Below are 144,179 nucleotides of genomic sequence, written 5' to 3'. Positions count from 1 at the left end.
AGCTGTGCCAGGCAGTTGATAATCACCTTGCCCCAAATCCATGACCTCCTTGACTCGTTTCCTTTTCGCTGAATTAACAGCTTTCATCGATATCTCTGAATCCACCTTCGTCTTTCCGACTCTCCTCGGCATCACTCTGCTGGATAACTTCATTTTCATCGCATTGATTTTATCAATCACCAACTTTGATCGCATTGTCCCTCTCCTGGTTCTTGACAGATACACCGCCTCTCCTTTATCGTCCTGCGGTGTCATCTTGATGGGAGAATTCGCTTCAACTCACTCAGTCTCCCTTCACAATCATCAAGCTTGTCAGGGACTTCCCTCATCAAGGGTTGGTTGAGACCCGTTTTCAGAATGGACTGGGTCCCATAGCTCTGAACCACGGTCCAGACTTCTTCCATAAACGCCACTCTGTCCAATTTGCATCCCGTCCTACTCTCGTGGTCTCGGTGATGTACTTCCCATTCTTCTTCGGGCAGCGTTCCCAAGAAAGGTACTCTGGCTGAGGCCTCTATTCTTCTCCTCCTAGGTGATTCCATGAGGATTCTCTGGTCGTTATTTCTTGAATTGCCAGGAGAGCTGCTCTCCGGCAATTTCCGTTTCATTTCCATAAAGGCTGACGGAGGCTCCAGTGTCGAGATGCCTTCATCCGCTGGCTCATTCGTCTCCAACGTATCTGCATTGGTCTCAAGATCACTGAAGATATTGAAATCCAGGCTGGATGTTCCTCCTGTCGATGCCCTGTCGTCTTCCCCACCAGCTTGATCTTGTTGCATGGGTTCTTCGGTTTGACGGCTTCCTCCCTGTCCGTCATCTCCTTCTGACTTATCCTTGTTCGAGCTCGAGGGTCCTTGTTCATCATTGTCGGCTTCTTCCGGGAATCTCGGCATTTGCAATGTACCGGCCGATCTATCTTCTTCTTCTCCATGGACCACTTTGATTTCCTCACAGCCGAATGGTGCTAGGAAGGTTCTCGTCTGCAATATTCCTCCCACTTTCATCTCCTGTTTCACACTAGTCAGGATTAATGAGGCTTCAGGCAATTCGGTCCTGCTTCTCATCCTCATCGGAGCTAAGCCTAATCCCGTCCATTCCTCGTCAAATTTCCCAAGCATTGGGAGTCGCTGCGTTGCTTATTCGCCTTCTCGTTGCTTGATCCGTATATGCAAATCGTGTGTATTGTAACACGGCAGCACTTCTCCCTACAAAGTATGGATCCATCGTTCCCACGTAATTCCCTATCCTCCTTTCATTGGTTTCGAATGCTCTCAATCTAGGAGTTTGTACCACGAAGACTGCTCCGAGCAACATCCTTCTTATCAGAGGGAATTCAGGGATTGCCTCCGGCAGCTTCTTGTAATCACCCCAGTCCTTCGTCTCTTCTCTCACTTTATGATATGCTGCAGTGAGACGAGGCACTCTGGTTATTTCACCATTCGTTTTATCATAGGGTCTCAGATTCCAAAGCTTCGAAACACTTCAATGTGTCCTCTTTCTACTTCTCCCATGCGATCACGGAAGTGGTCGTCAAAATTGATGACTGTCATCTCTGGCTCCAATATTTTCGTAAACAACAGATCTTCACTCATGAGCTCCCACAATGTGTGCTGCTCACACCAGTTCAGTGTACTACCGTCCACTGCTGATATGAGGTTCAGGTGCAGCACCGACCTCCTATATGCTTCCACTTTAACGTCAGGGAACGCAAACGTGACTGCTGGTCCATAGATCACCGTCACAAACTCCGTGACTCCTCTGATCAGCGCCAAGGGATTGGTTCTCATAGCCAAGCTCAGATCGGTTAACAGCGACATGCCTCCAACATGTCTTCTAACATCTTCCTCTCTTTCTATCGTCTCGTCTTCTCCCGTTCCGAAGCGATTTTGTTGTAAGAGGTACTGGATAAGAGTGTGTCTCAGGTCTCTTATCTTGTTCCACGAGTCCGTGGATTTCTTCATATCCAAGTTCCTCACTCTCTCTCTCATCTGCTCTGGACAACGTGTCAGTTTCATCAGTCCTCCCAAGTTTCCGTGGGTAATTGCAATCAATGTCAGAAGTCCGTCTAGCCGCAGGTTCTGGATTCCATCAGTGAGCAGTATCGCCGGTCCTTTCACGAAACTCTGCTCCAAATGTCACGAACAAGGCTATTAGTTCCACTATCGACACTTCCACTACTGCTTGGAGGAAATCTTTTATCAAGTAGTACGAGACTTTCGGGTAAACTTTTGCCAAGAAGGACGCAGACCATCCGGCTTCCAACCCTTCTAGCATGCTGTCTGTCCATTCAAAGCCCTCCTGTCCCTTCACTTCCTGGGTCCAGAAGGTTTCCAGAGTAATCTGACACATTCTGTTCACAAATTCAGCGGTCTTTTCCCAGGCATTTTCCGCCAGGTTCACCTCCTTCAACAAGTAGGCATGTATCTTTGTGATCATCACGGGGCTTTGCTCAAAAGCGTCTGCACCCAATGCCGCTATTCTAGGGTTCAGGTGTAGCCACTGGTTGGCTTCCGGCTTGGTTCTCAGAACCATCGCCTCCAAGTGAGCTCTCGTCTCTAGTGAATTTTTCCTTCTTGTGTCTTCACCTGCCACTTCCATTGCTCGGAACCATAAGTCATTGGACATCGCCGCGATCACTCGATTGTCTTCGTCTATTCTCGGTTTCAGTTTGAGCTGTCGACTGAAATTGGACAGTTCCAACCCCAAACCTCATCCAACCCTAACATGTGTAGCGCATGGTCCTTGAGTCCTCTCATCGCGTTTGAGATATCTGATCACACTGCAGGCAGTTCAGCCTTAAGTGGCCTCAGGTTCTCCATCTCTATCATGCAATTCGGGGCTGATATGATCACATCATATTTTCCTTCCGAAAGTAAGGTCACAATCGCATACACAAATTTCAGTCCATCCGGGAGATGTGCATATCCCGGAGACAACGCAAATACTATTCTCGGCGTCACTTTGGTGAACGACCCCTCCATCGTCGCATCCACCACTTCACCCATCGACTCAAGGATATCTTTTATCGCGGGCCATACAGCGTTCTCTGCCGTTGTAGGATCTCTGAGTCTGCTCAGAAAACCTCTACTGTGTAGATGGTCATTGATGCCAGCAAACACGATTGTAATTGGGTTCATATCCGTCTGCCTTTGCACCCCTATAGCCATAGATATCGATTGCAGTAGGTCCAGGTCGACCGCTGCCAACATTATGACGTCCGGCCAAAACAGAGACTTGGAGGTGTGCACGAACTCTGAATTCGCTACTACCATAATCTTGGCCTCTGCCCGGACGTCTCTCCTCTCGACTGGTACTTGTCGTCTCTGATCTAGTGTCCGATCTAGACGTGCCGGCTGTCTCCTCGATTGGGTTGACAGGTCCTATCCTTCTCCTAGGATGGATGGTCCTCCTCATCGGTGCTTCTCCCAATCGATCCTGTACGTCTGTCCTTTGACCTGGTTCGCTGGAGCTTTGTTGCCTGTAGTTCGTGACGGCCGGGACCGTACCCAAGCGTGTTTCCAGGCTAGGAGGCACAAAGGTGGTAATCACCGCGTCACTCGCTGTTCCTTCTTCTTTCAGCACTCCTGTGTCAAAGAGTTCCGCTTCTAGTTCGTCCAACCGCTCTTGGAATACTCGATTCAACCAAGCTTGTCCTTCGATATTGTCGAAGTGGATGCCGTCCGTGGTCAGTCTGGCCTGATCCATAGCTCTCAACTCATGTTCGATGTCCATGAGGATCATTCTTCCGGCGTTCCGACTTGCGAAGTTCCTCAAGATATTATTCCACCTGACGACTCCCTCGTTGTGCCTTCTTCCTGATGCTGTCAGGCTTCTTGTATTCATTGGCACAGTGCAAACGGTCAGTACCGCGCAATTGAATTTCTGCCAAGGGGTAGTAAACAAACACACCATCATTGACTCCCATAGTGCTTCCTGCTCATCTGAACCTCTGGAGATGTCATTCGTCCCAACTAAGATCATCACATTGGGGATCCTCCCTGGATTCATCAGTTCTAACATTCGATATAACTGGGCTATCGTCGCGCCTCCAAAGGCCATCAGCGTGGTGACCCACGAGGTTCTCAAATTCGACAGCGCTCTAACCAAGCTGTCTCCCAGTATCAGATGAGATGTCCCGACTGGTGGTTGCTGCAGATTTACTGCCGTGCTCCAAGTCGCTCGATTGAAGCAGGCCCTCGGATCTGTCTCCGGAACTCCCGTGAAATTCTATTTCAATTGATTATTCTTTTGCACGTCTATTATGCGAGACACTTTCTTCGCTGGCATCTTCCGTATTCTTCTCTCTGGGGCCCTCGAGCTCCCGATGAGTGGTGTCACGTCACTTATCCCCTGTCTGATCACGGTCTGGGAGAGTCGAACTCTGCCCGTGTCGTCAATCGTTCCATAGGGTGCAGTCACCCCGGAACCTGGCGCATTCTTGTTAGCGACCAGTCGTCCAGCTGTCTCTATCAGCTTCCTCACTGTCTGTTCCACGACGGGGTCACCCAAGGTGTCACTAGGATCCGGGATGTTACTCGATTTGTCTCTGTCGGGAGCCGTGTCTCTATTGTTTGACTCATTTCTCGAGGCGTCAAGAGCTCCATCGGGGACTGCCCACGAGGAATATTCCTTGCAGGTATCACTTTTTCCCACGGCCGTTGTCAACGCCATCTGTTCCGATCCCTCTTTGTAATCCTGCCTCAAGCGCTCAATTTCTTGACCCTGCTTTTTGTTGCAGTCTTCAAACATTTTTCTCCACATGACTCGATCTTCCTCCATCTGGAGCATACTTTTGGTCATCTCGTCCAGCTCCTTCTTCGTTCTTTTCAGTTCATCATTCATCTTATCCAGATTTTGCATGGTTTGGTTCGTCTGAACTTTCTGTCCTACTTTCGCCCTTTTTGGTGGCACAGCTGCTCTCAGTGGTGAACCAGACGAGGCCGCCTCGCTGTTCATCTCCTGATGCATTCTCGTCAGCCCAGGTTTGGGCTTGGAGGGCATAGGCATCTCACCTGGTTGGTAAGTCCTATAACTTCCCAATCCAGGCTCATTCGCCAAGTCACTCAGCCTATACTTAAGTAATATTTCTTATGTAGATATACTTGTATGTTCTTATCAGAGAATATCACGTGTACAAGCGCGTACAATTCCCGAGGATGCAGTCTTCCTCTGTTTGGATCGTACACTGGAAGCGAGAGCTCCTTCACGTCCATTTCCGCGAGGAAGTCCCTCAGCCTCGTCAAGGACAAGACTAGGTTCTCTGGGTCCACGTGCTGCTTCTCCGTCGCTCTCGTTACCAAGAAGCATAGGTATTTTCCCGGGATCTGCGACGCCGCCGGAGGTAAGGCCGCTACGCCCCCTATCCCTGGTCTTTGCTTCGACAGGAACTCCACGTTTTCGTATTCTCTCCTAAAGTCTGCCGCTAACGCTGTCCTAAAACTCATGTCTGCTGTGATTGCTATCGCACATGTTCTGTTTGTGAGTATGAAATTACTGACTGTTAAAATTATGCTTTTTGAATATTCATTTGGTAAGTTAAAATATGACTCAACTACCCTGCCTATGTCAGGTTTCTTAGGTTCTTCGCCTGTTTCTGCTTCTAAGTCTCCTGTTTCTCTTGCTACTCTTAATTTTTTTATTATCAAACTTTCAGTGTGGGTAAGTCCTACCCCCACTCCCCGGACAAAAATATCCATCGACGTCCCCGTCGATCGCATACCGGGTATCAAGTCGAGGTTAGAAGCTGGAATGAGTAGTCGTCTTGAATCGTGACGATGGTCTCCTCAGGATCCGAAGTCGTTTCACTCAGCCACTCTAAGACACGCAGGTTCGTCAACTCTTGTTCATATAACTGCTGTTGCTCGTCGTCGAATTCTACCTCGGGTTTCGACCAGTCGTCAACCCACTCATCGTCGTGATCACAAATTGGTGAATCTGCTAAAAACAACCTCAAAAATTTTTCACGCTTGCTTTTCCAAAAAACTTCTGTTCCTATCACTAAGCTCAGCTAATTTCTGATTTATCGGTACTAAGATCAACTCGATATGCCTAGTAGTTCCAAAGTTATTAACCAAAACGTCTTTTTTCTAAAGTCAAGAAATTTCTCTCTTATAGGTTCCGCCTAACTTTTTCCGCAAATCTGGTCCTTTCGACCTAAAAATTATTGATCCGAGATCAGAAGGCCTATACTCTTTTAGTTCAATACAAAAGACCTGATCTAAAACGCTTTAGTTGAAAAAATTTGCAAAAATCTATGCTACCTGTACCCCTCCGGATTGATGAATCCACCAAATCAAACACGTTAAGTTCAATTTCTCTGCAACCCGGAAGGTTTTCGGGTAGCGGGTTTTAAAACCTGTAGATTCACTAAAGGACGTTGTCGGAACAATTATTTTTACTGTTATAACTCAAAAATTTCATTAAAAAAAATTTTCTGAATTTTTAGTGCTTCGGTTTCTCAAAAATCACGAAAATTCGGTTTTTGGTTCCAAAATAAATCCAACCACTTCCGAACTAAACTTAACCGGTTCTATCTATTATGGTAGTGCAGTTACGTTGTAACACACTACTTTAGCGCTTTTTTTCCGTTTCAAAAAATATCGATATCTCAAAAATCGCGACTTGTGGGGGATCAAATTATCGCTATTTTGACCCTAAAAACCGGTCTGCTTTCTGTGTCTTTCACTGAAAAACGGTATAAGAGTATTAATATAGGCTATATTAGTAATAATATTAGTTATACTATACCCCTCCGGGTTTGTTTACTATCCGAATTAAGGTGCTTAACTCGGATATTCGCAGTTCGGTGAAGGGTCACTACAGTGCAGCACTGTCGAGCCCCCCACAGATTACTATCTTAATTTCTGTACCAAAAGGGATACAAAACTTGTTAACGATACCCAACAGTCGATTGTTGTTGTCGTTGAGCCCCTTCTTGTTGCTCCTTGTACTGCTTGTCGGATCAGTCTTCTCCCAAGCCCTTTCCGAATTGAGCGCAAATCAGCTGACCCTTCCGGATTGAGCGCAATTTATCATTAACGTGCTTAAATGCTCAAATAACCCCACAGTACAAGCCTCACAAACGGGCTAAAAAACTGATCGTAACGATCCTGACTGATATAAATGCCTGTAACAACAATGTATCGATCAACAACAAACGGGGGGGTCGGATCACATCTTGTCTGGGGGGATGATTTCTACTGATTTTTTACTTTTTTTTTTTTTACTGTTTTTGGTTTTTTCGGTTATTTTTTATTTTTTTTGTTTTTCTTGGGTACGATACTACTTTTTGTTTGGTTTTATATATATCTTTAAGTTTTTTGGTCAAAAACCTCTCAGGGAACGAGGGAATGGCCTATCCCCCCAACCTTTACTGATTCGTGAATTTTCGGTCTTAACTAAGTTAAAAAGCTATTCACGGTAATCCGGAAGGCTTCCGCGTTTCGAACTACCCTTCCGCCCCGGCGATTTAGGCCTATTAAGGGCGTTAATGTGACCATCCGCTCGGCGCGGAGTGCTCGTTAACGGTTTTGCCGGTCATGATGTTAAAAAAGAATAACACCCAGGAGCGCCATAAAAACATGTAATTAACATTCGCCCGGAAGATACATATCGACGGAAAATAAAACTAAGTCCTAAGACGACTGGCTAACGTCTAAACAGAGCTTTATATGCTTTTCACCGTCTCTACCAAGCCAGTACTTTTCGGTGGTCTTTTCTAACATCGGGTCGACAAAAACGTTAATGCTTTCGGCTTCGGTCAAAACACTCAACTTAACAAGATTACATGCAGAAATAGTGAGCTCATGGCTGGGTCTCAGTATCCCCAGACCACGAGGTCACTCGTAAAAACAGGGTTACTACTATTTACTATATTACTGAAATTGAAATTATGACTCAGAAACTTCCAGACAAATTAATTTTAAAATGTTTAATTAATTTTAGAGGTTAAAAGTATTTTAATCTTAATAGTAATTTAGAGGTCAACTGTGATTGGCTAATTTTTTATCATGATGGTTTAGAACCAAATTGTATGTGATTTATTGTAAATAACTTTTGTAAATTGATGTTTTATCGTCATTTAGAGTAGTTTATTGTAAAAATCCTGACGATGCACATAGTTGCGAAAACGTTTGAAATTTACTTTTTAGCAAAAATTTCTCCTATATTACTATTGTTTTTGTTCTGTAGATAAAAATCATCATCTCCATCGAAAATGGATCAACCCTTTCCCCCAACTCCTAGCTTCTCATCCTTATCAAAATGAATCTAGTTGTTAATTAAATTCAAATCAGGACATGACAGGAAGCTAAAAGTTTATATAAAGGATAAAAGTTTCAGTCCCGAAACCCTTCCGGATTCTTGAATCCACTGAATCAAGCACGTTAAACTTGACTTTTCCGTAATCCGGAAGGCTGTCTTCCACCCTTCACCGTTGTTCGCAACGGTATTGCAACTATTGTAGCGACACAATAGTTGCAACTCGGAACGTTCTCTGTCAACTCCTTGATTTGTTGTCGTTTCTTGACCACAATTTCTGTTCTTCTCGCAATCGCTACTAATATTGTTCTGTTGCTTTTCAGCTTTTTTTTGCCAAAATGGCCGTTTCTGACGTTTCTCAGAAATGTTACGTCATCACTTCGAAAATTTAAAATTTTAAAATACCTGAATATCCTGACCTTCACCGTTCTGCTGATCATCCGAATAACGTCGTTAATCCTTCAAAATCATTAACTCGGAAGGTTCACTGCTAAAATTTCGAAATCTGCAGAGATTGCATTTTGGCACATTCTGGTCGAATGTCACATCATCTCAAGACACTTATTCATTTTTGGCAAAATTTAGTTTCCTGATAATCAAAAATTTTTTTTTACTGGATAACAGAAAAAAGTATGTTCCCAGATAGCCGAAAATATATTTTAGCCAAGAGTTGTTTTGTTACTAATTACCTTAATGAGAAACTCGTTTTTTTTCGGCTATCCGGGAAAGCTGCACTGTGCGAAAACGTTCGAATTGACAATTTAAATTCTCGTTTCTTTAATAAGCTTATCACAAGTATATTATTTATAGTTGTTGTGGGATCATAATTGCTCCTTCGTAGGGGCATATAATCGGGGACCTCATTCGTAACTCTGTCTCAAAGTATTTGGTGGTTTCAGGTTGTTATGAGGCTTGTCTTAGAGCAGTGCTCAGTTTGCAGTCTGCGATCAGCTGCTTTAAAACTCGTTGGATTTAACAAAAATGCTTTCGGTTCTGACAGCACTCTTATTCCTGGTAAGTGTCATTTTTAGATCATGTTCAAATGAGTTTTATCATCTATTCAATTTATTTGATATGCATCCGGGAGTACATTAAAAAGTGTGGTTTTTGTTATTCATTTTCTGAACTAAACACAAAAAATGGCATAAATTGCTAATTCATCAACTGAAAGTTATTCAGACTTTCTTCCACTGAAAGGAAGGAACAAGATCAAACACTGGTTTTATTTTCTGTAAATAATATTATATCGCGTTTTTTTTGGGTATCGTGAAAAGACGAAAGTTAGTCCTCTCAGGCAATTTTGAGGAAAAGCCTGGTCACTTTCATGATCTGTAAGAACTATTGTCCTCTAAACAAATTTTGGCAACTGAAAGTCAGCCTAACACATTCAAGTTTTATTTATTTTTAGAAGTGTTCAAAACAAATATCAAGAAATTGTCGAGTTTTCTGGTGAACTTTCGATGAAATCAAAATTTGTAGCAACAGTAACCTGGCTCATTAAAAAACAGCGGCAATTTTTTTTTTCAGCTCCAGGCTTATTTTCGTCATCTTCCAAGCTCAGAATGGACAATTTCAAAAGGGGGGACTTTGGACTCCATTACCATCCAAAATACAGCTTCGTAAAGAGCTGACAGAAATTTTTAAAAGTGATTGTGGGTTGAAATTGAGTTATCGCTCATGAAGAAATTTAAATTATTGTTTCTTACTGCTCAAGAAAAAACATCTCTCCAAAATTGAAGTTTTATTATTTGAGGACTACAACATAGATTTTTTAAAACAAGACGAGTCGTTTAAGCTTAATGATTTTGCAAGGAACTGTGGGTTAACTATACCAAATTTCTCAAAGTCATCGCGTGTTATTGATAATAATATCTCACTTTTCGACCATTTTTAGTTTCAAACAATCAAATAAATTTTGTTAGTTAGTACGAATTGCCTTTTAACACAGACCACCATATGCTTTTCAAGAAACATTAATGTCTTGCAGGCCAAAAAGTGAAATCAATTTAAATAAGAAAGAGATTTCGATTATTTAAATCAGGAGAATTTCGTTATAGACCTTGCACTTTATGATTGGTCAGAAACGTATGGAAAATACTCCGGATCAGGACTGTTTGAAAATTTTAACCTTAATGTTCAATATCGGACAAATGCTATAATACAGAAATCGGAAACCACTAAAAAACCATGGCGTTATCATAAGCTGAGACCAGAGCCTTCTCCTTTTTTGGGCAAAGAAAAGGTAATTGTTTCAAATAATTATCGCATTGAAATCTTTCAACAGCTTTTGAACAGTAAAGAACAAAACCTAGGGAAAATGATGTCTGTGAAATAGCAGATCATTTGAATGAAGTTTTTTTTAATTAAGGTATTTTTATTGGTGAACATATGCAACGAAAACCAATAAAAAAAATTACAACTGAAGTGTTGACTTCTTTTGCCTCATATGAAAAAATTTTACGGCAAAAGATATAAATTACCGTTTTTTAATTTTCCGGAGTCGTTAGAAATACAAGCGTTCCGCTTTGAACAGGGCAAACTTGCTATCGGAGCGTATCTAGAATTCGCAATTAATGAAAAAGTAAGGCAAAACCAGTTTCCATTATTCCTTAAAGAAACGTATAACACCCGTTTCTTCAAATAAAAAAGTAAAACAGGTTTCATCAAAATACAGGCCAATTTGTCTGAAAAACACGCCAGCAAAAGCTTTCGAACCCTCGGTTTTGAAATAAATTATGAAATATTATGATGAAACATTTAAAGGAAGAAATTTCATTATAGTAGGTCAACCCTTTCGGTTGACCTTTTATAATGAATCTCGGGGTGTTTATAACGGTATCTCGGAGTGTTAGTAAATAAAAATCTCATTTCTTCTGAGTTTAACAAATATTTTAGCAAAATGGCTGTGCGACATATGGTACCAATAGAAACAAGAATTAAGCTTTTCAAACCTAATTTTGTCTCTTTATTTTTTAACTCAGTTTTTTTTTTAAATCTATCCATGTCTCAAAGTAGTGAAAACCACGACGGCATTCTAAGTTGTGACTGCGGCAAGTGTTTTTGTGCTGGATTTCCGAGATTGAGTTATTTTGTCTAATTGACTTAAATGTAGGGGAAAAAAAGGCTGACCTGAAATGAATTCAAAAAGTTTTTCACGCTCAAAATGTTTTAAGGCTATGTACTTTTCTCTGGAAAACTTGAAAGTTATAGTTTTCCTTCACATGTTTCCAACTGTCTCATGGCTACTATGTAAATTTGTAAGGTGGCCTGTTTCAGTGAGAACTTACAGGTGGTATCGACGGCCAAAGCGAATTCATCATGAGCTGAGACCAGAGCCTCCTCCTTTTTTGGGCAAAGGAACCCAACTGCAGAAACAATTAGACATTATGTTCAATGCTTCGGAAGAAACTAAGAAAAGTCTAGTTGAAGGACTGGACTTCCCGCTGATGACAAGACCCATGCGGCCTAAACTAATATCATGCTCTGACCAGGTGTTTCAGCCTTACAAACCGCCGGAGGACAAATCCAAATTGACGGCAAGCGTAACAAGTCCAGCCAGACTTTTTTCACCGGCCGACTCTGTTGCGTTGCGTAGAATGAGAAAAAGTATGGGCGATTTTGAAAAAAGGAAATTTCTTGAGATTTCCCATGAAGTGTACACGAATTTGATTGAGACAATGAACCGAGTTCCGATCAGGGTTGAAAGTGTGATGGAATACTGTACAGAGCATTGCTACCCTGTGTTGATGGAAGGGTTGCAGGGAACTCAAATCACCTGGAAGTATTTGGAGACTGTAGAACCCAGTCGCATTGTCAGGGCGAGGATAGGATCTTTCGTTCAGGTACAAGTTTTCTCGCTCAGCCCTATTCTTTCTCACACAGAAAGGAGAGTAGGATCTTTTTAAACCCCCCCCCCCATAGGATACCTATTAACGAATTGCCACTCCTATAAAGAAATAATTCAACGGTTAAGGGTTGAATTAGTTAGTGCAGTAGGGGGGGGGGGCAATCAGAGATACAAAATTCAGAACTACTTAATCCCCCCCCACTATGGTATCTATTACAGATTACAGAATCTTCACCCCTATGAATTCAATAAACATAGTAATTTAGGTGGAAGGCCAACAAGCCGAAGGAACAACTAGCCGAAAATAAGATTATCATTTCAACAAGACAAAAATTATTGTTCAAATTCAAGACACCAACAGGTTTTTTATTGTTGTGCACTTATTTCGTAATTATGCTGTAATTTATGTAACCTTGATTACGTTTGCATTGAGCAAGCCTTATCAAATCGGAATAAAGAATTTTTTCGGGTTAAATAGTTTAACAAAAACACTGAATAATTTGTGCAGCATTCAATTCTGCAGCAAACACGCTCAATTTGTTGAAAATTTAATTTTAACTGCTGGCTACGAAAAATCGCGCACAGTAAACCGATGTGTCAGTAAATTACCAGATCGGTGAAACGATTTACGTAATCATTGCATCTATTGCGGAATTAAAGATTTATTGAATAATTTTTCCCTGAGCTAGAATAATATTAAAACTACGAGGCTCATGGGAAGAGCTATTTCATTTCATTTTTTATTCAATTTTTATTTTGAGGAAAAAGTTTGTCATTTTGTAAAAAAAAAACTCACTTTTTATGTAATGTGATTTCGCAATAGAATCATTACTTTTCGGTTTGCTGATCTGTTCCGCTCGTTTTCGGTTTACTGATACATTGATTTAATGACGTGCCACCGATAAGTAGTTGACGTCTAAGGGCTTAAAGTCAAATCCTGGTCAGCACCTGTTTTTTTAAAGCCCAAAGTATTTTGTATCAAAAAATATCATCGTCCTATCAGTTGTCTGCTTGTTTCGTCGGCTTAGTTTCCACATTTCTTGTGCTGTTAGCTAATTTTATAATTGAATGAATGTCACATCGTAGAATTTTTTACATAGTTTGCAGTGTAATTGCTCTTAGTGTTTTGATATAATTCGGCTGTTTGTAATTTGTTGATTTCGTTTTTTTTTGCTTAAAACTTTTTTCTGCCTTTATTTCCGCTTGTATTTTATCGACTTAATGACCTAACGAATCGTTTCTTGTTAAAATTAGTTTCTATGCTCACCTCTGGCTTGCACAAATGCTAAAATTTAAAGAGAAATTATAATTCAAGTTTTTCATGAAAACAATTTTTTTCGGCTTTTTTGTTTCTTTTTTTTCGGTTTGATTGGTTTCGGCTTATTTTATATCGGCTTAATGGCCTCATATTGCCATTAACGTAGCGAAAAACGTATGTGAGCGTTTGTGTTTTGAGCTTGAGTGGGAATAATTTTTTAATACTCTTAAATTTTTTGAATTGCTTTTCGGATTCTTGTTTTCCCCTTTTTCAGCGTAATAGGTTTCGGACTATTTTATATCGTCTTAGTTGCCTCACTTTGTTTCATTTGACGAGCAAAAAACGTTTTGTGTTTGTGTGTTTTGAGAGCGAGGGGGACTTTTAACTTTTTAAAAGCCCGCTTTTATTCTTGTTGAGTTTTCGGCTTAAAGGGTTTCTGCTTAGGTGTTTTCGGCTTTGTTACCGCTTGGCTAATTTTTCCGATGCTAGTTTCACATTTTTGATTTTTTCCTAACTTTGTGGGTTTCTTAATGGCTCTTTTTGCTTTTCCCTCTCACCTGCAATTTTTTTTAAACTCAAATTACTGTTCACATTGTCCGATTGTCATGAAAATTGACATGCAGACTAATTAGGCAATGAAAAACATATTTCATCTTCATAATTTACCTTCTTAAACCACTCCTTAGACCATAAAATTGATTCTTGTGTGAGGTGGGCGGATAAGTAAAAAGAGCCTTCTTGGTTTGTATAGCAAGTCGTGCGAAGCGCAGCTTCGCCTCTGTGTAGAATTTCAAGATATGGCGGTTGGTAGATATGTCAGCTTGTTGGACATCAGCCGTAAATTAGCACTAGAGCTTGCTTTAGAGAATTCTAGTATTGCTGCATTCTGATTGGTCGAAAATTCTACCAACTTAATCTACTTAACAATTTCCCCTTCTTGAAAGGGGAAGATTGTTAAGTAGATCCCAAAATTAGTATGCCTGACTGTTCAATTCTTTATAGGGGGGTCAATTCGTTAGAAGGTACCAAATAGGGGGGAGATGATAGTTAACATGATCCAGAAAATGTATAGAACCGGAATTTGTTGCAAAAACTTTGGCCATTTGGTTTTATGGTGTTTTGGGATAGGTCGACCCGATTAAAAAGGTCGACAAAAAATTTCGGATCTTGTTAACTATTTCCCCTCTTTTGGACCTTGTTAACTTTTCCCCCTATGCATGTATTATTTTTGACTTACATTTGTTATTTTTGACTTACTTTAATAGGTTTGTTATAGTGTTCTGGGAGCGCTGGGAAAATCAGTTTGGTGGAACTAAAAAAAAGTGGCGGCAAAATTTTCAAAAAGTTTTGAAAATCCGCCTCACCCTCGAGCTTAACAACACGGGCAGATCTAGGATTTTCTCGAGAGGGGGGGATTTTCGAAAATTTTTACGACCTTTTTAGGTCGGCCAAATTGATTTTCCGAGCTCTCCTAAAGCAGTAAAAAGCGCGCGCTCCCCCCTCAAAATTAGTATATATTGGCACCTTTAAAAAATTTTTAGGGTCGGTCGGCCAAAAATGGATTTCTTAGAAAGTACCAAAGGGTGGACCCTTTGGGTTGGCAGGGGGTCGAATCCGTAAGGGAGGGGAGCGTCTGCCACCCCTAAATCCGCCCCTGTTGTTAAGTATGATGAACAAATCTGGGGTCTTTTTACTTATTCCGCCCAAATTTCATTCAATGTATAAATGCTGAGAACAACATACTAATAGCACTGGTTGATTTGGTTAATACAAATGCAATCTATTTAAACAAAGCCGAGTTTTTAGATGGTGCTGAAGTTTGATTGGCTATTTCTAGCCATTCAGATTGAAGCAAAAAAAGTTGGAGCTCAAGATGTTGAAATATTGATTTTTGGGCGGAATAAGTAAAAAGACCCCAAATCTGTTCGAAACTGTTGGTTTGCTGCTCATCATGCAAGTTTCCTTGCATTATGACAACGTTGAAATAGTTTTTCAAAAGTGAAATTTAAATTGAGGGAAATAGTTAGAGATCAAAAAAATTCGGGTCTCCATGAGCGAATTCATTTTCGGATATTCGGCTCCATAACACGCAACCCACGTAAAACAATTAGGGTGAAAAAGAGCCAAATTATCTATTGGATTCGTTATAGATTTGAAAAAAGGAGACGTTAATAGTGCGGTTAACGAAATGAATATATGGTCACTTCCTTGTTTATTTATCAACTTAGACAATTCCTTCTATTTAAATGAAATGCTCTAATTGAAAACTAGTAGGCTGTGCAGGTTATTTTCTATTAGAATGGACATGGGCTTGTTATATTTTCGGCTAATTGTGCATTCGGTCTTGTGACATTAGATGGCCGTTGTAAAGACGGTGGCTGGCTTGCTTTTTTTGCTGTTGGTTTTAAGCTGAAAATGACTGACTATATAAATGCAACAATGTGTGAAAAGAAATACATTATGTTGTAATTGCAAAAACGATATGCTACCACTGGGGTTCGAACCCAGGAGAACTATTGTTCATTGGATCTTAAGTCCAACGCCTTAACCACTCGGCCATAGTAGCTTAATATAACTTATAGGGGTGTTCGCTTATATTCTTTGTTTTTGCTTGTGTTTAGCGAGGGCAGTACAACAGTGCCGAAGTACAACAGTGCCGAAAATCAAAATGTTGTTCAGCAGTGCCGAAAGTTGCTTTGAGTACTGTTTTTTACTCATCAATCACTGACTAGTAATTTAATACAAGTCGACGGTACTTGAAAACCATAATATGGCCATTTTAATGGATGCCGCTTGTCAAACAAGCAACAATTCCCAAACGCGGCTTCATATATTTTCTCAACAAATCATTAAATCTGCAAATTGTCAAATTTTGTTCTCGATTTCGCTCCAAAACAAAACAAAGTTTAATCTTTTTTCTAACAATTCGCAAACAGACCTCTAAATTTTGAAACATCCTCAATTTTCGGCACTGTTGAACACATCGTCAGTTTCGGCCTTATTGTACTTCGGCACTGTTGTACTGCCCCTGTGTAACGTTGGAAAAAGCTACGTTTTATTCAGTCAACTCGTATGAATTAGCCGATGACAACATAATCGGTGTTGTCATGTGAATATATAGAGTTAAAAATAGCCGAAGAATAAACGAATCGAAATATAGCATGATTTAAAGGCCGAAAGTTACGTCACGCCATATGCGAGAAAAGTACGAATGAAAGATGATTCTCGTCATTTTTTATGGAAATATCAACGAAAATGCTAAAAAAACAAAATTTTTCTTAAAAATCACGAAATGGCACTAAATTAATTGAACATTACTTATATTAATTGGATCAACCGTACAATTCTCTGTTTTATTATGATAGAGTCTCCCTTGAGAATAAGACACATATATAACAAGACTACTCGTATCAGGGCGAAGCACTGAATGTTCCGACTGCCTTTTAAGGTTTTATGGAGCAGTAATAACATTAAAAAATTAAATGTAAGAAAAAATAAAATGAAATATTTTTTTCTTCTAAAATTTGATTTTTTTTTGTGGAAATCATCCCCCCACACACCATGCAAAGTATAAAAGGATAGATTTCGCTCCGTGTATCAAATCAATTAGGGCAAATAAGTTTCTCTCAACCAATTTGGAACGATTTTAAGACGGATTAATTCTCCGCTCACGCGTTAATAGTGCGAAATACAGTGGTGATTTAAATTAACCGGACAAAACGCGTTAAAATTGAAATTTAAAACGCATTTTTCTCAAATTGGGTTGAGTTTAGGTGAAAACTTATGAAGACAAAACTTGCTTAAAATTTTAGCAGATTTAATATGGTGCAATTTGTTTTGCGAAATTCGGGCCCGAAATTTTACCCCAAAAAAGGGTCATTTTGGCTTTTTTTAGTTAATCAAAAATTACGCCGAAAATACACAGTCGATCACAGACATAATTATATCAAAGTGAGCCGCTTACGTAGCCTAACAAACTTTATGAAGGGTGTTTTCTCCAAAAAAAAATGCAAATTGTTTAAAAATTGTTTTTAAATAAAAAGTTGGTATTTTATATAGTAAAAATGACCTTTTTTGTCTATCAAACAAAAATAAATTAATGTATACAATATTTTGGAGAAAACACCCTTCATAAAGTTTGTTAGGCTACGTAAGCGGCTCACTTTGATATAATTATGTCTGTGATCGACTGTGTATTTTCGGCGTAATTTTTGATAAACTAAGAAAAGCCAAAATGACCCTTTTTTGGGGTAAAATTTCGGGCCCGAATTTCGCAAAAGAAATTGCACCATATTAAATCTGCTAAAATTTTAAGCAAGTTTTGTCTTCATAAGTTTTCACCTAAACTCAACCCAATTTGAGAAAAATGCGTTTTAAATTTCAAGTTTAACGAGTTTTGTCCGGTTAATTTAAATCAGCACTGTATATATCGCGCGTTAATTGTCCCAAATTGGCCAAAATGGCAACCTTTAAACCCTCATTGCCTCATAACTTTACGAAAAATGATCACAGGTGAAATATCTTTTCAAATTTAAGCTCAGGACAACAATACCTTTTCAATGATATAAAAAAATTCCGTCAAAAATGGCTAGTTAAAAAGTCGAAATTTGTCTGAAGAAATAAAAACCCACCCCGAGCACAAATATTCCGTTACTTTCGTATCGAAAGTCGGAACAACAATAATATGCCAAACCAATCCAATTATGGGGCTCTTTTTCCTCCCCCCTCCCCACGCCCACCCCTCACATATGCATCAATATATGCTGTAACGAGTGGTCTTACAAGGATAAGTAAATAGACCAAATATGTTTGTCATAGCCTAGTTAGTCCGCACACCAATTTTGTAACAAACCGATAATGTGAACAAAGTTTTACTAGTAAAATTTCGCTGGTGGTGGTGGTGGGGAAGAGTCAATTATGGTCCGGCTTCTGTAACAAATGAAAGTCATCTTTAAATAGTACATTGTTACGAACAACGATTTGTATGCGCTAAATTTGTTAAGTTTTAATAGACCAAACTAACATCTACCCCCCCCCCCCCCCCCCCCAACAGTTTAGGGAGAGGATGTTAAATGTTAACTTTCTTCTAAGTTGCAATTTTAGGATGCAATTTGTTGCAATATGTTATAAGGATGCACTATAGTGTCTTTGAAATATTGGAGGAAGGTTTAAATTTGGCCTGAAGTCCCGTCGTCCTAGACCCAAATGTGAAACCTAGTGGATCTCTTTAACTATATCCCAACTCGGGAACGGTTACCAATGTAACGAATCAGTAGCGGATTTGGGGGGGGGGGGGGGGGGGGGGACCCTGCCGAACTAAAAATTTTTAAAGGCGCCTTCGGTGCCAATATATACTAATTTTTGAGGGGGAGCGCGCGCCTAAAAAACGATATTTTTTGGTCAAAAGTTTCCAAAAAGTGCTTAAAAACGCCTTTTTTGGCCTATTTTCAAAAATTTGCCTGCGGTGCAGAAATTTTGGTCAAATTTGTGTCTTTATAGTGGTTTGGGAGAGCTCTACTAAAAAAATGTTGACAAAATTTTCAAATGCTTTTGAAAATCCGCCCCCCCCCCTCGTGAAATTCCTAGATCCGCGCCTGGACCCGCCCCTGTAACGAATATCCCCCATAAAGAAATAAATCAACCGTTAAGCATATGAGGTTTTTATACCTAGGAACGAATCTCCCCCTTTTGATTCATCCAACCCATTTCCGAAGATTGCATACGACGCGTATAATCCTGAGTGAAAAAAGACGCCATCCCCCCATAATCTGCTACTGGTTGATCTATAATTTTGTGCCTTGTTTACAGGACGACCATGAGTTCGGGCAGATCACAGTACGTAAACACAGCAGACAAATAGTAGCTATATATGACAGATTCGGACGTCTGATTAGAGGCAACCTCTCTAAGCCGAAAACAGTGTTGGAGTATGTGGTGTTTGAGAGACACATGCGCCCCCTTCAGTGGGGCTCCGAATGGAGAATACACTCCAAAATAGTCCCAGAAAAATCAACGGCCGTGTCCACCCATAATTTGCAAGTTGATTTCAGAACCAACATTGTACCTGATTCATTCGGTTAGTTGGAATTGCTAATCTTTTCATGTAGATGTTTTTTTCGGGTTTTAAAATCTTTTTCCTTCTCGGCTGCAATTATAGATTACATTGACATTGAAACAATGATTCAGCATGTTAGAACATGGAATCTAGGAACAAAAACCGCTTTTTTTTTTACCAGAGGGGGAATTGTCGAAGACTTTGGGGGAATTGATTTCGGACTTCTGACGCAAATATTTTTTACTTCTGACAAATTTCGACTTTCAACTAGCTATTTATGACGGGATTTTTTTATATCATTCGAAAGGTATTGTGGTCCTGAGCTCAAATTTGGAACGACATTTTATCTGTGATCATTTTTCTTAAAGTTATCGGGGTTTAAAGATTGCCATTTTGGCCAATTTGGGACAATTAACGCGAGATATATTTCGCGCTATTAACGCGTAAGCGGAGATTTAATCCGTCGTAGAAATCGTTCCAAATTGGTTGAAGGAAGCTTATTTGCCATAATTGATTTGTTACTAGGAGCGAAAGATGTCATTTTGACTTTCTATGGCGTGTGGGGGGTTGATTTTTACTGAAAAATCTCAAATTAAAAAAAATGTATTTCATTTTTTATTACATTTAGTTTTTTCATGTTATTACTGCTCCATAGGTAAATTTCTTTTTTTTTAAATTGACTGGTACTGCTAATGCGTCACTTGAGAAATTTTGTGTAGACTCAAAGTTATACTCATTCAGTTTTGCCCAGTAGCGTTATCGGTCATATTGTTGCTTGTGTATACGAAGTGAAACTTCGCCTCTGTGTTCAATTTAAATTAAGTGTCTTTATCGGCATACTTTTTTTTGTAATTGTTTAAAAGTTTTATATTGATGTCAATTTTTAGTGCCACAATTTTCGACCGAACCCCCTTCACGACCGGTGGACCCAAATAAGTGGGATGAGAAATGGTTGGATCCAGGGTACTATGAGCTCACAGATGAAGAGGAGGAGGAAATTAAGAAGACGAAATTGAGGTGGAGACGAAGATTCGATATGCACCCAACAATGAGAGCCTGATCAAGTTGATGATCATGTGATCTAACGTCATCAAGAAATGTGAATAAAAAACCGAGGAGAAACTCGTTGGTTTGAAACTATTAGAACGGATCAAATAAATTGAATCAAATCATGTGAGCAAACATTTCTGCTCGTATTAAGTAAAGAGAGCTTTCATATGGATTAACGTTTTTCCTTGACGTAATGCGTAATTTTTTTTCTTTAATTTATGGGGTAATGTTTGCGATATGGGGAAATCGCTGACATTGCCCGAAATTTCTGATGTGACTTTTAAAAAATAATTTGTCAACTGTGAATTGTAAGCAGCAATACCAACAAGACTGCTCGTATCAGGGCGAAGCCCTGAATGTTCCGACTGCCTTTTAAGGTTTATGGAGCAGTAATAACTTTAAAAAATTAAATGAAATAAAGTAAAATGAAAATTTTTTTTCTACAATTTGAAATTTTTTCAATGAAAATCATCCCCCCACACGCCATATAAAGTACAAAAGGATAAATTTCGTTCCTTGTAACAAATCAATTATGGCAAATAAGCTTCGTTCAACCAATTTGGAACGATTTCTAAGACGGATTAAATCTCCGCTTACGCGTTAGTAGCTCGAATTATATCGCGCGTTAATTGTCCCAAATTGGTCAAAATGTCAACCTTTAAACCCTCATAACTTTACGAAAAATGATCACAGGTGAAATATCTTTTCAAATTTAAGCTCAAGACAACAATACCTTTTGAATGATATAAAAAAATTCCGTGAAAAATGTCAATTTGTCCGCTAGTTAAAAAGTCAATTTGTCTGAAGAAAAAAACCCACCCCGAGCTCAAATATTCCGTTTCTTTCGTATCGAAAGTCCGAACAACAAGAATATTGGGTGTTACGGGAATGTAATCAACAAAAAGAGTCAACAAAAGTTGTGATTGGTTTCGAAAAAGCAGCAATTTCGTCTTTCAACTCAGAGATCCTCGCCGCTTCTGTCAAAGAATGTTCCTATTATTTTGCCCAGTACCGCATTTGGCGAAAAAAGAACTGGCAGTTAATAACAGAAGTAGTTACGAAAAAATTTAAATTCTTTTTTGATAAAAACGGGAATTACGAAATAGTATGGGATCGGGTTTTTGATACGCTTTGGAAATGTTTATCACTTTTCGCAAAAGTCTTAGTTTTTCTCAAACTTTAATCTATCGATTTCCAAAAGTGGTACCAATAAAAAGAACGCCAACTCCCCTAAGTGCATGTAAAATTCGGTAGTCTTTTTTATCTCGCCCCAGTTTCAACAGTCTTCGAAAATTTCTTGTTTTTCATTCTCTCGAAAAGAGCACTTCATATCTGAGATTTTAAGAGCAATGGAAGAAACAGGTTGTGAAAGCTAACCTGCATAAGCGGCTATGTGCTAATTCCTTAAAAGAAATCTTACGGTCCTCGCAAAAGGAATTTTTTTAAAATTTTTATAACGTTTCTTGGAGCTATTTGACTTTTCTCGAAAACTAACCTCTCATATCTGAAATTTTGGGTTCAACCGAAAAACTGGTTAGGGGACGCTCCCCTTCATAAGCACCCATTTTTTACACAAAAAGTTATGGCCCTCGGACAAACAAATTTTTGATTATGAAAATTTTAGACGTTTCTCGAAAGTTACTCTCAAAACTCAGCCATTTTACTTTATCGAAAAAAAAATTGTGTTGAGCTCTCCTGCATAGTCGGTACGCCCAATGTTTTTGACTTTACACAAAAAGTTCTGTCTCTCCGAATTGTCAATTTCTTAAAAATTTTTGAAACTTTGATTTTTTTCTAAAACTACCCTTTCAAATCTAAGATTTTGGGCGCAGAGCAGAAGTTGCTACGCCGAACATTTTTAATACAGAAAAAAATTATGACTAACGGAAAAAATATTGTTTAAATTAAAGATCATTTTTGGAAACTTAATGACTTTTTTCGAAAACTGTCATACTAGATCTGGTATCTACGGTTTAATCAAAACAACAGGTTGAGAAAACGCTCATTAAAACATTAAAAATTGATTTTGGAAAAGTCAAATTTGTTAAATTTTGAATTGGTACGCCTTTTTTCATGTCGATAAACAGTTGTAACTTGTGGAAAGTCTTTGTTTTTCATTTGTGATCATTTTGATTCTTTTGAATTTTGGAAAATTTTGACTGCTCTCAAAAACTATCCAACCAAATGTGAGAGTAAGATTTCATTCCCTGCAGAAAACATTCCCTTCTATTGAAAAAATAGGTCAGGGCAGTCTTCCCTGCACAAGTGGCACCTCGGCAGCAGGAGTTATCAAAAGGAAAAAAAATTAACTTTCAGAAACTGCTACATCCTGCTTTTTGTAACAGAAGTTTTGACTTAGGATAAATCAAAGTTTTAATAATTCGATAGTTTCATGATTTTTAAAAAAAAAATCCAAAAAGCCCCGATGATTCAAAAGTAAAGGTTTGTTTTGAAAAAACAGGTTTTTAAAATTTTCCCTGCTAGAAAGGTTCAGTGTTGGTCAATTTATGTCATTTTTGGAAAAAGGATGTTTAAAACGTTTTAAACGTTTATAACGTCCTTAATGTTTAAAATGTCGAAATTAAAAACTAAAAAACTGAGCAAAAACGTTCATTAATGAAATTCAATCATTAAGAGCACGCATACAAAATGGAAGTTTTGCAGTTTTTGCACTGTCCAAGTTGTTTCCTTTTCCGTCATCAACCATTCACATCGTCGAGAAAACTATTTGAAGGCCGGCCGAGGTGGGAACAAGTGCAAGTAATCTCAAGCACATATCGGAGGCCGGTTTGTTATGACGTCACTTATGACACGAGAAAAAAGACGCTATTTCTGACAGACGTTTTAAACAGTGTTTAAAACATGTTTAAAATGTACTGTGTTATTAAAGGACCAACACTGGAAAGGTTACACTTTTTTTTAGAAAAGCTGGGTGGGTGTGCCTTTAGCGTATATCTTTTGAGGTCTATTTTTCGAAGTTACTCTACTTTTTTAGTGGAAAAACAATTTTCGAGAAACAATTAGGGTTTTGGGTAACCTCATTTTTTGAAGTTTTGAAAATCACACAATTCATCCCGAAAGAGCGGAACAAATTCTAAAAAATATCAAACATATTGCTCCAGGTTTAAAGTTGTCCCCTATTCATTCCTTCCACAACAAAATGTGTCCCTCAGAATTATCAATAGCTCAATCGAAAAACTGGTTATGGTAAGCACCCCTTTATAAGCACTAATATTTTCCCCAAAATGTATGGCCCTAGGACAAAAGTTCTCTGAAAATATCGTGAGTGGAAGGAAGGTATGCATGGAAACCTACGAAAACATCCAGATTTTAAACCTGTTCAAAAAGTTTTAACAATTTTCACTGCGTTAAATGGTAACCAAAGTAATACAGTCGAATGAAGGCAGTTTTTTTAATTAGAATTCAGTTATCCGGAGAGAACACCTGTAAATGTCTAACTGTGGCTTTTCGCAATGAAGGAAATCAGACCGTGTTAAAACGATCAAATGATCTACTTTCGCAGATGAAAGCTCTTTAATTTATTTTGACTTAAAAAAATTTTATGACAAAGATACCTGCACGCCTAAAATGCTTCTTTGTATAACATTTTTGCGACATACTATGTTAAAGTCCCTATGATCGTAATGCTGATTCTTTAAAAATAACTCTGCACCTCTACCGAACCAGATTTGAATCGTTCTGGGAAAAATTGCAACTTAGGAAATCTAATTCTTTTCATGCTTGAAATTGTTAGATGTTCGAGTACATGTTTTTGTGAGATGTTGTTGCTTTTGAATACGTGAGTTGTTTTTGTTTCTATTTTAAACTGCTCTTCAATTTTTCAGCCATTTTGGAACAGTTTTTCTGACTTGATTTCGTTCACTAAATTTAAAACTAATATCAAAGAAAAAATTCTGGGTGTTGATGATTTTAATCTAAAATTTCAAAAAAAAATGTATTTTGAAGCAAAACTAGAACGATAAAAAAAACACGGGTTTTACATTTATTTTGAGTGGCTGGTTTTCTCAATTTCTTGAATTCAAAGGCCGCTTTTCTCCTTCTGTTTGTTTACTTTTTGGATCAGCGTTCGTTGTGACGGATTTTAGTATTTTCACTTTGGAACGCTCAGCTTAAAACTTCAGCGAGGTACTTGTGTGCAGTTTTGAGCACTCTAGTGCCAGTTTTTTTTTTTCATTTTCGATGTGATCACTTTTTAATTATTGTGTAAAACACTTAAAACAAGTGCATACCTTGCTTTCACAACTCAACTAGCAACGCTTTAGTTTGATGAGCAGTTAATTTTTCTCAACCTAAGTTGAAATTTTTGGGTTCATTTTTTTTGTGTTTACACTTAATTTGTTTAGCAACTAGCCTAAACTTTATAACTGCTGAGCTTAATTGCCTTCACAGCTGCCTACAATTACTACGAAGTAGTGATCAAAAGAATGCAATTGAAGGGCATGTGCGATTTTAGCTGTCGAGCCAACTTTTTTTAGTGCCTAGAGTTTTTTATTGAGCGTTTTGTTTTTTGGTTTCTTGAGTTCAAGAGCCTTTGTCCTCCCTCTGTTTGAAGCTGGTGTTTGCAAGGTGGTAAGATAAGATGACGATTGTAATCAACATCAGTAGAATACTTTCTTGATCAGCGTTCGATTTGACAGAATTTGAATTATCACAGTTAAATGCACAATTTAAAGTTTCAGCGAGGCACTAGTGTAGTGTGAAGTGGTTTCAAGCAAGATTTGTTCACGAGATTTTTGAAGGAATTTTGAAAAGAAAAACTCGCTGGTTCGAAACTGTTAAAATGATCAATAATGTTACGCGCCATTGAGGTTGAGGAATTTTTCTACTGGGTAAAAGTTTTGCCTTGATAGTATGTTTTTTATTTATGGGGCTGAGGTCTTTTTTTATGTAAGAATGAATGACACTATTTGAAATTTGGAGTGACCTCAAAAACAATTTTTGCTAACTCCGATTTGACAATTTTTGTTAGCTTGGCCTGTATCAGAAAGAATCACAGTAATTTTGTATCAGATTAATTGACGAAGCGTAAATTTGTTAATCAGCGAAAATTTCAATGAACGAAATGAAGGCACTGTTTCCAGTTTTTTTTTTTGAAAATAAAAAATCATAAAAACTGTAATCATTTTGGTTTTCGTCTACTGAAAACGCGTTCACTGCTGTCTGTAATTTAATCTGAAGTATTCAGTGAAAAAGAGACTCTTCGACAGTTTCACCGGGTTTCAACTTTCGTAGTGCCTCGGTACTTTTATTTTGAGCTGATATGCTTTCGCTTTTTATTTGATTCAAAAGCCGTGTTTCTACCGTTATGTGCAGGTTGTCTTTGTGAAGCAGATAACTTTTTTAATCGAAATTGTAAAATTCTAAATTTTCGTGCTCAGTGGTCAAAATGATGGGTTTTTGTATTACATTTCAATGTACAGTTTGAAATTGCAACTAGATACTAATGTGTAGATTGGAGCGCTCTAGTGCGAAATTTATGATCTAGTTATTGAATCAACAATAAATTGCACACTATTTGTTTTTACTTTTGCGATTAGCCAGGTACTAGGTTGTTTTCCTTAAAAAACTTTCTTCGCAAGATTTTGGACGTGAGGATTTTACACATTTCAATTTTTCATGTTTTCGTACAAATTCAATTTGAAACGAACATTCAGCATTTGGCGTGGAAAAATAATGATATGGAGTTTTGATACATGCTAGATGAAACTATTTGAAACGAGCTTAGCGAATCAAATATTGAGAATCTTTGTTTTGAATGTGTATAATAGCCAGTTAGTCATAACTAGTTACAGATGTGATATTGGTCTAGAAACATTCTTAAAAAGAACCTTGAAATATGAGTTTATGGACTCAAATTGGTTCTTTGGGAAGCTGATAATCTTCACTGATCCTTTTTGCCGCCGAAACACCACAGAAAAAGGAATCGAAAAAATTATGTGGTCCGGCGTCAATAATTTGTCGTATCCGTTTTGATGATACAGATAGTAAAAAGTATTGGGCGGTTAGACCAGAAAGTTCGAAAGAAGTACGAGAAACAACATAACTAGTTATGATTAACTGGCTGGTTCACTGCTGTCTGTAATTTAATCTGAAGTATTCAGTGAAAAAGAGACTCTTCGACAGTTTCACCGGGTTTCAACTTTCGTAGTGCCTCGGTACTTTTATTTTGAGCTGATATGCTTTCGCTTTTTATTTGATTCAAAAGCCGTGTTTCTACCGTTATGTGCAGGTTGTCTTTGTGAAGCAGATAACTTTTTTAATCGAAATTGTAAAATTCTAAATTTTCGTGCTCAGTGGTCAAAATGATGGGTTTTTGTATTACATTTCAATGTACAGTTTGAAATTGCAACTAGATACTAATGTGTAGATTGGAGCGCTCTAGTGCGAAATTTATGATCTAGTTATTGAATCAACAATAAATTGCACACTATTTGTTTTTACTTTTGCGATTAGCCAGGTACTAGGTTGTTTTCCTTAAAAAACTTTCTTCGCAAGATTTTGGACGTGAGGATTTTACACATTTCAATTTTTCATGTTTTCGTACAAATTCAATTTGAAACGAACATTCAGCATTTGGCGTGGAAGTACCACATCTGCGAAGGCTTATGCAAACTAGAACAAAAGTGCGAATAAACAGCAAAAATTCTAGTTTGCAAACAAAAAAAGTGCGGACAAGCCGTAGCAGATGTGTTATTTCTACGTCAAATGTACTGAACGATCGTTTCAAATTGAATTTGTAAGAATCATGAAGAAAATTGAAATAAGTGTAAAATCCTTGACCAACAAAAACAAAAGACAAACAAAAGTGCGAATAAACAGAAAAATTCGTCTTTTTATTTTTGTTGGTCAAATTCCCGTAACACGTAATCTTTTAAATGTTTGGCTTCTAAATTTTGATAGAGGCAATTGACTTAGACTATTTTTGTGGAATTTAAGTTTCTTTTTTTTTGCTTTGTCAATTAATGTATTGCGAGTTATCATGAATGAGATTAGTAAGTGTTATCAATTCGGTCAACTGTGTAACAGAATCACTAAAGAACTTTTTCAGATTTGCATTTTTGTCAACCTATAGACATACTTTGCGAATGCCTGCATTTAAAATACCTGTTCTACCAACATTTGTTTTTTGTGTTGGTTTTAAATTAACCAATTTAGTTTTGTGTAGGTTCGTTTTTTTTAATTTTTTTGTTATCTTACCTTAAGGCTTTTTTCGGTTTCTACAGCTGAAGTTGAACTTTTTGCTTTCAACGAGCAATCGAATGGATTTTCTGAGTGATTTTTTCGTTATCTCTGCAGCTATAAAAATAATGATATGGAGTTTTGATACATGCTAGATGAAACTATTTGAAACGAGCTTAGCGAATCAAATATTGAGAATCTTTGTTTTGAATGTGTATAATAGCCAGTTAGTCATAACTAGTTACAGATGTGATATTGGTCTAGAAACATTCTTAAAAAGAACCTTGAAATATGAGTTTATGGACTCAAATTGGTTCTTTGGGAAGCTGATAATCTTCACTGATCCTTTTTGCCGCCGAAACACCACAGAAAAAGGAATCGAAAAAATTATGTGGTCCGGCGTCAATAATTTGTCGTATCCGTTTTGATGATACAGATAGTAAAAAGTATTGGGCGGTTAGACCAGAAAGTTCGAAAGAAGTACGAGAAACAACATAACTAGTTATGATTAACTGGCTATTTTACTCCTTCAAAACAATGAGTCAAATTTTCTTTGCTGTATCTATGAGTCAATTTTTTTTCCTGTACTTATATATAATGATTGCAGAGAAAAGAACAATATGAGAAGAAAAAGTCAATTCCTCTGCTCGTTGAAAGCAAAAACTGCAACTTCTTCATCCTGTGACTCAGATCAACCTCAGATCAACCTAATTGGCTTAAGGACCTCATATTGCGTCACTTGAGATGAGCAAAAACGATTTTTTTTGTAGCAAGTTTAAGCAAAATTTTAAAGCAATTTTTCGAAAACATATTTGGTTTGACGGATATCTGATCTAAATTTACTGGCTTTGTTACCGCATCGTAAGTTTTGTTTCGATGCAAGTTTAATTTACAACTGTCTTATTTGGCATGTTTTTGTGAAAACAAAATTTTCAAGGCAAACTGAAACAAAGAGATGAACGTTTTGGTTTTTATCGTTTTCTTGACAGCTGCTTTCGTCTGCTAGTTTGTCATGATATGCTTGTTGTATTGGAAATGGTAAGAAGTTCTGCTTCGCCTCTGCGTAAAGACATAGCATACCTTGTTTGCGAAGGTTTTATAGCACTTGGCTTAACTCGCAACGATTGGGTGTAAAGATCCGCTAAGTTTATCAAGCTAACTTCTGTGGTTCATTCTTTTGTGCTCAATTTGAGCGTGTACTTCAACATTTTAAGCAAAAGTTTTATAACCGCTCAATTAAAATATTTTCACAAAAATGCCTGAAATTTACTTTTGTGTGAAAGGGTGGTTCTTGGGAAGCATGTGCGGTATTCAAAAATAGTGCGCAAAAACTTGATTTTATGAGTTTTTTTTAAATCTTTATTCCTGAAATCAATCGCTTTTTCATCTCGCCATTTGCAATTTGAGTTCCTGTAGTAAGCAAGGTTACGATTATAATCTGGTTTTAAAGAATTCTTAAATTTTTTTTGATCTGCTATTGATAAGATTGATATTTAAAAAAACACATTTTACTGCACAGATTGAAAATGCAACTAAATTATAGTTTTGAACGCGGATGCGCGGGATTTTTTCACTAGTTGTCAGATCAAATTTAAACTGTTCGGTAGATATTATTTAGCCCATAGCTTGATTTCTTTAACCAAGACTTTCAAATTCTGCAGTCCTGGAACGTGGGAGCTGCAACTTTTTTGCTTTCAACGAGCAATCGATTGGATATTCTTAGTGATTTTTCCTCTGCAACAAAAAAAATACAGATATGGAATTTTGATACATGCTTTATGAAATTATTTGAAATGAGCTTAGCGAGTCAAATATTGATAATTTTTGTTTTGAAGGCCGAAAATAGCCAGTTAGTCATAATTAGTTACAGATGTGTTAGTGGTCTAGAAACATTCTTAAAAAGAACATAGAAACTTGAGTTTATGGACTCAAATTGGTTTTTGGGAAGCTAATAAGCTTCACTGACTCTTTCTGCCGCCGAAACACCACAGAAAAAGGAATTGAAAAACTTCTGCGGTCCGGCGTCAATAAATTGTCGTATCGGTTTTGATGATACAGATAGTAAAAGGTCTTAGGCGCTTATACCAGAAAGTTCGACAAAAGTACGAGAAACAATATAACTAGTTATGATTAAGTGGCTATTTTACGCCTTCAAAACAAGTTTTCTCAGTTTTTTTTTCATTCTTTGATTCGGCAAGATTTTTTCAAGTAGTTTCATAAAGCATGAGTCAAATCTTTTCCTGTATCTCTAATGGTTGCAGAGAAAAGAACAAAGGTGATGAAAATATCCATGAAAATGTCGTTGAAAGCAAAAAAACTGCAACTTCTATGTATTGTGACTCTACTTGATTGGCTCAAGGACCTCATATTGCCTCACTGGAGATGAGCGAAAAACGTTTTATAGCAAGTTTTTTATGGCAATGTTAAACAAAATTTCTCAACAACTTTTCGGAAACATATTTGGTTTAACGGATATCTGATCTAAATTTACTGGCTTTGTTACCGCATCGTAAGTTTTGTTTCGATGCAAGTTTAATTTACAACTGTCTTATTTGGCATGTTTTTGTGAAAACACAATTTTCAAGGCAAACTGAAACAAAGAGATGAACGTTTTGGTATTTATCGTTTTCTTGACAGCTGCTTTCGTCTGCTAGTTTGTCATGATATGCTTGTTGTATTGGAAATGGTAAGAAGCTCTGCTTCTTCTCTGTGTAAAGACATAGCATACCTTGTTTGCCAAGGTTTTATAGCACTTGGCTTAACTCGCAACGATTGGGTGTAAAGATCCGCTAAGCTTATCAATCTAACTTCCAATTTCTGTGGCTCATTTTTCTTGTGTTCAATTTGAGCGTGTATTTCTAAATTTTTAAGCATAAGTTTTACAACTGAGCATATAAAATAGTTTCACAAAAAGGCCTGAAATTTACTATTGTGTGAAAAGGTGGCTCTAGGACAGCATGTGCAGTGTTCAAACATGGTGCACAGATACTTGATTTTGAGCGTTTGTTTCTATAGTTTTTTCATCTCGTCATTTGCAATTTGGGTTTCTGTAGTAGGCAAGGTTACGATTATAATATCTGATTTTAAAGAATTCTTAAAGTTTTTTTGATCAGCTTTTGATAAGACGGATATATTCATCACTATTTATTGCACAGATTGAAGTTGTAACTAGTTTATTGTAGTTTGAGCGCGGCATTTTTTCACTAGTACTCAGATCAACTTTTGGTAGAGATATTATTTATCACATAGCTTGATTTCCTTAACCAAGACTTTCAAACTTGTTATGACATCGCGGGTTAAGTTCCCCACAAACAATTGCATCTTCTGCATTCATACATAGACCCAGGCGGGGATCTAGGAATTTCTCGAGGGGGGGAGGCGGATTTTCAAAAAAAATTTTGAATACTTTGTCGACTTTTTTTTAGGTCGACCAAATTGATTTTCTGAGCTTTCCCAAACCACTTTAAAGACCCTAATTTAACCAAATTTTCTGCGGCGCAGCCAAGTTTTAAAAAAGACCAAAAAGTTGCGCTCCCTCCTCAAAATTAGTATAGATTGCCGCCGAAGGTCAGTCAGCCAAAAATGGATACCTCAAAATTGTACAAAGGGGGGACCCCCTTTGAGTCGGCAGGGGGTCGAATCCCCGCTAAATCCGCTACTGCATAGACCATTAAAAAAGCTCATCATACATTTTCATTCAAACTTTAAAAAAATTCTATCAATAACTTTTTTCATCACATGCAAAATTCATTTAGCGTACAAATTGCTCGCTTGAAAAACTGCCTATACCATAATTTTTATGCATGAATAAATGCTTAATATACAAATTTCATACAAGTTTTGGTTTATATGAACTTAAAAAAAATTGTAGGATAAAAATTTCCTCAAATGTGAAAATGATATGATTACAAGTTTTGGTCAACCCATGAATGTATGCACTAATTGGCTGAAGTATGCCTTAGTTGTAAAACCAGTGCACACTTCGTTTGCTTTGCTCAAATAGAAAATAGTTAAAACGAGAATATTCGTGATGAGCGGAAATCGCTCACGCGCAAAGGACCAAAACGCAAAAATTTAGTCAGTCATAAATTTGATGCACAAAAGTGATAAAATCTGTCAGTTTTTGAACGTTAAAAGGACATTGATTGGTTGAAATTTTTCGCCTAATCGCTCCTTTGCGCATGAGTATAGCTTCCCGTGGTAAGTTTTTTTTTACCCGGGTCGTGGTGCTCATTTCATGTTCTGACTTTTTAAGTCGAGCACATCTCAGTCAGACAGGGGTTTTGGTCAAGCCCAAATTCGAAACATAACTCGAGCACAGTTGAGCACACTTTTTTTTGGTCGAGCACGGTCGAAACATACCGAGTTTTAGTCGAGACGGTCGAAACAATAAGTGAGCTCCTCGACCCGGGTTTACCTGGAAAACCCCAATGTGACCCAAATGATTGGTACAAATAGATCAAAAATTGCTATTTTTAATACTATCTGTAAGAAGACTCATGATCTGATATTGTAGTTAACTTAACGATCACACTGCCGAGAGTTGTAATGCTGTTTGATTTATTAATAGCAAATAATTTTGGTTCACTCGTCGTTTTTGTTATTCTGAAAGTTAAACTAGAGTACTGCTGTATGCATCTGAGAATACCTTATAAGTCTCTACCATTACGACTGAGATTCTGACGTTTCTAAATACAGTGCATATCTTTGAATTGACCTCACGTTTTAGTCTTCTCGTGGATTTTTGAGCTATTAAAAGGCGCAGCCGAAAGTTTCGGATTTGGAATAACGAAAGTTTGTTTTTGGAATTTTCGGATTTCTAAATTATTTATAGATTTGACGTCGTTTCGATGTTGCAATCTTGATAAGGTATGCTACCACTGGGGTTCGAACCCAGGAGGACTATTGTCCATTGGATCTTAAGTCCAACGCCTTAACCACTCGGCCATAGTAGCTTAAATTATATTCATAGCCCCCTCCGACTATATTCGTAGAGTTTCATTGACTCTCAAACGTATTCTCTAGATTGGTACATAAAAGTTTGAAACACAAACTGAGCTACTAAATCAGTCTGATGAAACTGCTGTGAGCACCTACTAAAGTAACGAAAATTTGAAACGCGCTTAGGGGGTGCGTGGGTTCGAATCCCGTCTTTGTCACCAAACACTGTCCTCTGGTTAAAACAAGTATAATATATGGGTCCCCGAAGAAAATTATTAGACCTTAAAAGTTTCGATAACATGGCTCGCATGTTTACGTGCATGTTTTAAGATATCTACAAAAACTGCGATACGCATCCTTCATACTTGCTTTTTCCGTTAACCCAACTTTCATACTCGTACCTTCTCCTCTGGCAAAGAGTTTTCTCAGTGCACTTTGGGTCAGCGCCTGTAGCATTAGGGAAGTTTTGTGACTGAGATGTAATTGATCAAGCATTTAGAAAATACCACGAGAAACCATACTTTTGCCCATAATTGCACAACAGAAATACAGGTAGCAGTTGTACACCCATTACCCATTTTTGCAAGAAAGTGGCTTACAAAAATTGCGCACCGTAGTTCCATGGATAATAATCGATTATAATGGAAAATTGTAGTCTAAAATGTTGTCATTATAATCCATTATTGTTGACAATTTAGACCACGAAATCGATTATATCGTCATTATATTCGATATTTTCGTAAAAAACCACAATCCATTAAAACCCATTATAATGGATTATAATCCATTTGAAATCCATTATAATGGATTATAACCCATTGAAAATCCAATATAATTGATTCTCACGGATTAAAACCAATACATTTTTTTGCAAAATCATTTGCAAAACTTGCAACATTTCTGCGTTACTCACGGCCTGTTCGCGTTCGCAATCTAAACCTACTCGAATTAACCCCCCGCCCCCCCACCCCCACTTTGCCCCCATCCGTCCGTGTTTGCCCAAACCCCCTCCCCCACTAAACGGGGGGAAACAGGGGGGGGGGGGGGGTGTTAAACAGGGAGGAGCTAAACAGAAGATAAGACAAAAATTATAAAAATTGAAAAGTGAAAAGTAACATTTTATGAAACCTAATGCGTAGAAACTGCACTAAACAGGAAATGCGATAACTTTGAAAGAAATTTGTACATTTTATGATTAATTTCTCAAAAAATCCAATATAATTGATTATATTCGATTATAAGGGATTATATTGGCATAAAAAATAAGGAATATAATCGATTATGATATATTGATGTAAAAAATTATTGGAATATAATCCATTTTTGATGAATTATAATCGACTATTTTGTAATTTTAAAGATGATAAAATGACAATGTAATCGATTATTATTCATGGAGCTCCAGTGCGGGATGAACTAGATTTTTTCTATGTAAACAGTTTTGTTACCCAACTGAAAACTGCTTAAATTTGTATAGGTCTTACCGTTCCACTTTTTCATGTATTTGACTCCTGTGCAGTATAGCTTTGACCCTTAAACAGTATAACTAAAATTTGATGCATTTTACAGAGTTTTTTTGCTGGAAAATGTTTTTGCGGCAATTTCCCTCGGTTTTTCGCTTTTTTTTAATTTTCATTTTCTGGTGTAACTTTCAATTTAGCAGTTAATATAAAATAAAACAGTATAAAAGAACGATTTGTTTTATATGACAGAGTCCTAAACCAATATTAAAGACTAGGGTGCTTTAGTTTGTTGGTTTTCAGAAATTTTGAAAAAAAACTCTCATTTAAAGTTCATTTTCAACCCAATTTTGATTAGTGCGGGCTGTGTGAAGAATACAGTATTTTTCGACATCAATTGTGTAAATACAGAATCTTAAACCCAGAAATTTTTCAATAGTTGTGTTAATTTTCTAATCAGTGTCATTAAATTGTCATGGGTGACTCAGTCTCCAGTTTTGTCTGGATATCTCCTTTTTTCAGACTAACATGCAACAAATTTGATGAGATCTGATTTAGTTCTGTTTATCTAACAATTTAGTTCGAGACAAAATTTAGTTTTTTAAAACCTCCTTTTGTTTCTTTTTTAGGGTATTTCATTTCATCTAATTCAAAAGCTTTCTAGGAAATTTCAAAAACAAAATGAAGATGAACTCATGTAATTTTTCTCATTTTTGTGGTTAATTTACCTACATAAAAATTGACACCTTTTGTGTTTTAATGTTCCTATACCTAAAAGTTTAGGATTGACATGTAACTTTTGATTATCTTCATAGATTTTCATTGAAGCTGTGAAAATTGAATTTTTTTGCGTCTTAAACATGAGTTTGTGTTTTTGATCTGGCATATTTGAAGTTTTTGGGTCTTTGTTTTAGTTTTTTGACGCGTATGTTTGCTGATAACAAACAAAACAAATATCCATAAAAAATTGAACAAAATACCCAGAAGCTTCAAATTTGTCAGATCAAAATTACGAACTTATAATTTAGATTGAAATAAGAATCAATTTTCACTAATTCGAAGAAAATCTATGATGATAAGGAAAAATTACTTTTTACCGCCCTTAAATTTTAAGTATAAGAACGTCAGAATACAAAAAAATTTAATTTATATCTAGGTAAGTTAACCGCAAAAATGAGTAATTTACATAAAGTCATCTTCATTTTGTTTTCGAAATTTCCAAAAAACTTTTAAATTTCATCTAACTGCGTAAAATCAAGTATAATCTGGTATGAACAATTAGCTGAACCTAAATCGTTTCTGATAGGATTCTGAGCCGTAATAGTCTGCTGTCTGTGTTACACTTTGATGGAATTTTGGATTTTTTGCGCGAGTTAATCGAATTATTTGGTCCTAATTGATAATCTTCAATACCCTATAATTTAAAAAAAAATTAAAAAAAGTCACTTGCAAAAAGTTTTTAGTTATGACCTCAGAAAATTATGATTTTTTAGAAGAAAAAAATAGTTTTCTGAAAATTTATCAAATAACAATTCAAAATGTACGTGTCTATAAAAAAACCACCTAGATCAGAAACATTCTGTCGTTTTTTTTTAAGCCGGCACAGTTAAAGCAAAAAAGTGAGTTCTTAAAATTTTTCGGGCAATAAATAAACAAAAGGGCAGAAATTCTGAGAAAGAGAAAAAAAGATCTGATTTGAATTTTGCGAAGAAAAAGTTTATCTTTTTTTTGAAAACTTCGCCAGATGATATAAAAATTGGAAAATTTGATTAAAAAGTGTCTATAAAGTCTCTCAAGACATTTTAGAGAAGACTTCTTCTTCCAGAGAATCCAGAGAACCTTTCCAGATAATTCAAAAAAACTGCATGCATATATTACTCAGAGGAACAACAGGGGTTCTCCACAAAGAGTTGAACAGTTTTGCATAGGCGTATGCGCACGATCGATTGTTTATTAAAGTCTTTATATCAAGTTTGCAAAAACAGCCTCCAATCAACAGAATTTTTTATATGAGAGCTATTTGACTGTTTCTTTCTAAACTTTATTTTTTAGAATATAGAATATTAGAAGGTCCACTAAGAATGAGATTTTTGTAGTAGTTAGAACATAGTTGAAAGATGCCCGAGGGAAAAAGCGCCCGGCCTGAGGGCACGAATTGCCCGAGTGCGGCTTTTTTGCCGGAAGCCTTCTCAACTATGTTCTAACTGTTGAAGAGTATTTTTTTGCTCTTTCACACATGCTCTTTCACGAGGAGGCATGAATGAAAAATGAAATATTAGAACGCATGAATGAAAAAAGAAATCATTTGCATAGTTTCGCGCACTTTTCCGGGTTCTTTCACAACTTCCCGGTCTTTTTCACAACTTTCCGGCATCTCTCCTCAGAAAGAGCAAAAACATACTTTCAACATTTAGAACATAGTTGAAGATGGCCTCGACCAAAAAAGCCGCCATCGGGCACTTCGTGCCCTCGGACCGGGCTCTTTTCCCCTCGGGCATCTTTTAACTATGTTCTAACTAGTACGAAGAATATTTTTTTTGCCCTTCCTGAGGGAAAGATGCCAAAAAACTGTGAAAGAGCCCGGAAAATTGTGAAAAATTCCGTAAAAGTACGCGAAACTACGCAAATAATTTCTTTTTTCATTCATGTGTTCTAATGTTTCATTTTTCATTCATGCCTTTACTTGAAAAAACATGTGTGGAAGAGCAAAACAAACTCGTCTTATCGAATCAAGTGGAAAGCTCAACTAAGGGGAAATTAAAGCGCTTTGCAGTTAAATGATATAGTTAAACTAAGTTCATGCTTTGTGCTGTTGAAAGTATGTCAAAAAATAATGAAATTATATCAAAGAAATTATAAACAAATTTACATTAGGAGTTAGATTTTTAAAAACTTTTTAAGTACTAAATTTTGTGCACTATGAGAGCCAACTAGTCTAATGTGGAAATAAGAACTCTCAAATCATAGTGAATTTTGAGATATTTTTTTTTTTTAATTTTTGAGAGTTTTGAAAATTTATTAAAAATTTTCTTCAAGTTAGGACAATACCTTTAAAAACCTTGCTGTCGTCTGAGACATCGTCGCCATTTTTAGAAAAGTTTTCAGCTAGAATTTCTAAAACTTTTGGAAATCACAATATTTGTGCAGTACTGCGGTTGCAGCAACCTTGAGCTGGAGCATAGTGTTATTATTGCAGTTGCAGTTAAACGTATTTTTCGCGCTATGTAATGATGTTATTGATATTGTTACTTTTGTATTGTCAAAGTCAGAGGGGCTGTTTTAGAAGTTTTTTTATTGTTCACTTCATTCGCCATACTCATGCATGCTATTAAGCCAGTCGATTTGAGCTATTAACAAAAGAACAAAAGAAAGAAACCTTAAGCTTTTGAATTCAAACTATTGAACGTCATTTTTTCTACTTCTAAATATACGAGTGGTTTTACCTGGTTATCATCTGGCGCAGCCAGCAGGATTTTTGTCGCAAGACAATAAGACCGACATGGGATTCCCTTTTTTCTGGACTACAGCTAATTCAGACCCAACCTTGAACTTCAAGGTATGGTTTGATCAGTTCTTAATGACAGTAACGGTAAAAGAGAATGTAAATCCGGAGTTACTATTGGAAGATACGAAAGCTGTCATAGAGGAACCAGAACCGAGGCCAGAAACACCTCGAACGGTTGAAGAAACCGCTGCAATAACAGCTCGCGAAACACGAGATAGATTAGCCAGAGACCGCGAAGCATTAGAAGATGAAAAAAGGGAGATAGAGGACCAAAAGTTGGTCACAATATATATTACAATGAAATACAAAAACGTCTGGTATGGAGATAATTTTTCGCTCTAGGAACAGAAGGGAAAAACGGTTTGTACAGAAAAATCCGCAAGAAGAAATTTCGAAGCTTGAATTCAAGGAAATAGTAGCGTTAGCCAAAGCTACGTTCAAAAAATCTCAGAGTAATTAATGCGAAAGATACAAACTCTCCAATAGATCGTAGGAGACAGGAGAAACTCAGGAGGCGTTCCATGCCGCATTGACTACACAGGCAAAAAAACAGCAAGGGTACGTAAGAAGATGAATTAGTAAGAGATTTATTTATTTCTAAAATGAGGAGCGCCGCACTCCAAGATACACTCAAGTTCCAAACTTTATTTCCAGACGAGGCACTAAAACGGGCATTAAATTTCGAACAAAGTAAGCAAACAATCCAGGCATTTCAAAAAACGAACGCAAATGCTGCATGCACAATATCACAATCTGGGTCTCAAATCAAAATCAAACAGGAACCATTATTAGCGGTGGGAAACAGGGGACAAACGAATAAAAGGTATAATCAAGATCAGTTTAGAAAAAGGCAACCAGAATGGAGAAAAAACACAACGTAACACCGAAAAAAACCATGCAATTGATGTGGGAAACCGTTCATTGAGGGACACAGTGCAAAAATTGCAAAAAACCGAACCACTTCGCTCGGATGTGTAGATCTGAGCAAGTAAATGAGATCACCGAGGAAACAGAGAGCTCCAAGGAAGAGTGCAATTTTTTTTACAGACAATTGACTCATGTGAAGAGTTTGAAATCATGTCAAAAGAGCTGGATGTAAGCCGAATGAATAGCATTGGAAGATATATCCAAAGGAGATTAGAGAACAAAAACAGATGTCAAGAACAATCTACTACAAATTTGGAGATAAAGAAAACAGTCATACGCAAAAATCCAAAATCGGAAAGTATGAAATCACTAAAAGCATTAGTGCGAATTGATAACCGGGGATGACCGTGGACACCGGAAGCCCTTTTTGAACTGGGCAACAGCAAAGCAATTTCTTGAATCGTCACGCAAAGCAAAATTTTTCCGAGGAGAACATCTAGCCGGCTCAATTCGTGTATCACAATCATCATCCTTTTGTGAGACTTGGAGATGTAAAGGCGGACATACTATCTGCAGGATGGTAAGACCAGGAGGTCACATTCTTAATAACTTAACGACGTACACGATGCATTCTGGGGCTCGACCTTTAGAATAGAGTGGGGATTAGTACTACACAAAAACCAGCACCAAAAGAAAAAAGGTCCAGGTTTGACGTGCTGCTGTGCGAGCAGTCGGAAGGTTGGAATCAAAATTTTATTCAAAATATAAAGACCTTTTTGACCATCAAGGACGTATCTAAAACACGTGGTGAGCACGAAGTTCAAGTACCAATTGTGCACTATTCAGAAAAAAAGCAGAAGAATACCGACACACATTCAACACATTTGAAAGAGAAATCAAAAAACTGTTGACAGAAGGCCACATTCATCTTTTTTATATAAATGTACAAAAGATTGTATTATCTTCCCCATTGTCACTATATTTAAAAAAAAGACGATTCCATTAAGTTGGCATTAGATGTAAAACCGATAAACAGACAATTATTTAAAAATAAGTATCAAACGCCGAATGTGGATGAGTTATTGGACGGTGTAGCTCAAATTGTAACTGCAAAGGCAGTAGATAGAATACATTTTACGGTGCTTGATCTGAATTACGCTTGAACTGAAATTTACCGCGGCAACTGCCAAACCACGCAACTTTACCATAGTTGGGGGACATGCGACCGTTAAGTAAAGATTTTTTACCGGATTCTATGGCCTGGCAGATATTCCAGCAGAATTTCAAAAAGCGATAGATCGCACCATTAACAACAAAAAAAAAACATTCTGCTTTCTAGATGATATATTAATAGTATCCAACGAATTGCCCGAGTGCGGCTTTTTTACCCGAAGCCTTCTCAACTATGTTCTAACTGTTGAAGAGTATTTTTTTGCTCTTTCACACATGCTCTTTCACGAGGAGGCATGAATGAAAAATGAAATATTAGAACGCATGAATGAAAAAAGAAATCATTTGCATAGTTTCGCGCACTTTTCCGGGTTCTTTCACAACTTCCCGGTCTTTTTCACAACTTTCCGGCATCTCTCCTCAGAAAGAGCAAAAACATACTTTCAACATTTAGAACATAGTTGAAGATGGCCTCGACCAAAAAAGCCGCCATCGGGCACTTCGTGCCCTCGGGCCGGGCTCTTTTCCCCTCGGGCATCTTTTAACTATGTTCTAACTTGTACGAAGAATATTTTTTTTGCCCTTCCTGAGGGAAAGATGCCAAAAAACTGTGAAAGAGCCCGGAAAATTGTGAAAAATTCCGTAAAAGTACGCGAAACTACGCAAATAATTTCTTTTTTCATTCATGTGTTCTAATGTTTCATTTTTCATTCATGCCTTTACTTGAAAAAACATGTGTGGAAGAGCAAAACAAACTCGTCTTATCGAATCAAGTGGAAAGCTCAACTAAGGGGAAATTAAAGCGCTTTGCAGTTAAATGATATAGTTAAACTAAGTTCATGCTTTGTGCTGTTGAAAGTATGTCAAAAAATAATGAAATTATATCAAAGAAATTATAAACAAATTTACATTAGGAGTTAGATTTTTAAAAACTTTTTAAGTACTAAATTTTGTGCACTATGAGAGCCAACTAGTCTAATGTGGAAATAAAAACTCTCAAATCTTAATAGTTTTTGAGATATTGTTTTTTTTTTAATTTTTGAGATTTTTGAAATTTCGTTAAAAATGTTCTTCAAGTTAGGACAATACCTTTAAAAACCTTGCTGTCTTCTGAAGCATCGTCGTCAATTTTAGAAAGTTTTTCAGCTAGAATTTCGAGAACTTCTAGAAATCCCAATATTTGTGCAGTACTGCGGTTGCAGCAACCGTGAGCTGGAGCATAGTGTTATTATTGCAGTTGCAGCTAAACGTATTATTGGCGCTATGTAATGATGTTATTGATATTGTTACTTTTGTATAGTCAAGATCAGAGGTGCTGTTTTAGAAGTTTTTTTTATTGTTCACTTCATTCGCCATACTCATGCATGGTATTAAGCCAGTCGATTTGAGCTATTAACAAAAGAACAAAAGAAAGAAACATTAAGCTTTTGAATTCAAACTAATGAACGTCATTTTTTCTACTTCTAATAATATGAGTCGTTTTCCCTGGTTATCATTTGGCGCCTCCAGCAGGATTTTTGTCGCAAGACAATAAGACCGACATGGGATTCCCTTTTTTTTGGACCACAGCTATTTCAGACCCAACATTGAACTTCAAGGTATGGTTTGATCAGTTCTTAATGACAGTAACGGTAAAAGAGAATGTAAATCCGGAGTTACTATTGGAAGATATGAAAGCTGTCATACAGGAACCAGAACCGAGGCCAGAAACGCCTCGAACGGTTGAAGATACCGCTGCAATAACAGCTCGCGAAACACGAGATAGATTAGCCAGAGACCGCGAAGCATTAGAAGATGAAGAAAGGGAGATAGAGGACCAAAAGTTGGTCATAATATATATTACAATGGAGTACAAAAACGTCTGGTATGGAGAGTACTTTTCGCTCTAGTAACAGAAGGGAAAAACGATTTGTACAGAAAAATCCGCACGAAGAAATTTCGAAGCTTGAATTCAAGGAACTGGTAGCATTAGCCAAAGCTACGTTCGAAAAATCTCAGAGTAATACATGCGAAAGATACAAACTCTCCAATAGATCACAGGAGACAGGAGAAACTCAGGAGGCGTTCCATGCCGCATTGACTACACGGGCAAAAAAACAGCAAGGGTATATAAGAAGATGAATTAGTAAGAGACTTATCTATTTCTAAAATGAGGAGCGCCGCACTCCAAGATACACTCAAGTTCCAAACTTTATTTCCAGACGAGGCACTAAAACGGGCATTAAATTTCGAACAAAGTAAGCAAACAATCCAGGCATTTCAAAAAACGAACGCAAATGCTGCATGCACAATATCACAATCTGGGTCTCAAATCAAAATCAAACAGGAACCATTATTAGCGGTGGGAAACAGGGGACAAACGAATAAAAGGTATAATCAAGATCAGTTTAGAAAAAGGCAACCAGAATGGAGAAAAAACACAACGTAACACGCAAAAAAAAACCATGCAATTGATGTGGGAAACCGTTCATCGAGGGACACAGTGCAAAAATTGCAGAAAACCGAACCACTTCGCTCGGATGTGTAGATCTGAGCAAGTAAATGAGATCACCGAGGAAACAGAGAGCTCCAAGGAAGAGTGCAATTTTTTTACATACATTCGACTCATGTGAAGAGATTGAAATCATGTCAAAAGAGCTGAATGTAAGCCGAATTAATAGCATTGGAAGATTTATCCAAAGGAGATTAGAGAACAAAAACAGATGTCAAGAACAATCTTCTACAAATTTGGAGATAAAGAAAACAGTCATACGCAAAGAGCCAAAAATCGGAAAGTATAAAATCACTAAAAGCATTAGTGCGAATTGATAACCGGGGATGACTGTGGTTACCGGAAGCCCTTTTTGAACTGGGCAACAGCAAAATTTGTCCGAGCAGAACTTCTAAACTAGCCAGCTCAATTCGTGGATCACAATCAACAACCTTTTGTGAGACTTGGAGATGTAAAGGCGGACATACTATCTGCAGGATGGTAAGACCAGGACGTCACATTCTTAATAACTTAACGACGTACACGATGCATTCTGGGGCTCAACCTTTACAATATAGTGGGGATTAGTACTACACAAAAACCAGCACCAAAAGAAAGGTCCAGGTTTGACGTGCTGCTGTGCGAGCAGTCGGAAGGTTGGAATCAAAACTTTATTCAAAATATAAAGACCTTTTTGACCATCAAGGACGTATCTAAAACACGTGGTGAGCACGAAATTCAAGTACCAATTGTGCCCTATTCAGAAAAAAAGCAGAAGAATACCGACACACATTCAACACATTTGAAAGAGAAATAAAAAAACTGTTGACAGAAGGTCACATTCAGCGTTTATATAAATGTACAAAAGATTGTTTTATCGCCCCCATTGTCACTATATTTAAAAAAAGACGATTCCATTAAGTTGGCTTTAGATGCAAAACCGATAAACAGACAATTATTTAAAAATAAGTATCAAGCGCCGAATGTGGATGAGTTAATGGACGGTGTAGCTCAAATTGTAACCGCAAAGGCAGTAGATAGAGTACATTTTACTGTGCTTGATCTGAAATACGCTTGAACTGAAACTGATCGCGGCAACTGCCAAACCACGCAACTTTACCATAGTTGGGGGACATGCGACCGTTAAATAAATTTTTTTTACCGGATTCTATGGCCTGGCAGATATTCCAGGAGAATTTCAAAAAGCGATGGATCGCACCATTAACAATGAGAAAAATACATTCTGCTTTCTAGATGATATATTAATAGTATCCAAAGGTACCGATTCTGAACACAAAAAACTGGATACGGAGGTACTAGAAAAACTGGATCAAGAAAATTTATCTTTCAAATTGTGAAACTGTGAATTTTTCATGAACGAGGTGAAATGGCTGAAACATAAATTGTCAGAAAACGGTGTTACACCTAAAATAACAAAAACTGAAGCCATATTGAAATTAGATCACCCAAAATCTTTGAAACAGCTGAGATCAATTTCGGAAAGCATAAGCCACCCTTCCGAGTTCATACTCCAAACGTCGCTAATCTCACGGATGAATTTCGATTGTTGTTACAAGAAGAAAATGAGAAGAAAAAATTGAAAAATTCAAAATTACCAGTACAAAAAGTCGGTGAGGAGCGCTAAAAAATATTTGAGGAAATCAAAAAAGCGGTAGCAAACACTAAGAAGTTAAACTTTTACGATTCTTCCAAAGAAACACGGGTGAAAAGTGACGCCAGTCATAGCGGACTGCGAGCGCTTTTGGAGCAAAAAACGGTGGAGGGGGGTTAGATTCCTATCTCAATTGCTTCACGATATTTAAATAGTCAAGAGGAAAAATAGTCCACAAATGAACTGGAGCTGCTGGCAGATGTTTGGTCGTTTGACCGATCTAAACATTAGCTATTAGAAAAATAGTTCGTAATAGTAAATGAACATTAAGCAATGACATCGGCTTTAGAGATTAACCATTCAAATAAAACTTATCAATCAAGATTAAAAAGTTGGGTAGATAGATTATTACCATATCAATTCAAAATAATACACATCCCAGGCAATAATACACATCCCAGACACGGAGAAAACCGAACGGCGATCTGTCGCCGGAGTTAATGTTAGATGAAAAATTCGTAGTAACATCAATTGAATGTTTTCACAAAGCTCTCGAATGTTTCTACAGTCGACTAAGTGATGCATCAACGCTCAGCCGGAACGAAAAGTTTCTAGAATATTCCGAGCATCAAAAAGAAACAGATAACATAAAATCAAGCACGGTTGCTATAGCAACCAAAACCATCCAAAAAGAGCAAAGCTCGACCGGAACGAAAACTTTCCAAACTCAAAATTTTCAATATCTCAACACACATTGCCACAAAATAGTTTTAACGTTTTCTCTAACCGATTCAGTCGGTTAATCTCAATAAAAAACAAAAATAGAATTAGAGCGATTTGGAGAGTGATAAGGCGAAAAAGTAGATAGTCCGGAAAAATCGAAGACAAAAGGAGAAGTCAAGATAGAGGAAGGTTCACGGAGGAGGAAGTGACAGAAACAACGTTTCATCGGACATGCTAAATATAGAGGGAAGCACTTGACAGATCCGGCTCTGAAAGTTCGGAGGAAGGAAAATGCCATTGCGCACGAGCAGTAACGAGGGTTAGGGGCGCCGCAGAAACGTCAAACTTCTTATCGTTCTGGGACTTTGTCAGTAGTCAGTCAGGACACGAGAGACTATCCAGGAAGTACCCTCAAGCTTGAGGCGGCTACGGAAATGATCACTAGCAGCCCTAAGGTCAGTACAGATCTTAGTGAATTAGCGACAAAGGCTATCATAGAGGTGGATTTAACCGCCGAAGACCATGATTGTAGCCCAGAGGTGAGTGTCGTCCATTATTTACCGAGAGTTAAACATAACTCTAAAAATGGAGGATGGAGGAACACCAGAAGAACGAGCAGCTGCGAGAAGTAAGAATTTTGGGCTTGTTAAAACTGTTTGACAAGAACTTGCTAGCTGAGCTCATTTCCGAAGATGTATGCTTGGATCGTCTAAGACGGGTCATAGAGCGGAACGATCGTGCAGGGTTTGATCTAATGGACCCATTTACGAACCCACTCTGGAATCAGTTGTCAGTCATTGACGACTGTATATTAGTAGACAATAGGCTAGCAGTTCCAGGACAATTCAGACCCGCCGTATCGAAGAGAATCCACCGGGGCCATCCAGGCAAGAGGCTATGCTTGATGTATCATACTTTTTGTGGTGGCCATATATACAAAAGGTTATCATCAATTTGGTCGAGAAGTGCAGTGAATGTACTAGATACGGTAAAAATGCTAAATAAATATATCCGAAAAATTTGACTAAACCTCTTCCACTGCTCACGCAGCCGGGAAAAGAAGTCCAGTTAGGAAAAGAAGTCCAATCTTCAATAAAATTTTTACGCTTCTACATCGACACTCGTGGAATAACCGAATCAATAAAAACAGACCAACTTTCGGGGTTCAAAGGAAGAGCCATGGACAAATTGTGCCTAGATAATAACATTGAACAGAAATTTCGTCCGGTGTTTGGCCATTGCGGCTGTGGGTTGGTCGATAAAATAATTCAGACAAATTAGAGAATAATCGGCTTCGTGTTGCCAGAAGAAAACATAAAGTCGATCGACTTCTGTTTTAATACAATAATTCGAGACATGCATTGGACTAAGCAAAAAAAAAGATCCAACAATCGCCATTCGAGGCACACTTTGGCAGACTTCTAAAATCCGAAGTTGAGACCATAGAAGATAAGTTCTTACTAATATCTGAACGTTTAGATAAACAACAACTGGAGAGGTCAGCGCTGACCGCGAGTCAAATGAAGAAACGGATTGATCAATCCCGAGACTCACTGAAGATTGTACGAAAAGACCAGAATAACAGAGAGGTTAGTACGCTGCTCAACCAGCAGGCTATATCGGCACGCGATAGAGACCGGGCGAGGACCCTTACGGCGTTACTGGAGGCAAACGCAAAGTGTAATGCCGAGAGGCGAGAGTCGGCGAAGAACGATTTTTGGCGGATAGTGGAGGACTCGAACATGATAAATCCAGACCTCAGAAAAGAATTGCCCTATTCCTAGGAAGGTGGATTTGTATAAGACAAACTTACGTCTGCAAGCAAGGAACTACCCCCAAATCTCTTACGCAAAGAAGAAAAGAGGAAGAGTGAGGCAGCTATAACGAATCCACTGAAAGGCACAGTGGTGTCGGAGACAACTACAACTGTCGCAACAGCAGCTGGCTCGATTTATCGCAAAAGTGATCAGGTGAAGTCAAAAATACCACTAATAGGGTTACCGAATACCGGATGGAAAGGTAGCCAGAAGGGCAAGGTTAAAAGTCCCCTGGAGGAGCCAAAAAGAAAACATCAGCGTCAAGAAAGTGAATCGGAGGAAGAATCCCGGATTCAGCAAGAGGAGCAGGCAAAGGAGCTTTTGTTGGAAAAGTGACACAGTGGTGACATCAAAAGACACCCCAGTAGGCGGTGGCCTAAAACTAGCGGTCAAACGAGCGACACCAAATCAGGGTGGTTCAGCATTGGTAGGACCGAAGTCCCAGGAGGAAGTAATTATGAAACAAAAACCGAAGAAACAAACGGCAGAAGAGAAGAAAAAAACTAACGCTGCAGCAGCAGCAGTAACTTCAGACTCGGCGCCAACAGCCGAGAGGGTAAGGACACAAGAAGTTAAGCAGCCAAGCAATTTTCACTCACTAAAAAGAGCAGTCCCAAGATCACAAGGAGAAGTAGAGACACATCCCCCAACACGATTCTCAGCACTTTTCAACAGCAAGACATGGCCCCTTCGGACCAAGTCTTCACGAGGGGAATCCGAAATACGGCACATGAATTTTCGAACGCCAAAGAGACTATGTCGGAGGAACAAACCACGGGGGAATCAGCTCCCCTCAAGGATTTTCTATTGAGTCAAGTGTAGATGACCCGACGGGATCAAAAGTCCGCTGTAGCAAGTGATCCAATAAGAATCAGGGGCCAAAACGTCTAGGCAGCCCAATAGAGCACTCAGTAAAGGAAATCAGTACCGACGAGGACATAGCTGACCTAAATCAACTAGCTTTGGAGGCCTATAGACAAAAGTTGGCTAACTTCATAACGGAAACAGACAAGCCAATGGAAACAAGATTAGGACTCCTGGAGAAACTTTTGTTTCGGCGGAAGTTTGGATATGCCGCGCTCGATATTTCCAGGACGTGGGACGCAAAGTGGAAATTGCCACTAAATTGAAAACGCTAAAAATAAAAACTTCTTATGCACCTACCCATCAAACTGAGTACAAAAACTCGTATTATTCTAGTATATTAAAAAAAACTTTATTTTATATGATAAAATTTTCTTGGTCCTCAGGGGAAAGTAGTACCGCGGTTGCAGCAATCTTGAGCTGAAACATAGTCTTATTACTGCAACTGCAGTTAAGTGTCTTATTGGCGCTATGTAATTAAGTTATTGATTTTGTTACTTATGTATAGTCAAGGTCAGAGGTGTTGTTTTAGAAGATTGTTTCGAATAAAACCGTTCATCGAGGGACACAGTGCAAAAATTGCAAAAAACCGAACCACTTCGCTCGGATGTGTAGATCTGAGCAAGTAAATGAGATCACCGAGGAAACAGAGAGCTCCAATGAAGAGTGCAATTTTTTTACATACATTCGACTCATGTGAAGAGTTTGAAATCATGTCAAAAAAGCTGAATGTAAGCCGAATGAATAGCATTGGAAGATATATCCAAAGGAGATTAGAGAACAAAAACAGATGTCAAGAACAATCTTCTACAAATTTGGAGATAAAGAAAACAGTCATACGCAAAGAGCCAAAAATCGGAAAGTATGAAATCACTAAAAGCGTTAGTGCGAATTGATAACCGGGGATGACTGTGGTTACCGGAAGCCCTTTTTGAACTGGGCAACAGCAAAGCAATTTCTTGAATCGTCACGCAAAGCAAAATTTGTCCGAGCAGAACATCTAAACTAGCCAGCTCAATTCGTGGATCACAATCAACAACCTTTTGTGAGACTTGGAGATGTAAAGGCGGACATACTATCTGCACGATGGTAAGACCAGGAGGTCACATTCTTATTAACTTAACGACGTACACGATGCATTCTGGGGCTCGACCTTTAGAATAGAGTGGGGATTACAAGATTACAGGATTACGAGAGGGTGAGGACACAAGAAGTTAAGCAGCCAAGCAATTTTCACTCACTAAAAAGAGCATTACCAAGATCACGAGGAGAAGTAGAGACACATCCCCCAACACGATTCTCAGCACATTTCAACAGCAAGACATGGCCCCTTCGGACCAAGTCTTCACGAGGGGAATCCGGAAGACAGCACAGGAATTTTCGAACGCCAAAGAGACTATGTCGGAGGAACAAACCACGGGGGGATCAGCTCCCCTCAAGGATTTTCTATTGAGTCAAGTGTAGATGACCCGACCGGATCAAAAGTCCGCTGTAGCAAGAGATTCAATAAGAATCAGGGGCCAAAACGTCTAGGCAGCCCAATAGAGCACTCAGTAAAGGAGATCAGTACCGACGAAGACATAGCTGACCTAAATCAGATAGCTTTGGAGGCCTATAGACAAAAGTTGGCTAACTTCAAAATGGAAACAGACAAGCCAATGGAAACAAGATTAGGACTCCTGGAGAAACATTTGTTTCGGCGGAAGTTTGGATATGCCGCGCTCGATATTTCCAAGACGTGGGACGCAAAGTGGAAATTACCACTAAATTGAAAACGCTAAAAATAAAAACTTCTTATGCACCTTCCCATCAAACTGAGCACAAAAACTCGTATTAATCTAGTATATTAAAAAAACTTTATATTTATATGATAAAATTTTCTTGGTCCTCAGGGGAAAGTAGTACCGCGGTTGCAGCAATCTTGAGCTGAAACATAGTCTTATTACTGCAACTGCAGTTAAGTGTCTTATTGGCGCTATGTAATTAAGTTATTGATTTTGTTACTTATGTATAGTCAAATTCAGAGGTGCTGTTTTAGAAGATTGTTTATTGTTTACGTCAGTTCGACATACTCATGTGTGCAATTAAGCCAGCCGATCTGAGCTACTAACAAAAGAGCAAAAGAAAGAAACATTAAACTTTTGAATTCAAACAATTGAATGTAATTGTTTCACTTCTAAACATACGAGTCGTTTCCTTTGGTTATCACAATTTGAAAAAGTTCCTCGCTCAATTATTTAAGCTCAATCTAGTAGCTTCTGATGACAGTATTAAACAAAAATATCTTGAAAAATTTAGCGTTTTTTCTTCAAAATAACTCTCGAATATCTCATTGAAATTATTCTTGTCGGAGTAAAGTTTCAGTCGGGGTGAGACTTGAGTGGGCTCACTGATCGATTATTTGATTGTTTTGAACGCAATTTTAATAGGATGGCTGTAACCGCAAAATTCCTTAAGTTGCGGTTTCGTATCTTTGCACAATCATTACTTGTGTTTTCAAAGTAATTTTGATTCACAAATACTTTGGGTTTTGAAATCATATTGAGTTTAGTTAAATCACAGAGATTTCTCGCCATGCTCTTATGCTTCTCAATGTTTTCCTCCAGTTCCTGATTTGCTTAAGGAAAATTTCGCTCAATGGCAACAATAACCAAATTCAAAAACGATCGATTTCGGAACATAAAATATCACAAATTTTAAAAGATAGATAGGAGGTTTTGTCTTTTTTTTTGATGCAGCTGTCTTCTAGTAAAAGAAAATTAATAGAAAAAGACTCAAATAAACATCTATAATTAATATTTTTTAAAATAAATACGTCTAAAATAAAAACCGCACAGCAGTTGAAATCACGTGATGTATTTTTAGCTCTACTTTAAATTATGCATCCAAAATTTATCCAGTTTAAACAAAATAGCAGACTTCAGAAAAATGATTATCTCTCAATAAAATAATATTTCACTCATAAAAAAATACTTTTGCAGATTTTCCTCTTTCAAAAAATTACAAATTCCATGGGCATAGTTACTAGGAGGTGGAGTAAATGAGTCAAGGGCGGTATAAGGGGGATTTTTTTTTTTGGGGGGGGGGGGCTTTTGCTTTTGCTCGATCTTATTGTATGTTTCGACAAATCGACTGAGGCAGGCGTGCGCCAATAAACCGCGGTTTTCTGGTCAAAACTATCAAAAAGTGCCCAAAGGCGACATCTTTATCCTGGCGGAAAATTTTTTGACACAATAGGGTCTTTATATTTTTTTCACAAGCTCGGAAAACTAATTTGCTCAACCTAATAATAAAAAGGCGTCAAATTTTTTTTGAACCCCCTTTATGCTCCCCCCTCGAAAAAATCCAAAATCCGCCCCTGAACATTACATTAGCTAAACACAGCACTGCACTTCTATTAGAAGCAAATTGAAATTGTTACTTAAAACCTTATAAAAAACGTGAAGCTACAAATCTTAGCTGATATGCTCGCAAACCATATTGCGATACCATATTCTCATTATTATTTGTTTTTAAAAAGCTTTATTTACTAAAACAGATGTTGAAACCAACCATGATTTGTTTTTTTTTGTGAATATTTAGCTGACATTTTGATGAAATTTGAGGTTAATGTCGTGTTTTTGCTGTCTATTCTAAACTTGACGGTCTATTTACAAAAGAAACAGATTTAATAATTTAGGAGGTAGCTAAGTATACAAAACAGCGACAGGTAGGATTAGAAAATTGATCACATTAATTCTTCTTTTTATAGAAATCAGCAAGTTGTTCACTTCTTGAACCGGCAAATCTGTCAAAACCAGGCATAAATTAAATTCGGTCTCTTGAGCAAAATAACCCTCGTTCCCATCCCATTTCCATTTAAAATACTGTGCCCCTTTTTGTTGAGTGAAAAAAAAAACCGGAGGAGTTTTCAGATCGTGTGATGGTAAGCCATAAACATCCCCATGTAAACCTATTTTGCCTTTATAATCGATTTAATTTCAGTCAATTATGCGCTGTTCCATTTATTGAAAAAAGGGGCGGGGTGTTCTGATTGAGTTGAAAAGTCGGTCTAATGTAATCTAATGCATATGATCATGAAAAATGGGGGCATCTCTTTTGGCATACGGACCTAATAACAGAAAGGTACATTAGCCAATCAGAAATCTTTATTCAAAAATCTGGAAGAAAACGTGGCAATTCAGTGAGAACTTCGGACAATTTACAGGCTATTCATTGATTACTTAGAAACTTTCTGCTACTTGGCCCTTATGCTATATAAATGGCCCGCGTGAAATGTCAATTTGATTAGCGGGGAGTCCAGTAGGTGAAAAGTGCTTGGACAGTAGTTCTAAAGTACATATTACACGTGAAGTAGATTATAGGGTTCAGGTCGAAGTAGGCCAAGTAAACAGCGAACAAGATTTCATTCGTGGAACTCAAAACCCAACCGAGTTTTGGTGAAATTCCGATTTGTGGGAAATATCCGGAAATGAAAACATACAGGTCCAGAAACACTACAGGAATATGACACACCAAAAAAAGCAGGCTCACTAGAAAAAGTGTTTTTGTTAGCTTTCGATTCGCTTTGCTATTGCTCGATCTTATTGTATTTTTCAACGACGTATTTGGATTAGCCAACGACAACGGCTGAAGGTTCGGCGATGGCGTGCTGCTGGTGCTCGTCGACTCTTTTTTGTTTCCGGCTGACCTCGGGTCCAGACTCATTGACGACAGTTTTGAACGCCGCGCAGCTCCCAACTTGATAGACTCGCGGTTGTTTTTACACCGTGCACAATTAACACTGTGTACTTGATCGAGTTCGGTTTCGACTCGTGTCTCGTAGGTGTTAATCGGCGACGAGTCCAACCCCCCAGTTCTTCGAGTGGGTGGGGGCACGTTGAAACTCACTTGGTAGCCCCCTTGGGAAGGTATGCAACTCCCATTTTGCAAGTCCATTTCCGAATTTTTCCAGGAATTGTTCACGCTGACATACGCAACTTCAGAAGCATTCGAGCAAGTTCTAGTTGCTGGTTGCTTTTGCTCATAGGTGAAATAAGCAGTCACTTCAGTTTTGGTACTCTGAGTATGTCGGTTTATCTCTTTCATGACCTTGACATAAGCCCAAATCATGACCCCGGCATCGCCCAAAATGATCAAAACTCGGGTGCAGTGATAGTAGAAATCGATGTATTTTGTGATATTCGCAGACTGGCAGTTGCAATACGGGACAGCCATGAGACAGTTTACAAAACCAAACAGATATCCGCAAAAAATAAGTTTTCGAACCCTGTCTGAAGTAAAAATTGCCCTGTAATCGTAGGGGTAACAGATTGCCACGTATCTGTTAACTGTAATAACAGCGATTAGGAAACCAGATGAGTATGTTGAGAAAATGAATGCGGAGGCGTTTAGTGTGCAAACTATAAGTCGGCAGAACCAGTCACCGAGATGAAAACTATGTCGATAAGCAGCTACTGATGTCATAAAAATGAGACTCAGTAACGAAATCATAACATCGATAAAACCGAGCGAGCAAATCAAATATTCGCTTGGGTGTTTGTCTCGTTTTATCATGTAAACATACACGACCATGAAGTTACTGAAAAAACCGAATAAATTAATCACAAGTTTGACGAAAAATAAAATATGCTGGAATGTTGGATGTTCTTCTTCCGGAATTACATGTTGACATATATTTCCTTCTTCGACGAAAGTTTGTTCAGACGACGACGAATTGAATTCATTCGTGATTGAAAAATTCATTTCGAAGCCTAATTAAACGGAATCAATGTTTATCGTGAAGTAACGGTAATGATTTAGTAAACCTATGATTTCAAATGAAGTCGTTTCGAATTAATAGGAAATTAATGGTAAATATAAATTTGTTCACGCTTTGGGTACTTTTAAAGGTAGCCTCCACCCCAAGAGGGGCTTTGAATCCTTACTAAAGTGTCAGTTTTTTTGATAGACAACTTTTCCAATTGTGTGGTGGAAAATTTCGTTTGTTGAAATTGGTGTCCAACTCCCAGGTGACTGTAGGCGAAAGCTGCTGGCTCGAATTAATCTGAAATAATCCAAGTTGAACATAGGACAGGGATTTTAAGTTTTAATCGAACGATGATGGTTTAAAATAGCAAATTTGACCTTTTTTTATTATTTAACATTTCGTGTAGCTCTAAAATAGCATCTATCTAAAATAGCACCTCTAAAATAGCTCAAAAATCTCAAAATTGATTCTTTGATATGAGCTCTTGTACCAATCAAAGTATCGTCAAAAGGGCATTTTTAATAAATATACAATTTATTGAACACCTTTTGCCATTTAAAATGCACACTTTAGCTGCGATAAAAAATAACTAAATAAAGACTGAAATAAAAATATTATTTTTTCAGTGATTTATTGTTTTTTTCTGAGGCAAAGAAAGCAAAAGAATAAGCAATAAACCGACGCAAAACTGTTGAAAAGTGAATTAATGAGATAGATGCAAGTTCATCTTATGCATGACGTAAGCTGATGCTACTCTTTAATTTACAAAGACTACACTTGAAACTTGATAAATTAGGCTTGGAGCTTTTTTGGCTCCTGGAACAAAACCTGCATTAAGGAAATGAAGTTAGTAAATATCAACAGCAGCAAAAATGCTTGATTAAAAAGAGTTTTTGCAAATTAAAAGGGTTTTGTTGGGAAAAATTCATCAAAGCATCATTGTCATTATAATTTCAGATTTGTTAACAACACCAATTTCGGAAATGTACGTCAACTTTTTTTTGAAGGGGAAAAACCGGACATAATACAATAACTGATTAAGAGCTCAGCTAAAGGATGCATTAAGTGATTGTAGTTTCAAAATTTCCCTCAAATAGTCCATTTGACCTTTAAACTAGTTCATTACGTAGGTAGAAAAAAACGAATTGAGACTAAATTGAAAAACTTCGTAAGTAGCTGATCAAACTAAGGTAATTTCAACAAGACCCGAAAAGTTTGAGTATACCTTAACCAAACGTTTTAGGTTTTAGGTACTCAATATCAAAGACAACCAACCAACGACTTATTGTCTCAAATTGCGAAACAAGGAAAATATATTACGAAATTATTAATTTTTCCATTTGATGAAAGAAAAAAAAAGAAAATCCCGAAAAAAAAATTGACAAAAAACTCTAAATTCCAGCCACTAAAATTCATTTGAAGCTCATTTTCATGCCGAAACTCTTTCAAACTGTATCATTAATTGTGAAGAAGATTGCTGCTGATTACATCTCAATATGGCGTAACTCCCTGCGTAATAAAAGTGAAATTGGTCTCAAATGACATGAAAATGACGTCATCAAACCACCAAAATTACCAAAAACGCACGCGAAAAATATTCAATGCAGTAAAAAAGCATTTTGAAAAAAGTCTTAGTAATTTACACAAACACAAACAAGACTGCTCGTATCAGGGCGAAGCCCTGAATGTTCCGACTGCCTTTTAAGGTTTATGGAGCAGCAGTAATAACATAAAAAATTAAATGAATTAAAATAAAATGAAAATTTTGTTTTCTAAAATTTGAATTTTTTTATGAAAATCATCCCCCACACGCCATATAAAGTACAAAAAGAGAGATTTCGTTCCTTGTAACAAATCAATTATGGCAAATAAGCTTCGTTCAACCAATTTGGAACGATTTATAAGACGGATTAAATCTCCGCTTACGCGTTATTAGCGCAAAATATATCGCGCGTTGATTGTCCCAATTTGACCAAAATGGCAATTTTTAAACCCCCGTAAGCTTACGAAAAATGATCACAGGTGAAATATTTTTTCAAATTTAAGCTCAGGACAACAATACCTTTTGAATGATATAAAAAAATCCGTCAAAAATGGCTAGTTAAAAAGTCGAAATTTGTCTGAAGAAAAAAAAACCCACCCCGAGCACAAATATTCCGTTACTTCCGTATCGAAAGTCGGAACAACTAGCAGGGGTGGATCTAGAATTTTTTTTGAGGGGCAGATTTTCTGAAACTCTTCGAAACTTTCGTCGACCTTTCTCAAGTGTGAAAAAGTAATCATTTTTTTCAATCTGAAAAAGCCGGAAAAACTTTCAAAAATTATTCGGAGCGCTCCAAAAATAGTAAAAAGACTGAAAAAATAAACAACACCCACAAAATGACTTTTCATTATAAAAAGGCGTTTCATTTGAAAAGAGTGATAAAATTTAAAAATATATATTTTGATTTTTTTAAACATCTTCCTCCGCGCACTATTTATAGTATTAAATGATTTTTTTGCACCTGAAAAGAGACCAATTAGTCAAATTAGCTGATTCAATTCGATATGGAATGATTTCAAAGGCAGATTAAATTTCCGCTGACGCGTTATAGGAACGGAATTTTGGCAGTTTTCAAACAAACTTGCTTTTATCAAAGCAATCGCAGCTGAATTGTTCTTTTAATATGGAGCTCAAAACTATATTTATCAGTCGGATAAAGCTTGAAAAAAAAAACGTCAAAGGCAATTAGTTAAGAAGTTGAAATAAATCGAACAATAACACATATCATTAGTAATTAGCTCAATCTGATTCCATCAAACAAAAATTTTTGTTGGAGAATTAGGAAATAATTTCCTTAAATTATACGGCATCAAATTTGATCAGCAAATTCATAAAAGCTAAGCTAAATTTGATAGATTGCAGAACAACCTGGCAATTAAAAAAGAAAAACGAATTGTTTAAAGTTTAAATCTATCTGTTTGTTTCCATTGAGCTTATTAAGTTTTCTTATTTTATTTACAAGAATATGTTATTTGTTGAATCAATGATGAAAAGATCGAAAAATAGCTTTACCTTGTATGGCTTCATTTTAATTTATCTATGTTGATGTCAATCAATAATAATGGTTTACTGACCTTTATATACAGTCTTACTCGAAATAGTTCAAGGGGAGGAGGATAGGAGAGAAAATATCATCTTTTCGAAAATTTCAGTTTGAGTGTGTTGGTTAAAGACCTCATTTTAAAAATCTCATTGAAAAATTTCTGAACAAAATATTTGATTAATAGTCTAAAAATGAAATTCCATATCAAAATTTTACTGGATGAACGTGTGAAATACAAATTTTGAAAAATCAATTTGAATTTTCATTAGAAGAAGATTCCACGGTAATTAAACTAGATAATAAAAAATAGGTGGGAGATGGTACGGTTTAGCCAATTTTTTAATCTGAAATTTTTGTACAAGTTTGATTTTTCATTTGGTTAAAAAAACGCATTGAATGAACGACAAGAGTGTGATAATTTCCATTGCTCGGCGTACAGTTGTAATTACAATGAGAGTTAAGGATGCAACCGTTCATCAACGAAAAGCTTTTTACCCTCATAATTCTATTTCAAAACTTCCAATTTTATCAGAAAACAATTCAACAATAAAAACGAGTTATTTTATTACGATGCCAAAATGTGTGTTTTGTGAATTGTAAGCTGTTTTCACAACAAAGACGCTCTCTTTGATCTTCTTTTGTTTTTTCGTTTTCTTTAGTCGTTTTGACAAAAAATTAACAAGTGTAAAAACTTATCTGTAAAATCCAGAGATCTACACAAAATAAATTGTGCGCCTATCCAGTGCACAATGAGACTTCGTAATATGACTCAATTATGTAACAGTTTCGAAGTATGCACTGAAAACAAAATATCGTTTTCTAAAAATGTGCTCAAAATTTAAGGTTTTTTAGCAAAAACAGTTGAACCAATTTGCAAAAACTTCAGCTAATTTTAGCGAACTTCGTTTCTGATTTACCTTCGAAATTTATCTTTGAAACGTTTTAATTAGAAAATTCATATTAGAATTTTTGAGTGAAAAAAACAACGGAAAACGTCTTTTTTTTGAAAACAATAGAGCCCCGAACACAATGTCAGCAAGGAACATCTTTTTTTGTGCCTTGTACTTTTTAATTTGGGTCATTTATAACCAATCATAGCATTGCGAACTAAGATATTTGGAAAAGAAGCGAATTTATTTTTCAAAGCATCGAAACCCATACAACCCTACAACAAGCTAGTTTAGTTTCACAGACTTTGACAAATCATGTTTCTTTTCACCCAAAAAGAAACTTGTTTTCGAATTTTTATCGAGATTAGTGTTTTTCAAACTTAACTTTTTTGAAATCCTAAAGGTATTATAAGAATTATAAGCAAAAGTACAGCAACTAGTTTTTCTGGAGTGAAAAAAGTTTTTGCCTGCTCAAATTTTTTTCTTTTTTCAGAAGATCTACTGGCTTGCTTTACTCGCTCGAAATTAGACTAAGCTTTATTAATTTCAAAATTTAATAAATTTTGATAAATTTTCTCGACCAGAAAAAAATTGTTGAAAATTAACTTAAAGTGTTTGAATTGTGACTGAGAGGGCTTTAAGTTGGTTTTATTTTTTGAACGATTTCAGTGACTATTTGCGGTAGCTTATTGTGCTTGAAAACAAAATAAACCTGCTTGTTTTTTTCATTCGCTCAAAATTAGACCAAACAGCACAACATTTAAACCAATTTTTCCTAAAACTGAGAAAAATAATTATAAACCTGTAAAGTTGTTCACATGATATTAATATGATATATCAATCGACGCTTTTTGTTGATTACTTTTGGTATCTGATTTTGTTAGGAAAAAACTAAAATGCCCCGAAGACAAGTTTTCTCCCCATTTTCAATGGTCGGGAAAAAAAAGTTGCCTAAATAAAGCAAGTTTTATTGTGTAAATCTTAGAGCATATGCCATTTGAGTGTTTTTTTTTCTCCGATCTTTTCTGTTTATCGGTCCAAAATACCAATTTGTTGATATTGTTGAATAAGCCTCAAATTCATTCAATCGAAAATCTTCGGCATTGAGATCCAAATTTCGTACATAGAAAAAAGATAAGATTTTGGCCGTATAACAAAAATTTAGTTTTTTTTCTGAGTTTTAAAAAAAGTTACGAAACATACATTTGTGGTGTATCCAGTTGACCAGTATTGTATCTTTTTATTAGAGCAATCTCGCAAGTTACTGACTTACCAATTTAGTGCAGAGCAAATATGAAATGTCTCAAATTTATCATATTTTTTCCCCAATTTCAATCAGTTAAATTATCTTTTTTGAATCTATAATGCGGGAAAAATTGTCTCATGAAAAATTTGGGTTTATTTTTTCCAGGGTACTTTTGAATGTATCTGAAAGGAATAAAGACAAGTTTTCTATCTTCCCGCTGGTAAATGAAAATTGTTTTGTTTTAACTTGACATAATTTGTTGAGTGAGCAAAGAATTTAACTTTCCTCAATTTGTTTCTTTCGAAAACAACTGGAGAGAAAATGCCACATACGTTGCAGCTGGGATACGGGAATAAACCCTCCGTCCGTATTTTCAAACGGCTGCTACTTAAGTCTTTGGGCTTGTATCTGTACAATTGCAAATTTGCCAAATCAAAGCTTGTTTTCTCTGTTTTCAAAAGACTAACTATATCAGTTTGAAAGGCTTAACAGCTGAATTAAAAGTTTATTTCTGTCAACTGTTTATTCGAAGAAACGTGAACAATCTCTTTGAGGTCAAAAAAGCGTGATAGTATAAATACAAGTAGCTTTTGCCCGGAGTAAAAAAACACAGCTTTGGCGAAGACCAAAACAATCGATTCAAGTTTATGGAAACCCTCTAAGTGACCCAGTGTCTTGCGCAGAAATTTTTCTAGGGGGGAGGAGCGGTTTTTTGAAAATTATCAGCAGCGCAAGCAAATTTTTCAAAAAACAGGTCAAAGAAATTGTTTTTGGCACTTATCGGAAAATTTTGACCGAAAAGTCACGGGCTCTTTTGGCACGCGCTCTCCTCTCAAAATTAGTTATTTTGGCGCCAAAGGTGCCTTGAGAAAATTTTTTGAGTTTGCTCAGCCAAAAATTGATACCGTAAAATTATTACAAATGGGGACCCTTTGGAAAAACTTGACAACCAGAACTAAAGTCGCCGCCTCCCCCCCTTGGCATGCTACTGAAGGGACTGTAAATTTGAATGTGTGATAAGCTATCTGAATTCATTGAATAATCACATTTCTAAGAGTTGAGAAAGGAAAATGAAAAATATCGAATCTAATCATTATAATTTTTTACCTTTTATCTTAAAAGAGAGTTCCTCGTCAATTTTGTTGATGCCTGATGTTTCATAAATTACATTTAAAAGTGCCCAATTTAAGGCAGTCAATTCAAAAATATTTGCGCCTACGGAACTCTTTTCATAAATAATGACTTCTATAAAAAGACCGGCAATGACAAGAAAAGCATGCTTGGAATGGTTAGTTAAAATAGAAATTACAAGTACATTTAAATTGAACTACCTGTTTAAAAAGCGAAGAGGCGGTGCCTAGCAGTTGACATTTGTTTGAAAGATGATGATTTCAGTCATTTGAGAAGATTAAACTTATTTGGCAATAAGAACTTACAAGATATCGAACTAATTGATAATGATGGTGGCTTGGCGTAGGCATCGAATAGATTCAGAATAAATTAGAGTTAAGTCTTTAAAGCTCCAAAAGATTAATTTGAGGTTGATAGAAAATATTATCTTGATTTTTATTTAACCCAAAGCTCGAATCAAATTGTATTAAACTATCAAACCGCAGCCTTCCAACTATATCAGGAAAAAATGAAACTGAAAATGAAATTGTATCGAAATAATTCATGTCCGTGACTATCCATTTTTTGCTATTCGCTTCTTGATTGGCTGAAAATTACACAAAAGTATATATTTATTTTAAAAAAACACGATCTCACATTCAAAATTGATTTTTCAATGTGAAGTTTTCTTGACGCACCAACAAAAAAGGAACGACTTATAACAGGGGCGGATCTAGGATTTTCTCGAGAAGGGGGCGGACTTTCAAAAAAATTTCAAAAATGTTGTCGATCTTTTTTTTAGGTCGACCAAAATGATTTTCCAAGCTTTCGCAAAGCATTACAAAGGCATTGTTTTGGCCAAATTTTTGCGGCGCTGGCAAAATTCTGAAAAAAAACAGGTAGAAAAAAGCGTTTTGAGGCATTTTTGGAAAATTTTGACCAAAAAATTGCGTTTTTTCGGCGCGCACTCCCCGCTCAAAAGTAGTAAATATTGGAAAAGTTATAAGGTCCGTCACCAAAAATGGATATCTCAAAATAGTACAAAGGGGAGACCCATTGGGTCGGCAGGGGGTCGAATCCCTGATGGGAAACGTCCGCCCCACCCCACCCCTAAATCCGCCCCTGACTTATAACCCTGTCCAGACTATGGATTTTCGGTTGCAATGGTCCCGACATGTAATGGCTTGAACCGAACAGTAATCGCCGCGAAAATGTTGACCAGCCCGACCACGGCTTGTAATGATTTTAAGATTTTAAGACCATTTTATCCACGGGGAAAAGGACCAACACAAGAGCTGTACAGCTCATCACGGCGAACCGCTGTTGTGCCCCTGTTTAAGAACTACATGCAATTTTTTTTGATTATTTTTCTGGGCTGGGTTATGTTCCTTCACCCTCAAGCAACGAGTAATGGTTTACTGATTCATGGTTGTCGGTTTATCGATACATCGGCTTATAGCACCTCATTGGTCCCACCAAAGTAAATTATGTTCGTCTCAATTTACCAGCTTTTTTGATATATCAAATTAATTTAGTCTCAACTTCTCCTATCCTCATTTTCACAAATAAACAATTTCCTAGAGCCCCCAATTTTTGTTCCATCACTTCTTACAAACGCTGCAAATTACAAGGGCTGCAATATACTAAAGAAATGCTGGAGATTTGCTTGAGGTCAAAGTGACTGGGGCGTTAGGGGCAATCGGATACTTGTGACGCCAACAATTTTCAATTTGGTTGAGACATCGTTCACGTGGGCAAGTTTTTGATTAAGTAAACAAAAAAGAAAAACCCCCTAGGGTTCCTAGAGGTAAATTGGTCATCTTCAGTGAGATGTGGATGTGTATTTTTGATCCAGAGGGCTAGATAATCGATATCAAAGACAAGAACGAAAGAGGAAGGCAAATATGGTAATGAAAAGTGCTTGCAGAAAAATCACCTCCCATATTCACAATAAACACAAATCCCCAAAGTCTGCCTGACCCCACAATTTCTGATATGATTTATAACTGAGAAAGTTCATATGTTAGTGACCCGAGGTTATTTTGCATTTATATTAAATCCAAATTAATCATATATATTTGATTTATACGCTATGCTGAATTTGTGCCTCCCTTTTTCTAGCAACTAAGTTTGCAAATCAGAGATTAAAAATTCGCAGAAACGTCAGCTTGTCCGCAGCATAATGACATTTCATATGCAACACTAAACTAGCTGTTTGATACTTCCTAAAAAAATTATAGACAGTGAAGAAAAAGTTATAGCGCCTGTTAATTACAATACAACTAGGTAAAAAAAAGCTTTAGAAATGACCAAACAACCCATGCTTAGCATTTTCCCGCCTTCTCAAAAATTGGTCTAGATACACAGTTCAAGTTTTGATTAAATTAATTATTTTATTTAACTAAATTATCAAAATTCTAAAATTCATCTGTAATCAGGGGCGAATTTAGGGGATTGGGGCAGGGGGCCGGACGCCCTTTATTCCTTCAAGGATTAGACTCCCTGCCGACCCAAAGGGTTCCCTTTGTGCTATTATGAGATATCTGTTTTTGATGACGGACCCTAAAATTTTTTCTAAGGCGCCTTTGGCGCCAATATATACTAACTTTAAGGGGGAAGCGCGCGCCGAAAAACGCGATTTTTTGGTCAACATTTTCCAAAAAGTGCCTAAAAACGCCTTTTTTGACCTGTTTTTTCAAAATTTTCAAATATTTTTGATAATCCGCCTCCTCAAGAAAACCTAGATGCCAAACTTACCGTTTTGTCAATCACATTGCATGCATCCTGAAAGATCATTAAAAAAACCTACAACTTACAAGTCAAAAAAACTACTTCACACGTGTTTACTGGCACTCGCAACTTTTACCACAGCTTCCTTTAATACAATCAATCTCCTTATTTTGTCTCTATAAGAAATATAGACTTTACTGCTCGTATCCGGGCGACGTTCTAAACGTTTCGACTGAATTTTAAGGTCTATGGAGTAGTGTTAGCCTGAAAAAAACTTAAAAGCAAAAAACAAAAAAAATCGGAACAGAAAATTTGTGCCCTCCCAAAAAGAAGCTGCATAGTTGATAGTAGATAATATTCTCCAATCAAAACAGAGCTTGTTGAGATTAAAAACATATTATCAGATTTTGGAAACAAAACTGACGAAATCTTATGAAAAAAAAAATAAAACACTCGTTTTGTTACATTTTTTCGATTATCCCCCACGGGACCAAAAGAATTATCTCAATTAAAATTGGACCGAACTTTTTTGAAAATTGCCAGATAAAAATCGAAATGTGTCTCGAGGAAAAAAAACCACGAGCACAAACATTCCGTCAATTTCTTCAATAAATGAACAAAAACATAACTTTTGATTCATATTCAATAGCTTAGACCATGCATGCTTTTAATTGAATGGAGCCAATATTGAATTAATATTCTGAAAAAATTCATAAAAAAATATCTAATATGAGTCAACATTAATTTGCTACAAACAAACATACTAAGGCAAGCAAAAGCAAAAGCAAAAGCAAAAGAAAATTGATCAGTGAAAACAATCATGCCGGGTTGACTTCCATAAACCAGTAAAACTAGTCTTTCTTTTTACTTATCACATTTACGAGCACCGAAGGCGCCACCCGTGGGTATAGAACCTCAGAAATGACTTCATACTCTCAATGTATCACAGGACCAGCTTTCCTACTCTCACCTAGCAATGACTGACTTATTCAGCCGACCCTGCAGCAACCGACTGCTTATGACAGATGACACAACAATAACGCCATCGCCGATCATTGACTTCAGCCACTATAACAACTGAACGAAAGCTCTTAATGTAACAACCTATGCTCTTCTCTTCGCGGTCAAACGCTGAGAAAGACTTAATGCTCACTCTCACTGCAGCTCCTAGCAAATGGATTTGTTCTCATAATCACGAAAACTCAATGACAGGTTTTACCGAAGAGAATTCAATGCCTAACAAAAAAGCGTTCATTTCCTGAACGCAGCCAACTTCAGCCCCCTGCCGCTTCATCGATAATTTTGGATTTTTTCGCACTAAAGGAGGCCTTAACAAAGCGCGCAACTCAAGCCAATATCCCCTCAATCTGGATGGAAATAGCTGCCCATTAAAGCTTTTTAAGTTACAGATGCTTAGCAGCAACGCCCGTTGCGGAATCGAGCGGAAGCGCATCATACAACAACAGGACTTCTGGATTCTTCGATCACCCAAGTATCACTCGACAATGCATACTCTGCCCTCGCAAGCGACATGAACCCATCACCCCTAAACTGGCCGACTTAACATTGGCTCGACTGCCTTCGCCTGACAACGCTCACCCTTTCTACTCGACTGGAATCACCTAATTTGGACCGTTTGCCACACGCATCAATGGAGAAATTAGCAAGCAATAAGTTCTCTTCTTCAACTAATTTGTGACACGCGCCATCAACTCTGAATTGAAACACATTACTGTTGTAGACTCATCCTTTTAAACCATATGCTGCTGCATAAACCGACGCCGAAAACCAAAACTGATCTTTTTGGACAACGCAAATTCTTTCGTTGGAACTAATATTCAATCACAACGGAGCCTAGCCAAGTTACAACAGAACGACTACCTCAAAGAACAATGCCAACCTGCAAAATCAACTCACCTGCCGCCCCTCTTTTTGGTGTTTCTTGGAAAAGACTAATCAAGACTTTCAAAGACGTTTTTTATAAAGTTTTTAGAAATCGGACACTCAACGACGAAACTTTGTCTACCTTCAACTGCAAAGTAGAAGCCGTAATGAACTCGAGACCACTAAAATTGTCTATTCAGACCCTACTGTCTTGGAAGCCTTGACTCCGAACCACATTCTAATAGGACGACTTTCAACAATTTTACACCTGGTTTGTTTTTATTTCGTACCCTAGCTCAGAAAGAAATTTGCAGACAAACTCAAGTTGTGACCCAGCAATTCTGGAACTTCTGCCTTATCTACTACTTGCCAACAATAACTACACAAACTAACTGGACACAATCAACTGAGATTATCCCACTGGAGATTTAGTTTGGTTACCAGAAGACCTGACACCTCGCGATTTTTGACCCCTGGGTCGGGTTTTCCGTACTTTTCCCGGATCTAATAGAGTAAATCGATCATGCGAAATTCAGATTAGCTGTGGATTCCTTACTAGACCAGCTGTTAAACGTTAAAAACTTTTCGAAGAAGATATACCACTACTTGTTTGACTGAGAGCGATGACAACTAGGTAATGCTACGACCTAAAAACTTCGACAATTACCAGGACACTATCTACAACGATTACAATAATCATTTGCAACCAGCAAATGCGCCAGATCATGTGCACGCTTTAAGCGCACGATTTGAAAAATCCACAAAAGTCAAGTTGCCAACTTCGGAACAAAATCATTTCTAAATTTAAAACTCAAAATGTAATGCAAATAATTTGCTTGCTTTCAAGTCTTATAAAAAAATTTCAAAATAAAAGCTAAGTGATACGATTTTCACCTTTTTTCTAAACGTTCTGTTTTTTTTTCTTCTGTTTCTCTAGTTGTTTCATAGTTTCCCCCTAAGCTTTCCGTTTAGCTGACATTTCTTAGTGTTGTTGCTAGGAACTTGCACAAAGCCGGGGACACGAGAGTTACGAATACTTAATCTTTGGTAGAAATTTTTCCTTTTTTCTGCCCTTTTGTTTTTTTATATGAGTTTTATTGCAAGTGATGCGAAGCCCCGCTTTGCCTTTGTGTCATTTTTGTGTTTCGTTATTCATTTTGAAAAGCAACCGAAGTCTGAAGTGTAGGTTCTCTAAAAAGCAGAGTGATTGATATTAAATCTCTCTTTGGGCAGTAGTGGATTTAAATGGAGCTCCTCGTGAATTCGATTTCTTGACCACTCAAGAGTCCCACATTTTTAAACTTTTTTAAGGCTCCCCTTTTTTAATGTTCCCCAGGGGTCACACACTTTTATGACGATTTAAGACATCCATACAAGGGTGAACTGCCCTAAAAATTTTTCAAAGCGCCTTTGGCTCCAGTATACACTATTTTTGAGGTATGAAACGCATTTTTTTTTGTCACAATCTTCGAAACAACCTAATAACGTCTTTTGGTCCTTTTTTTCAAATTTTGTTCTCCCGTCGCAGAAAACTTTAAGATAGGGTCTTTACAGTGAATTGAAAAAGCTCGGAAAATCATTATGGTCGACCTAAAAAAATCGAGAGTTTTGAAAACCATTTGAAAAACTGCAATGATGAGTTCTCAGATGGGCCAAAAAAGTGTAGATTGTTTTTTGCTTTTTTCTCAGTTTTCATTTCATTATCAAACTTATATTGAAGTCTTACCACCAAAAAAACTGCGTAGAAAAATGCTGAAAAAATTGTAAATACCGCCTAATATTACCTTAAGCTTCAGGCTAAAAAATCCCGTTCAGGTAATTAAAAAACAGTCCAGGGTGTAGGAGGTTTTCAATCTCTTATAACAATCTGGTAAAAACTGAATTCCGATGTAAAAGGAATCCTAAAGAACTTTGATCTTTGAATTTATATAACAAAATTATATTCGACGTAATAATATCAAACCCCGATAGTTTCTGGTAAATACTTAGCGGAATGCCATATCGCAGAATGATGGTACGCTCGGAGATTTGGAACAACGAGTGCACGAATAGATAAGTTTTTCATAAGGGTGTTGAAAAAAAATTCAGCATAAGAGTGTTATAGTTTAAAATTATGTAGTTTGAGTAGGAGATCAGATGTTTATGCCGTTAATCGATCGAATTAATTTTTAATATTGGAGATAAATTCAAATAGCAGATTCAAATACTTGCTCAATTTTGTCTCAGCAAAATATTTTCAGATCATAACTGAAGTTTTTCATTCCGAGATGCAGGTCTGAAAAGTTTAAAATCAAGTAAGAATTTTTTAAAATTCTTGTTGGAGTTTAAAAGCTTGTTTTGACAAGAAAGTGTTGTAAGATTTCGATTTTCGATTTGCTTTTTGCAAAGTTTTTCCAGAAGTTAAACTTCAATGAAATTGAAAAAAAAATCATGTTTAGAAAGGAAACAGAAAAAAATTCGATCATGATTACGAGGAAACAGAAAAAAAACTTTAATTAAACTTCATAGTTCATTTTTCAAAACTCGAAGAATAAAAAAAGTGGCATTAGCATTTTTTGAACTTCAAAAAATTATTGAGTGACACTTTTTGATAAAATTAACCCAGTTTGGAAAACTGAATCAGTGGATAAATTTTTCGTTCCGCTGGGAAATCTTCAAATTAAAATCAACTTTTCAAAGTAGAAGTCGATCACGTTTTTCTACTCTAACTTTTTTGCTGTTCAATAGTGGAGTTTGCCTTCATTTTAACAAGAAAGTACACTGAACTCGAAAAGAAACCGAGAAACAAACAGTGAAAAGCAAATTTGAGTGTGACAAAATTAAAAAAAATTTTTTTCTAAAAAAAAACAAAAAACAGCAAGCCCTATTAAAAATTTTAACAACTCTGAAAGACATTCAGGGATATAGAAGGACAGTCAAAACATATTTTTTTGTTCCGACTTTCAAAAAAAGACGGAATATTTTTGCTTAGGGTTATTTCTTGTTTATTAACTTTCGGCCTTTCAATTTACCGTATTCTTTGGAACTTTTTATACCATCTGAAGTCTGAAACATATTGTTGTCTGAAGCTCAAATAAAAATTAAATTTCACCTTTGATCTTTTTTTGTGAAGCTACGGTGTTTCAAAATTGCTAAATTGGCCAACGTGGGATAATTAACGCGCGATATATTGCGCTGTTCTTACAAAACGCGTAAACGGCAAATTAAATACTTCCAACAAATTAAATTAAAACATTTTGGTCTTATTATTAGGAGACGGGACGGATCAGTTAAGCAATCCCCCCTTCCCCCCCGTAATGACCAAATGAGCTATCTCCCCCCAAGCAAAAACGGTAAAACACTGCAAAAATACGTCAGCAAACGCAAGAAGATGGTTGATATGCTCGTAGCACGCAATTAATTGGCCGACTGAATTTTATTTTATATGAGAATCGAGAAAAATTTTGAAAAAAAAAATCGAAATCGATTTTCATTAAAAAAAAATTTAGCAAATTTTTGTTTGGGCGACCATTGCCTCATTAGGAAAGCGACTCACCAGGATTGATGCTCTAGCCTTGTACCTGAATATCAAACACTGCTCTCCGCAGCACCTCAATATTGTATGCAATACATTTTTCATCCTTTTAGGACAGAAAAAAAGTCGCTTTGTATGCCTCAGTTTTATTGATTCTTTTTTACCCTGATTGTAATTTTTGAGCTTTTATCTTGTAAATTTTGGCGTTCCACATTCGCTGGAGAATCTGTTCTATGATTTCATATCATTCAAACTATTTTCAAGTGGTTATAAACATGTCTCAAGTACCTATTGAGCGTTATCCCCCCCCCCCCAAGCGAGAATGGGGGGGGGGGGGGGGGGGATTGCTCAATTGATTGATCCGACGAGACGCTAACACATACCTTGGTACTTCATATTAGTGTCTGGGGAAAAATGATGAGAAAACTAAAAAAAGTGTTTTTTCTTTTTTTAGATGATTTTTTCAAATTGGCTTTTACTTGCATTTAGGATTTCGCCCTGATATTCAATCATTATTGTGTTGTTTGATTTGTTTGCACCTATGCTGAAGAACTGAAAAACTCCAATTTTGTTGGAGGGTTAAGGGGTAGACTGGGAAATCGAACTGGGTGAATCAAATGTAATTCAACGCAAGTGAAGCGCAACTTTATTTATTTACGTGTATGCCATGTTAAATAATACTTCTAACAGCGAACCCAATTTAATGAGTAAAATCAACGATAAGTTGATACTAAGACAAGCTAATTGTCTCACCAAAAACTGATTCAATTATTGGTTACTCACAAAAATGGTGGTTAAATCCAATGTAATTTTCACCCAATTAAACAAGAAATTGGAAATGAAAAGCTGTGAAGACTTCAAATTTTTAGGATCGGCCTTGCTTATTTAGAACATAAACTTTCGTTGTATATAATTTCACTCTCACTCAATTCACAACCGAATGCTTTTCCCAATGTAATTTGAGGAAATTAGTTTTGATTTTAGGGCCGCATGGAGTTTGAATTTCAAATTGTGATTTGGAATTAATTTTTTGCGACACTTTGATTGTAAATACCGCAGAGGTTGAGGTGTTCAGAAAGAATCTGAACAGCTGAAAAAACTGAAAAAAAAACTACAATCTATGGTGCCAAAACAACCAGCAACTCAAATTAGGGAGGATATCGTTCACTAGGTGAAGCAACGTATTGAAAGTTGCAGGTGCCACTTCAAACAACCGCCAGTGAAACAGCCGAACTTAATGGTTATGTAATTGTTTTAATTAGGGCAGCCAACAAGGATAGCAAAATGCGGATGGGCGAAACAGACATGATGATTTTTTCAAAGGGGCAATAAAATTTAATGAGAGTAGCGAAATTAAATTTTTCTGTTAATAATCGAGCAGTTTTGCTAAATTTTTAACTGAATATACACAAGAGTAAAATAAAACAAGACTGCTCGTAGCCGCGCGCAATCTCATGATGTTCCGTTGCCGTTTAACAACCATGAAAAAGCGATCAAACCGAAAAAAAATGAAATTTTCAAAAAAAAATTGAGGAAAAATTTAAAAACTGATTTTTTTGAGTTTAATAAATCATCCCCCACGAACTGTTTGAATTTAAAGTAAAAATATATGATGGAAACCTATATGATTTTAGATTTTAAATCCAAAGTTTCAAATTTTTTCTAGCGTTTACGAGGATTTGAAGTCAAAAAGTCAAATAGCGCCTGGAAATAAATTTTTGTTCCGACTTTCGTAGCGAAAGTAACGGAATATTTGTGCTCGGGGTGGGTTTTTTTCTTCAGACAAGTTTCGACTTTTTAACTAGCCATTTTTGACGGAATGTTTTAATATCATTCAAAAAGTATTGTTGTCCTGAGCTCAAATTTGAAAAGATAATTCAACTGTGATCATTTTTTGTGAAGTTATGGGGGTTTAAAGATTGCCATTTTGGGCAATTTGGGACAATTAACGCACGATATTTTTCGCGCTATTAACGCGTAAGCGGAGAGTTAATCCGTCTTAAAATCGTTCCAAATTGGTTGAAAGAAGCTTATTTGCCGTATTTGATTGGTTACAAGGAGCTAAATCTATTTGTTTGTACTTTATATGGCATGTGGGGGGATGATTTTCATTAAAAAAATTCAAATACCATTTTATTTTATTACATTTAATTTTTTAATGTGATTACTGCTCCATAAAACCTTAAAAGGCAGTCGCAACATTCAGGGCTTCGCCCTGATACGAGCAGTCTTGTTTAGTAATTTGTAATGGCTGTATTCTTTAAACATTTCAACCGTAAATTTTTATTAGGTGAAGAAAAAACGGCAGAAACATCAAAAAAATTCTTGAAAATTTCGATGTCCCCATTACTGTAGCACAAAATGTATCGTGCAAAAATTATCCAACATATCAGCCAAACTGAACATGTCAAAACTTTCAAAAAAGTTCATTTTTCCGACATTCGTAACAAAAGTAACGGAATATTTAGGCTCGGGGTGGGTTTTTTTTCTTCAGACAAATTTCGACTTTTTAACTAGCAAATTTTGACGGAATTTTTTTATCATTCAAAAGGTATTGTTGTCTTGAGCTCAAACTTGAAAAGATATTTTACCTGAGATCATTTTTCGTAAAGTTATGGGGTTTCAAAAATTGCCATTTTGGTCAATTTGGGAAATTAACGCGCGATATATTTCGTGCTATTAAAGTGTAAGCGGAGAGTTAATCCGTCTTAGAAATCGTCCCAATTTGGTTGAAAGAAGTTTATTTGCCAGAATTGATTTGTTACAAGGAGCTAAATTTATCTTTTTGCACTTTAAATGGCGTGTGGGGTGATGATTTTCATTTAAAAATTTCAAATTATCATTTTATTTTATTACATTAGTTTTTTTAATGATATTACTGCTCCATGAAACCTTATAAGGCAGTCGGAACATTCAGGGTTTCGCCCTGATACGTGCAGTCTTGTTTAGTATTTTGTATTTGGCTGTATTCTTTAATCATTTCAACCGTAAATTTTTATTAGGTGAAGAAAAAACGGCAAAAACATCAAGAAAAATCTTGAAAATTTCGATTTCCTCAATACTGTAGCACAAAATGTATTGCGCATTAATTATCCAACATATCAGCCAAACTGAACATGTCAAAACTCTCAAAAAAGTTTATTTTTCCGACATTCGTAACAAAAGTAACGGAATATTTAGGCTCGTGGTGGGTTTTTTTTTCTTCAGACAAACTTCGACTTTTTAACTAGCCTTTCAGGACAGAAGAAAGTTGCTTTGTATACCTCAGTTTTATTGATTCTTTTTTACCCTGGTGGAAATTTTTGCGCGTTTATCTTGTATATTTTGGCGTTCCACATTCGTTGGAGAATCTGTTTTATGATTTCATATCATTCAAACTATTTTCAAGTGGTTATAAACATGTCTCACTCAAGTAACTATTGAGCTTTATCCCCCCCGCGAGAATGTTGGGATTGCTCCATTTATTGATCTGACGAGACGCTAACACATACCTTGGTACTTTATATTAGTGTCTGGGGGAAAAATGATGATAAAATTATAAAGAAAGTGTTTTCTCTTTTTTTAAATGATTTTTTCAATTTGGCTTTTACTTGCATTCGGAACATTTAGGCTTTCGCCCTGATATTCAAATTGAACTAGGTGAATCAAATATAATTCAACGCAAGTGAAGCGCAACTTTATGTATTTACGTGTATTAAATTTTTCTGTTAATAATCGAGCAATTTTGCTAAATTTTCAACTGAATAAACACAGGAGTAAAATAAAACAGGACTGCTCGTAGCCGAGGGCAATCTCATGATGTTCCGTTGCCGTTTAACAACCATGAAAAAGCGATCAAACTGAAAAAAAATTGAGCAAAAATTTAAAAAATGATTTTTTTTTTGAGTTTTTTAAATCATCCCCCACGAACTGTTTGAAATACAAAATATATGTTACGTAAAATATATGGTGGAAACCTATATGATTTTTAATTTTAAATCCAAAGTTTAAAAATGTTTCTAGCGTGTACGAGGATTTGAAGTCAAAAAGTCAAATAGCGCCTTGAAATAAATTTTTGTTCCAAATTTCGAAACCAAAATAACGGTGCTCGGGGTGGGTTTTTTTCTTCAGACGAAGTTCGACTTTTTAATTAGCCATTTTTGACGGAATTTGTTTAATATCATTCGAAAGGTATTGTTGTCCTGAGCTCAAATTTGAAAAGATATTTTACCTGTGATCATTTTTCGTAAAGTTATGGGGGCTCAAAAATTGCCATTTTGGCCAATTTGGGAAATTAACGCGCGATATATTTCGTACTTTTAAAGTGTAAGCGAAGAGTTAATCCGTCTTAGAAATCGTTCGAATTTGGTTGAAAGAAGTTTTTTTGCCTTAATTGTTTTGTTTCTAGGAGCGAAACCTATCACTTTGTACTTTATGTTTCGTGTGGGGTGATGATTTTTAGAAAAAATCTGAAACTAAAACCAAAAATCATTTTTTTACCATTAATTTTTTCATCTTATTACTGCCCCATAGACCTCAAAAGTCAGGTGAAACAATGAGGTCTTTGCCCTGATGCAAGCAGTTTTGTAGATTTAGAGTTTAATTCATTAATAGCTTTCAGATGATACTAAAATCCCGTCAAGAGTGGCTAGTTCAAAAGTCGCAATTTATCTGGAGAAAAATCCAACCCGTGCACAAATACTCCGTCCAATTTCAATAACTTTGTTTGTTTTTCCTCCCCCAACATCCAATATCAAATTGTACGTGTAAATGGAAATAATATGACTGAAAAATTACCGAGCCTCATTTCGTTTATACGCATTATTAAGCACATGATAACTTATTACGCATAAATAAGTCGTGTGATACATTCAATAGCGCACATAAAATTTACATTAAAGTGTACCAAAAAACGCTCACAGATTGTTTATACTTTGCCACATTAGACATTTTTAAACCTCAGCTCTTTTCCAAAAGGTTGCAGTTGAAATAGTTTTTAGCAATTGAACTCAAGGAGTTAATGTCAATATTGAGGTCAAAAATTTTTGCGTAGAAAATTATTGTTCTGATCGCCGAAATTAGTCTGAATAAAATGCCGTGACCATATATAATCCGTTACTTTCGGCAAAATTTAGAAAAAAAAATACTTCTGAAGCTTACAAAAAAGTTTTCAAAATCACCCCCTCAAATAATACTTAAACAAAAAATGTCAAGGAATGACTATGCATATGCACTCAGTGGACAATTAAAGCATGTGTTGAAGTATCCAGAAACCTTTTAAACTACTATGTTAATGAGGTTGGTTTGAGATGGATGACACTTTTTGGAGAAAAATGTGTTATAAATAAACGACAATAACAAATAAAGGTGATATATAAAACAAGTAAAAAACTGTTATCAGGGGAAAATGTTGTTATTAGAAGTCCTTTTGAGGCAAAAACAGAAAAAGAATTGGGACATTTTCCAGGATAAACTAGCAAATTGTAGGAAGGAAGGACCCAAGCACTTAAAAAGCTACTGATTTTTAGGGAGGGTATGTTGTTTGGCTGCCAATGATTTTAAATGTTTTCACCATGATATTTGGGCTGCTGATGCCATTTTTTGCATTACACAAGAAAGTTTGTCAAACCGGATAAAACGAACTTATCTGAAGTTTTTGAACTCATTGTTTTGACTTTCGATACGAAAGTAACGGAATATTTGTGCTCGGGGTGGGTTTTTTTTCTTCAGACAAATTTCGACTTTTTAACTAGCCATTTTTGACGAAATTTTTTTATATCATTCAAAAGGTATTGTTGTCGTGAGCTCAAATTTGAAAAGATATTTTACCTGTGATCATTTTTCATAAAATTGTGGGGGTTTAAAGATTGCAATTTTGGCCAATTTGGGACAATTAACGCGCGATATATTTCGCGCTATTAACGCGTAAGCGGAGAGTAAATCCGTCTTAAAATCGTTCCAAATTGGTTGAAAGAAGCTTATTTGCCGTATTTGATTGGTTACAAGGAGCTAAATCTATTTGTTTGTACTTTATATGGCGTGTGGGGTGATGATTTTCATTTAAAAAATTCAAATACCATTTTATTTTATTACATTTAATTTTTTAATGTAACTACTGCTCCATAAAACCTTAAAATGCAGTCGGAACATTCAAGGCTTCGCCCTGATAGGAGCAGTCTTGTTTAGTATTTTGTATTTGGCTGTATTCTTTAAACATTTCAACCGTAATTTTTTTTATTAGGTGAAGAAAAAACGGCAGAAACATCAAAAAAATTCGTGAAAATTTCAATGTCCCCATTAGTGTAGCACAAAATGCATCGTGCAATAATTATCCAACATATCAGCCAAACTGAACATGTCAAAACTCTCAAAAATGTTCATTTTTCCGACATTCGTAACAAAAGTAACGGAATATTTAGGCTCGGGGTGGGTTTTTTTTTCTTCAGACAAATTTCGACTTTTTAACTAGCCAATTTTGACGGAATTTTTTTATCATTCAAAATGTATTGTTGTTTTGAGCTCAAACTTGAAAAGATATTTTACTTGTGATTATTTTTTGTAAAGTTATGGGGGTTCAAAAATTGCCATTTTGGTCAATTTGGGAAATTAACGCGCGATATATTTCGTGCTATTGTAGTGTAAGCGGAGAGTTAATCCGTCTTAGAAATTGTCCCAGTTTGGTTGAAAGAAGTTTATTTGCCATAATTGATTTGTTACAAGGAGCTAAATCTATCTTTTTGCACTTTAAATGGCGTGTGGGGTGATGATTTTCATTAGAAAAATTCAAATTATCTTTTTATTTTATTACAATTAATTTTTTAATGTTATTACTGCTCCATAAAACCTTAAAAGGCAGTCGGAACATTCAGGGCTTCGCCCTGATACGTGCAGTCTTGTTTAGTATTTTGCATTTGGCTGTATTGTTTAAACATTTCAACCGTAAATTTTTATTAGGTGAAGAAAAAACGGCAAAAACATCAAGAAAAATCTTGAAAATTTGGATTTCCTCATTACTGTAGCACAAAATGTATTGCGCATTAATTATCCAACATATCAGCCAAACTGAACATGTCAAAGCTCTCAAAAAATTTTTTTTTCCGACATTCGTAACAAAAGTAACGGAATAATTAGGCTCGGGGTGGGATTTTTTTTTCTTCAGACAAACTTCGACTTTTTAACTAGCCTTTCAGGAAAGAAGAAAGTTGCTTTGTATACCTCAGTTTTATTGATTCTTTTTTACGCTGGTGGTAATTTTTGCGCGTTTAACTTGTATATTTTGGCGTTCCACATTCGTTGGAGAGTCTGTTCTATGATTTCATATCATTCAAACTATTTTCAAGTGGTTATAAACATGTCTCACTCAAGTAACTATTGAGCTTTATCCCCCCCGCGAGAATGTTGGGATTGCTCCATTTATTGATCTGACGAGACGCTAACACATACCTTGGTACTTTATATTAGTGTCTGGGGGAAAAATGATGACAAAATTATAAAGAAAGTGTTTTCTCTTTTTTAAATGATTTTTTCAAATTGGCTTTTACTTGCATTCGGAACATTTAGGCTTTCGCCCTGATATTCAAGCAAAATTGTGTTGTTTCGATTTGTTACAGTGGACAGCTACAAAAACGGTTTGCACCTATGCTAAAGAGCTGAAAAACTCGTCTTTGTTGGAAGTTTATGGGGTAGACTGGGAAATTGAACTAGGTGAATCAAATATAATTCAACGCAAGTGAAGCGCAACTTTATGTATTTACGTGTATTAAATTTTTCTGTTAATAATCGAGCAAATTTTCAGCTGAATAAACACAAGAGTAAAATAAAACAGGACTGCTCGTAGCCGAGGGCAATCTCATGATGTTCCGTTGCCGTTTAACAACCATGAAAAAGCAATCAAACTGAAAAAAAATTGAGCAAAAATTTAAAAAATGATTTTTTTTGAGTTTTTTAAATCATCCCCCACGAACTGTTTGAATTTTACGTAAAAAATAAATGATGGAAACCTATTTGATTTTTTATTTTAAATCCAAAGTTTAAAATTGTTTCTAGCGTGTACGAGAGTTTGAAGTCAAAAAGTCAAATAGCGCCTTGAAATAAATTTTTGTTCCAAATTTCGATACGAAAGTAACGGAATGTTTGTGCTCGGGTTGGGTTTTTTTCTTCAGACGAAGTTCGACTTTTTAACTAGCCATTTTTGACGGAATTTTTTTAATATTATTCGAAAGGTTCGAAAGGTATTGTTGTCTTGAGCTCAAATTTGAAAAGATATTTTACCTGTGATCATTTTTTGTAAAGTTATGGGGGCTCAAAAATTGCCATTTTGGCCAATTTGGGAAATTAACGCGCGATATATTTCGTGCTATTAAAGTGTAAGCGAAGAGTTAATCCGTCTTAGAAATCGTTCCAATTTGGTTGAAAGGAGCTTTTTTGCCTTAATTGTTTTGTTTCTAGGAGCGAAACTTATCATTTTGTACTTTATGTTTCGTGTGGGGGGATGATTTTTAGAAAAAATCTGAAATTAAAACCAAAAATTATTTTTTTACCATTAATTTTTTCATCTTATTACTGCCCCATAGACCTCAAAAATCAGGTGGAACAATGAGGTCTTCGCCCTGATGCAAGCAGTTTTGTAGATTTGGAGTTTAGTTCATTAATAGCTTTCAGATGATACTAAAATCCCGTCAAGAGTGGCTAGTTCAAAAGTCGCAATTTATCTGGAGAAAAATCCAACCCGTGCACAAATACTCCGTCCACTTTCAATAACTTTGTTTGTTTTTCCTCCCCCAACATCCAATATCAAATTGTACGTGTAAATGGAAATAATATGACTGAAAAATTACCGAGCCTCATTTCGTTTATACGCATTATTAAGCACAGGATAACTTATTACGCATAAATAAGTCGTGTGATACATTCATTAGCGCACATAAAATTTACATTAAAGTGTACCAAAAAACGCTCACAGATTGTTTATACTTTGCCACATTAGACATTTTTAAACCTCAGCTCTTTTCCAAAAGGTTGCAGTTGAAATAGTTTTTAGCAATTGAACTCAAGGAGTTAATGTCAATATTGAGGTCAAAAATTTTTGCGTAGAAAATTATTGTTCTGATCGCCGAAATTAGTCTGAATAAAATGCCGTGACCATATATAATCCGTTACTTTCGGTAAAATTTAGAAAAAAAAATACTTCTGAAGCTTACAAAAAAGTTTTCAAAATCACCCCCTCAAATAATACTTAAACAAAAAATGTCAAGGAATGACTATGCATATGCACTCAGTGGACAATTAAAGCGTGTGTTGAAGTATCCAGAAAACTTTTAAACTACTATGTTAATGAGGTTGGTTTGAGATGGATGACACTTTTTGGAGAAAAATGTGCTATAAATAAACGACAATAACAAATAAAGGTGATATATAAAACAAGTAAAAAACTGTTATCAGGGGAAAATGTTGTTATTAGAAGTCCTTTTGAGGCAAAAACAGAAAAAGAATTGGGACATTTTCCAGGATAAGCTAGCAAATTGTTCAAGAGTTTTGTTCAAACAAGCTTAACAGCAGGAAGGACCCAAGCACTTAAAAAGCTACTGATTTTTAGGGAGGGTACGTTGTTTGGCTGCCAATGATTTTAAATGTTTTCACCATGATATTTGGGCTGCTGATGCCATTTTTTGCATTACACAAGAAAATTTGTCAAACCGGATAAAACGAACTCATCTGAAGTTTTTGAACTCATTGTTTTGACTTTCGATACGAAAGTAACGGAATATTTGTGCTCGGGGTGGGTTTTTTTTCTTCAGACAAATTTCGACTTTTTAACTAGCCATTTTTGACGAAATTTTTTTATATCATTCAAAAGGTATTGTTGTCGTGAGCTCAAATTTGAAAAGATATTTCACCTGTGATCATTTTTCATAAAATTGTGGGGGTTTAAAGATTGCCATTTTGGCCAATTTGGGACAATTAACGCGCGATATATTTCGCGCTATTAACGCGTAAGCGGAGAGTTAATCCGTCTTAAAATCGTTCCAAATTGGTTGAAAGAAGCTTATTTGCCGTATTTGATTGGTTACAAGGAGCTAAATCTATTTGTTTGTACTTTATATGGCGTGTGGGGGGATGATTTTCATTTAAAAAATTCAAATACCATTTTATTTTATTACAATTAATTTTTTAATGTAACTACTGCTCCATAAAACCTTAAAATGCAGTCGGAACATTCAAGGCTTCGCCCTGATAGGAGCAGTCTTGTTTAGTATTTTGTATTTGGCTGTATTCTTTAAACATTTCAACCGTAATTTTTTTTTTTAGGTGAAGAAAAAACGGCAGAAACATCAAAAAAATTCTTGAAAATTTCAATGTCCCCATTACTGTAGCACAAAATGCATCGTGCAATAAATATCCAACATATCAGCCAAACTGAAAATGTCAAAACTCTCAAAAAAGTTCATTTTTCCGACATTCGTAACAAAAGTAACGGAATATTTAGGCTCGGGGTGGGTTTTTTTTTCTTCAGACAAATTTCGACTTTTTAACTAGCCAATTTTGACGGAATTTTTTTATCATTCAAAATGTATTGTTGTTTTGAGCTCAAACTTGAAAAGATATTTGACCTGTGATTATTTTTTGTAAAGTTATGGGGGTTCAAAAATTGCCATTTTGGTCAATTTGGGAAACTAACGCGCGATATATTTCGTGCTATCCGTCTTAGAAATTGTCCCAATTTGGTTGAAAGAAGTTTATTTGCCATAATTGATTTGTTACAAGGAGCTAAATCTATCTTTTTGCACTTTAAATGGCGTGTGGGGTGATGATTTTCATTAGAAAAATTCAAATTATCATTTTATTTTATTACATTTAATTTTTTAATGTTATTACTGCTCCATAAAACCTTAAAAGGCAGTCGGAACATTCAGGGCTTCGCCCTGATACGTGCAGTCTTGTTTAGTATTTTGTATTTGGCTGTATTGTTTAAACATTTCAACCGTAAATTTTTATTAGGTGAAGAAAAAACGGCAAAAACATCAAGAAAAATCTTGAAAATTTGGATTTCCTCATTACTGTAGCACAAAATGTATTGCGCATTAATTATCCAACATATCAGCCATACTGAACATGTCAAAGCTCTCAAAAAAATTTATTTTTCCGACATTCGTAACAAAAGTAACGGAATAATTAGGCTCGGGGTGGGATTTTTTTTTCTTCAGACAAACTTCGACTTTTTAACTAGCCTTTCAGGACAGAAGAAAGTTGCTTTGTATACCTCAGTTTTATTGATTCTTTTTTACGCTGGTGGTAATTTTTGCGCGTTTAACTTGTATATTTTGGCGTTCCACATTCGTTGGAGAGTCTGTTCTATGATTTCATATCATTCAAACTATTTTCAAGTGGTTATAAACATGTCTCACTCAAGTAACTATTGAGCTTTATCCCCCCCGCGAGAATGTTGGGATTGCTCCATTTATTGATCTGACGAGACGCTAACACATACCTTGGTACTTTATATTAGTGTCTGGGGGAAAAATGATGACAAAATTATAAAGAAAGTGTATTCTCTTTTTTAAATGATTTTTTCAAATTGGCTTTTACTTGCATTCGGAACATTTAGGCTTTCGCCCTGATATTCAAGCAAAATTGTGTTGTTTCGATTTGTTACAGTGGACAGCTACAAAAACGGTTTGCACCTATGCTAAAGAGCTGAAAAACTCGTCTTTGTTGGAAGTTTATGGGGTAGACTGGGAAATTGAACTAGGTGAATCAAATATAATTCAACGCAAGTGAAGCGCAACTTTATGTATTTACGTGTATTAAATTTTTCTGTTAATAATCGAGCAAATTTTCAGCTGAATAAACACAAGAGTAAAATAAAACAGGACTGCTCGTAGCCGAGGGCAATCTCATGATGTTCCGTTGCCGTTTAACAACCATGAAAAAGCAATCAAACTGAAAAAAAATTGAGCAAAAATTTAAAAAATGATTTTTTTTGAGTTTTTTAAATCATCCCCCACGAACTGTTTGAATTTTACGTAAAAAATAAATGATGGAAACCTATTTGATTTTTGATTTTAAATCCAAAGTTTAAAATTGTTTCTAGCGTGTACGAGAGTTTGAAGTCAAAAAGTCAAATAGCGCCTTGAAATAAATTTTTGTTCCAAATTTCGATACGAAAGTAACGGAATGTTTGTGCTCGGGTTGGGTTTTTTTCTTCAGACGAAGTTCGACTTTTTAACTAGCCATTTTTGACGGAATTTTTTTTATATTATTCGAAAGGTTCGAAAGGTATTGTTGTCTTGAGCTCAAATTTGAAAAGATATTTTACTTGTGATCATTTTTTGTAAAGTTATGGGGGCTCAAAAATTGCCATTTTGGTCAATTTGGGAAATTAACGCGCGATATATTTCGTGCTATTCAAGTGTAAGCGGAGAGTTAATTCGTCTTAGAAATCGTCCCAATTTGGTTGACAGAAGTTTATTTGCCATAATTGATTTGTTACAAGGAGCTAAAATTATCTTTTTGCACTTCAAATGGCGTGTGGGTTGATGATTTTTGTTAAAAAATTTCAAATTATCATTTTATTTTATTACATTAGTTTTTTTAATGATATTACTGCTCCATGAAACCTTAAAAGGCAGTCGGAACATTCAGGGTTTCGCCCTGATACGTGCAGTCTTGTTTAGTATTTTGTATTTGGCTGTATTCTTTAATCATTTCAACCGTAAATTTTTATTAGGTGAAGAAAAAACGGCAAAAACATCAAGAAAAATCTTGAAAATTTGGATTTCCTCATTACTGTAGCACAAAATGTATTGCGCATTAATTATCCAACATATCAGCCAAACTGAACATGTCAAAGCTCTCAAAAAAATTTATTTTTCCGACATTCGTAACAAAAGTAACGGAATAATTAGGCTCGGGGTGGGATTTTTTTTTCTTCAGACAAACTTCGACTTTTTAACTAGCCTTTCAGGACAGAAGAAAGTTGCTTTGTATACCTCAGTTTTATTGATTCTTTTTTACGCTGGTGGTAGTTTTTGCGCGTTTAACTTGTATATTTTGGCGTTCCACATTCGTTGGAGAGTCTGTTCTATGATTTCATATCATTCAAACTATTTTCAAGTGGTTATAAACATGTCTCACTCAAGTAACTATTGAGCTTTATCCCCCCCGCGAGAATGTTGGGATTGCTCCATTTATTGATCTGACGAGACGCTAACACATACCTTGGTACTTTATATTAGTGTCTGGGGGAAAAATGATGACAAAATTATAAAGAAAGTGTTTTCTCTTTTTTAAATGATTTTTTCAAATTGGCTTTTACTTGCATTCGGAACATTTAGGCTTTCGCCCTGATATTCAAGCAAAATTGTGTTGTTTCGATTTGTTACAGTGGACAGCTACAAAAACGGTTTGCACCTATGCTAAAGAGCTGAAAAACTCGTCTTTGTTGGAAGTTTATGGGGTAGACTGGGAAATTGAACTAGGTGAATCAAATATAATTCAACGCAAGTGAAGCGCAACTTTATGTATTTACGTGTATTAAATTTTTCTGTTAATAATCGAGCAAATTTTCAGCTGAATAAACACAAGAGTAAAATAAAACAGGACTGCTCGTAGCCGAGGGCAATCTCATGATGTTCCGTTGCCGTTTAACAACCATGAAAAAGCAATCAAACTGAAAAAAAATTGAGCAAAAATTTAAAAAATGATTTTTTTTGAGTTTTTTAAATCATCCCCCACGAACTGTTTGAATTTTACGTAAAAAATAAATGATGGAAACCTATTTGATTTTTGATTTTAAATCCAAAGTTTAAAATTGTTTCTAGCGTGTACGAGAGTTTGAAGTCAAAAAGTCAAATAGCGCCTTGAAATAAATTTTTGTTCCAAATTTCGATACGAAAGTAACGGAATGTTTGTGCTCGGGTTGGGTTTTTTTCTTCAGACGAAGTTCGACTTTTTAACTAGCCATTTTTGACGGAATTTTTTTTATATTATTCGAAAGGTTCGAAAGGTATTGTTGTCTTGAGCTCAAATTTGAAAAGATATTTTACTTGTGATCATTTTTTGTAAAGTTATGGGGGCTCAAAAATTGCCATTTTGGTCAATTTGGGAAATTAACGCGCGATATATTTCGTGCTATTCAAGTGTAAGCGGAGAGTTAATTCGTCTTAGAAATCGTCCCAATTTGGTTGACAGAAGTTTATTTGCCATAATTGATTTGTTACAAGGAGCTAAATTTATCTTTTTGCACTTCAAATGGCGTGTGGGGTGATGATTTTTGTTTAAAAATTTCAAATTATCATTTTATTTTATTACATTAGTTTTTTTAATGTTATTACTGCTCAATAAAGCCTTAAAAGGCAGTCGGAACATTCAGGGCTTCGCCCTGATACGTGCAGACTTGTTTAGTATTTTGTATTTGGCTGTATTCTTTAAACATTTCAACCGTAAATTTCTATTAGGTGAAGAAAAAACGGCAAAAACATCAAGAAAAATCTTGAAAATTTGGATTTCCTCATTACTGTAGCACAAAATGTATTGCGCATTAATTATCCAACATATCAGCCAAACTGAACATGTCAAAGCTCTCAAAAAAGTTTATTTTTCCGACATTCGTAACAAAAGTAACGGAATATTTAGGCTCGGGTGGGTTTTTTTTTCTTCAAACAAACTTCAACTTTTTAACTAGCCTTTCAGGACAGAAGAAAGTTGCTTTGTATACCTCAGTTTTATTGATTCTTTTTTACCCTGGTGGTAATTTTTGCGCGTTTATCTTGTATATTTTGGCGTTCCACATTCGTTGGAGAATCTGTTCTATGATTTCATATCATTCAAACTATTTTCAAGTGGTTATAAACCTGTCTCACTCAAGTAACTATTGAGCTTAATCCCCCCGCGAGAATGTTGGGATTGCTCCATTTATTGATCTGACGAGACGCTAACACATACCTTGGTACTTTATATTAGTGTCTGGGGGAAAAATGATGACAAAATTATAAAGAAAGTGTTTTATCTTTTTTTAAATGATTTTTTCAAATTGGCTTTTACTTGCATTCGGAACATTTAGGCTTTCGCCCTGATATTCAAGCAAAATTGTGTTGTTTCGATTTGTTACAGTGGACAGCTACAAAAACGGTTTGCACCTATGCTAAAGAGCTGAAAAACTCATCTTTGTTGGAAGTTTATGGGGTAGACTGGGAATTTGAACTAGGTGAATCAAATATAATTCAACGCAAGTGAAGCGCAACTTTATGTATTTACGTGTATTAAATTTTTCTGTTAATAATCGAGCAGTTTTGCTAAATTTTCAACTGAATAAACACAAGAGTAAAATAAAACAGGACTGCTCGTAGCCGAAGGCAATCTCATGATGTTCCGTTGCCGTTTAACGACCATGAAAAAGCGATCAAACTGAAAAAAAATTGAGCAAAAATTTAAAAAATGATTTTTTTTTAGTTTTTTAAATCATCCCCCACGAACTGTTTGAATTTTACGTAAAAATATATGATGGAAACCTATTTGATTTTTGATTTTAAATCCAAAGTTTAAAATTGTTTCTAGCGTGTACGAGAATTTGAAGCCAAAAAGTCAAATAGCGCCTTGAAATAAATTTTTGTTCCAAATTTCGATACGAAAGTAACGGAATGTTTGTGCTCGGGTTGGGTTTTTTTCTTCAGACGAAGTTCGACTTTTTAACTAGCCATTTTTGACGGAATTTTTTTATATCATTCGAAAGGTTCGAAAGGTATTGTTGTCTTGAGCTCAAATTTGAAAAGATATTTTAACTGTGATCATTTTTTGTAAAGTTATGGGGGCTCAAAAGTTGCCAATTTGGCCAATTTGGGAAATTAACGCGCGATATATTTCGTGCTATTAAAGTGTAAGCGAAGAGTTAATCCGTCTTAGAAATCGTTCCAATTTGGTTGAAAGGAGCTTTTTTGCCTTAATTGTTTTGTTTCTAGGAGCGAAACCTATCCTTTTGTACTTTATGTTTCGTGTGGGGGGATGATTTTTAGAAAAAATCTGAAATTAAAACCAAAAATTATTTTTTTACCATTAATTTTTTCATCTTATTACTGCCCCATAGACCTCAAAACCAAGTGGAGCAGTGGATACGAGCAGTCTTGTTATCTTTAAATTGGGTTCCTTGTAGACAAAACAATGAGTGAAAAGGCTCAGAACTTGAAGATAATTTGCCAATTAGAAATTGAGTTCTAGAAATTAAATGATCTTATTTATTTCAGTAAACTCCAAATTACATTCTTTAAATGAATAAATCGTTATTGTTGTAGAATTAAGCAGAAAAGATACAATATATTGATGTTATTTCTAGGTCACTTGATCGAGTGTTTTCAGTGTATCTCCGAAACAAACTATCAACGCGTTCTTTTTGTTCCGACTTTCGATACAAAAGTAACAGAATATTTGTGCTCGGGTGGTTTTTTTTTCTTCAGACAAATTTCGACTTTTTAACTAGCCATTTTTGACAGAAATTTTTTATATCATTCAAAAGGTATTGTTGTCTTGAGCTTAAATTTGAAAAGATATTTCGCCTGTGATCATTTTTCGTAAAGTTATGGGGGTTTAAAGATTGCCATTATTTGCCATTATTTGAAGATTGCCATTATTTGGTTTAACGAAGCTTATTTGCCATAATTGGTTTGTTACAAGGAGCGAAGTCTATCCTTTTGTACTTTATATGGCGTGTGGGGGGATGATTAAAAAAAAAATTCAAATTCTAGAAGAAAAAAAATTGATTTTTATTTATGAAATTTATTTTTTTGAACGTTTTTACTGCTCCTTGAACATTAAAAGGCAGTCGGAACATTCACGGCTATGCCCTGATACGAGCAGTCTTGTTTCTATTGGGGGAGCGCAAAAAAATATATAAATGTAGTACTAAAGCATCTTTATTGAAATATTTAAGTGCTTTCTTGATTTAGATGGCTTTTCGCTGCTTGCTGGCAAAAAAGAAGATGTTTCGAGTCGGCTTTTAACGACACTTGCTAAGAGTTCCGAAAATATATTCGACGGCAGCACGTAGACAGGAAGGTTTTGAGGAGGGTCGATTTCAATTTATGTCTTTTTATGCCCGGGAGTAGTATATGTTGGGGCAGTTCAAGGGGGGGGGGGGGCTGCGGACCCCCATGTATTAACATAGGCTATAGAGTATCCGGTCCGCAGGCTATGTATTAAGATAGGTTATAGATTTTCCGTATTAGGATAGGGAATAGGTTTCCCAATGTATTAAGATACGAGGTTTCAGATGGTAAAGTTCAGAAAAATTTTCGGCGCCCGAATTTCCCATGTATAGATTTCGCTATGTATAAAAAATTCATTGTAGGGAATTAAGAACTCATTAGGGAATAGATTTCCCTTTGTATTAAGATAGGGAATAGGTTTCCTATGTATTAAGATGGTAAGGTTTCAGAAAAACTTTGGCACCCGAGTTTTTTGGAGCCCGATTTAGCCAATTTTCCAGATTGTAAATGTTTTTCTAATCAAAAAACAACATACTGTTAACCCAAACGTAGCGTTTAAAAAGAGTTTTTTCAAAAGAAATAAAATTAATTACAGAGAAAATGTATTAATTCACAGCATCGTATACAATTTTACTACAAAATCTCTTACAAATTTAGAGGTTTAGTATGTATTCCATCACATTCAACTTCCCGTTTAGGGTAAAAATAGCTCAGTCCTTTTTTAGTTTGTTCATAAGTTGCGACTGCATGGTTAATCGTTTTAAATCCTCTATTCGTTGACTTCAAATTCACTGCCTCATCCAGTACTTGTCGATACTTCGACATTGGTCCATCTCCATCTTCCATCTCCACGTTTGTTCAGACCTTTACTACTAAACTTATACTTTTGACTTTTACTATCGTAACAGCAGTAGGTTTTACTACACAGGCATAACATTTCGGTGCATCTGAATTCCTCCTTGAACAATCCTGGTTCTCTCTTGCCATGTTTCTTATGTTTAGAACAGCAAGTACGGGGAAAAAGTTGTTTTTTGAATCTGCTCTGAAATCGTCTCGACAGTCCTTGCTTCGCCTTTCAGTCCATTCTGCTCGCTTGCTGGGAAGGATACAATCATCTAAATCTTCTTCTGCCAAAGCCAAATAGAGGGAATCTGTGTCCATTTCGAGTTCTTCGAATTTGTTGACATCGTAAAGTTCATCGAAAAAGTTATAATACAACTCCAACATTCTCAACTTGGCATACTGTAGTATAGAAAATCCTACTATAATTGGTTTCGATGCTCTATAGTAGATTCAACAAGTTCCACTTCATACAAATCTTTAGCTACGATATTAAATCTCTTGAAGAATTGGTTATTGATAGCTTTGTGGGTTTTTTCGTCTCCAAGATATTTTGTCATTGTATGTTTTGATCTGTCCATTATTTGATATCCGTAGGAACTGTTTCCTAGAAGTTTCATTGTTTCGGCTACTACGCCTAGCATCAACAACAGACTGAACAAAACTGTTGAATACTTTATGCGGTGTGTATTGTACAAAACGATGAATTTTTGTACACTGTAGTCCTAGATCCAAGTAAAAATTGAAAAGTGGTGTGATCAGTGTTCCGTTAGTCAATTTGAAGCTCGATATCAACATTCTTTGCGATTGTTTTAACAAATCGTTTTCTTCCGCATATGCCTTCATATATTCACCAATATCGTTTCTGGAAAAATCAATATTTTTGAAAATAGGTGGGAAATTGGAAAATTTTGCTTTAAGTTCATCTGGAACACTCAGATCGCATTGCACATAGCCGAGCATTTTTTCATTTCTATTGTTTTGCACTAGTGAACTGGCAGAAAAAGGTCTTTTGAAGGGAAAGTGAGTTCTAACGTGATTTTTCACGTCTACATTGTTTTTAAATTGATCCCACCAGCTACACTCCCACATTTCTTCTATAGAGTATCCTTTTTCTCGAATGTAGTCTTTTCGAAGATCATCCATTTCTCTTTTCTTGGTTCCTCGTTTTATATCGTCATCAGTTAGGCTCGGTCTAGCTTCTTGACAAGGACAAAAATGGAAATAACAACCCATTGCTTCAAAGACAGTCTTACAATGGTTGCAATAACCGTCAACACTGAAGCAATCAATTTTTTTCTGTTTTCCTGTAGTGTAGTAACTCTCAATTTTACATTCAGTTCTGGTTGCTTGAAAGTATGACATGACCATATTTTCAAATGTTCGAACTCGATTTTGCCTTGCCTTGAATTTCTGTGTTTCTTCATTGTAGTCCCATCTCGTATACAAACCTGTGGGCATATCCTGACACATAGAATAAGGATAGAGTTGACTAGCATCAATCCCAACGATTGATTTACACACATTTTTTGATTTTCGAATAAAGGTTTCCTTTGCTACTGCTCTCCTTGTGAAAACAATTGAGGGGCCACCGGTCATATCTTCCCGTATTTTTTCGAGCAAGTCACTATCACTTAAAAAGAATGGGTAAAACTTATAGTCGGTTGATTTGTGTAGACAGATGTTGGCTAGATTCGGTAGTGTGCAGCCGAGCTTTGACATATCTATCCCTTTGTCATTATAAAATTTAATCATTTTCTGCATAGCATCAAGGTTAGGAACAACATCTTTGTTGTTATACCACCGTAGAAAGTCGCGAAATGTTGTCATCTTTTCCTGTTCCCAGATAGATTTAAGGTAGTTGTAGTTTTCCAATCCCGTAGCTGGTTTGGTTTTGAGACCGAGTTTTTTCAAGGCTTGCTCTTCAGTTATCCCAGTGTTAAGTAGTTTTTGATAATCATCAAACTCTTTATCGAGAGGGTTACTATTCTTCAGTTTGCTGTAGAAGTCATCATACGAGGGTAGTTGTTGTTCATCAAGCTTTTCGCAGTATCAAACCACTCGTATGGAAAGTATCCTTTCAACTCACTGGCTTTGTAAGCTTTTAGAAAAGAGTCTAAGGTAGTAGCTCCACCCAAAAACTTCATAATGTCCAAAAGCTGAACATCTCCAAATTTGAAGGAAACAAAGTCGTTTGCTTTCTTGATAGCTGATGGTTCAATTTCTTTTTCGTTGATAAGGTAGGGAATGAGGTATGATTTAATGAGGTTTATATCATACCGACCACTGTTGAATCCAAATACTGGTAGAGTATTGGTGTATCTCTCTAGATGTTGCATCAAATCAATCAATTGATTTTTTTGAATCCTGAGAAAGTGAGTGGATGCGTCTGTTTCTTCCTCATTCTCGATACATTCATCTTCGTACTCTCTTGCTTCAATCTTGTTGAAACTAACTCGTTCATTAAGTAAGCTGAAAATTGTGTGTAATCGCTTTTTGATGTTATTTTTAATTTCCAGAAGTTTTGATCGCTTTTCGGTTTTATTTTTTTTGGCTAACAACTCCAAGTTTGCCACAAAGTCAATAATGAGGGATTGTGGATCTTTGTCACACAAAAAAATGGGTTTGTCAAGCAAATTGGATGAAATTGACACTGATATGGGTTCATGCTTCCCAATCCAAGTTATTGTTTCGGTTGGTTTTAGTTCTTCGGATGGCACGCAAATTGATTCGAAGTCAAAAATAGCGACATTTTTGAATAAGGTTTGTTCTTTTGTGTACTCAATATTGAACCCATCCAGTTTTTAAAATAACGTCTCTCGTAGAGTATAAATGTTTAAATGTTTTTTGATGTGGGGTAAATGTTTTTGATTCGATCTTTGCATCGTAGGAGATGCTTGTTGAAGTGGTCTGCTTTGTGGAAAAATGTATCGCAAGTTGGGCATCGGAAGCATTTGAAGAAGTTGTCGATGTTATTGACGTAAATAATGTGGTTGTTGTATCGTAGAAGTTTCACTGTGTTCTCATATTTACCGATACTTCTCCGAGCTAATTCTCCCACGAAGTATCCATCTTCAATGTTGATATCGTAGATAAAGATGATTTTCTCTACTACATCTTCAACTACTGGTAGATTCTCCATCGAAACTCCACGAAACTGTTTCGGATCACAACCCGATTTCTCCAGAAAATCGTTAAAGATCTTGGAAGTGGATGTTTCAAGACCAGTTGTTCCATGTAAATGAAGTGCAAGCGCTCGAAACAAACACAAATTGTCATTGTATGGTTGTTTTGTGTCTCGCTCCGAAACCAAACAGTTAACATGGTTATTCCTCAGAAGTGGTTCGGGAATCACAGAATCTGGACATCCCATAGGTACGTTTTTCAGTAAGGCTGCAAAAATGGTCACATTAGTGATCAGCTTGAATCGCCATTTCGTATTTTGTCTCTCTTGTGTACAAATTTCAATGATATCTTGCTTATTAACCTTGTTCTGTATAGTTGTCAAGTCTGCTTTAGTACAAAGTAGTATCGATTTATCAAAGAGTGTGTTATTTTCATGAGCGTAGAAGTAACGATATTCGCTTGTTTCTATATTACGTAACACAAATCCCAAGGCAATGTTGATTTTTGCTGCACAATCAAGTTTTTCAAAGACTTGATCCAGTTTTTCATTAACTAGATTAGGATCTAGTTTTGAAAGTTGAAAATTGAATACTTTGTGGCGTCCATTTTCCATCTCAGTATCTGTCAAGAAGTGTTGACAGGCATTCAACTCATCTCGTAGCTGATCACTATCCTCCTCGTTTTCCAAGATTTTATTCAAATCAGCAATGAATCACTCGTTTTTCTAGCTTTCATTCCGTGATCCTTCTTGCGATGCTGTTGAAGTGAATAATAGCTTGGAATTTCTCACACGATACACACTTTGTTGACTTTGGGTTTGACTTTACGTGCTTCTTGCTCGTATGGAAATTCATTTCTTGCTGGTTGTAAGTCCAATAATTACATTCCGGACAAGAAATAACTCCTCGCACACAACTCTTGCGATGTCGAGCCGCATCAGCTCTCCTGTACTCTTTACCACAATCCTCGCATTTCACTTTCTCCTTTCTATTCAGCGATGGCATCTAAAAAATGGGAGAATTTTTAAGTCTCAATATAAAGCTGTTAGTACTTGGTACATATCAAATTGGGAGATTTAAAATGTTCCAAAAATTAAACAAAAAATTTTTTACTTACATTGAATTGTTAAAAATATTTGAAATTTTGAAAGTATAGAGCAGTTGCTCTTAACGTAAAAGAAACTCAGAATGAAATAAGTTTTTTTGCTTTTTATTAGAGAAAATCAACCAATCAGAATTGAGTATTTTTTTAGTAACACTGTTTCTTGGAAATCAACCAATCAGAATTCAGCATTTTCTAAAAGTGAATTGTTTATACATTAAACTTTTTCTAAAAGTTTAATTGCATTTTTAAAAAACCTTAATCATTATTTGAAAAATGTCTATCAAAAAACATTTGAGCTTTCTCGAGTTACTTTATAAGAAAAAAGAAAAAATTCCAATTGATTTTCTTATTGATGAAATAGATGTTGACTCTTAATTTTTTCATAATTTTTTGGACGTCTTTATTGTACAAAATAGAGTTATCCGACTAAGTAAAGGCCTCTTCAGAGAAACTTACTCAATCAAAGAGTTTACTTTTGATTCACATATTGCCTATCAAAGTTTTAAACTTACGGCTGAATTACACCTCACAAGGAAAGAAATTTTATTTATTCTCGAGAATTTGAAATTGATCAAAAAATCGTACGATAATATATCAAAAACTCTTTTTATCCCCTATCCAAAACCCAAATTTGTAAACACACCTCAGCAAAGTTATTTATTCCTTCATTTCCTTAAAGATTTTCAAAGTTCAAAATCCTGCTTGATTCGGTTTGGAATCAGATTTCCAGAAGTCTGCTTTGAAAAATTCGTCAACTTTGAGTTATCTTCCCAAATTTTCATCAAAATCAAAGAACTTGACTATCTACTCAAAAATCAGCAATTTCTCATTGATTACATACAAAAAATTCAATTAACTTGATGAAAAAAGTTGCCGAGATGTTACTTTTATTAATTTTCTTTCTTTTGTTACTTATATCAGCAATATTTCTTATTTTTACTGCAAACAACTTTTGGTCATTTATTTTTGCAATTGCTTTTGTGTACATTTTTACCTATTGGGAAAACTTAAGTCCTTAAAAGGGTCTTCTGATTGGATACGACAACTAGAACAAAAATGAACTTTTTTGTTATTGGAAACGACAATGTGTAAAGTGTAGCTTTGTTTCCAATTGGACACGAGTTTTGTATAAGAATTCCATAGAAGGAAACTAAAATCTGATTGGACACGACTACAATCCAAACAAGGAAAATCCGTTCTAATTGGTTAAACCCACACATTCCAGTTGAAGGTACCCCTCTCTCTTAACTAAAAATCTTTTTATTTTCAACTTAACTACCGTCAACTACCTGCTCTCTCAGCTCTAAACATCTTAATTTCAACTTATCTTCCGTCATCTACCCCTCTCTCAACTCTTTCTTATTTTTACTCTTGTACTCAATTTATTGCTCAAAATGATCTTCTCAGTGCAAAACAGCAACCTCATGTACTCTGTAGAATTTTCTCCTGATCTAGTACAAATTCAAGTGCGAGAAACAGTCTCTGGAGTTTTTCTGGCACGAATGGATATCCCAATCCAAGTCTGGCACATGGTGGAAGTGATGCGAAGGGATTTCAACGAACATCATATGATGCAAGTTCCCATCACAGAGAACCAACTTGGAACAATGCAAATGATGGAGGAAGTGTCTGAGCATGTGGGAATGAACTACCCCGAGATTCCTGACTCTAGATATGTGGCTCAACCAGTCGACGACTTCCTCTTTCCTTGGGAAGAGGAAGGATCAGTCGAAAACCCCATCACAATAGATGAAGATGAGGGATTCTCAGAAACAATGACGCCTCAAAACACTCCTCCACAACAACCACCAGCAATGGAACCTCGTCCAGCTCTGCGTTCCATAGAGAACATCCAGAACTCTTCTGCTGCTCGACAGCTCTTTGATTAAATGTTTTTGTAAATAAAGATTGTTTGGTTTTAACTTCGTTTTCTGTAATTAATTTCTTCAATTTCATTTTAATTATGAGAATAGATGAGAGGTTCAAGGTAAATCATTGAAAAACAATTAGAACTGAATTAAGTGCTCCGAACTCGCACACATGTAAAAAAATTTGATTAATTTTTGCACAAAAATTCGGAAAAACACTAGAAAAACTGTACACAATTAAAAAGTTACCTAATCGCTATTGCATCTTGTACACACTTTTAACCTTTTGTAGAAAAAATTGAAACACTGTTTCGCATTTTGTCGAAAAAAAGTAAAACACTTTTCGCATTTTGTCGAAAAAAGTAAAACACTTTTCGCATTTTGTCGAAAAAATTGAAACACTTTTTGCATTTTATCGAAAAAAGTAAAACACTTTTCGCATTTTGTCGAAAAAATTGAAACATTTTTCGCATTTGTAGTGAGAAAGTGTAACACTTTTCGCATCTTGTTAAAAAAAGTAAAACACTTTTCGCATCTTCTCAAAAAAAGTTGAAACACTTTTCGCATTATGTCAAAAAAATTGAAACACTTTTTACAACTTGTTAAAAAAATTGAAATGTTTTTTGCAATTTTTTGAAAATCAAAAGAAATATAACATCTTTCTTACATGTTTGAAAATTTTTTTGCAAATGTTTTTGACAACGGTGATTTTTTTTTTCGGTAATTAATGGTAACTTTGTAAACATATGAGAGAAAATAGATGGAATATCAGAAGTTTTTTATTGAAAAATTGACATGATCACTATTTACAAATCCATAACCATCAATAAAACAGTCAATTATTTTTAACAATTCATGTTCATATTTTGAGTTTTGTACTTTACGAACTCTTTCTAGAAAAGCTGAACCAATAGTTTGAGTGGAAGCTAGTTTCTGGTTAGAACATAAATAGTGACGTTTGAATTTTTTGCGTAACAGTCTTTTCTTTGCAACACATGGCATTTTTCTGCTCCTTTCTATTTCAAGTTGTGATGAACAGCGCGGTCAAGTTGATTGAAAATTTCGCCAGTTGATGAAATAACATTCGAATAAAATCTGTATTTGTACAGAGTGTAAAGACAATCGATAATTTGGTATGTGAAATGAAAATTACCCAATCGTTGCAAAATTTGATCGAAAGATGAACCAATCAGAAGTATGTGGAACTTACAATTTTCCAAAGAACAGTAAGAATTGTGGGTAGAGACACAAAAATTATTGGTTACTATATACTTTTCGTAAAAATCACTGGAAACGGAAATAAATAGCGATTTTTCACAATACTCTGAACAAAAGCTGGGAAGAGCTTGACACATAGCTGCAGCCATCTGAAACAATGATTTTTGCTGAGAATTGTGGATTTATATAGGAACACTAACACCTAAACAATTCCATATTTGGAAATTTCCCTCAAAAATTCCAATTATAATTCTATTTCCTTTTATGGTTCAGTGAATGACACATTTTGTTTACTTTCAATTGCATTTGATCTCAAAATCATTTCTCTATTTCTCTTCATCTGATCAGTCTGTTCTTCAAAAATATTCTCAAGCAAAGACACAAGTCCCAATTACATTGAATTCTCAAAAAATCAAACAAGAATTGGTAGATTTGCTTGGTCCCAAAAATCCTACAAAGGGAAAATTTATTTTGAACCCTGCTTTCAACTTTTCAAGAAAAATGATTTGGGACAACTCGAAAAAAGACAGCAAGTCTATCTCGGTGAAAAAGAAGGAGAAGCAATCTCAGCAATTAGAAATACTGTTATTCACGATGCTGAAAACCTAGGACTCGTTCCTATATTGGAACTCACTTCTGACAAAGAGTCAACTATGGATCAGGAGCTTGCCAACTGCAACAAAGTGTATGACATAGCAACATACAATAGAAGACAAGTTTGTGTCACGATCAAGAGGTACAATATTAACAAACCTCCCTACATTCAGATTCGACTGTTCACCGCAAAAGAGAATGAAGCAATGAAACAAGTTGCCTATGTCAACTATATTTTGAACGAATTCAAAGAACTGTCCCAAATTTTGGGAGACTTTATGTTTGTTGAGAACTGTTATGTACAAAAATTTGCGTTATTTATGTTTTTGTCTTGTAATATAACAATTTATCCTCAAAATCATTTTTCATTTAGTATTGATGTTGAACAGTATGAGTTGGAATATTGGTTTTTCAATAAATTTACTCTTAAAACTTCACAATAAATTGGGACATTTTCATATTGTTCTAGAAGAAAAGTCCCAAAAAATTTCACTAACAATTATAGAATCTCAAAATTTACCAAACTTGCAGAATTTGGACGTAGACTCACAAATATCTCACTTTGAGTGGACTCTGCATAATGGTAGAAGAAAAATTCACATAGGATACCGATCTGATACCAAAAAAATAGATCTTGTAGAATATCGTAGAAATGGAAATCAATGGAAAAATAATCAATCTTTACAACTACAAAGAGAAGAATATGATAAATTACTTGATATGCTTCCTTCATTACTAGGTTATGTAGAGACCTTCAAAAAATCTTGTATCATTATTGACGAATGCACTGTAGAAAATGAACGTACAGAAATTGAATGAAATTCTAAGAGTTTTTGAGATTATTAGGCAAGATTTCTCATCAAATACAAAAAGAAAAAATTTATTTCTTTGTACCTGTATTGTTTTGGACCCGGACATAAATTTAAAAGAAATGGACCAGAAATTTCCTTTTGGAGGACTAATTGGATACGGAAATTCCTGTATGGATTAATTTTTTGCAAACTCCAAAATTTTTAGACTACATGCAATTCTACATGACTCTGCTGGATCTGTGAAATCTATTACAAAAAAAGGTCCTGGGTATTGTTATGTTGCACCTAGTCTCCCCAGTTCATGCTTTCTTGGTCACGTGACTGGATTATTTTTCTGTTTATATGTTAAAATATTTGCTTCATCAGTATATGCATTGTTTGATTGTTAATCATTTTGAACAAAAAACTTCAGAGAAATCAGTTAACAGAATGAGTCTAGTTGTTTTGGATTTTGAATGTATTGAAAGCAATATAGTGAAAGAATTAGGAGTTCATAAGGATGGACAAACAGAAGGATATTCCTTTCTTCCTCCCAAAAAATTCAAACCAACATCCCAATCTTTTTGGTTTACACAGCATCTTCATGGAATCAATTGGAGCAGTGGTTACGAAAAATATACTGAACTTGAAAAAATTTTGAACAATCTAGAAGCCACAGACACGGAATTTTTTGCAAAAGGTTATGAAAAATGTAAGATTCTATCAGAATTTTTGGAAACAAAGATTATTAATTTGGATGACTACGCTTGCCCTAAAATTCAGTTTTTGATATTAAAAGATGAAGAATATGATTGGAGGTGTAGCAACTACCCATTTCGTCATGCAAAAACTCTTCACTGTGCAGAAAGAAAAACATTTGCATACGGAACATGGACTCGATGTTTTTTTAACAAATTGTAAATTATATTATTCTTCATGTACTACCATTTTCAAACTTTTATCAAATTTCTTTGTCAACTTTTTCTTTTTAGAGTTAAGATGGTCGATCAATGTGACAAGCCCGTAAATTTAGGAAATTTTGTCTTTGATGAAGAAAATCATGAACGAAAATCATGGAAATTGTTTGGACGTACATGTAATAGATCTCTTTTAGTTTTTTTGTGCCAATTTTTTGTTATAGTTTTGATGTCAGTATGTGCAATCGTTCGAATTATGTTATCCACAACATGTGAAGAAACAACAGTTTGGGTAGCTATTTTATCAAGTACAGTCGGTTATATTCTACCTTCTCCAAAGCTATGAATAAAAAATATCTACCAAAGAACGAATTTTTATTTCCCTAGTTGGACCAAGTGGATCTGGAAAATCGCATCTTATTTTTTATTGGTTGAAAATTGGTACTTTTCAACCAGCTTTCGATAAAATTTTTTATTTTTATCAACATTATCAACCTCTTTATAGTCAAATGCAAAGAAAAAACCTTAAATTTATCCAAGGAGTAGATTTTGACTTGATTGAAAATCTCCCCAATAATGGAACTAAGTATTTGCTTATATTTGATGATTCTTGTGAAGAAATTTAGAACTCCAAACAATTTGTAAAAATTGCTACTGCGGGGAGACACAGGGGTCTGAATACAATATACATCAAACACAATTTATTTCATCAAAGCAAATTAGGACGAGATGTAGAGTTACAAAATACACACATAGTCTTGTTCAAGTCGCCGAGGGATGTTTTACAAATCAATACATTAAGTCAACAACTAGGTCTAGGATCTCAATTGAAAGAGTGGTATCTAGATGCAACATCCGTTCCTTATGGTCATTTACTTATTGATTTAACCCCAAAAACAGTTGATTCACTTAGGTATTGCACTAATAGTGGCTCAGTTCCAACAAAATTTTACTTAACAGCTGGAATAGAGACAAAGATTTTGGACGATGAGTACCCAATACGTCTCTATTCTCCCAATATTTCAAAAATTTTCCCTAAGGCTTCGAAAACAATTCATTCTCAATTGCCCAAAAGATTTCATTCAGTTTCTGAGCGAGTGTTTAGTAAACCTATTAAGAGGGGAGCTTCGAAATCTTCGGAAAGAAGACGTAGTAAAATATCGAAAAGAAATTTCAGAACTAACAAAAAAAGAACTCCTCTACACAAAAGAAGAATTATTTTAAGTTCAACTAAAGGGTTACAATTGATATCTATCATCACCCCTTTTATCATAAAACGATTGACATAGTATGGAACAGTTTGTTTTAATTCCGTACTCAGTTTATCAATCACAAAGTACACTTCCAAGAAAACAAAAATTGGAACAAAAGCAAGAAAAAGAGGAGATTGTACCAAAAAATTTTGATTCTGTTTACAGTGCTGTAAATGCGAGGTTGAAAACGAGCAACAATAAGCATATTATTGATTTAATTTTGAATTCTCCTAGAATTAAAATCAGCCAGTCAGACAATATTATATTGGATAATCGAGATACAAAAGAATCTATTGTAGACTTTGTGTGTGCACTAAAGCGAAAAAATACCGATTTTCTAGATATTTACTTTACTATTTTGGAAGCAACACATATTCCTCCTAAACAAGAATGCCAAAGCAAAAGATAGAGGAACTTGGATCCCTTTCAAAATCTGAAAAGGTAAGACTAAACAGATTGTATTCTAGGGGCAGAGCTGCGTACGGTTCTATTCAAAACTTGAGTAAAGCGAGTGGTTTATCAAAAAAGAAAGTAGAAAAGTTTTTACAAACCAAGACATCGTATACAAAATTTGGTCCACCAATCAGGTCTTTCCGAAGACTTCAAGCGTTTTCTAAATATATCAATGAAATCTGGTGTATGGACTTGGCTTTTGTAGACAAGTTAGCTAGTCAAAACAATGGAGTCAAGTATTTATTACTTGCTGTACATATTTTTTCGAGATTTGTCAGAGTTCAAACAATGAAAACAAAGTATGCCAAAGAGACTTTACAAGCTTTTAGAACAATGATTTCTCGAAAAAACACTCCTGAAAAACTTTGGGTTGATAAAGGAAAAGAAATATGGGGGAACTTTTAAAAAGTTTTGCAAGGAGAAAGACATTGAAGTTTACTCAACAATGAGTGAAACCAAAGCTGCATTTGCAGAGAGAGCAATTCAATCTTTAAAACAAATAATTTATCGTTACATTGAAGAGCAGTGTGAAAAATTTATCCCCAAATTGCAGCAACTTGTTTCTACATTGAACTGCCGCAAAAATCGATCAATTGGAAAATCTCCCAGAGATGTGAAAAACAGTGATTTTTTATCAATATTGTATAACAAATCATTCAAGAAATAGACTAAACCAAAATTCAAAATTGGTGATAGAGTTAGAATTTCGAAAAATGATATTCCGTTCCGAAAAGGATACAAGCCACAGTTTACAGATGAAATTTTTGAAATTTCGGCAATATCTACAAAAAAACCTCCAACATACATCATCAAAGATCTCGAAAAAGAAGAAATTCTGGGAAAATTTATGAAAAAGAGCTGAGAAAATGTTCAGATTAGTGGTAAGTTATTTTTTAAATTGAGTTTCTATCGATCAGTTGTCATGGATTCTTTTACTATTGAGCTAGTTTCTAATGCTTCTTTTAATTGTTATCCGAATAACAGTCTTAGTTCCTTTACAAATTTTCTACCGGAACAAATACATCTAAAAAGAGAATGGGATTTTGCTATTTCAGAAATATCGTACCCTTCTTTGTACCAAAACGTTACAGAGGGAAAGTTTACTTTCGTAGATGGACGAGAAAGTCCTGAGGAAAAAAGAAAAATTCAACCGATGCATGTTGAACCTGGATTGTATCCAATTATTGTTGATATAGTTGTAGCCATGAATGACAAAGTTCGAAAACGTATAGGAGCACAAAAATATGAATGTAATGGAATTTATGTATCAGTAGATAAGATTACACAAAAAGTTGCCATTCATTTACCTGAGGATCAATCAGTGTTTATAATTCAAAGTGCTGATTTGAGTCACATTTTTGATTGTGATTTAGAACAAAATCAGACAAGTGTTATAATGAAAGGAAAAGGACCACATTATCCTCAGTATTTTTACGACATTATAAGAATACATTCCTTAATGATTTATAGTGATATTATAGAATATAATATAGTAGGCGATACAAAAACTCTATTACTGCGTTGTGCGTTGTATTCCTTTCATTTCCAAAGTAAAAAATGGAGACATAATATCTACAGGACAGTACATGAACTATCAATCCTTCACAAATCTACAATTTAAAAAATTATTAAAAAACTCTTTCCACAGCATAAAAATAGAACTAAGGGATACTACAGGTGAAAAAATTCCTTTTGTGTCCGTAGGAATTACACGAGTTGTCCTCTTGTTTCGCAAGATTTCGGATAATCATTTTTGATTTATACTTCATACGAAATGGTTGCTCAAAGTTCAGCTAATTTTCCTATTTTTCATGCTGGACATGCAAGGCAGCGTGGAAGAGGTTTTGGTGCTCTTGCACAAACTCTTGGGAGAACTGCAATTCCCTTCATTAAAAATATATATATAGTCCCAGCTGCAAAAAGAATCGGAGCAGTTTTATTTGAAATTGCCGCTCCAGAGATTGGAGAAGTTGTCAGTGGACGAAAAAAACTCAAAACGTTTGCAAAAGATGTTGGAACAAAAACAGTTCGAAAACAGCTGGGAGGTGGAAAATAGAAATCTAAGCGTAGAACAAGAAGAACCATTTCTCGAAAGAATAGTTCAAAAATCAGTCGCTCTCGCAAAGACATTTTTGACAAGATAAAATTTAAGGTTGAAAACGAGCAACAATAAGCATATTATTGATTTAATTTTGAATTCTCCTAGAATTAAAATCAGCCAGTCAGACAATATTATATTGGATAATCGAGATACAAAAGAATCTATTGTAGACTTTGTGTGTGCACTAAAGCGAAAAAATACCGATTTTCCAGATATTTACTTTACTATTTTGGAAGCAACACATATTCCTCCTAAACAAGAATGCCAAAGCAAAAGATAGAGGAACTTGGATCCCTTTCAAAATCTGAAAAGGTAAGACTAAACAGATTGTATTCTAGGGGCAGAGCTGCGTACGGTTCTATTCAAAACTTGAGTAAAGCGAGTGGTTTATCAAAAAAGAAAGTAGAAAAGTTTTTACAAACCAAGACATCGTATACAAAATTTGGTCCACCAATCAGGTCTTTCCGAAGACTTCAAGCGTTTTCTAAATATATCAATGAAATCTGGTGTATGGACTTGGCTTTTGTAGACAAGTTAGCTAGTCAAAACAATGGAGTCAAGTATTTATTACTTGCTGTACATATTTTTTCGAGATTTGTCAGAGTTCAAACAATGAAAACAAAGTATGCCAAAGAGACTTTACAAGCTTTTAGAACAATGATTTCTCGAAAAAACACTCCTGAAAAACTTTGGGTTGATAAAGGAAAAGAAATATGGGGGAACTTTTAAAAAGTTTTGCAAGGAGAAAGACATTGAAGTTTACTCAACAATGAGTGAAACCAAAGCTGCATTTGCAGAGAGAGCAATTCAATCTTTAAAACAAATAATTTATCGTTACATTGAAGATCAGTGTGAAAAATTTATCCCCAAATTGCAGCAACTTGTTTCTACATTGAACTGCCGCAAAAATCGATCAATTGGAAAATCTCCCAGAGATGTGAAAAACAGTGATTTTTTATCAATATTGTATAACAAATCATTCAAGAAATAGACTAAACCAAAATTCAAAATTGGTGATAGAGTTAGAATTTCGAAAAATGATATTCCGTTCCGAAAAGGATACAAGCCACAGTTTACAGATGAAATTTTTGAAATTTCGGCAATATCTACAAAAAAACCTCCAACATACATCATCAAAGATCTCGAAAAAGAAGAAATTCTGGGAAAATTTATGAAAAAGAGCTGAGAAAATGTTCAGATTAGTGGTAAGTTATTTTTTAAATTGAGTTTCTATCGATCAGTTGTCATGGATTCTTTTACTATTGAGCTAGTTTCTAATGCTTCTTTTAATTGTTATCCGAATAACAGTCTTAGTTCCTTTACAAATTTTCTACCGGAACAAATACATCTAAAAAGAGAATGGGATTTTGCTATTTCAGAAATATCGTACCCTTCTTTGTACCAAAACGTTACAGAGGGAAAGTTTACTTTCGTAGATGGACGAGAAAGTCCTGAGGAAAAAAGAAAAATTCAACCGATGCATGTTGAACCTGGATTGTATCCAATTATTGTTGATATAGTTGTAGCCATGAATGACAAAGTTCGAAAACGTATAGGAGCACAAAAATATGAATATAATGGAATTTATGTATCAGTAGATAAGATTACACAAAAAGTTGCCATTCATTTACCTGAGGATCAATCAGTGTTTATAATTCAAAGTGCTGATTTGAGTCACATTTTTGATTGTGATTTAGAACAAAATCAGACAAGTGTTATAATGAAAGGAAAAGGACCACATTATCCTCAGTATTTTTACGACATTATAAGAATACATTCCTTAATGATTTATAGTGATATTATAGAATATAATATAGGAGGCGATACAAAAACTCTATTACTGCGTTGTGCGTTGTATTCCTTTCATTTCCAAAGTAAAAAATGGAGACATAATATCTACAGGACAGTACATGAACTATCAATCCTTCACAAATCTACAATTTAAAAAATTATTAAAAAACTCTTTCCACAGCATAAAAATAGAACTAAGGGATACTACAGGTGAAAAAATTCCTTTTGTGTCCGTAGGAATTACACGAGTTGTCCTCTTGTTTCGCAAGATTTCGGATAATCATTTTTGATTTATACTTCATACGAAATGGTTGCTCAAAGTTCAGCTAATTTTCCTATTTTTCATGCTGGACATGCAAGGCAGCGTGGAAGAGGTTTTGGTGCTCTTGCACAAACTCTTGGGAGAACTGCAATTCCCTTCATTAAAATATATATATAGTCCCAGCTGCAAAAAGAATCGGAGCAGTTTTATTTGAAATTGCCGCTCCAGAGGTTGGAGAAGTTGTCAGTGGACGAAAAAAACTCAAAACGTTTGCAAAAGATGTTGGAACAAAAACAGTTCGAAAACAGCTGGGAGGTGGAAAATAGAAATCCAAGCGTAGAACAAGAAGAACCATTTCTCGAAAGAATAGTTCAAAAATCAGTCGCTCTCGCAAAGACATTTTTGACAAGATAAAATGAGTGTAAATCAAAGTAGTCATTTTCGGTACGGAGCGTTTACAAATTCTTCTTTGGAGATTTTTGATAAAGTCCCAGTTTTGGAAACAATTATGTCATCTTACACACAAGAAGTATTCCCGAGTACTTCTCTAGATGAAAGCAGTATTGAGTTTGAATTTGAAACGGATCGTAATCTCTACTTGGATATGCGTGATACCCATCTTAGCTTAAAGCTTCAACTATTAAAACTAAGATTGTTTGATGCTTTAAAAAAAGAAAAAGCAGAACATAAAGCAAAATCGGAGGAAGATTCAGATAAGGAACCACAAACTTACTTAACTTATGTAAACAACCTACTACATTCTCTATTCTCCAACTGTGAAGTTTATTTTAACAATACAATGGTTTACAATGCCAATGGATTATATCCTCATAAGGCACAGATATCGAACGAATTCAACTCGTCAGCAGTGAGTAATAAAAGAATTCTTGCTTGTCATGGATACAGTTTTGAAGAAAATCCTGATGCATTTGATATGTATTCATTCACTGATAGAGAAAATTCCTTGGGAACAGGGATAAATTTTTCACTCTATGGGAGGCTCGCCATTGATTTGTTTATTTGCGAAAAACTGTTGCTACCAAATACCAAAGTTCGAATTAAACTTATTCGAGCTAGACCTAATTTTTACATGTTATCTGATAATCCAAATGTCAGTCTGAAAATAGTTGATTGTTCACTGTTTACAATAAGAATTTTAGTAGCTGAACCTAATCATCAATATTTGCAATGGAATCTGGAAAGGGAACCTGCTCATTACAATTACATGGAAACTATAGCAAGAACCTTTATCATTCCATCTCGTCAAAACCAGTTTATTCAGGAAAATGTTTTCAATAATGCCCCAATCAGAAGGATAGCTATTGCATTGAATACAAATTTGGCTGTTGCGGGATCTTTTTATGAAAATCCTTTCAATTATCAACAATTTCATTTGAGAGAGCTTAGAATTATTCGGGGTGGAAGAGCAATTATTTCATTAGATACAACTTCTCCTTGTCGACCCTATGTTACAACAATGAAAGCAATGCAGTTTAACGAAGATTTTCCAGCTCTTCCAATAGAAGATTTTCAAAATCACTATATTCTAGTTTTCGACTTGACTTCACTACAGGATGCCGCTGAACACTTGCATTATCCAGAACTTAGAGGAGAAAGCTTGAGATTAGAAATGTTTTTCCAATTTCCCTTGGAGCAAGTAACGGAAGTGATAGTCTTGGGAGAAAGACTATCAAATATTCAAATTGACAAATTCGGAACAGTCGCTAAACATGTTTAATTTTTTTGAGTTTTCAGGTTCCTATAAAAATATTGTAACTTTTTTGGGACTTTTCTTTGTTATTATCTCTGTACTATCTATATTGTCTTTCTTCAGACCTAAAGCTCCAGAAAAAATAGAGAAGGAATGCTGTTTAGTTGAAAACCCGAGACACTTCTTCAACCTAGACTGTAAAACAGTATTCAATAAACTTTGCCCACTATATAAGGCTTGTGTATGGGACTTTGTTGATTCAATTCCTAAATGTGTGTAAGCCATTATTCTTCCTTTTTTAACCTAAAGTACACTATCAAACTATCAATTTCTTTTTTAGCTGTAAATCAGCCTACAATTGCAAAGATGGATAATTTTTCTCTTTTGCAAATTATTGAAAGAATTCCACAGCTCAGGTTCAAGTACATGGGATCATACCCTTCTGACACAGTACCTCAACTAACAAAATACTCTTTTGCAATTATTAACTCAGCCCCAAGCAATGATAGAGGAGAACACTGGATTATGATTGCTCGACTGGATAAAAGCTACTACTTTGCTGATTCTTTGGGAAGAAAGAGATCAACTTACCCTTTTTTGACAAAAAAGTTTCGACGAATGGTTCCTCGAAAGCTACAAAAAACTGATAATTTGTGTGGTTTTTACGCAATTTATTCAGCATTTCTTCTATTTAAATTCTTCCAGAAGAACTTGAATAATGTTCATGATGTGTATGTTTTGAATTTTATCAGTAATTTTATGTAAAAGTGAATTTTTTTTTGTAAGTGTAAATTTTTGCAGTAATTTTACTATACGATGTAGTGAATTTTTTGATTATTTATGTAATTTAACTTTTTAAATTCTTTAAATTTTTTTACAAAACGCATCTTAGCAACTAACCCTTTGATGAAATACGGAGAAAGATGATGGAATATGGATGTTGTAGTCCCCCAATTGAAAGAATTAATGATAGAGTAGACAAGTTTACGAAAATTGTAACCAACTTCTAGTAAATTGTATAATTTTCTTAAAAGTTTACTCTGAGAAAGATGGAAAAATTATTACACAAAAAATATCAGAACCAAAAAAAAATATGATACTATGTTTTTCTCAGTGTAAACTTTTACCGTGGCAGAGCAATTGATAAATTTGGATGATAATTTTTTGGAAAATTTGGAAATTTCAAAGAATTTTTTAAAGAATAAAGACAAAAAGATAAAAGAGAACTGAAATGAATCGTAGCAAGAAATATGACAGAATAAATAAACCAGTTGAGGTAAAAATAAGTGAGATAATTATGTGAAAAAAGATAAAATAAGTCATAAAATTAACAAGTGTAATGAACCTGTCATCCGTTCTCCAGATAACCTGCGGAAAAAAGATTAAGTAGGATATAAAAGTAATCAACCGCGAGGAGCTGTAAAGATTCCCCTGATATGCCGTGGAGCAGAATAACTAACCTGTCAAAGATAATCACCTCTTGACAATTTTCCCCAGATAACCTGAGGGAAAATAAATAACATGAAATAAGAATTTAAGATTCTTTCGAGAAAAAAAATATTCCGTGATATATTAGTTTATGATCCCATACTCTAAATCGAAACTTAATTTTCGTCGAAACTTACCATCTAAAACTTACCATTCAAAAAAAAATTTTTCAATTTTTTAATAAAAAATTGTTTTTTCAAGATAAAAATGTATTTGCAAATAAAACTTTAAAAATTTTCAAAAAATTTTCTGAAACTTACCTTCTGAAACTTACCATACCGATTTTTTGTAAGACAAGATAGTCCTTACATATCACAAATCGTAGAAGTTGACTAAAAAATGCAAGTATTGGCAAAATTGAGCTCAAAAAATTCGGGCGCCAAAAATTTTTCTGAAACTTACCATCTGAAACCTCGTATCTTAATACATTTGGAAACCTATTCCCTATCCTAATACATTGGAAAATCTGTAACCTATCTTAATACATAGCCTGCGGACCGGATACTCTATAGCCTATGTTAATACATGGGGGTCTGCAGGCCCCCCCCCCCCCCTTGAACTGCCCCAACATATACTACTCCCGGGTCGGAGTGCTCAACTTATGTTTCGACTGTAAAAATCGAGTATGTGCAGTTTTGCGACTCAAATTCCGCAGCCGAGAAGCAAGTTGAGCACAAGGTGAAAACATGCGCTATTTCGATCAAAAGAGTCAAAACATAAAGCGAGCACAGTCGGAGCATACCCAATTTCGGCCGAGAAAGTCGAAACGTAAGTCAAGTACAGTCAGAACATCGGTCGAAGCACAACCTAAATTTTCATTTTTTTGAAACTTGTAGCTAAAATTAAGCTGGAAACTGACCTAAAAAATCTGCTCAGAATAGACATCCATCAGAAAGTTGCAATCGCAAACAGTCATATGAGGAGAGTTGCTTGCCGCAAAACTAAAAATTAAGAGGGACTCATTACTTTTTTGAGATCTAATGGTTTTTGTGGTAGTAAAAAAGTAAAAAAAAAAATTTCTTCAAACATTACTTTTCAGGCCAACAGTTTCAATCCAGATTTGTAAAAAAAAACAATAAAAAAAGAAATATGACAAATCGATTTGAGAAATTGATTTTCGATGCCAAAATATTGCATTAGAGTGATTCTTATATATTTTTTTTCATTTAGGCATCATCACAAAACTTTACTTAAAAATAAGACATTATAATTTTTCTTTTAATTCAAGAATGTCAGTTGATAGTCGAGAAAGTCGAAACGTATCCAAATTTGGTTGAGAAAGTCAAAACATACTAAATAAGGTTGAAATGGTCGAAACATGCCAAGTTTTGGTCGAAACGGTCAAAACATACCAACTTCCTCTCGGAACGGTCGAAACAGTCGAAATATACCAATTTTTGGTCGAGATGGTCGAAGCATAAATCGAGCACCTCGACCCGGGTTGGAGAACCAATTCAACTTTCCAAAGCGGATGCTTTTTCCTCAGGGATTTGACCACCTGCCGACCTCCCTTTGTACTATTTTGACGAATCTATTTTTGGCTGACAGACCCTAAAAACTTTCTAAAGGCGCCTTTAGCTCCAAAATATACTAAATTTGAGGGGGGAGCGCCCGCCGAAAAATACAAATTTTTTGGTCAATTTTTTCCAAAAATGCAAAAAACCTTTTTTTGGCCTCTTTTTCAAAATTTTGCCAGCGGCGCAGCAAGTATGCCAAAACAGGGTCTTTTTAGTGATTTGAGAGAGCTCTGAATATTAATTTGGTCGACCTAAAAAAGAAGTCGACAAAATTCCCCAAATAATTTTTAGAGCATTTTTTGAAATTGCTGCCTAAAATCAATTTTTTCTAAGGAAAAAAGATACTGAATGGTTGGAATCAGGGGCAGTTTTAGGGGCGGGCGGTGGGGGCGGATGCTTTTTCCTCAGGGTTTGACCACCTGCCGACCCGCAGGGTTCCCCCTTTGTACTATTTTGAATTATCAATTTTTGGCTGACGGACCCTTAAATTTTTTTAAAGGCGCCTCTGGCTCCAAAAAGTATTAATTTTGAGGGGGGAGCGCGCGCCAAAAACGCAAATTGTTTGGTCACATTTTTCAAAAAAAGTGCAAAAAACAATTTTTTTTGCCTCTTTTTCAAAATTTTTCCAGCGGCGCAGCAAGTTTGGCCAAAACAGGGCCTTTTTAGTGATTTGGGAGAGTTCGGAAAATCAATTTGGTCAAAATAAAAAAAAGGTCGAAAAAAACCTTCAAATAATTTTTTGAGCACTTTTTTGAAAGTGCTGCTTAAAATCAATTTCTTTTAAGTCAAAAAGATACTGAATTGTCAGAATCAGGGGCAGTTTTAGGGGGCGGGAGCGGTGGGTGGCGGATGCTTTTTCTTCAGAGAATCGACCACTTGCCGACGCACATGGTTCCCCCTTTGTTTTATTTTGAGATATCTATTTTTGGCTGACAGACCTAAAATTTTTCTAAAGGCGCCTTTGCCTCCAAATAAACTAACTTTGAGGGGGGAGCGCGCGCCAAAAAATGCAAATTTTTTGGTCAAATTTTTCCAAAAAAAGCAAAAAACCATTTTTGTGGCCTCTTTTCCAACATTTTGCCAGCGGCACAGCAAATTTGGCCAAAACAAGGTCTCTTTAGGGATTTGGGCGAGCTCGGAAAACCAATTTGGTCGAAATAAAAGAAAAGGTCGAAAAAAACCGTCAAATAATTTTTAGGGCTTTTTTTTTAAAGTGCTGCTTAAAATCAATTACTTTTAAAGAAACCAGATAATGAATGTTCAGAATCAGGGGCAGTTTTAGGGGGCGGGGGCGGTGGGGCGGATGCTTTTTCTTCAGAGAATCGACCACTTGCCGACCAGCAGGGTTCCCCCTTTGTACTATTTTGAGATATCTATTTTTGGCTGACGGACCTGAAATTTTTCTAAAGGCGCTTTGCCTCCAAAATAAACTAACTTTGACGGGGGAGTGCGCGCCAAAAACGCAATTTTTTTGTAAAATTTTTCCAAAAAATGCAAAAAATCATTTTTTGTGGCCTCTTTTCCAAAATTTTGCCAGCGGCACACTAAATTTGGCCAAAACAGGGTCTTTTTAGTGCTTTGGGAGAGCTCGGAAAATCGACAAAAGATTTCGAAACTCAGTCAATTCTCAATTTGACTTCTAACATTGGTTTAAGTAAATTGATAAAAAATAACACTGAATCATTACATATTCATCATAAGGAAAAGTTAATTGACAAGGTGATTAATTCTTACCGGTGCAAAAAGCCTGCAAATTTTGCTTTCGGGACGGTACATGCTGCTGCTTCAACTTCCCAAGTAACCTTCCTTAAATTTTGGAATCATAACTGGTAATTTTTTAACGTCGGTTGAACCTCGGTAACAGATATAGATTTAGTGTTAATATTTTTCTAATAACTTTTGGACCATACTCGGGTTTAATTTGTTCGGAGAGGGGTAAGAAGGCTAATTCAAATTGATCAATTTTTCAAATTTGTCTGCAATTGGAGACCATTTTAGGCTTCAGGCGACGATGATGAATTATGTGAACATCGAACAACCAATATATCGATTGGAAACTAAAGGTAGACCTTTGATGGTAAATCTTTCTTAGTTCTTTCAATAAACGCCACCCCGGACCCAAGCTTGCGCCAAATGTATGTACCCAACCAATCTATTGATCTTCAAAGACCTTTTTATTCTAGTCGCTAATGGATTAGCATAAGAAAAACAGGTTGTGATTATCTTCGCTGCAGTTTCGATTTTTGCGCTCTAATGAAAGATCGTATTCGGTTCAAGATCTGAGAACCATTCAGAAAAAAAGCCTCGTTTCCGTCGATTTGAAAGGTATTTAAGAAAGTTTTTTGACTAGCTATATTTTCGGACGATGTAAAATTGTTCAGCCAAAGCGGATAGACAATAAGTAACCGATTAATCAAAATAAGAAGTTATTGAAATGAATGAGTTTTGACTTCGAGGGTGAGCTGAAAAGTTCCAAATAATCCAAGAAATCGAGAAGAAAAATTACCAGCAGCTGTGATTGAAAGTTTCTGAAGCGAGATACAAAAAATTTTTCCTTATTTCTTGCGAATTTATTCCAAATCTTGCAAAAAAAAATTGCAGAACCTTGCTTAATTTTTTTTGCGAACGGGATGCAAGTCTCGCAAGAAGAATCCAAATCTTGCGCAAATCTTGTAAAATGAATGCATATTTGCATGAAAATTGCAGGAAATAAATAAGATGCATTTATTTTCTTGCAAGATTTTTTGAAAGAAACCTAGAAATATTAGTGCCAAGACCACCAATGGCTTAAATATTGGGCATACTTCAGTTGCGTATTTTCGTGAAGTTAAGACATCTGAAAAATTGATGTTTACTTTCAACGAGGAAAAAAATTAAGGAAGCAATCTATAAAAGGTAACAAAACGACAACGCAGTTCAAGCAACTTTTGCTAGTTTAAAATATGCTTATGAAAAAGCCTACTTTTTAAATAGAAAAAAGTCTGCAAGGCTAAGTAGGCGGTTCTTCCAACGTATTCATTTTAATCACCGAGCTTTTATAGATTATTGACACGACTTTGCAATGCAACGCCGAATGAAATGTTAAAAGAAATCGATACTAGTCTTAACAAGAAAAGTACAAAGAAATTCTGGATGGAAATTGTTGAAATGAAGTTATAAAAGCCTTTTTTTAATTTCCGTTTTTCGATGCGGTTTGTTGATGTCTTCAAATTTCAAAATGTCTGAAAGCTTTCAAAATCAATTTCAGGAAGAAAAAAACGTCTGAAAACTTTTGAAGTGAATCTATTATACCGATTCCGCGGTATACCTTTAGGGTACCGTCAGTAATAATATCGATCGTAGCTGAAGCGATTAAATGCTATGTTAAGCGTTGCACAAATTAGTTGCAATGATTCAGAATAACCTTTTTGCAACAGAATCACAGATTGTATCAAGTTTATTAAAGCCTCCAATTATATTTGATGCTGTTTTAAAAGTTACACGTAGCTCATTGATACGTTTGCTCAAAAATAACTTACGAAAAATTGTGAAATTAATGAAGAATGCTAATGCGGAAACCTTCTAGGCCGTTATTTAGGTTTTTTAAGTCCTCGGCTAGCAGGAAATCCATCAAATTATAATGGCAATAGGTCCAATTCTCTAGAGACTTTTCTGAGAGTAGCCTAAAAATTTGATCTCAACTAACTAATAACCAACGTCTGTTACAACAAAACATTAAACAACAGAGGATGAGGATAATTTTTTCATTGAATTGAGTTGATTTGCAAATTTCTGCAGATACTTATCAAATTTTGAAAACATTACATGTATTGAAATTAAGAATCACGGAGTTGGATATTAATAGAAAAACTCTTTTTGTTCCGACTTTTGTAACGAAAGTAAGGGAATATTTGTGCTCGGGGTGGTTTTTTTTTCAGACAAATTTGGACTTTTTAATTAGCCATTTTTGACGGAACTTAATTATATTAATCAAACGCTATTGTTGTCCTGAGCTTAAATTTGAAAAGATATTTCACCTGTGATCATTTTTCTTAAAGTTATGGGGGTTTAAATATTGCCATTTTCGCCAATTTGGGACAATTAACGCGCGATATATTTCGCGCTATTAACACGTCAGCGGAGATTCAATCCGTCTTAGAAATCGTTCCAAAAAAAAGGAAAATTTTGCAAAAAACCAAACAATTTTCTTTTCAAATTCTTTTTTGCTTTTTTGTTGAATTCGTGACAGCGCTGAAAATTTTCAAAAAAATCAATAATGCTGGGAAATAGTTCTCAAGTCTTACTTTTGTATAACAGAGCTGTTCAATTTGCTAAAAGTTAGACCAAATTTTAAAAATTGTCAAACGGTTTCTTAAAAAAAAGTGAAATATTTTATTAGGAATCGAAAACGACAGCATTGGATTTACTATGACATATAAGTCAACCCACTGCGGCAGATCATTGTGCTGCCTGATTCTGCGTGGAAAACAAAATAAAAACAAACAAGTATAGCCGGTTACTTTGCACCATAGTCTTAAAATACTACGAAAAAAAATTCAATTCAGTGTCGCTTTTTTGACGTGGTGTGATAAAATGATTCAAAACAAAAGAAATTTTTGGCATATTCAATTTTCATAGTAAAACTGGCCAATTGAAAAACAATTTTTGTAAAAAAAATGACGAGACAAAACAAAAAACATCGTTAAAAAACTCTAAGAGTTTTTTTTGTTTTTTGCAGAGTTATGGATTTTTGATCCCCAAATTGACGCTATGAATGTCCAACATCTAAATTTACTTCAGTAAATTGGATTTCTACGGCTTAAATTCAGCATGGAAAAAAGCTTTTGTGAGCCTGCTTATCCTCACCTTGTTAGCTTGAAATTAGACCAAAAAGCGAAGTTTCAAATTGGTTTCTTCTTGACACTGAGAATTTTTTTTCGAAAGTTTTCCATTTCATCCAGATTACGACTGAAATTACTTCAATATGATATATCACTCTTACCAATCCGATGTTTTTTTTTTTGCTTCTCTTGGTTGAAAAACAAAATAAGCGTTATCGGTCGCTTTGGTCGCACGAAATCAGACGAAAAATCAATATCTTATTTTAAAATTTTGTTCGAATCAAGAAAAAAAGGCCTTAGTGTGATATATCATTCAAGCCATTCAAATTATTATTGCCTGATTTTGCTTGGAAAACAAAAAATAAGAAAAAAAACTAAAACACACACTAATACAAAACCCTCCACATTTTTCAAATGATCGCAGCTATACATAAAAAAACACCCGAGTAGAAAAAATCTCTTCCCCTTTTCAATGGTGGGAACAACAATCTCAGAAAAGAAAAATTATACTTTGTTTGAGATAATAAAACAATAAGAAAAAAATTTGGAGGAGAAAAAAATCACAGTCCAGTTATTTTCTTTCATTTTTTCAGGACGCTTATTAACATTGTCTACAGACTGACTTGATGCTCAAATAACGCCACTGGTAGCGATTGCAAAAAAACTATAGCATTGTTTGTGGTGTTTTGCTCAATCTTAACTGTTTCAATGAGAGCTCGCAATTGATGAAGTAAAGTATAAAGTAAAACTTAAGAAGACATGAGTATTGGAGAAAAAGAACAAAGAAAAAATTCAGTTAGTTGCTCGAAAAGCATATCATTATGAAATATTACCAAAGTTTTTACAGGGTAATGAAATGCAAATCATGTGAGAATCTCCAAAAAAATATAATAGATTTGAATTACAAACTGACTCAGAGTAATGTCATTACACAAAACTCTTCGCAAGCAAATTGCATGTTATATCCAACATTTGCATTGTTTCACAAAAAAATTGCATGATTTGCACTCCAATAACACATTTAAGGCTTTAAATTACATAAAAGCTTTTCTTAGGTGATTTGGAAAAGGGGAAAATGGTTTTGGTATCACACAGTTGGTAATGCGTAATTGCGAACAACGCAATTCAATTGCAAAAGATGTTACGTAAAAACTGGTTCCGAGCACATTGAAACGGGTACAAAGTCATACAAAAACTTGAAAAAATAAGACTTTTATATTTGTGTACTTTTTTCAGCCCCCTATTGAGTGTTTCTTACAACCCCATTCATTAAAACTTTATGCGCAAGAGATATAATTATTTCAGTTATAATAAAAAGTCATACAAGATTTTAATTTTTGAAACGCTAAGGAAAGAAATAAAGTAAAACTTACATCAGATTAAAAGTTTTTCACGAAACTTGAAAGAAACGGAGCATTAAAGCGAAAAAAAATATATGTTATATAATCAACAATGACGAATTATGTTCAAAGGAAAAACAATTGTTGCGATCAAGTCAACAGATACAATAACTAGCTGATTAATTCGACTAATGGCAAGAAACATATTATCCATGACATCAAACGCATAATACTTTTCCCTGAAGCGATTTCTTAGTATGTCAATTGATGAGAGGGGGAGCGGTGAAGGAATAGTCAGTTGAAACCTGTTACTTCTTAATTTTGTAATACATAGCTGCTCGCTCGCTGCATTTGCTTAAATTAGACCAAATGGTTATTATTTTCAACTGAATTCTTAAAAATTTTTTAGAAAAATTTAAGTGAGAATCGAAAACAAACTGCGTAGATTTCACTATGACATTTAAATCAACTCACTTCGATAATTTTTTGGAGTGTCTGATTCTGCATGCAAAAGAAAAAGAAAAACAAACAAAGACAGCCGGTTTCTTTGCAACTGACAGAAATTTTTTCGACCATGTTCTTAAACAAAATACAAAAAAGTTATTTCAAATTTCTTTGTCAAATTTTTTTTCTCTGCGTGGCGTGATAAAGAAATCTGAACAAAAATGGCTAGAAAACGTTATAAAAATTGTTAAAAAACTCAAAAAAAGCTCTCAAAACCTTTTCAATTTTTTTGCAGGAAGTTTTTGAATTTTGAAGTTTTGATTCCCAAATTGAAGATAAAAAAACTTAATTAAATCTTCAAAATTAATTCTTATTTGAGTAAAACTAAGTTTTTATGGCTTGAATTAAGCATAAACAAACCTTTATAAGCTAGCTTAGCCTCACATTTTTAGTTTTAATTTAGAGCAAACATCAAAAATTTTCAAACTGATTTTACATGTACTCAGAATTTCAAAAAAAAAAATTAATGTTCAAATTAGGATTGAAAGGAACTCTTAATACTATCAATCTTACCTTTTCGATGTTTATTTGTGGTAATTTCTCTTTGAAAAACCAAATAAGTATTCTTGCTCGCTTTTCTCATTCGAAACTCGACAAAAAAGGAAACTTTAATTTTTTAATGTCGTTCTGATATATCACTCAACCCATTCTGATGACTGTTTGTGGTACCTGACTTTGCGGGGAAGACCAAAAAAAGAAAAGGTTTAAAAAATAAAAGGACACTAGAGTACAAAGTTTCTCCACATTTTCTGAATGGTAGGAACAATAAATTAAATAACACCCAAACACAAAAATGCTCACCACTTTCAGTGGTCGAAATAATAATCTGTAAGAAGAAAATTTTTTTCAACGAGAAAAATAATAATGAGAAAAAATCAATGGCCGTTTATTTTCTTCCGGTTTTTTCAGGACGCATTTTTAACATTGTCCACAGATTGACTTAATGTTTAGTTGAGGTCACTGATAGTGACTCCAATAAAACTATAGCATAGTTTGGGGCTTTCCTCTCAGTTTTAACTACCTCAATGAGAGCTCGTAACGGATGAAGTGTGGAATAATGTTAAATATAATATTAAAAAATTTTTTTAGCAACATGAATTTGATTATACATTAATAATGGAGAATAAGAATCCAAGTGTGAATTCAGATGCTCGCCCGAAAAGCATATAATTATGCAGTGCAAGCAAAATTTCTTACGGGGTAATGGAATGAAAAGCTTGTAAGAATCTCAAAAAATCTTACTAGAATTGGACTCCAAACTGCACTCAGGAGAATGCAAATTTTGCAAGAATCTTTGCAAGACTGTTGCTGGAAATTTTCAAACGTTGCATTGTTTTGCAAAAGTTTTGCAATATTTTCACTCCAATAATACTAGTCACGGCTTTAATATCTATGAATGTTTTTTACCTGATTTTGAGTAGAGACAAACGCCAAAACACAGTTGATAATGGGTAATTGGAGCCAACGCTTTTCAATTGCAAAAGATGTTAAATAAAACTAATTCCAAACACATTGCAGGTTGTACCAAGTCATAAAAAAATTTGGAATAGAAAGCCTTTTGTTTTTGTGTACATTTGCTCAGCCCCCTTTTGTGTGTTTCTTAAAACTCCATTCATAAAAATTGTATGCGCGACCGAAATAAAGTTCCAAATATAGTAAAAAAAATACATCCATGTATTTATTTTATTGAAATGCTAAGAAAAAAATAGATGAAAACTTTACCTCAAAACTGTAGTTTCTCTGATAACTGGAAAGAAACGGAGCATTGAAGCGAAAGATAAAAGAGATTATACCAAGAAAAATGGAAATGGCGAATTAGGTTTAAAAGCAAAACAATTGTTGCGAATAATTCAATCTATAAAATTACCAGCTGATCAGTTTGGATATTGGCCAGCAGGAATAAATTATCCATGACATCAACTGTATGCTACTATGCTCTGTTTTGATTGCTTAGGAAGGCCATAGATGAGGGGGGAGTGGCAAAATAAATGTCAGTTGACAGAGTTTATGGCTGTCAATGGGAGAAAAGGTTCCAGACGCACGGCACCGTCCATTACACATTAAATGTACCCCAATTGATTTTCTCAGAATTTCCTCGTCAATGATCTAGTAAAGATTTCTGGATTCAATACATCTATTTGCAACAGAAAACAACACTGAAAACAATAAGACTGCTCGTATCAGGGCAAAACTCTGAATGTTCCGACTGCTTTTTAAGGTTTATGGAGCAGTAATAATTAAAAAAATCAAAAGTAAAAAAAAAAATTTTTTAATTTGAAATTTTTCATGAAAATCAACCCCACACGCCATATAAAGAACGAAAGAATAGAATTTGCTCCTTGTATCAAATCAATTATGACAAATAAGCTTCTTTTCAACCAATTTGGAACGATTTCTACGATGGATTAAATCTCCGCTTACGCGTTAATTGCGCGAATAATATCGCGCGTTAATTGTCTCAAATTGGCCAAATTGGCAATCTGTAAACCCCTGTAACTTTACTAAGAATGATCACAGGTGAAAAATCTTTTCAAATTTAAGCTGAGGACAACAATACCTTTTGATTGATATAAGAAATTCCGTCAAAATTGGTTAGTTTAAAAGTCGAAAATTGTCTGAAAAAAAAACCCACCCCGAGCACAAATATTCCGTTACCTTCGTATCGAAAGTCGAAACAAAAATGGACAAAACTGCTCGTTTCAGGGCAAAGCCTTGAATGTTCCGACTGACTTTTGAGGTCTATGGGGCAGTAATAAAATGTAAAAGTTAGTAGTAATAAAAAAATGAATTTTTATTTTAGTTTCCGATTTTTTGTAACAATCATCACCCCACACGCCACATAACGTCTAAAGTGATAGTTTCGCTCTCCTGGTAACAAAACATTTATGGCTAATAGCTTTCTTCAACCTATTTGGAACGACTTCTAAGACAAATTAAACCTCCGCTTACACGTTAATAGCGCAAAATGTATCGCGCGTTAATTGTCCCAAATTGGCTAAAATGGCAATGTTTAAAACCCCATAGCTCTACTAAAAATGCTGACATGTGAATTTTTTTTTCAATTTTATCCTCAGGACAACAATACCTTTTGAATGATATTTTACTTTTGAATGATATAAAAAGTTGAAATTTGTCTGAAGAAAAAACACACCCCGAGCACAAATATTCCGTTAATTTCGTTACAAAAGTCGGAACAAAAACATATATGATTCATAACTAGTCTAATAAACATATAACGCAGGTGGGGGTTTTTCAGTTCTACCCCCTCCTCCCCTCCCCCTAAATAAAGAAACATGAAAATGATTTTTTTTTACCAAACTGGATCGGTATCATCAGGAAATGCAAGATATTAATATGTGGCTGGTCAAAACGAATGGTCAAAAATTTACTCGATTTAGCCTCCAACTAGCTTTTTTTTCTCAAAATCCACGCAAAGTGTGTATATTAGTACCCGCCGGACTTAACCTGTAAAAAAACTGGTTTCCTTTTCCAGAAGGTAAAAATGTGAAATTTACCTGAAATCCAAGTTTGTTTACCTTTAAGCAACATGCATTTAAAAAAATGTAAGAACTAGAGTTTAAAATATACAGTTCTTATATCGAAGGCTCATTAAAACCGCTTTTTTTTCAGTTAGGTAAGGAAGTTTGCGTTGCTCCAAATCAAAACCACGTTTAAACAAATTTTAACGGCATCAAAGCAACCAAAATTTGAAAAAACAATTGTCTTGTTGTTCCAACATTCGTAGCTAAAGTATCGGAATATTTGTGCTCGGGGTGGTTTTTTTTTCTTCAGACAAAATTTGATTTTTTAACTGGTCATTTTTGACGGAATTTTTTTATATCATTCGAAAGCTATTGTTGTCCTGAACTTTAATTTGAAAAGATATTTTACCTGTGATCATTTTTCGTAAAGTTATGGGGGTTTAAAGATTGCCATTTTGGCCAATTTGGGACAATTAACGCGCGATATATTTCGCGCTATTATCGCTTAAGCGGAGATTTAATCCGTCTTAGAAATCGTTCCAAACAAGAAAGCTTATATGCCATAATTGATTTGTTACTAGGAGCGAAATCTATCACTTTGTACTTTATATGGGGGGATGAATTTCACAAAAAATCTCAAATTTAAACCAAAAATTTTCATTTTTAGTTAATACATTTAACTTTTCATGTTATTAGTGCTCCTTAGACCTTAAGAGGCAGTCGGAACATTCAGGGCCTCGCCCTGACAAGAGCAGTCTTGTTGTATTTAATTTAACAAATGAAAGCACTGGTTTTCCTCCGAAATCATCTTGTCTTAATGTAATATATTAACATGGGGGAAACGGTAAACAAGTAAAACGGTAAACCCTTTTCAAAATAAGAATTGATGCGGCAACAAAATTGTAATATGTACAGCTCAGTTCAATTTTACAAGAAGAGAATGAACGCTGCTGAAATGTTAATGAGGGTCAAAATAGCCCTGATGAAAGGACTCAAATTGATGAAGAAAGTGAATTAAATTAGCCCATGTTGCGTGATCTGTAACACACTTTCAAAGAACGCTTTCATTCATAAGCAATTCAAATCACGTAAGATCTTCAATCAAAACAAATTAAGTCAAAATCAAATTTCATTTTGTTTTGTGCATATTGGCAATTTCATATCTAAAAATTGAACGTAGGCGGCTGTACAGCTTTTGGTTTTCATGTCAAAAAACCAAACCATGCACCAACTTAGAAGCCTCAAAATTTTCCATGTGGAATAGCTAAGTACAGTGCTGATTTAAATTATCCGGACAAAACGAACAAAACTTGAATTTTCAAACACGTTTTTCTCAAATTGGGTTAAGATTAGACAAAAAGTCAAGAGAACAAAAGTTGTTTAGAATTTAATCAGAATTATTATGGTGCAAATTTTTCACCAAAAATGGGTCATTTTGACTTTTTTCAATTAATCAAGAGTTACGCTGATAGTTTGTTATTTGATGAGGAAAATATATCATAAGAAGCCTTTTATACAGCCCAACAAAGTTCAAGAATGATTAAATCTCCAAAAGTTTGAGTAGATTGTTTAAAATTTGTTTTTAAGCAAATGTTTTGGGTTTTATATAATAAAAATGATCTTTCTTGAATATCAAGCAAAATTATTTGCTCATACAGGTTTTTGGAGATTTAACCCTGCTAGAACTTTGTTGGGCTGTGTAAGAGGCTTCTTGTGATATATATTTCTCATCAAATCCCAAAGTAGTTTCAGCGTAACTCTTGATTAATTGGAAAAAGTTAAAATGACCCAGTTTTGGAGTAAAATTTTGGTTGAGAATTTCGGAGAAAAAATAATAATTCTGATGAAATTCTAAACAACTTTTGTTCTCGTTTTTTGTCTAATCTAAACCCAATTTGAGAAAAACTTGTCCGGATTATTTAAATCAGCACTGTAGAGCTAGGCTCACAACAATGCTCCATCAAACCACGATTAATGCTTGCTGCTACATCATTTTAAAAATTTTTGAATATTTTTTTATTCAAGACAAGCAAACAACCCAGGGTAGAGGTATGTTCGAAATTTGTGTCGACAGTATTGATTGACCGCTTTTCGCTCTCTACTGTGAAGGTTCAACATTGTCCGCTGCCATTTCTGGTCGGCTTTGTAGACTTTCCTCACTCCTGTTCAACTTTGGTCGAGCTTGCCTTTATTTGGTATGCTTTCTTCGAATTTGCTTGAGCTTGACTATTATTATTCAACCTTGGTTAACTTTGTTCGACCCTGGTTGACTTTGCTCGACTTTTCAAAATCGTGTCAGTTTTGTATGTTTAACTTTCATGCTTTCCATAGTCATTGGCTACTGTGAATTGGCTCTAAATAACTTTTCCTATTTCAAATCAATTATAAGTTAAATAGATGTTTTTATGAAAAAAAAAGTTTTTTTTGCAAATGAAATTGTGAGCTCACAATTTTGGATTGATTACTTAATTAGATGAGCCATTTTTCACCAATCACGGAAACCGTTCAGAAAACTACGGGACATTTGACTGATGTCCGCTTTCAAATACATGGACTGAAAAATGCTTGCTGTCAACCGTGCACACTTATGGAACCTGATCTAAACTATATTTTATGATTGGATAAATTAAATGTTTTACCAATGTAAAGTATTTAATATTAACCAATCATGATCCATCTAACTAACAACCCACTTATTTGTAAGTGCTGAAGTTACTTGTAATTTCAGCACCAGAGAGATTTGAATTTAACTTAGAAATTAGTTGGACTCTCCCGAGCACTTCAGCAGCCGCAATAAACCAGTATACCCTAGATCTATTGAGCCTAGCAGAGACTAGTTAAACAACCTGAGACTAGATAGTATAAGAGTAAGATTAGGATCGGTATTAGACTAAGAAGTTGCACGAATCTATCCGGCCGAAAATAAGATAGCGTGACGAGCAGACGGTGTACCCTATCCAAAATTACTCTATGAGTTATACACTCCAGTCATAACTCATCTGGTGCGACCATAAGTCTCGAACAAGACCTTACTAGATTAGAATTAACCAAAAATAGATTAGAAATTAGACAAAAACATTTACAAAATGTTATACGACAATAATTTAATTGAAATGTCTCTCCGACTCAATAGATCAGAGCCAATTTTCCGAACCATAATAGAACTACCCGGAATTGGAAGAAGACCTCGAACCAAAGACGACATACGACAAAGTAGAAACTTGCCGTATAGTTATATGATAGTTCGGCAAAAGCCAGAACAAACTTTTATATTTCGAATACTACTTGCAATGAATTTAGATTTCCATTTGCAAACATAAAACCTTGAAGTTACTCTTCAAAATCATTTAAGGCGCTAAACAAAATTAATATTATACAATAACGATTGATAAAAAGATCTAAGATCGTTTTCCTAAAACTCTGCAGTATTATACAAAACATGTTTGAAAAATATTTATTGGAAAATAAAAATAAAAATTAGTAGCATGACAATAAATGGTTAGTAATCATAAATCATCCTGTTGTTCCAGCTTCATCATCTAAAACATAACAGCAATCATCAACTCACTAACATCATAAAACACTAAATCTTTCCTTTACACACATTTAAAATTTTAATAAAACTTAAATTCACTTAATTTTAAAACCAGATCATCAAGGCTTATCCTTGGATCTTAAATCATTTTCTACTTAATTAAATTTCAAATATGATCATCAAGGCTTATCCTTGGATCAAACAGAACAACTTTGTTCTCCCCCACCCACTTAATTAGTGTCTAACGACCTCAAACGTCGATTCACTACCCAACCCTTTCTAAAGACCCAAGACTAATAGAAATTTTTAAACAAAACTAATCATTCAAATTAGGATAAACAGTGAAGAACTTCGGTTATTCATCCTTCACTTGACCCCCCCTCTTACCAGACCCAGGATAAATCTTAGACTTAGTAAGTTTAAAATAGTATCTAACGAACTACTCGCGTTCTAATTATACCTGAACCTTGTGGATCGATTTACTATTCTCCAACCCTTGAACACAATCACTACCCCTAAGTAAGATTAAGTAAGTTAACACCTTAGCTTATACTAGTCACGAGAAAGTAAAAATCATTCTTCGGAATCGATATACTTTTCTCTCCAACCCTGAACAAATAGACCCAGGTTAAGCTAACCAAAAAATCGTAAGAACTAACAGTTTAGGAAAATAGAAATCATTTAACAACCTTTTGCATCCGTCATCCTAAACCTTATGTCATTTAAAAACCTAGGAAATAAACAAACAATCATTTTACACAATTGTGAAATAGATAACAAAAAATACGACCTTGTAATCACACCTCATACACAAACAGTTGGATACATTCGCACAAAACGACAAACACTAAAGAGGAAAATAATAACTAAACAAAGACAAATAACACGAAAAAGATTTTCAAAAAATCGAAACGCATTTTCAGAATCAGAAACCAACAGTTTAGACGAACTTTACAAACTAAAAGAATCAATAGATAAAAATTACCCACTTCACGATCAATTATATTTTTCTGACTCAGAAACAACTTCAAATTCATCACAAAGAGGAAAAAGAAGAATAAAAAAGCAGTACAAACACAAACCAGTACATCTATACAATTGGAATCAACCAATTCGACACATTAATAATTACATATTAACAGTCATCGAACGAAAAAATGAGCTCAACGCACACTCCAGGTGACGAAACTCCAGATGATGATGAAATCTTTCCTTTTATAGTAGACGCAGATACTGATAGAGGACAACACATATTTTGTCAAAATTTACTCGTAAATTTATTTGAACCCGGAATCAGTCCATGTAAAACAGAGTTCCCCGATGTAAAAATCAAAAGACAAATCATAGACCACTACTTAAAAGATATATGCAACATAACACAACAGTATGGAATCTACTCCATAGAATTCACCTCACCAAACCATAATAATAGAAAATATACAATTCAAACAGACGATCTTGATTTAGAATTTTCAAAAGTTTTTTCAGAATATATAAAAAGCATCCAATATCATAACTCACAAAGAGCAAACTCCATATTCACCAATGAAGTTTTCGCAATAATATATAGTTATATTTCGATATTAGAAAACGAAATCCCAATAACAAATGTCTCACCGACAGAAACATCTAAACATTTGAAAGTACGACATGAAATCACACTACTCTCTAGTTATTTAAACATCATTAAAGAAAATTTCACGAAAAACGATGTTTCACAACATACAAAACACGATCTACAAAAAATTTTGGCATGGTTCATAATAGATTATTTCACACACAATATTGATTTAATTGCACAAGCAAGAAAAAATTTTAGACCCCAAAACTCGAACGATGATACCGCTATCACAGAACAATCAGATTATGTTTGGGACCCCGAATGGTCTCATCCCGCATTTATAAGCTTTCCACAATCAATCTCAAGTCAAGCAATAGGTACAATATCTTACATAAGAGATTACGTAAGAGTAATACCATTAACAATTGATGCAACACCATTAAACTATAATACATTTTTGCCCGATACACAAAATAATAGTTTAAACTCTACAGTTATACACAATGAAAACCTCAATGGAACTAGGAATCTTACTCAACAAGATATCCAGACACCATCACACTTCATAAATGAAGAAATTGTACACACAACAACTACACAACAAAGTATTTCACCAATACGCCCAAATTTAACAACACCAAGAAATACAAACCCTTCACAAACACAGGTAACCTTACAATCAACCGTTAAACCTTCGGTTGCCCCTAAATACTCACATATGGATTACCAAACATACAGACCCATGACAATACCATCAAAAACACGCAAAACATTCACTAGAAACAACTTTGCAGACCATAATTATAATTATACACATCCATCAAAAACATATAATCAACCACAAAGGAATTTTAATCAATATACAAAATCTCGAAATCGGGATAACCCAATGACCCAACCTAATTCAATAAATTTCCAAACAAATCATCCACAGGATCGTAGTGAAAATTACCCATTTTTTCAACAAAATAAAAATAAAAAACAAACATCTTATCAAATGGATTATTTATCCTCAGATGATGATTTCTTACAACCAGATATATTTGCACCAAATACTCAAGAATATCGTAGACAAGGAATACAGAGAACACGTACAAATCATAGAAATTTTTCTCCACAACCAATAGATGCACAACATCAACAACCAATTCAACAACAAAATCTAATTAATACACAATCTTTTCAACCAATTCAACAACAAAATCCAATGACTGCACACTCGTATCAAGCATCACAAATGCAAAATGAAATACCACTCCCATATTATCTCCAACAACATGAAATAACAAGAAACCAACTTTCAAATTTTTCTCAAATGCCAAATGCAGCAGAATCATTACAAATGACAATGAATCCATACCTTATGGGTGGATCATCAATAACATCAAACAAACCTTTAATGGTTTTCACAGGAACAGACCCTGAATATTCTGTAGAAGATTATTTAAATGCAGTAACAGCAAACCTGATTTTAAATATTGGACCTGAACCAATTAATACGCCACTACATCAAAATTGGATACATCGACGCACAGCGTTAATACAAACAACCTTAGATGGCGCAGCCCAAAAATGGTTTTCAGTACTACCTTTAGAAATAAAATCAAACTGGAAAAGGTTTACACAGGAATTTTCAAAAATGTTTGACTCCGAAAGAAACAAACAACAACAAAGAGTTTTATGTAATGAAATTCGCAGATTACCAAACGAAACCATCAAGCAAATAGCAGTACGAATCGAAACACTAGTTCGAAAAGCATACTCACTAAATACACATGACTATAAAAACACAAAGATGACAGAAATCTTAATGATGACCTTAACACCACAATTAAGGAAAATAGCAATAAAAAAGAGAGCATCCCATCCTTCTTCAATTCGAGAACCCGATTTAGATTTTCGAAAACTAGTAGACAAATTAGAACAAGCAGAAATCACGATGAAACTAGAAGAAACGGAAAATCTGAAATTACAATACGTTAACAAAATTGAAACGACTCCCACTAATATTAATAATATACAGGAATCAGAAACAGACCTCGTTGAAAAAATCACTGAAATACTCAATATTTACGAAAAGAACCCGAACTTTAAAGGCAAACCATCTTTCAAAAAATGGTGTAATTATTGCCGCCGATACGGACATAGTATTTCCGAATGTAGACAAAAACAGCAAGATAGTCAAAATAAACCTCAAAAATACAAAGAACCAAATAAATCATTCTATCAATATATGAAAAAAGATCAAAATCTACCAAACAAAAATGTATACAGCAACAACAGTTCAGGAAAACCACTTCCGAACAATACAAGTTATACAAGAAATCAATCCCCATATAACTCAAGTTATAGAGGAAGATCACCAGAACGAAGAAATACACAAAACTCATCACAAAATCACTACAATAGACCAAATAGTAGAAATAACTACTCCAGATCAAATTCAAATACACAACGATTTGTTTCTAGATCTAATTCCCAATCAAGAAATAACTACTATCCAAACAACCAATCACGAAATTCATCATACAATAGGAATAGAAACTACTCCTATAATAGAAATAGAAGTTATTCAAACAACCGAAACCAGAATTACCCGAACAATCGATCAAGGAATAACTCATATAATAGATCGAACTATAACAGACCAAACAATAATTACCAAAACAGATCGCGAAATAATTCACAAAATCGACACCCAAGTTATAATAATCGTTATAGAAATTATTCCCAATCACCACACCGGAATAATAATCACTATAATAACTCTAATAATCGTCATAGAAGCAGTACACCTAAACATCAAAGACAAATCAATCAAGTACAAGCTAACCCAGAAACAACATCAGACCCCCCAGGTATTGATGACACAGTAACTGATACGTTACAACTCAATCAAATAAACTGTATATCATCAGATTCAGAAAGTGATACTGAAAACACTCTTGCTATCAATATGATAAAAGTCGAAAATGACTATGAATCTGTCATATATGAACAACCCTTTCCATCACACATATATGAAAATCAATCAGAATTTCTTCAAAATTATTACACTACACCCATAAATTCCACACCAACAACGCAAGAAACAAATGCAAAAAATACTACAGAACAACCCAATCAAAATGTCAAAACAAAATGCTTGAATACAAACCACATCTACCAAAATATACAAAAAGAACAACCCAAAGAAAAAATCTGGACAATACCATTTCTCTTAGAAAGCCCAAGAAATAAAGAATTTCAACCACCAGACCTTGAAATAGATTTTTTAATTGATTCAGGAGCAGAATCAAACATAATAAACATCCCCACATGGAATGAAATAAAAACTTTACATCCAAAGCTAACACCTCTTGAAACCTCCAGCAAACTAGCAACAGCACAAGGATCAACATTGATAAACTACGGAAAAATCCAATTATTTCTCCTCCCTACCAGAACAATGGAGCAAAGTAAAATTCTAAACAAGCCATTTAAACAAATATTCCATATCACTGATATTAAATATAATATCATTGGAATACCATTTATTTCGAAGTATATACCAACAATTAACATCCTAAATAGTAAAATATTAATCAAAGATAAATATACAAAAACAAAAGAAACATCCCTAACATTTTTTCAAAGATTAAACAAACAACCACCATTCTTTTCAAAATTTTATCCAATATATAACCAACAAAGAAAACACCTGAAACCACTATCAGGAAACATATATAATTTTTCAATCAAACAAGTTCACCAATATGATAAAGAACAAAACAAACAAAAATTTTATATGTCAGATTTTGAATTCAAACCTATTCATAAATTTTTCAAAATCACAATCTCATCAATAAAATATTTGAAAAATTCGAATTCAGATATTATTTCCTTACATGTCTATAACAACACACCTTACCAAGTAACATTACCTTTAGGACTTTTAGGATAATGTGAAACCAACGCTACAATATCACCAATACACGAAAAAGCCTATCGCGTAAATAATATACTCCAATTACTAGATATTTGCCAATCTACAATTCTTAATGAAGAATTATCTATAAATAATATAATAAGTAACGAAAACAGAAATACGGATTATTTCACAAAAACTCCATATTTCAAACCTACATTCAACATCAGTAACTACACAGAGGACCAACAAAAATTTTTAACAATGTTTAATTTCCAACATTCACAAATAACACAAGACGAATTCGAAAAGTTAGCCAAACAGCTAATTAAATATTCATCAGTCTATGCAACATCAAAATTCGATGTTGGCAAAATCAGTTCATCACTACATCTCCCATTAAAACCAGACGCAGTTTTCAAAAAACAGAGAGCAAGTAAAGTACCAATTCACTTACATGATAAAGTAAACAGATTACTCGATATTTTAGAACAGTACAATATTATATCACCAGTTAATAAAGAAGAACAACCAAAAGGCAACACATTCATCAACCCCGTTATCATTCTAGCTAAAGGAGAATCATTAAAAATCGTTCTCGATGCTAGATACCTCAATTCACTTATAGATGAATCAAAATGTAATTGGCCCATTGAACCAATACAAGTTATTTTAACAAAAATAAACGGCAAATACTTTACAACCGCCGATATGAATAGTGCATACAATCAAATGCCACTAGATGAACAATCACGACGTTTAACACAATTTGTTATCGGAAACCAACAATATGAATTCAACCGCTTATTCTATGGAATATCCATAGGACCAGCAGCATTTTCAGCTTTTATGAGCAAAATTTTTAGACCACTAATACTCAAGAAAAACGCAATCACCTATTTAGACGATGTTTTTATGCAATCACAAACAAAAGACGAAATGTTCAAAGTTTTAGAAAAATATCACCAAATACTTCAGAACGAAAATCTGAAGGCCGCCCCCGATAAATCACACTTCTTTCTGACAAGAGTTAAATTCTTAGGACATAACATAGAAAGAAAAACAATCACTCCACTGAAATCACGCATTGACGCTATTCAAAAACTTCAACCACCAACAAATAAAAAGAAAATCCAAGAATTCCTTGGAATGTTAAACTTTTTAAGTAAATATGTTTATAAAATGCAATTATATCTACGACCATTTTACAACATCCTTAGACAGCAAAATAATTTTGAATGGAATACAGAACATCAAGCACGATTCGAAGAAATAAAGAAACTTTTAACTGAACAAATTTCAAACACAATTCCAGACCCTGATCAACCATTTTATGCAATGTGCGATGCTTCGAACTTTGGCATCGGCGCAGCACTATTACAATCACATAATGGTACAAATAAAATGAACCTCATATCAGCAAATTCTCGATTATTCACTCAAGCAGAGCTACGACTCTCAACTCTAATGAGAGAATGTACAGCCATAATATATACACTGACAGAATATGAATTTCTGATACTTGGATCAAAACATCCAACAGTTTTATTCACAGACCACAAACCAATCATTTTTCTTTTCACACAGAAATCTAACCCAAACCACCGAGTTTACAGATTTCAACTAATTCTAATGAAATTTCCAAACTTACATATAGTTTGGACTGCAGGAAAAAATCTTGCATTACCAGACACCTTAAGTCGAAATACACCACCTGAATTACTTACACGAAAAACAACAGTTGAAATACCCAAAAACATAAAATTCTACCTTGCAGAAAACGAAACATCACCCCGATTAGAATGCAAATATGCAGTTAAAACTGATATTGAACAATCACAAATAAATAATTTACAACATTTCCCACTTTATTTAGATTGTCAAAATAATCATTATGAAGTTGATTTACTTGGAACATCAACTTTCAAACCAATCCCATATTCTCAATGGATAAAAAATAACACCCAACAAAAACGAACAAAACAACACCCGCCTAAAAAAGACCATTTTCCACTAATTGAAAAAGAAGATTTAACTGATAAAATAAATTTATCAGGACCACAAACAAATGATTCAAAATACACAATAAATCAAGTTTTTGACCTTCACGACCCACTTGATACAATACCCTTATCTAAATTCGAAATTGAAAACATTTTTCTCCCCCCAACAGATACGATTACAATTTCAACACTGAAACAATATCAAAATCTTGACCCGATAATTAGACAACTGAAATCATGGCACAAATATAAAACTAAACCTATCAAAGCAGATTCAACCATTCTAGGAAACAAAACACTCCTCCGATACTTTCGCAAATTTAACAACACAACAATTAACGAAAACACAGACCTTTTAGAGTATAACATGAATGAATCTACAGTTCCATGTCTCCCTATAAGTATGATTCTTATAGCTTTTAATATTTCACATACACAAAATATTAAAGGACACTCTGGATCAGAAAAAACATATTCAAATTTTATACAAAATTTTTACTTCCCAAATGCACCAATTTGGATAAAAGTACTATGCAATGATTGTATAGTATGTCAACTGAATAAACCTTACCCAAATCAAAAACAAATAGCACAAAAACAAGATTTTAAAGGACAAAGTTTGTACTTTAATCACCGTATCTCATTTGATACTAAAGGACCAATTTCACCCTCATCAGAAGGAAACTCCTACATTATGGTAATTGTTGACGCATTTACACATTATGTAGCACTTAACCCAGTACCACATTGTAACGCTTATTACGCTTACACAACACTCTATGAACACTGGATAGCAAAATTCGGACTACCAGAAATTTTAGTTACAGACAATGGTACAGAATTCATAAATAATGAAATAATAACACTATGTCATTTATACAACATTAAACACAAACCACGTACATCTCATGCACCTTGGACAAACGGCTTAGTCGAAGGTATGAACCGTTCACTACAAGAATATCTTAGATGTATCATCAACGGAAATGATACAAAATATACCGAATGGTCAGCAGATGTAAAATTATTTCCCTTAGCATATAATTCACAAATTACGACAACTTTAGGAATGTCACCATACGAAATGGTTTTTAACCAAAAGCCACGCAAACCAATAATGTTTACAGCAAATTCACATAAAAACGCACAAGGTTATTGTCAACCAAATAAAGACTCAATTTGTTATAACCTACCTTTACATACACACGATGAAGATCATTTTCATCACCCACAAATTCTTAAATTAGCCTCCGGTACACACACCGAATGGATTCTAAATAGAGATAAAAAACACAATGAAATTTATCAAAAAATAACAAAAAAGTTATTACAAAGACAAAACATCAATGAACAAATCAATTCACGTTTTACACCAGCCTCCGATTTAAAAATTGGAACATTTGTTTTAATACCTAATTTTAATACTCAAAAAGGAATTTCTAAAAAATTACAACCCCTCCGAAAAGGACCCTACCAAATAATTGCAAAACCCACTGATGTCACATATAAAATTACCGACTCAGACAAAAAAGAAATCGTTCAACATCGAAACAACCTATTACCTTATTACCCAAAAGAATACGCACTCCGCGAATTAACTCAATTATATTCTTTCACAGGATTAAAAATCATTCAAAATGAACCACATCTGAAAAACACAGAACAAAATGATAACCCCACCGAAAATCAAAACACAAAACCAACCGCCACCAAAAACAATACGCAAAACCATAAAGAATCTCCAAAACAAAGAAAAAATAGAAAAATGACAGAACAAATAATACCCCAAGAAGAAATAGACAAATCAGAACATAGAAAAACAACAAGACTCCGAAATCAACCACGTAAAAACTACAAAATGTTCATCCCCCAATCTAAAATATTAAAGAAAGTAGAATCTAAAAAGTAACTTTAAGATTTTATACTTCACAATCTTGAAACCTCCGTAACATTTTTCATTTCAATTTTTCAAAATAACATGCTCACAAGTACGCAATAATTCTAGTTCAAAATAGACCAATAGGATTCATCCAATCCGCCACTTTCTCTAACTCAAACTAAGATCAACTAGACGAATAATCTAGAACTCCAGGCACATCTCTAACTATAACTTTACAACCTCCAGGTCAAAAATAAGCAAACCACTCCAACTTGACAACTAAAATAAATATCACCATAATACCGTACCCCTCCCTTATCTAATAACCCAAAGATCAACAATATTTCCCCAACTCAGACCACGAATACCCCCAAAACAAATTTGATAACTTAGCCTAAAGTAACAAAATGAAGATTTTAATTAGCCTAAAGTATAAAAATCTCACCATACCCCGGATCATTTGACAAACAAAAATAAAGAAAAAGACGACCTCCCAGTCACCATGAAAATTGCCCCCAACAATTTTTTACAAAACTCAACCCACTTGTCAAAAAACTAATAAATAATTCGACCACACTAGAAAATCGCCTCAAACAGCAAAAAATATTCGACCAAGAGATCATTTCTCAAATGCTCTTCTCTCAAACAGTTGCTCAAATACTTATAAATTTTAAACATTTTTTTTCAATACTTGAAGCCTTTATAATATTTCTTTTTGATATACTTGAATATTTTCTAATAATCCTAATCATTTTTTGTAACATTTTTTTAATTTTCTACACTATACTCGAACTATTCCTCCAACTTTCCAAAACCCTTGAATATATCCACAGGTACGATTTTAACAACTTGTCTAAATGATACGAACAATTTTCAGTAGAACTGATATTTTTTTATTGTTTGTAATTTTCATAACATTTTTATCATCCCTCATTTTGACAATATGTAAATGTATAAAGAAAGCAATCATCACATTTGCCCTAGCAACAATTTTTCTAATTATTTTTTTGGAAGAATATTATAATAAACATAAACCTTCCCACTAAAGTAAAAATTCAAAAATCCATCAAAAATTGCTACCCAACAGTCACAGAATCAGTCTTCACCGACATCATCCCAAGATAATCCAACACCACCTTCAACTACTCAAAATCCTCAAACATCTACACGAATTTCTTTTCAAGACAATCCATACACTTTTGAAGAACGGCACGCTCGTTTATCTGAACCACTAGAACCAGTTCAACGACAAGCATCCCTAAGTGAACCAACATACAATCTTTACCCAACACTACCACAAGAACTAAGTAGAATACGAAACCTTAGTCAAAACCAAAACACAACAGAAATAAATAGACAAATTATACATCCTCGACGAAATAGAAATTTTCAAACTCCCCGAGTTCATTTTGATATACCTCAATCCCCATCACAAACCACTCCAGAAAACACCACTGGTATCACACCAGAAACTCCTACACTTTTTTCACAACGAAGCACTTCAAGTCTACCTTCAGACTACTTAGGTTCAACACCAACATCTGAACAAGCACGAGAAAATCCTTTTAACCCCCCAAACCTAACATCACGACTGCCATATTGGACTACACATTCATTTACACAAGGTGAACCAAATTTAGTCAATGACCCCATAGATATTTCTACGGATACAACAACATCCTCATCACTACCAGAAACATTATCACTACCATCAACACCATCAATAAGCCAATTTTCACCACCACCCTTTAACTTAAATTTTCCAAATAATCTCGACGCCAGATATCGAGAACAATCATCAATAAATGTTCCTTTAAGACTAGATTGGAATACATTCACAGCACCTCCACCATTATTTGGACAACATCAAGAAAGTAACCGCCTTCATAACTGGGCACTTAATAGATTACAATATCGCCAAGATATTCATAACGATATCCGTGATCACAATATTCAAATACTCCAACAAAACAGTTTACAATTAAAGTTTGAAATCACAGTTAAGTTAAATAACATTACCCAACATCCCTACCCATTAAATCCACCTAACATAACAGCTCAATCACTACCACCACCGTTTATAACTACTGAAGTAATATATAAATACGACAGATACACCAAAAACACAATTGGTTACATTACATTTTATAACCCATACTCAGGATTATCATACACATGTATATTCTAAAATTATTAATTTTTCTCCAACTCCTTTTTCTAGTAACCTCAAATCAAAACATAAACCCTTCCCCTCGTACAGGACCACAAGATTTATTAGTAACACATTACGATTGTGAAGAAAATGAACAAAAAACACTACATAAATATGCAATAAATCAAGTATCACAATGTGAAACAGAACCACAAGCTATAGAAACCACAGATATAATAGCAACACTCTATTCAAAAGCCCGAGCAACAACAGTTACAGGTTATAAATTCACAGCGACATTTTCCGAAAAGAAAGTACATTGTTCACAAGTCTCCAACGGCAACAAAAACCGACTTGACCATGAATCATTCTATCAAAGTAATATAGAACGTCTTTTACATCTCAATCCCGACGATTGTAAAAATGAATTACTTAGACTAAACATCACACAAAATAAAAATTCCCAAAGAAAATTAGTTAATTTTCAAGTTTTTTCAGACTCTGTACATCAATCACAACTTGAAAGACACCAAGGACATATAAAACTAGACGAAAAATACCCGTATAACGGCGCACACGGACGATTAACCTATGACCTACATGATAAACATTGGATACCACACATTGGTATAAATAACCCATCAAACTGCAAAGCAGACACGAAAAATAAAGGATACCAAGAAATAATGTTTTTCGATTGGAAAATACAACTCGAAAAAATACAACTCACACGAGATTTATCTGATAATACAATGATCTATCAAGGAATCCGACTACCTTGTAAAAATGATCAAGGATATTGCGACCCTACAACAAGAACACAAGCAACAATTGTTTGGTTCCCCGAAGATACATGTACAACATTTCAAGTAGCAAAAATACACGCTCGTATGATAAAATTTCACGAAAAATATTTTATACAATCAATTCCATATGAACAAGTCCATCCATCACGCAAACTAAGTTCCGATTTTAGAAACATAGACAATATAGAAAATAAATTGACACGTTTTCAAATATATCAAGAAACAGAACTTGCATGTAAATACAGGAATCCACTTCACAGAACACAATACTCTGAAATATTAGTTGAATACGAAAAAGGATTCGACATGACCACTGGAAAAGTAAAAATCGACCCATATGCCACAGGTCATCCTCTAAACGAAGGAACATCCTATATACCAGTTAATTTTGAAAAAAGCAACGGACAACCTGGTGGACATCTAAAACCTTATGACACCAGAAGCACACGCTTACAAGAATTATCACTAATGAATACTACATATTTCGGTAATATCCACTATGATATTCATTTGGATATGAAACTAGACTATACAATTAGCCGCATTTTTCAAGAAATGTCACTCTCCGAATTAGAAACACTACACCAACTATGCGAATTAGAACGAACACAAATATTACAATCACTTGCACTAGCAGTATTAAAAATACCCTACGCAGGATACTTATTATCAGGAAATAGATCAAATTTTTTAGACTATGAAGGAAACATTTTATGGTTTTATACTTGTACCAAAAAAGTATCACCACTATACGTTTTTGAAGATAAACGATGTTATAAAAGAATCCCTATCTTTTATAAGAATAAAGTACATTTCGTGGATACACTTTCACGAAGAACCTATTTCTGGGATACCGCAGTCCCATGTGGATCAGAAAATAGCCACAATGTAGTACAACTAAACCCTGATGAAAATAAATATTATCTTCTCACTCCATATCCCACATTAATGCAATCACTCAAAAAATTTTCACCAGAAAGCATTCGCGCTATCGCTCGAAACCCAAATATAGACTTACAATCAATAGGAATCTATTCAAAATCAGATATTCAACATCACATTAGAACACAACAATTCCAAGAATTATTAACACAAATGGACACTATACAAAGACAATCAATAGACCAAAATTTACGCAAACTTGCAGAAACCGCAGGATTTGCCGATATCTACACCCAAGACTATAGCGGATATTTTAAAGACATTAAAGATTATATATATCTAAACGGTGAAAAATACCGTCCCCAAGATATATCACCAATTAACATTTTTAGCTTTGTTACACTCAAAAATGAGATCCTCGATTTTCTAGGATGGCCCTACTACATCTTAGAAAAATTGACTATTTTATACGCAATGTTTAACTTTATTGGATTTCTTTTCTCACTCTTAAAAGGAATCTACAATACATGTGCTATACACACACAAGTAAACAGACAAGCAAGCGTAGCACGCATACTCTTTGCAGGATTTTTTGGAATTTTTTCCACATCTATAAACAAAATTCTTTTAGACGCACAAATAAAAGAATATAACACAAAAATAACAACACGACAAAATACATACGACGAAGAACATAACAATGTCGACACACAGCCAACGGCACCACAATTACCACCCCTACCAAATAACCATCCACTATCCCTAGTCCCACGAAATTTTCGAAATTTAGCAATCACACATAATCCAAATTTTCGACTCAATACATCACAAAGTCCCGTCCAACATATAATGACACACCAGTCACAAGATGATAATACTTATGAACAAATTATTGAACAACCCCATACCACCGCTTTTCAGTCTCAAAATAATCATTTTTTTAGCCCACGATGAGCCGCCAACTTGGATCACTACACCGATCAAATTCCCATCCAACCAACCTTACCTCTCCAATCCCAATCATACCACTTTTTGCTTTTCCGCCACCCGATTTTCCATCTAGCAATGTAACATCAGGCATGAATTCCGACACTAACTCACATATTTCAGTTTTATACTCCATCTCACAGCTAAATAACCCGAATATTGAAACCCCCGATGAATTTGCCGACTCAGAACCATCCCCATCCAATAATTTTCATAACCCTTCTAATTTTTCTCAACCTCCTTTTCAACCCATATTGTCCAATAACCCTGACCCAATCACTCCGACACCCTCTTATGCTTCCCAAGTTACCCCAACCTACTCCTCATACCATTCTGACCAATCATCTCATTCTCCAGACACCCCCCGAATCTCCCCAGAGCTAGATAATTTTATTACCCTCCAACAGCAACCCTACCACCTTAACACCCCGACCATAAACCAAATCTCCTCCACTACAAATTCATCCAATCCCCCTACACCCTCTTCAAATTATACTGAATCATTAACACCATCATCCACATCCACTATATCTTCACTAAACACTAATAGAGCTTACCGCACTTTTAAAAGAAAATTCCCCAACCATCCTTTCCCAGCAAAACCAGGAACAGCCCGTGAATACATCAACCACCCCCAGCATACTAACACTAAAGAATTTTTAGCTATCACCTTACCCTCGTTTCCACAATACACCTTAAACACCCCTCACGACGCTAACGAAACACGCAACTTTGTAGATGAATACGTTTTAATGCCCACTCTCTCTTGGACCTCATACTATCATTTCACTAACCCTCTTTGCTTACCTTTATCCAGCACTTCCATCGATATAGAACGAAATAAGGACATGCTATATCAACTCACTACACCACTAACCGCTAGACAATTTACTTACGTTGGATATAAAAAATCACTAAAAATACACACTGCACCTAGAGCTAATGAATATACACTAGAATACTACGATCACAACATCATTAGAGCTAACCAAGATCAATTCTTAGACGACGATCGCTTCGCTAACCCACAAATCACCGAGAAATTTTTCATCAAGACACCATATGTAATTACACTAAACATCTTCGACCGAAAGTTTGATCACATTATTTCAGAAGCACTAACAAACACACAAGCATACGAAAGTTTTAAAGAACGCTTCCAAATCTTTTCACTAACCTTTCATTTCCTTGCACCACACGAAAGAGATTTACACTGCTCACACGATATTATGTTGCGCACTAAACAAACCCACACATATAGTTATTATCGCTTCATCCAAAATCACTTTGACCTACACACACCCTCTAGACAACCACACCATCGTTTTCAATTCATTAATTCCAAATACACTTCACCATTTTTCCTAAATTTCACATATTGTATTAAAGACACTAACCTTCATGGTATTCTTCGTAATTATGACCCCATAACCCAAATGTACATCTTCTGTCCCATCACCAAGACCTTCAACGCCGAAGAATCCCGACCCTTCCTTATCCCGCACGAGTTTGTACAACCTATAGAAATCCCAATTTTAGAATTCATCCACAACACTAAATTCAATCACAAATTATATAATCTAATCCAAAACACACCTTATGAGTTTGCAGTTGGCACTGAAGAACTAACCACTATCAAGGCACTCCAATTGCTTTGGCCACTGCTTCAGACTAAAAATATCATCCGCATCTTAGCTAAACTACTAACAACTTCAGAACTAATTCACGACATCTTCCCCCACGGTTTTTTCCCCGACGATTAACAGGTAAGTATGAATTAAATGAATATAACTAACTAATTGAAATATTAAAAAACTCACCATACTTTATCCATGTTTTCCTTAGATTTTTAGCCTTCATCCGACGATCACCTACAAAAACCACAAAAAACAAATAAAGATCGCAAATTTCATCAAACAGACTTCAACAATTCTATTAATCTCTTACACTTATAAATTTATAAATTTAATACCAATGCAGTAAATTCATTTCTAAAATTTTCCCCACAAGCAGTAAATCTAATTATAATGAAAATTTGTAACTTAAAATTCCCCCATAACTAGCAGTAAATTTCCAAATTCTATGCAGTAAATTAATAAAATGCAATTGCAGTACTAACCTTTTGATATTTTCATTCATTCGCACAGAAATTCTATCCACACTCGCACAGCTCGCCCACGAAGAATTGTTTAAAATAATGAATTTCAGTTTCAAGTTTTCACACTCAACAACTCTAACATATAATAACATGTTTCAAACTTTCCTTTAACCCGGTTGGAAAGGAATCATATATTAAACAAAACTAACCAACGCAGCTTACTAAATACCACAAATCATAGAATAACAGCATGACTAAGAAAAGGAAACCAACGGTACCCAAACCGGATTAACCCAGTTTAAAACTGGATAATTTATTCTTTTGAAGACTATTACAAAGTCTTAGAAAGAAATAATAAAACACAAAAAAGTCGAAAGACAAACCCATACCACAAACAATTTGATTTTTGAAAAAAGGACACAACCAACGAAACATAAGAAAAACCACAACAAACCCAACATAAAACGTTATCACATAACAGGACCCCTCACAAAAACCGCATGAAATCATACTCCCACTCCTGGCCTAACCCACCAGAAAGGACGTCCTGAGCATGCTCTATAGCCGGCCTAACCCACCGCGCTACATCCACGCTTTGTGACCACACCTTTATTTTTAATAAGAGCTACTCAAGGGTGAGTAACTCTTCAAAATAACCGAACTAAAACAAAAAGCTTTTGTGAAAACAACTAACTAAAATCATTATTAAAAAATATTAAACTAATAAAAGTTTTATTAAATGTAAAATCACATGATGCAATATATAGATCAGAATACAACACCAAGGACGAACATCAAAAGACAAAACGACCCCACTACACTCGAGAGAGAATGACCAACTACAATCGATATGCCGCTCACAATCACAACTCAAAGGATTTAGAGTACGACTTGACTTCGCAGAAAAGGACTTCATTGAACTAGACCAATGACCACCTCGATGTTCAAGTATACGTACAGATCCGAGTAACCAGGCATCCCCTCCACGCACAATCTCCACGCCATTCCCAAGCTAGATCAGACACAAAAGAAGTTCTCCCCGAAGAACAGAAAAACCTGACATAGCCAACCATTCTGAAATCAGAATTGATTTTGTTGCAGAGACTCAGTCGTTGTCACAAGAAGAAGCGGAAGAAAATTATGATGTTCGCCAAATACCAACGTCCATCATCCACCCTTGAATTACAGAAGAACTGTTCTAAAAAACTCTGTAAACCCCGGATGGGTGGAACCTGATCTAAACTATATTTTATGATTGGATAAATTAAATGTTTTACCAATGTAAAGTATTTAATATTAACCAATCATGATCCATCTAACTAACAACCCACTTATTTGTAAGTGCTGAAGTTACTTGTAATTTCAGCACCAGAGAGATTTGAATTTAACTTAGAAATTAGTTGGACTCTCCCGAGCACTTCAGCAGCCGCAATAAACCAGTATACCCTAGATCTATTGAGCCTAGCAGAGACTAGTTAAACAACCTGAGACTAGATAGTATAAGAGTAAGATTAGGATCGGTATTAGACTAAGAAGTTGCACGAATCTATCCGGCCGAAAATAAGATAGCGTGACGAGCAGACGGTGTACCCTATCCGAAATTACTCTATGAGTTATACACTCCAGTCATAACTCACTTAGTTGACTTTGCTTAACCCAGGTCGACTTTGATCACCCCTGCTTGCATATGGTTAACTTCGGTAATTTTTTCTCGACCCCGATTAATGTTAGTCGAACCTGGTCAATTTTGGTTACTTTTGGTCAATACTGATCATTTTGGGCTGATTCTGATCATCTCTAGCCAAATCTGATAGAGCTCTTTGAATCGCATCGACCTTGTTTCTAAGTTATAACGTTTCATTTTTTCTATAGACGTTGGCTACTATGAATTAAACTAAGAATAGCTTCTCGAATCAAGTTTTCGAATCAGTTGGAATACAGAAAAAGATACATTTTTCAACAGATACCGAAAATATTTGAGGCAACAGCAATAAGGAAAAGGGAAAAAAACTGTTCAACTTTGCAATTAGATGTATGAGAGGTTTTAAAATTATCCAAAAAAAAATTGATAAATGATGATGATTCTCAAAGTTTTGTTGATGGTTTGCAGAATCATAGCTAAAACACTAAGTGATGGAAATAAAGTTTAAACGATCACCATTAAAATTTGATTTTATTGCACTTGTTTGAGCAAGTGTCTTGTGCTCGAGGACTAGACTTTTTTCCTTGTAAAAAACGTATCTCGCAAATTTGTAAGAAATTGATGTTGCTATATTATCGAACGTCAGCAACCTCAAAATTATTGTTGCTATGTTATCGAACGTTAGCAACCTCCAATCCGCATCCTTCATGTCCTGGAGGTACTGCGGTAGTCTTACACCCTATGATCTGGTTTCGAGTCCCAGCAGGACCTTGTTTTTTTCAGTGTCTGAAAATTGAATTTTTTTACGGGAAAAATTGATTAGTTTGACTATGTTTTGTCGGCTTAAGTTTTGTCGACTTAGTTGCGAAAGCAGAGTTTTGTTTTGGGTTGTGAGCAATTTTCAAAGAAGTTTCAAGAGTAGTTGAGTAACTCCTGTAGATATTGAAACTTACTGTTTTGATCGGTATATTTTCCTTTTTTTTGTGTTTTTTTTCGCTTAGACTTTCCGTTAGGCCTATAAACTTTTTTTGCATTGTTTGAGGATAAAAAAAACAATATTTTTGTTTTGAATTAACCAAGTAGGTTGTTAGTATAAAGTTTAAAAGTTTTTCATAGCTCAAAAATGTTCTTAGGCCCATTCCCTTTAGCATTTATAGTTTTTCAAAATAAGAGGAGTCTAACCTCTAACCTCGTTATGTTGACTTTTGTTGCTCTTTTTGACAATATTTTTTGGAATGTTTTTTTTTCCAATCAATTAGCGTCTAACCATGTTTTCTGGGCTTATGGGACGCTCGGAAAAAAAGATTGTTTAATGGTAGTGGTTGATTTCCTTGTCTATTTTTCTGACATTGAATTTTTCCTATTTGCAAAAACAACTGTTGATTTTATCAAGTTTTTGTCAACTTGTTATTTCCATATCGTTGTAGCTGTATTGCAAGGGATGCGAAGCTCTGTTTTGCCTCGGTAATAAGAAATTCAAAAAATTAGGGTATGATTGTTTGATTTTATAGTTTCTCAAGGTTGATATAGATAAATCAAATTTTCATTTTGGAACAATTTTTAGATATTTTCCAATAGAATCATTTCTAAAATTTTTATAAGTTTTGTTTTTCAAAATATTTCCAAGTTTCCCATTGATGAGTACCACTTTTGAGAAACCGGTCTTGTAAAACTCAACGTGAAATGACAGAAAAAGAAAAAAGATTAATCAAAGCTATTGCATTTCGAGCTAGAGTTTTCAGAATCTGTTCTAGTTCATGGTTTATTTTGACACTAAGCAAAGCTTTTAAATAGTATCTTTTAACCTGAAACCAAATCCTTTACCACTAAAACGATTTAATCAATTAACTTCAGTAGCTCATTTGTTTTTAACGAATCAAACTTGAGTGCTTTCCTTTTCTTTCTCTTCTTTTTTGAGATATAAGAATTTGGGCCCAACAATTATAAAGAACCCGTAAATTTAAGGATGTTTGTCCACAGATCCGCTTTTCCGGATCGCCAAAAACGTTTTTTAGTCCCAGATAACCGAAGCTTTAGCGTATCTTTGATAAAATTAAATGAAAAAACTGATTCACGCGCACTATGCTTACCGTGCCGTATGTAAGCGCAGCAGAGCGAAACGAAGTGGCCGGTCTCTACCCGGGTTGACCACAAATTACTTGAAAATTTTTTTGTGTCGCCATCAAAAAAATGCCAGTCATACAATTTCCATATATGGGAATTGTATGATAAGCATTTTTTCAAAAAACGAGAAGCTCAGTTTTTTATCACCAGACTGTTTTATAAGAATCAAACAGCCACAGAAATAAGTTTATACCAGTTTCCAACCATTTTTCGAAATTGTATGAAAATTGTATGACAAGCGTTTTTCCACACACTTGATGTATGGAATTGTATGATAACCATTTTCGGTGTATGGAGGTCAACCCGGGTAATTGATGATCCCGGGAATTCGAAAACTTCTCATATTTTGTCTAAAATCCAATAGTTTTTCAAATATCCGAAAAAGAAATTTCTTTGTCTATCGGTAACGCAGCTCTCTGACACGCCAACCTTATTTCACAATACAATATTTGATAATACTAGCTATAATTGTTAAAATTGTTAAGACTCTGCCCTGGTTTTAGATTTCAACGGTTGATTAGTCTAATCGCCGCAGAGTCATTGCATGTCGAATTTGGACTTTCCAGCAGAACTCAGTTCATTTGTTGGTACATGTTTGCAATTTTAAAATGCAAGTAATATCCAAAAGAAAAAAACCACAACGATGATTATTTTGTTTTTTCAACCAAAATGAGAAGCCCTTGTTTTTGCTAAAAAAAATGGGCAGGATGGATTACTTTTAAAAGCTTTTCCTATTTTAACTGTTTTCAAATTTCCTGAATTACCACCACGATCTATTGCGAGGGAAACAACATTACCACGCTATATGTATTTCTGTAAAGAACACAATTCGAGAAGCCCTCACCCACATCACAAATTAATGCGACAAAATAGTTTACTTGTTACTATATTTTCATCAAGGCAACATTAAAATTTAGAAAATTGTTAAATTCTGTTGTAGTCGTTTAATGTTTTTGTATAAAATCTTCTAATAACAAAAACTATTGTAACTCATTTTTTTCATGTGTCATCTGCAAGGAATAAGTTAAGCGATGAATTATGAAGAATTGTAAAATCCTAAGTTATATTTAAGACTAGTTTGTAAGCAAACAATTTTTGATCTGGGAAAAAATCATATCTCTGATTGTTTTCAAAAACCTCCAATAAATTGCTCCTTCAAAACTTATACATAGTATTAAGGGATGTTTTTCAGAATTAAGTGGACAATACATGTATCCAATTCTCATTTGCTCAAATTTGGCATATCTATTCTGGTGTTGATGCCATCTACTGCTTCAGTTTTCAGACATCTATTAACATGCTTTTTTCTGAAAAAATATAGTACAAAAACTCTCCGAAAAGTTTATCGGAATTCTTAATGAACAAAAAGTGATCAATACTGGGTTTAAAAACTAAACAACAACAAAACTATCTAAACTGCCAAAACTGTCTGCTTTGAGATTAGCGTTTTCGCATTGTCAGCAGTTTCATCTTTTTTAGTCAATCAGCCCGCAGATCTTACCCAAAGGTCTAATATTTAGGTTGACATGAGCGCCTAAAACCAGCACCCATCTAAGCTATGAGTTACTTGCAAGAGCTCACCTTGCACCGCACGTGCAATTTGAACCGGTAATGTTATGATTGCTGGACACCATCAATAATTGAGCGCTACAATGCCACTCAAAAGTCTTTTCGACCGTCTCCCACTTTTTTTCACTATGCTCTTATACTGCTTATCACGCATATTGCTTATCCTCTTGTTTCCTCGTTTCGCAATAGTCTTCTGGGTTTGAGAGTTTAGAGACCGTCAAATAAATTTAGCAAAGTTTTTGTTTTGTAAAACATATAAATTTTCTATTCTTTTTTGTTGGTTAATCACAACAAATAGTCCAGAATGATTTTTTTCGAACTTGCTCAATGCTTGCAGTAGGACTCAGCCAACCGTGTATCAGAAGTTGTCGTTTCAACCAGACCAAACTCTGAAAGTTTCACGTTATTCCAAATCAAAATGAGGTTGACAGTTACAGGTTTTCACTACCAAAGAATAAAAACGAAACAAATTATTACTTCAAAAACAAGTCTGTTCTTGCCAAACAATAAGTTTGACGAGATTCAAGTCACTTGAAGTGTTTTTGGCGTTTTCTGAATGAATTAACGTTGTGCATCCTAGATTTTCTCAACTGAAAAAAATTTCTGATTGCATTTTTTGAGTTGTAAATTTGTAATAAGCCCATTTTGCAATTTGTTCGTTCTAGTTTTTTGTTTTACCAAATCCACTAATTTTTTCTAAAATGTTTTTGTTTTTATTTTGGATATAAACCAAGCGAGCAATATCTCCCAAGGTGTTGAAAATTGCCATTTAGTTTTAGGATTTGATTGTTCACTTGTTGCCCGGGTTGACCAAAAATGCTTCTCATACACTTTCGTACAATTCCATACTTACAACTATTTGTGAAGAAGATTCGACAATAACCTTTTTTTTTCATTTAAAAAAGTTCTATGATAACTATTTTTACAAAAATAAAAAAAAATTATTTTCTTCAAATTGATAAGCGTTCTGCTAATTTTTTTTGTGTTTTGCCCGAAAACACAATAACCAAGATTTTCTAACTCAAGAAACCCCAATGATTGAGGGAAGAAATCTCAAACATAATTGTACTTGTTTAGTAATTTACGAAATTATAACTTATAATTCACTAAGAAATATGAATAAAAGCTTTAAGCTGTTGCATTTGTCTAAATAAAAGTTCAATCAAAAAATTTATTTTTGTCAAAAACTATGGCATGATTTTTTCTGAAGTAAATCTGGCCATATAAAAAAAACATCAATAATTTCAAATTTAGATTTGCAGAAAAATTTTTAGCCAATTTTGTTTGTTTTGTATGAAAAATTCAGCCTGGACTACGTTATTTAAAAAATAACAATTGCATGCAATTTTTTTTTGATAAATGCCAATCTAGCTTGAAATTGATGTTGCGATCAGAATTGGGAAAAAATCCCTGAAGTTTGGATTTTTTACTTTTAGCAGCAGGAAAAAAATTACCTATCGTACAATTTTTACATGTGGAAGTTGTATTATAAACGTTTTTTGCGTACATCCGGGTCAGTTTAGTGGAAAACGTTCGACCAAGTGCTCCGCTCTTTGATTTCGTTTATCAAAATTTTAGAGGACGTCTTTGTTCCATAAATTGCTTTTAATGATAAATTGGCATAATGCATTCCCGATTTCGAATTAAAACTTCCACGTTTTTTCTATTACAGAAAAAAGTTAAGAAACTTTTTTTTTGTCAGACTTTGTTATGGAGATCAATTGACAAACAAAAGAAAGCAGGAAATAATGTTGGATTATAGTTTCGATTATATCACAAAATGAAGGTAATGAGCTAATGGCGTAAAGTTTTTCCCCCGATTTGAACTACCTCAAGGAAATCGTGAAGGTTGCCAACTGTGTTAAATTACAAAAAACCTCTCTCTGTTTCGAGAGAACCATTTTTCCGATTTTCAGATGAAATTTCACAAAAATTAATGACAGCTGACGACTCATTTTTGATGGCCCACATTTTAATTTTCTTGCCAAATTTCTGTTACTCTAGTTCTTAATGCGTCTTCTTCTGTAGTTTTTCAATTTTTTTACTTGCCTCTTACCTAAAAAATGTACAAAATTTTTTTTTTAAATTGATTTAAACTTGATCTTTTTCGCGCTTTTTTTCAACAGCAATTTTGAACAAAGTGAGCAATCTCTCCCCAAATGCTGAATTTTGGCATTTAAATTTACGAGATGATCGTTTATTTGTTACCTTTAGTTAAAATTGTTCAATCAAGTACTCTTTGATCTGATTATCGAAATGTTGTTTCAGAATTTTTCTTAGCTTGTGAGTGTAATTGTTTTATTAATGGCTTTTAATTTCAGCTACGTCTTTTTTCGATTTTTTTTTGTTGCTGAAGTTTTAATTTTGTTACGCTCCAAACTTACGCTCCAAACGAATTGAAAATTTTTTCACTGACTCAGTTATAGGCAAGTTTGACTGCTGTCATCAGTTTCTTGCCATATTCTTATAAATTATTAAAAATAAAATTCGTTCACAAAGGGTTCTTTCAGGCAATCTAAAATAATCTTCCTCCTCTTTGTGAAAACATTTGCCCATGATACCATTTTTGTCACCATTAATTTCTTTTGTCAAAATAAAAGATGTGTTTGCTAGGTCAGGCGTGAACAGACAACTTTAGGCTCAAAAAAACCTTCAAAAACTGTACTAATTAGATTGATGTGCGAAGAAATGATAGTTCTTTGAGAAAAAGTTGATGCAATTATTTTTAAATGCCTGTTAAGAACCTTTTGAGGGGAAAAACGACCCTTAGAACATGCAAAGGCTCCAGTCATCATCGTAAACGTTTATGGGTTAATGTGACCAAAATTGGGACGTTTTTCAGGAACAATTTACACGAGCCTTTTTTCTAATAATTGTGCTAATTTTCGGAAGACAAACGTCCGCAGTACAATACCAAATTCAACAAAAATCATTAAAATTCTGGAGAGATGAAATTTGTTCATAAACTGTAGAGCTTGCACTATCAGTTTGTTCACACTAATTTTGCACTTACGTATGTTTTCAGGGTAATGGTGGATTTTAAAAATAATCAAATCTGCTAGCTCAAGGGCGATGCCTTGGATGTTCCGACTACCTTTTCAAGCATCTGATAAAGCTTGCGACAAAGAAAACAGTTCATATTTTTAAAAAACGAAATTGGATCAAGTTAACATCATCGGAACTGCTAACTTATTTGCATCAAAATTACTTAGCGCTGAGTCGGTTCTGACAGGTTGTTTTGAAATTCCGTCCAAAAATAACCAGTTAAAGAGTCCAATACTGTCTGGATAAAAACCACGACCCTGAGCATAAAAACTTTGTCCGAAAAATAAGTCGGAACATTTACCTTTTCCACATTTTGAAAACGTATAATTTTTAGAGCTACTTGAAAATCCTTTTTGTGCATAGGCAGTGGAAAGTATCAACTAGAATTTTCAGGCGCAATTTTAATTAAAGACTTAAAGTTACAATTTTGATGTGGAGAGGAGATAATATTAAATACGGGGAAGATTTTCCGGATTTCCGGGGAAGATTTTCCGGATCTCCGGATCTCTTTAATTACCTCCCCTTGCAAGGTGGTGAGGGTTTCTTT

The 144,179-nt window shown here is 35.0% G+C and overlaps 1 protein-coding gene and 2 non-coding genes across 8 annotated transcripts; all 3 read right to left on the bottom strand.

Annotated features, from left to right (window-relative positions):
• Nucleotides 1–15,847: 15,847 nt before the first annotated feature.
• On the bottom strand, nt 15,848–15,930 carry Trnal-uaa (transfer RNA leucine (anticodon UAA)). Its single transcript has one exon. It is a non-coding gene; the product is annotated as a tRNA-Leu (tRNA).
• A 16,611-nt stretch (nt 15,931–32,541) lies between these two features.
• Trnal-uaa (transfer RNA leucine (anticodon UAA)) lies at nt 32,542–32,624 on the bottom strand. Its single transcript has one exon. It is a non-coding gene; the product is annotated as a tRNA-Leu (tRNA).
• A 17,795-nt stretch (nt 32,625–50,419) lies between these two features.
• On the bottom strand, nt 50,420–114,116 carry LOC134854517 (uncharacterized). 6 transcript variants are annotated; one of them, XM_063870811.1, is made up of 2 exons: nt 113,683–114,116; nt 50,420–53,144 (listed from the first exon to the last, which is right to left on the bottom strand). In XM_063870811.1, exon 2 carries the CDS (start codon nt 52,841–52,843, stop codon nt 51,386–51,388), a length of 1,458 nt encoding a protein of 485 aa, XP_063726881.1. In that variant the 5' UTR covers nt 52,844–53,144; nt 113,683–114,116; the 3' UTR covers nt 50,420–51,385. The 6 variants fall into 6 exon arrangements, with proteins under 6 accessions (XP_063726881.1, XP_063726883.1, XP_063726882.1 ...); XM_063870813.1 differs by lacking the exon at nt 113,683–114,116 and adding an exon at nt 113,368–113,449; XM_063870812.1 differs by lacking the exon at nt 113,683–114,116 and adding an exon at nt 107,031–107,402.
• Between the last annotated feature and the right edge of the window lie 30,063 nt (nt 114,117–144,179).

This window comes from Symsagittifera roscoffensis, chromosome 9 (genome assembly GCF_963678635.1).
Source record: "Symsagittifera roscoffensis chromosome 9, txSymRosc1.1, whole genome shotgun sequence".
Classification (NCBI taxonomy): Eukaryota; Metazoa; Xenacoelomorpha; order Acoela; family Convolutidae; genus Symsagittifera; species Symsagittifera roscoffensis.
This window is presented reverse-complemented; position numbering and strand designations above follow the sequence as displayed.

What these genes read in the sequence shown, in the direction of transcription:
- LOC134854517 (XM_063870811.1), bottom strand. Translation starts at nt 52,843, where the DNA reads ATGAATTTTTCAATCACGAATGAATTCAATTCGTCGTCGTCTGAACAA.